The sequence below is a fragment of the Suncus etruscus genome, chromosome 16 (genome assembly GCF_024139225.1).
Source record: "Suncus etruscus isolate mSunEtr1 chromosome 16, mSunEtr1.pri.cur, whole genome shotgun sequence".
NCBI lineage: Eukaryota > Metazoa > Chordata > Mammalia > Eulipotyphla > Soricidae > Suncus > Suncus etruscus.
Window position 1 is genome coordinate 44,631,336 of NC_064863.1, and position 139,505 is coordinate 44,770,840.

At 42.4% G+C, this 139,505-nt stretch overlaps 1 protein-coding gene across 1 annotated transcript; it reads left to right on the forward strand.

Moving 5' to 3' along the window:
* Positions 1-60,262: 60,262 nt before the first annotated feature.
* On the forward strand, positions 60,263-116,829 carry PDGFRA (platelet derived growth factor receptor alpha). Its single transcript, XM_049790106.1, has 23 exons — positions 60,263-60,378; positions 70,706-70,765; positions 72,461-72,775; positions 74,714-74,974; positions 78,120-78,250; positions 81,541-81,712; positions 81,805-81,994; positions 83,084-83,199; positions 83,767-83,893; positions 84,904-85,097; positions 90,379-90,473; positions 90,688-90,820; positions 94,070-94,174; positions 95,034-95,144; positions 97,472-97,625; positions 99,209-99,375; positions 101,178-101,293; positions 101,846-101,968; positions 103,811-103,922; positions 105,720-105,819; positions 105,931-106,036; positions 107,755-108,014; positions 113,948-116,829. The coding sequence occupies exons 2-23, from the start codon at positions 70,717-70,719 to the stop codon at positions 114,093-114,095; spliced, it is 3,285 nt and encodes a 1,094-aa protein (XP_049646063.1). The 5' UTR covers positions 60,263-60,378; positions 70,706-70,716; the 3' UTR covers positions 114,096-116,829.
* The last annotated feature ends 22,676 nt before the right edge of the window (positions 116,830-139,505 follow it).

A 139,505-nucleotide genomic window follows, 5' to 3' on the forward strand; every position in this document is an offset into this window, starting at 1 on the left:
TATCAATCTTAACTTATGCATTCCTGGGCAATTTTTAAAGTAGGTTAACCTGGCTACTCACTGAATCATCCTTTCCAGACAATCCCCAAGGCCATCCTCATCCTGTCACTTCAGTTTCCATACTTGGCACACCCTGTGTCTCATTCATATGCCTCTGAGATGAAATTTGTGTCTGTAGTCCTCCAGTTCCCCTTTCAGTTTCTTCACATGTCCCCCAAGAGATCTTCTTTGAGACAATGGCCAAATATCACCTATCCCTCCATTGGCACCTGTAAGCACAGTTAAGTCAGTTTAGGGCCCATAGCAAGATATAAACCTTTGCTCTCTCTGATATTTAAACAGCATATGGGGAATTGGAGTCATAGGACAGCAGTAGGGTGTTTGCCTGCACATGACTAATCCAGGTTCAACTCATAGCATTCCATATGGTCTCCCAAACATCATAGGAGTAATTCTTGAGTGCAGAGCCAGGAGTAAACCCTGAGCATTGCTAAGTGTAGACCCACAAACAAAAATCAATCAATCAATAATTAATAGCATGTTATGATTGAGGGAAATGGATGAGTTAAATTGATGTATGAATGAATTAATGTATGAATGACACAGAAGTGCTTTTTTTTTTTTTTTTTTTTTTTTTTTGTGGTTTTTTTTGGGTCACACCCGGCAGTGCTCAGAGATTATTCCTGGCTCCAGGCTCAGAAATTGTTCCTGGCAGGCACGGGGGACCATATGGGACGCCGGGATTCGAACCGATGACCTCCTGCATGAAAGGCAAACGCCTTACCTCCATGCTATCTCTCCGGCCCCAGAAGTGCTTTTTTAAAAATCTGATCATCTTCGGACTGGAGCAATAATACAGCAGGTATAATCTTTGCTTTACAACAGAATTTTTATTTCTCAAATTTTTGGTGGCTAGAAAGTCCAAGGTCAAGGAACTGTCTAATTTAGTTCTTGGTGAGACTATGCTTGCTGGCCGATAGTGGGCAATCTTTATTCTCTATCCTCACATTGGGTGGGTAGGGGAAAAAGAAGAAAAAAGAGAGGGAAAAAAGGAAGAGAAAAAGTGACAAACTTTTTATCACTTAAAATTTTTTTTATTGAAACCAATATGAATTATAGGTCTTTCACAGTTGTATTTCAGTTGCATAGTGACAGTGAATTAGGGACATTCCCACCACAAGTATTGACCTCCCTTCACCACAGTTCCCAGTATGCATCCCATACCTCCACCCTTAACTCCCTGGATAGCTAGTGTAACAGGTCCTTTTTTTTTTTTTTTTTTTTGGTTTTTGGGTCACACCCGGCAGCACTCAGGTGTTTCTCCTGGCTCCATGCTCAGAAATCGCTCCTGGCAGGCTCCGGGACCATATGGGATGCTGGGATTTGAACCACCGTCCTTCTGCATGCAAGGCAAATGCCCTGCATCCATGCTATCTCTCTGGCCCAACAGGTTCATTTTATGTATAGCTTACTATAGTTTGGGTTTCTTGATTCTATTGTCATTGACTTTGATTTGGGTATTTAGGTCTGATCTATTTTTTTAATTTTCACTCAATACTCCTGAGACTGATTGACCCCTGGGTCACATTCACTTTTTTTTTTCCTTTCTCAATTTGTAGGAAGACATAGAAATATGAGGTAAAACAAAGTAATTCATGTCCAAAGACTTTATGGAAAAAGTGGGAGGCTCTATCGAGAAGATATCAATAGAATTAAAAGAAGAAAATTTAAAAATAAGAAAAAAGGGTGGGTTGGGCAGACGTAGCAAGTTTTTTTGTTTTGTTTTGTTTTTATGAATAGGTGCAGTAAATGTTGGAGAAATTAGAAAGGAAATTCCCTGTCCTAAGAGATACAGGGTATCTCTACCCTCCAACAAACTGTCATAAGACTGACTGCAGGCTTTGGGCATGTTAGTTGCCAAACCCCAAAGGTTTTTGGTTTTGGTTTTGGTTTTGGTTTTTGGCCCAAACCCTGTGATGCTCAGTGTTACTCCTGGTTATGCACTCAGAAATTGCTCCTGGCTTGGGAGACCATCTGGGATGCAGGGGTTGGGGAGGGGAAATCAAACCGTGGTCAATCCTAGGCTAGCAAGTGCAAGGCAGATGCCTTACGGCTTGTGCCACCGTTTTTTTTTTTTTGTTTTTTTTTTTTTTTGAGACCAATGTGAATTACAAGTCTTTCACAGTTGTATTTCAGTTACATAGTGATAATGAATTAAAGCCATTCCCACTACCAGTGTTGACCTCTCTCCACCATAGTTCACAGCATGCATTCACCTTTAAACTCCTATATTGCTAGTGTAACAGATCTATTTTGTGTATAGCTTGTTATAGTTTGGGTCTCTTGATTTTATTGTCATTGACTTTCATTTGGGTATTTAGATCTGACCATTTTTGTTTCCACTCTATGCTCCTGAGACTGCTTGGTTCCTGGGCCCCACTTTCTTTTTCCTTTTCTCAGTTTGTAGGAAGACATAAAAATGTGAGGCAGAACAAGATATCCATGTTCCATGGTTCTGTAAAAAATGTGGGCCTCTATATAGAAACTATAAATATAAATTAAATTAAATTTTAAAAGAAAAAGAAAGGAAAAAAAGGGGCATATGTGGCAAGTTTTGTTTGTTTTACATAGATGCAGTAAACATTGGGGGGGGGGATTAGAAAGAAAATTTCCTTGGCCTAAAGGATACAAGGTGTCTCTACCCTTGAAGCATACTGTCATGTTACTGACTATAGGCTTCAGGCATGTTAGTTGTCAAACCCCAAGGTCTTTTTTTTATGGTCCCAAGAAAAGTTCCGGTCAGTTGCAGTTGTCGAAGTTAGTCTTCTGTAATTAAAGATCTTGATTTTTGCATAAATCCTAGTATGGAAAGTCTTCTGGTTTCAACTCACCATTAGGTGGTGAGGTAGGGCAACCTGTCCTTAGAGCAAGTTGTTCCTGTTTCTTCCTCGTTAGGGTGTCATATGAACCTACTCTGGAGCAAGTTGGTGGCAGAGCACTATTAGGACCTTCTCCAGAGTGAGTTGATTCCTGTTGGCACAGGGAACTGTGCCAGTTCTAAGGTTGGGATCCAGAATTCTGGGTTAGATGGCCAACGTGCATTTTAATCACTTGTTTGTTTTTTTATTTTGTTTTTGTTTTTGGGTCACACCCAGCAGTGCTCAGGGGTTAATTCTGGCTCTATGCTCAGAAATTGCTCCTGGCAGGCTCGGGGTCATATGGGATGCCGGAATTTGAACCGCTGTCCTTCTGCATGCAAGGCAAACACTCTACCTCCATACTATCTCCCTGGCCCCTTAATCACTTTTTAAAAAATAAAATTTTTTAATTGAGGCTAGAGTGATAGCACAGTGATAGGACATTTGCCTTACACGCAGACAACCTAGGACAGACCCGGGTTTGATCCCTGGCATCCCATATGGTCTCCCGAACCTGTCAGGAACGATTTTTGAGCACAGAGCCAGAAGTAACCTCTGAGCGCTGCTGGGTGTGGCCCAAAACAAAACAAAAACCAAAAGAATTTTTAAATTGAATCATTATGAGATACAAAGTCATTCATATTTGAGTTTCAGTCATAAAATGTCCAACACTCATTCCTTCACCATGCACATTTCCTACCACTGATGTTCCCAGTTTCCCTCCCAACCTACCCCCTACCTGCCTCTGTGGCAGACATTTTTCTCTCTCTTTTTCTTTTTTTTCTTTCAGATGCTGTGGTTTGCAATATTGTTATTGAAGGAGTATCATGCATATCTTTATCTCCTTTAAGCACCCACTCCGTGTTTATTTCCAACTGTCATTGTCATAGTGGTCTCTTCTCTGTCTTAACTGCTCTTCCACACTATTTGTGACAAGCTTCCTACCATGGACTGGTCCTCCTGGCCCTTTACTCTATTGTCTTTGAATATTAAAAATTACATTTTTTTTTTGGTATTTGGGCCACACCCGGTGACACTTAGGGGTTACTCAGAAATCTGCTCTCAGAAATTCGCTCATGGCTTGGGGAACCATATGGGATGCTGGGTGATCAAACCACGGTCCGTCCTAGGCTAGCATGGGCAAGGCAGATGCATTACCCCTTGTGCCACCACACTGGCCCCTAGAAATTACATTCTTAATTTAATTCTTCAACTTATCTATTTTAGCCAACAAACCTATGTTGCTTATCACAAAGCTGCCATTTACTTATTTGTTGTTAAATTATATCAATGCTGTGTAATGAAATTTCTAGATTAAAACATATAGTTTTAAAAAAATTTTTTGCTCCTTTGGTGGCACCAGGAGTGGTCCCCTCTATAGAATATCAATGAGGTGTTCGTGAACATATTTGTGCTAGAAAAGCTGTAGCAGCACCATTACCAGTTATAAAGGCACCAAGGTCCACACATTTAGATGAATGTACTAAGGTTGACACAGTTAATAACAGATTCCTTGACCAGTTCTAAAACCTGTGTTATCTGCTGGGTCATTCATAAAGTGGATCAATAAGATGACAGCATTCTCTATCCAGCTAAAAAGCAATGTCATTGCCTCAAGGTCACAACTGTGTAATAATAATGCTTGCCTTAAAGTAAAAATTTCCCCCCTAAATAAGTAAAATATAGTGATTTCAAAGGCCTAGACTAGTGATGTTTGGATGAACATAGACAGATGCTCTCTTTCTGCTTTGTTTTTGTATTTCTTGAGGCACTGTGATGCTCTCTTTTGGTATATACAGCTGTTCCTCCCTCTTTTCTATCTCCCCTTTTCCCCCCTTCTGTTTTTTTTCCTCTTCTTCCTTCCTAAATTTGGACCTTTTTGTTGATTATTGAGGGTTCTTGGATGCCACCACTATTTCTGTGCCGGCATTTACTCCTGATAATGCTTAGGGGACCATATGTGGTACTGAGGATAGAACTGAGTTAGTTACATGCAAGGCTAGCCCCTCAATCTCTTAGTTGCAAATAGGACAAGTCTAAAAATGTCCTGAGCAAAAAGAGAATCTCCCTGAGTTTTTAGTATGATATCATATATTTTTATTATTTTTTAAACATAAACTTTTTATTTTTGTAGTTAAATGCAGAAAGTCGATTTTTTTTTCCACCCCTTTCCTCCTTTTACACAGCAAGTAACGCTCACTGGCCTAGGAGTACCTTCTATCTGCCAACTTTTGGCCAGTGAAGAGAATTCAGAAAAAAATAATACAACCATCAATCAGAAAAAGGAGGGGGTTGGGGCTGGAGAGATAGCAGGGAGGTAAGGTGTTTGCCTTTCAAGCAGAAGGTCAGTGGTTCGAATCCCTGTGTCCCATATGGTCCCCTGAGCCCGCCAGGAGTGATTTCTGAGCATAGAGCCAGGGGTAATCCCTGAGTGCTACTGGTGTGACCCAAAAAACCGAAAGAAAGAAAGAAAGAAAGAAAGAAAGAAAGAAAGAAAGAAAGAAAGAAAGAAAGAAAGAAAGAAAGAAAGAAAGAAAGAAAGAAAGAAAGAAAGAAAGAAAGAAGAAAGAAAGAAAGAAAGAAAGAAAGAAAGAAGAAAGAAAGAAAGAAAGAAAGAAAGAAAGAAAGAAAGAAAGAAAGAAAGAAAGAAAGAGAAAGAAAGAAAGAGAAAGAAAGAGAAAAAGGAGGGGTGATAAAGGAAAATAATAAAGCTGTAGCCTCAATCCTGCATTCCCGTGCCCTGATTCACCACAGCGGTAACAGTTAACTTCATTTGTCTTGCTGCAGTTGATGGCTACATGACCAGTTTCACTACACCTTAGCACTTCACTTTGGTGCAGTCTTTTTGAATGTGTCCAAATTCTTCACAAGAATAGCACTTCTGCTCATCAGTATGGTCACAGTCACGAGCATATGGCCTGGCTTGCCATAGTTGTAGCAACACTGCTCTCACTATCTCTAGGGCTCCTTACAGTCCTTGGCAATGTGGCCACCTCTACTGAAAAAAGCCCAAGTATGATATCAATTAGACATCACTTAATTTTAGACTTATATCATATACCAGAGCTCAAGTCATCTCTAGGGTCAACTTTTCCCCCATGTTAATGTTGTCAATCAGTCTTTTTTTGTTTGTTTGTTTGTTTGTTTTTGGAACCACACCCAGTGACACTCAGTGTTTACTCTTGGCTATGCTCTCAGAAATCGCTCCTGGCTTGGGAGACCATATGGGACACAGGCGGATAAAACCGTGGTCCGTCCTAGGTTAGCACATGCAAGGCAAACACCCTATCACTTGCGCCACCACTCTGGCCCAGTGTTTGTCAGTCATTTGATGGAAAAATGAAGGCCCATAGCACAGCCAGTATTTTTGAGCATAGAGCCAGGAGTAAACTCTGAACACTGTTGTGACCATCAAACCAATAAATTAATAAACAAAAGAATAAAAGGAAAAGAAAAACAATGTATAAAGAACATATTTTGGGGACTGGGGAAAAGTATAGTGGATAAGGTACTTGCTTTGCAAGTGGCCAACGCAACTTTGATTCCTGGTACTATACCATATGGTCCTCTGAACCCATTAGGATTGATCCTTGAGCACAGAGCCAGGAATAAGCCCTGAGCACAGCTGGATGGTGCTGAAAACAAAATAGAAAAATATATTTCCCCCCTGACTTTTGGAATTGACAATAATTCTGATCATTTCCATTTAAATTGCGCAATTGGCTAAGAGGGGACCTGGTGGGATGGTGCCTTGTAGTTCAACCAATCATCTTGTATTTTGGAAGGTGGGCATTAGGAAAATCGTCTCTGATGGTCTTTGTCTTAATTAGAGGCCAACACAAGAAGTTGCGAATTTGTTCAACTCCAAAGGAGCTAATAGTTCTAAGAAGAAAAATAACCTCACCCCAAAAAAGAATGAATAAATGCTGGGCCATCACAGAGAACCAATATTCACAGCATCTCACAATATAAGTCTCTTTATTCAGAATAACTAAAAGGCGACTGAATAGTAGAAGGGAATCACACAATCAACCAGGCACAGACTGAGCTTTCCTCCAAACTAAAATTGTCTTTTTCTAAGGACTGAGTGGACCAAGTACTAAATTTACTGTTCATTTCTGTTAATCTTCATCATGACATGAGTTAGAATTCATACAAATCCTTAAGAAAGCTGCTCCTTACAATGAGTACAGTTTAGCACATTATTGTTTAAATGTTGAAAAGGATTTCTTTTTTTCCCCTCCCTCATTGCATCTTGGCTTTTCAAAGTGTGCAATTTTGCTGCATTTATAATCATTAGGTACTTTGTTTTGGGAGAATGCATTTTGTCATAAAAGCTTTTCATGGGACTGGAAGAAGGATCAGCTTCACTATCAATATTCCAGAACAACCTGCTTATGTCCTCCCCACTCTGAGTATTTAAAATAAGTTACAAAACTCAGATATATGACAATTTAAAAAGGAAATGAAGCCAATTTGATTCTCTTAATAGGGAAATAATTTGTGCATGACAATATTAGAGTACTATAAAAAGGACTTCATGTATTTCTCTCACTTTGCATTTCAGAAAGTTACCATTTAAATATAGCTTTGTTTGTAATATAATAACACATAGTTCTTGTGCACAGAGAGACTAAACTAAGGCAAAAGCTTTTCTTCTGAATAGGAAAAATGAATGTTTTTTTTTAATTTAAAGGAAACTGTATTTAAAATGCAATTTTTGAAAAATATAATAAAGTCAAATATAAATATTGTGAACAGATGTTTCTTAAGAATTTTCTAAAATGAATAGTCACCATCTGGAACCATTCACAATGAGATGAAGGTAAGTATGCACCTGTTTCTTTCTTTAAAAAGATGCAATCTCTGTACCAAATTATAAACAAGTATGACAGTTTCCATAAGAATGGTATATCCAATTTGGCAAACTGTTTAGAAAATTATTGATAAGAATGTTTAGAAAAGTGTGCTTCTAAGAATTTAGTCTGTTTTCTGACTTTTTGTTTACTTGTTATTTTCAGTAAAGATAAAACTGCTGGGGGAGGGGCAGAGTGATAGTGCAGCAGTAAGGATGTTTGCCTTTCACATGGCTGATCCAGGATGGACCTCGGTTCGATTCTTGGTGTCCCATATGCTCCCCCAAGCCAGGAGTGATTTCTGAGCTCATAGCCAGGAGTAACCCCTGAGCATCACTGGGCATGGTCCAAAAACCAAAAAAAAAAAAAAAAAAAAGATAAAACTGCTCAAATTGAATGCATGATCCACATCTTAAAAGACATGCAGAGGGCCCGGAGAGATAGCACAGTGGCGTTTGCCTTGCAAGCAGCCGATCCAGGACCAAAGGTGGTTGGTTCGAATCCCGGTGTCCCATATGGTCCCCCGTGCCTGCCAGGAGCTATTTCTGAGCAGACAGCCAGGAGTAACCCTTGAGCACCGCCGGGTGTGGTCCAAAAACCAAAAAAAAAAAAAAAAGAAAAAAAGACATGCAGAGCCTGAAAGAGCATTGCCATTGCTGCTACCACCAACACAACCCAAGAAGCCTATTTGCTCATAGCCACATTTCCACCAAATAAAGTGTCTCTCGAATCCCTACAGACTTGATTAATTGCATTAGTGGCTTCAGCTAATGGTCACCCTTTGCAATGTGATATTGCAGTAAGTTCCAACTAGATGTGGACTCTTTTTTTGTTTTTGTTTTTTTGTTTTTGGGTCACACCCGGCGGTGCTCAGGGGTTACTCCTGGCTGTCTGCTCAGAAACAGCTCCTGGCAGGCACGGGGGACCATATGGGACACTGGAATTCGAACCAACAACCTTTGGTTCTGGATCGGCTGCTTGCAAGGCAAACGCCTCTGTGCTATCTCTCCGGGCCCAAATGTGGCCTCTTTTTCTTTAGCCTTTGAATTGGGACTAACTTGGGACTTCCTTGGTTAATAGAAATGCCAAATTCAAGCCTAGACCTCTGGAAGCGCACACACACACACACACACACACACACACACACACACACACACACACACACACACACACACACACACTGCACCCCTTCTCAGAACTCTGCCATTATTATGTATCTAAGACTTTGCCAATGTGCTGAAGAATGAGAGACCATAAGGAGGAGAAACCTGCTAAGTTATCCAAACTTAATCCTGAAAAATCCATCCCAGAGCATTTTGCAGCCATTCAACTCCTCAATAGGTGAGCCAGTCAAGATCAGCTATTACTAATACTATGCCAAAAGTCCTTATTTAAATGTTTTTCCTACAGAAGATTTTTATCTACTATGATCAATGATTGATGAAAGTGAGTGATGCAAGTTGCTAAAGAAATCTAACTTTAGCTGCTACAATTTTATCTCCTTAAAATAGAAAGGAAATAAGGTACAATTGCATGGTCATAGTTCAAAAGTGAGGGTTACAGTTAGATCTCCACATGTAAATTGAAGTGAGGTAGAGAAAAGCACCCTAAATAGCAGTAGTAATGTAGTTTTTTTTTATTGAAGTGCATAATCAGTTTTTAATTATTTTAGAACATTTAAAAATATAATTACAAATGAGAAACAGACCCCTTCGACAAACGAATTTCTGTTCTAACAGTTGGTTCCACATGCTATAAGTTCTTTTAAAAATAGTTAATTAATGCATTTATAAAGTAATTCTTCTTGCTTCCTGTATAATTAATCTTAATTAGAATAGTTTTACTGAAACTGAATTATATCCAATATATATCCAATTATATATAACTGGGTTATATCAACTCTGTTCTCAGATTGACCTGATTACTATTGAAGCTAAATTTCAAAAAAATTAAGTAGTCAAAGGTTATTTTCTTATTTATGATGATCTTTTATTGGTTACCTTGTACCTTCCATCTTAGACATTTCTCTCTCTTTACTCCAAAATTTTTTTTAGGTTAGAATAAGCTTACTTCACATTCTAGGAGGTAGGCTGTGGTGGGTTCCTGTATGGTTACTGTGTGGATTGGGGGGGGGGCTTAAGTACAATAAAACATAGGCCAAAATGTGCAATGAGCTTCTAATACAGACAAATTTGTGTGTATGATGTGAGATCTAGAATTATGTAATGACTTTTCAAAAGAAGACATTTTTGTTACCAGAGGGCCACAAAATTGAGCTCAAAGGCAAAGTCAAACTTAGAAAGCAGAAAAAAACAGAAAAGAAAACTCAGATCACTGGAAACATTATTTCAGTGGGTGAATACAGTCTTTTTAAAAACTTTTTTAGCTACTGTGATTTATTACTCTGTTGATGGTAGGATAGCTTTTTGTTCTTCGTTTTGCTTTTTGTTTTGAGGCCAGCCCCAGTAGTGGTTATTGCTTACACCCAGCTCTGCACTCAGGAATCACTCCTGCCTAGGTTCTGTGGTGTGCTGTGGATTAAATCTGGGTCGACCATGTGCAAAAAAAATACTCTGCCAGCTGTACTTTTTTTTGGGGGGGGGGGTGTTGGGGCAGACCCGGCGGTGCTCAGGGGTTACTCCTGGTTCTGTGCTCAGAAGTCTCTCCTGGCAGGCTTGAGGGACCATATGAGATTCTTGGATTTGAACCAGGGTCCGTCCTGTGTAACCGCATGCCAGGCAAACGCCTTGCCGCTGTACTATAGCGCTGGCCCTATAACAGCTGTACTATTGCTCTGGATCCAGATGGTAGAGTTTAATGCTCATAATATTTCAATGTTAGACCCTCTACTGTAATGCCTATTTTTCTCTACCATTGACTCAGGATCTCCTCTACCTTGCCAGCCTCACCATCCCCATCCCACTTCTGTCCCACCAATTTTGTTGCCTTGGACCATTTATTGTTCCTTGACTGTGGGTTTAGAGATCATTCTGTATCTGTCTCTCTTACTCTGGCTGACTTCACTAAAGATGATACATTCCAGTTCTATCCACACAGCAGCAAATTGCATGATTTATTCTATTATAGCTGATATTTCTTATTCCTGAGGTAAATATTGAGTTGTTTTCTTCACTTCCAGCAGAAAGATCACTAACAGAAACAACCTTATGTTCTCTTTCATTGTAGTTTTGGGGCCATACTTAAGCTGTGTTCAGGGCTTACTTATGGTTCAGTGCTCTGGGAACCCTCCTAGTGATTCTTTTTGTTTGTTTGTTTGTTTGTTTTTGGGCCACACCCGGCCATGCTCAGGGGTTACTCCTGGCTGTCTGCTCAGAAATAGCTCCTGGCAGGCACGGGGGACCATATGGGACACCGGGATTCGAACCAACCACCTTTGGTCCTGGATCAGCTGCTTGCAAGGCAAATGCTGCTGTGCTATCTCTCTGGGCCCACCTCCTAGTGATTCTTAAGGGATAATATGTTGTGCCAAGAATTGAACCCGGGTCAGTGTTGTGCAAGGTAAATGCCTTACCCCCTATACTATCTCCTACTCCATCTTACTTTCTGGATTTGTTTCAAGGATCCTAGTTTAGGCCCTCCCTTCCACTTTCTTGTTTGCACTAAAGCAAGTTTTCTTCTTCTTCTTCTTCTTCTTCTTCTTCTTCTTCTTCTTCTTCTTCTTCTTCTTCTTCTTCTTCTTCTTCTTCTTCTTCTTCTTCCTTCTTCTTTCTTCTTCTTCCTTCCTTCTTCTTCTTCTTCTTCTTCTGCTAATTCTTCTTCTTCTTCTGCTTCTTCTTCTTCTGCTTCTTCTTCTTCTTCTTCTTCCTTCTTTCTTCTTCTTCCTTCCTTCTTCTTCTTCTTCTTCTTCTTCTTCTTCTGCTTCTTCTTCTTCTTCTTCTTCTCCTCCTCCTCCTTCTCTTTTCCTTCTCCTTTTTATTTTATTCTGGCATCTCCTCTTCCTCCTTTTTGCTTTCCTCCTCCTTTTCTTCTAGCTCTCCTCCTCCTTTTCCTTCTTCTCTTCCTCCTCCTTCTCCTCTTCCTTCATCTCCTCTTCCTCCTCCTTTTTGTTCTCCTCCTCTTCCTTCTACCTCTTCTTTTCTTCTTCTTCTTCTTCTTCTTCTTCTTCTTCTCCTCATCCTCCTCTTCCTGCATCTCTTCTTTCTCCTCCGTTTTGTTCTTCTCTATCTACCTCTCCTTTTTCTTCTTTCTTCTCCTCCTTCTCTGCCTGCATCTCCTCTTCCTCCTTCTTTTTGTTCTCCTCCTTTTCTTCTACTTCTCCTCCTTTTCCTTCTTCTCTTCCTTCTCCTCTTTTTTCTCCTCCTCCTTCTCTTTCTGCATCTCCTCTTCCTCCTTTTTGTTCTTCTCCTCCTCCTCCTCCTCCATCTTCTACCTCTCCTTTACTTCTTCCTTCTTCTTCTCCTCCTCTTCTTCCTGCATCTCTTCCTCCTCCTCCTTTTTGTTCTTCTCCTTCATTTACCTCTCCTTTTTCTTCTTCCTTCTCCTCCTCCTTCTTTGCCTGCATCTTCTCTTCCTCCTCCTCCTTTTTGTTATTCTCCTTCTTCTTCTACCTCTCCTCCTCCTTTTTCTTTTCTTCTTCTCCTCCTTCTCCTTTCCCCTCCTTCTCTTCCTGCATCTCCTCTTCCTCCTCCTTTTGTTCTTCTTCTTCTTCTTCTTCTTTCTTCTTCTTCTTCTTCTTCTTCTTCTTCTTCTTCTTCTTCTTCTTCTTCTTCTTCTTCTTCTACCTCTCCTCCTTTTCCTTTTTCTTCTTTTTCTTTTCTTCCTCTTTTACTCTTCCTTCTCCTCCTCCCTTTCCTTTCCCTCCTCCTTATCTCCTCCATCTCCTCTTCCTCCTCCTTTTTGTTCTCCTCCTCCTTCATCTTCTACTTCTCCTTCTTTTCCTCCTCCTTCTTCAACTCCTCTTCCTCCCCCTTCTCCTTTTCCTCCTCTTTCTTCTCTCCTTCTCCTCTTCCTCTTCCTCCTTTTCCCCAACCCCCTCCTCCTCCTCCTCCTTCTTTAGTGAATGTGGGTGGTCATACCCAGTGGTCCTCAAGAGGTATTTCTCTATCTGTGCTCAGGAGTGATCCCTGCTGTGCATGGGAAGTATATGCGCTGCCAGAGATTTTATGGCAGTTTGGCTGCTAGACAGTCCTTACCTCCTCTGCTATCTCTCAGACTTTGTAGCACTCTCTTGCCTATACTCCCTATTCTTTGTTATGGTGCTAGGGCTGCACACCATTTCTTGCTCTCACCCTTCAGACATTTGCCACTTTCTACTCTATTATAAACAAATATGCCCTTTTGACATCCTAGTCCAACATCAGTGTGCCCTAGCATTGTTAGGAAAGTTCTTCCTGGGACCTCCATTTTTTACTGACAAATACAGAGAAATAGCCAACTCTTACTTTACAATTCACTGATAGGTATTGCTGTCAATTACTCTTATCTAAGACCTCCTCTTCCCTCATTTCTGGGATACAACACTCATTTGGGGGCCCGTTCTTTACTTCTAACATTATTTAAATGTTGATATATGTTCAATGATATGTTAGGATAACAGTTTTTCCTAGTCCCTGTATATTTTTGGGCATCTTATCCACTCCTTTAATTTAAAATTTCTTTAAAATGCCAGTGAGAGTCTTACATCTAAGCCTCTTACTAAGATCTTGTTTTCCTAGGCATCTAAATCTAATCCAATACCAAATCTTGTCAGTTCTACCTGCTAAAAACACCTCTTGATTCTAGAGATCTCTCCACTCCTGACAATTATTATTTCAATCCCAAATTTTTAATCCCTGGCTCCTACACACTCTTACTGTTTTCCCACATTCCTTCTACTCTGGTCTTTCTTTTCTTTCTTCTTCATTTCCTTCCTTCCTTCCTTCCTTCCTTCCTTCCTTCCTTCCTTCCTTCCTCCCTCCCTCCCTCCCTCCCTTTCTCCCTCCCTCCTTCCTTCCTTCCTTCCTTCCTCCCTCCCTCCCTCCCTCCCTTTCTCCCTCCCTCCTTTCTTTCTTTCTTTCTTTCTTTCTTTCTTTCTTTCTTTCTTTCTTTCTTTCTTTCTTTCTTTCTTTCTTTCTTTCTTTCTTTCTTTCTTTCTTTTCTGTCTGTCTGTCTGTCTGTCTGTCTGTCTGTCTGTCTTTCTTTCTTTCTTTCTTTCTTTCTTTCTTTCTTTCTTTCTTTCTTTCTTTCTTTCTTTCTTTCTTTCTTCTTTCTTTCTTTCTTTCTTTCTTTCTTTCTTTCTTTCTTTCTTTCTTTCTTTCTTTCTTTCTTTCTTTCTTTCTTTTCCATTATCTGGCTCTGCACTTAGAAATTACTCCTGGCAGGCTAGTGGGACTACATAAGATGTCAGGGATTGAACCTGGGTCAGCTACATGCAAGGCAAATGCCCTACCCACTGTGTTTTCACTTGGGCCCCTCTGGCCTCTTTTCTTATTTCTCCCTGTTTAACTATTATCTTTTATAAATACAAAATATAGCCTTGACATTTTTGCATAGTTTATTAATGAAAGCCCTTTGAATCAAGATCAAAATTGTTTATTTTATTTTAATTATATTTATTTATTTTTAATCAAGAACCACACCCACTGATGCTCTGCCTGAGAGCAGGTGGGTGTATTTGATAGGTCAAATGCTTGATTTGCTAGTATTCAGAGGTCATCAGAGTCATACAAATGGGGGTTAGAGGACCATAGGGTGCCAGGAACTGAACTCATATGGTACTAGGCATATGATATGATATATCATCACTTCAGCTAAAACCTGGCCCTATATTTCTTTACATGTCCTTGAGGTGATCTAGGAATAAAAGTGAGTACAAGTTGATATTTTAGGGTTATAAAATTAGCATATCACACCTACCACCATAGGGCCATTATTGATTGAATCCTCTCCACTCAGTCAGCCTCAAGTCCAAAGTCTTATTGTGGTTAATGAGGCTCTAATGAACCAATTCCTGCTTTATCTCTCCCACCTCATCCGTGGTTGAAGGAAGGTAATGTGGGAATTCACTCAGCTTTTTTACCATGCTCACCAGCTCAGTATTTTGATTTGTTCTTAATTTGTAAAGAAGCTGTTTTCTGGGCCAAAGAGATAGCACAGTGGTAGAGCGTTTGCCTTCCATGCAGCCCATCCAGGACTGATGGTGGTTCGAATCCTGGCATCCCATATGGTCCCTGGAGCCAGTCAGGGGCGATTTCTGAGCACACAGCCAGGAGTAACCCCTGAGTGCTGTCAGGTGTGACCCAAAATACAAAACAACATCAACAACAAAACAAAACAACATCAGCAGAGAGCTTCTTTCTGTACTAAAAATTATTTTTTCTGTTCAGGTCAAATGTCCCATCTTGTTCGCAAAACTCCTCTCACCCTAAATCCCAGGACATTAACCCTTCATGTTATCTGACAATGACAGCCTCATCTCCTGCACTTTAAGCCCCCTGAAGCTAGAGATGGCATTTCCTTATTACCTTGGTCTCTAAACTTTATTTTCCACCAAAGGAAAAAAATATTGAGGGAAATAATGAAATTCAAAAAGTACCCTTTTGGAAGTACTGACAAATCATATGCAGAACTCATTTCTTTAACATTTTATGTTTACATAAACATAATGTATTGAAAATTGGTTTAAAAGGAAGGTAAATGTTTTGCATAAAATAAATGTCTTACAATATATTCCCAGCTTGTAAAATAAAGAAGTGTATACAGATGCCTTTTTATAAAGAATATTTAAAACCCATTATTTAAATAAGTCTCTTTCAAGGCAATGCATTTGGAAAGCAAAAGAAGTAAAAACTCTGAAACCTCTCAAACATATTTCTATTTTTGAACCTACCTATTTGTTACAGTGGGGAGAATCACTGGAAAAAAAAAGTTAGATAAGTGATGTAAATAGAGAAGGAATTGCTCATGACAATGTTACCAGTTACCAATTTGAATTATAAACGTCGATTAATTGTCATACATGTGGTTTCTTTTGAGATTATTTTAAATGTAGTCTAAATTTTAGTTTAATGCACTTAAAAATAAAATTTATGCCATTTATCAAAAGAAAATGTGGGCTGATTGTTAGTTCAGCTTTTGTATTTGGGGTAAATGAGTCAGAACCTTCCAGCACCTAAGCTTTTACTTAGTTGGCAGCTAAGATTATTGGAAGTCATTATTAACTCTTAATAGCCTTGTGAGCAGTGTTCAAACATTAGAGTTTGGAAGCTGTGCCAAGAGAGAAAATGACAAGGTTCAGAGCACAAACTGATTTCATTCTCCTCAATAGAAAGTGACTGCCTAGCCATTGCTTATCAGAGCTTTAGGATCTACCTATGTGAAATAGAGATTTTGTTTGTTTGTTTGTTTATCAGGCCACACCCAACACTCAAGGATTACTCTTGGCTCTGTACCCAGAAATAGCTCCTGGCAAACTCAGGGAACTATATGGGATGCTGGGGATCTAACCTGGGTTTGTCCCAGATCAGCCACATGCAAGGCAAATGCCCTACTGCTGAGCTATCACTCCAGCCCTATTTTTTTTTTTTTTTTCTTTTTGGGCCAAACTAGGAGGAGCTGGAGATTCAACCTACTGTGATGTTCAGGCTGTGTTCAGCACACTGAAGGCTTCAATCTTTCTTTTTGTATTTTTGGGGGTCACACCCGGCAGCGCTCAGGGGTTATTCCTGGTGCTACGCTCAGAAATAGCTCCTGGCAGGCTCAGGGGACATATGGGATGCTGGGATTCAAACCACTGTCCTTCTGCATGTGAGGCAAACGTCTTACCTCCATGCTATCTCTCCGGCCCTGGCTTTAATCTTTGAACTGTCTCCTCAGCCCAATAAAGAGATTTATTTGTTTTCTTAAGTTAATTCATATAGCTACATTTAGCACAAAATTTTATCTAAGGTACATTTTGGTATTTTTCAAAATTCTAATAATATTTTTCAAAATTATATATAATAAGACTCTGTAATATTCTCAATTAAATCTTACACTTTTCTGAGTGATAGGTACTATTATTCTCTAGTCTAGACAGGGAAAGCATTTAAGGTACAGAGAGGTTAAGTAACAAGTTTTCTTTTCTTTTAAAATTAAAGGGGGGGTGTGGAGTGATAGCACAGCTGTAGGGCATTTGCCTTGCAAGTGGCTGACCCAGGGTGAACCAGGGTTTGATCCCTGGCATCCCAGATGGTCTCCCTAGCCTGCCAGAAATGATTTCTGAGTGCAGACCCAGGAATAACCCCTGAGTGCTACCGGGTGTAAACCAAAAACCAAAGAAAAAATTAAAAGAGGAGGGGGCTGGAGCAATAACACAGCAGGTAGGATGCTTGTTTTGTATATGGTCAACCTGGGTTGATCCCCAGCACCCCATATGGTTTCCTGAGCCTGCCAGGGAGTATTTTCTGAGTGCAGAGTCAGGAGTAATCCCTCAGCACCAGGGAGTGTGACATCAAATCAAGCCAAAACAAAACAAAAAAGGACAAAAGAATTTTTATGGGTCGTAACCAAAAGTGCTCAGGAATGGTCTCTGGCTGTCCTGGGAAGTGGTGGTGGTTGTGGGGAAGTATATGTCATGCTGGGGATCTATCCAGGGTAGCAGCATGGAAGGCAAATTAAGTCCTGTTTGTTGCATTATTTTTCCAGTTCCAACTAACAATTGCAGCAATCATGAAAAATTATATTTGATTAACTATAGTTAATATATCTCATTTTCTGCAATAAATCATTTTTTACTAACAGCTCAACAAATCAAAACTGTGTCTTCCAGGAATATGAAGGAACTCTTTTCTCAAAACAAACAATGGAGATTGCCACCAAGTTTTCCTTGCAAATCCTTGTATTTTGTAATTATGTAAATTCTAGTTAGGTAGATAAGAAGAGCCCATAGCCTTAGGAGTCATGAGATGGGATTCTAGGAAGCCAAAATATCAGTTTCCTTGAAAGAGCTGAATTGAGCATAGCTGGGATCTGCTCTAGGCAATGAAATTAATAGATTCTTCAAAATAGGAAAAAATTTCCCCTCAAACGAAATGAAGCTTAGCTAAAGAATTGGGAAGCCTCATGTTCAACTCACTGCAACAATTGTTGAGAACCTATCACAAATCAGGCACTGTGCTTACAAATTTAATCTTTTGCTAATTGTTGGAGGAAGGACTTTACCTTTCCACTAACATTCTGACATTGCATACATGAAACTATCATTAACATTATGATAAATTATGGTGCCTATATAAAAAATAAAAGATAACTTAAAAAATACACGCAATGGTAGTAGAGTGCAGGTTCATCTCGTGTAAGCCCCCCTCCAGAGCAATGTCAAGTTTAGCCCTGTGATCCCTGAGTACTAAGGGCTCCAGGTCTTCAGCACTACCAGGTTAGTGTGTGCCAACATAAAGAGCAAAAATAACAGGGATTGGACAGATAACCCAGTGCATTGAGTATATGCTTTATGTGCCGCAGACCCAAGTTCAATTCCTGGCATCACATGGTCTACCAAGTACTGTCAGAAGTGACCCTCATGTACTGAACCAGGAGTATCCCCTGAGCTTTGTCAAGTATGGCTCCATAAAAAAAAAGATATATATAAATAAGAGAATGCTTAATGTTCAATAAGCATGAAAAATATTCAGTATTGTTCAAAAAGAAAACGTGCAAATTTTGGGGGTCAGAGAGATAGCACCAGCCGGCATTTGCCTTGCAAGCAGCTGACCCAGGACCTAAGATGGTTGGTTCAAATCCTGACGTCCCATATGGTCCCCCGTGCCTGCCAGGAGCTATTTCTGAGAAAATAGCCAGGAGTAACCCTTGAGCACCACTGGGTGTGGCCCCCAAACAAAAACAAAACAAAACAAAAGTGCAAATTTTAAAATCACAAGATGCCATAAATTTGTAGAAGATTTGCAAAAATGGTAAGTGTAAGAGTATCTTGTGTTGGTCAGATTGTGGAATCCTGGATCTGCAATGGGAAGAGTACACATACTTGTTTGAAGATTGATTTGGCAATTTGTATCTAGGTTAATTCATTTCTGTTTTCCCACTGTTATTCTTTTATTTATTTATTTTTTGTTTTGTTTTTGGGTCATACCTGGCTCTGCTCAGTGCTTAATCCTGGCTCTGTGCTCTGGCATCTCTTCTGGAAGAATTTGGAGGACCACTATGGAGTGCTGGAATTGAACCGGGGCTGGCCATATGCAAGGCAAACACTCTATTACCCACTAAACCAGGGATTTCAAACTCAATTTACCTGGGGGCCGCAGGAGGCAAAGTTGGGGTGAGGCAGGGCCACATAAGGGATTTCCCCCCCCAAAAAATAAAGTCCTCAAATGTCATTATTAACAGTTTTAATTATTTCTTCTGAACATGAATAGAACATTGAATGAAGATCATGAACAGTTCTTCTGAACATGGCATCTTTTGCCTATTTCTTGCTGCCAGAGACTTGACAGCACTTCTTCTCACAAATTTGAACCACATTTGGCTTTAGAGAGGAAGCAGTTGAGACACTCAGTATGGTTTGAAGATGATCATCATTAAGTCTAGACCTGTACTTTGACTTATTGAAGTTTAATGTGGAGAATAACTTTTCACAAAAATATGTGCTCCCAAAAGGCACATGGTGCACTTGAACATTTGGGAAAGCTCAGGGAAGCTGGGGGCAATTTTCTCAAAAATTGCCCATGCATGTCTGCTTTTCCACTAATCTCCCTGAAACTCTGGCTTTGAGATCAAAGTTGCATTGCAGGTCAATGAGCTCCATTTGAAGCACCAGGAGGGGCATCTTGCACATCAAAGGAAAAGGGGGTCCACAAAAATTTGGAAAGTGGCTCTGTGCTTTTTGAAGTCTGCAAATCTGTGATCAAATTCCTTCTCTAGCTTAAAAATAGCATCAACATATTTCTCACCACTGAATGGTATGCCTGCATCCACAAGTTCCTTGCCTGCTGGGAAATGGCAAAGGTTTGAATGAGAGAGCTGGGATTTCCATAACACAAGTTTTGTGGAGAATGCTCTCACGTTGTCATAGGCAGCACTGATAAGCTGCCCCTGGCCTTGTAACATCTTTTTACATTCAGCTCATGTGTGATGTCAACAAGAAAAGCTAAGTCCATGAGCCATTTGTGATCACTCAACTCAGAAACAGCATTCCCATCCTTCTCCATGAGGCTTTCACTTCTCTCAACTCAAAAAAATCTTTTCAGGATATTTCACCTGCTGAGCCAATTGTACCTCAGTGAAATAGAGAACATATTCATATTCTGACTCCATTTCTCTAAAAAAGCACAGAACCTCCTGTGCTTTAAGCCCCAGGATCTGATTTGGTTGATGCATTTCACAACAACAGACATCACATTGTCACATGGCAGGCATTTACTGCAAAGGGCCTGCTGATGGATAATGCAGTGAAGAGCAATGGCCTTCTCTACACCCTCCTCTTCAAGTTTTTATTTTAAACAAGTGCCACCAGTCCATTTTTCCTCCCTGTCATCGATGGTGCTCCATTGGTTATTATTCCAACAAACCTCTTCCATGGCAAACCTGCATTCTCAATGGCATCACACAGATGCCTAAATATCTCATTGGCGGTGGTCTGGCCATGCATTGGAATTATTGTGAGCAGCTCCTCTGTCAATTCAAAATTGCAATCAACACCACAGACATAAATTGTGAGCTGCGCAGTGTCTGTTATATCTGTGCCTTCGTCAAGAGCAACTGAGTATGCATCAAAACATTTGGCTTTCTTCACAGATTGATGATAAATGTCACTTGACATGTCAGAAAATGCTCTCTGCCACAGTGTTGGCAGAAAGGCTGATTTTGCTAACTGACCTTTCTTTTTGGACAGATAACACTTGCAGCCTGTAGCATGCATTTTTTTTTTAACAAAACTCTCCTTCTGTAAATGGTTTCTCTGCCTTAGCGATCATCTCACTAACCATGTAACTAGCTTCGACTGATGCAACATTCTCTTTGCTTTCTTGAAGAAATCTTGTTGCCTCATTAGACATGCTTTAAGACTGGCAACCCATTTGGCACTCTCATTTCCTTGGTATTTTGCACATTCCTTAGCATGTTTAGTTGAATAATGGCGTTTCAAGTTGTATTCCTTGTGCACTGCAACTTTCTCTGAGCAAATAAGACATGTGGGGATGCCCCTGTGCTCAACAAAGAAATACTGCATCTCCCACTTTTCCTGAAATTGCCTGTGCTCGTCATCAATCTTTCTCTTCACTGCAGGCATTGATGAAGTCATGATGAAGGTATGACAAAATCTAATTCTGTAATAAACTTCTCTCTTCTCTCCCGTACGTCTCCGATAATGCAAGGAACAGCGGGCAGGAGCAGCTGAAATGACATCTATGCTAGGCACAAAGTATTCGCGATTATTTGCTTACTGAATATTTGCAATAAAAAATCGCATTAGTAAGAAAAAAATTGCAAAAAATCGCATTAAACATTTGCATACCCCTGAACGGAACTGCTTGGGGTATGTGAATGTTTAATGTGATTTTTTCTTACTAATGCGATTTTTATTGCGATTATTAGGTAAGCGAATAGTCGTGAGTACTGCGATATTTGAAGGCTGGCCACGGGCCACAAAATGTTGTACGGAGGGCCGCAAACGGTACGCGGGCCGCGAGTTTGAGACCCCTGCACTAAACTATCTCCTGATTCCTCCAATTCTTGGTATACATTGCAGTGAAATTCTTGCACTGCGCTCAAGTTTATTGTTGCATTAATTGTGATTGTAAAGAAATGAAAGCAATTGAAATTTCTATCAATAGTAATTAGATAAAGAGATTATGGGGGGCCAGAGATAGCATGGAGGAAAGGCGTTTGCCTTGAGTGCAGAAGGTCGGTGGTTTGAATCCCGGCATCCCATATGGTCCCCTGAGCCTGCCAGGAGTGATTTCTGAGCATAGAGCCAGGAGTAATGCCTGAGCATTGCCGGGTGTGACTCAAAAACAAAAACAAAAATAAAAATAAAAATAAAAAAAGGAAAGAGATTGTAAGATGCTCATACTATTTAGTGGTTCAAAGAAATGACCTTGAATTGCATGCATCAAAATGGATTTCTCCTTGCATATGAGAAAACAAGATAAGGCACCAGTGACTTGTTTTAAAACCTTTAAAACAATATTGTGTCTTACTTAGGTTTATCAATTCAGAACATAAAAGGTGTTAAAATATTTTTGTTTGTTAGTTTGTTTGTTTGTTTTTGGGTCACATCCAGGAGTCTCAGGGGCTACTCCTGGCTCTACGCTCAGAAATCACCACTGGCAGGCTTGGAGGACCATATGGGATGCCGGGATTCAAACCACTTGTCCTTCTGCATGCAAGGCAACCACCTTACCTCCATGCTATCTCTCAGGCCCCAGATGTTAAAAAATTTAAAAAGAAAACTGGAATATAAATGGGTATGTTAGGCTTGAGAGATAGCACAGGAGTTAAGACACCTGTGTTACATGTGATCAACTCCAATTCAATCCCCAATACTTCAAAACATGTGTTGTCTACCACATATGAGCACCTGCACTGAATAGAGAGACAGGAGTAGAGTCAGAGAACCAAGATGACACCATTCCCTCCCCAAATAAAATAGTAAATTGTGGTCTGGAGTGGTTGTACAGCTGGTAGGACACTTACCTTGAATATGTCTGACCTGGGTTCACACTCTGGAGCCCCATATGGTCTCCCAGGTACCACTTGTAAGGTGAACCTAGCTAAAAACCCTAAATAAAGGTGTTTCCCCAACCTCCTTTTCCCAGTAACCTCTTCCTTTGATACGCAAAAGCTTACCTGGATCACAGGATCTTCCTTCACCCTGGTGGATTTGGTTCTGGAGAATAAAGAGAGCATTTCTGACTTTGGGTGGGCTCAAAGACAGCACATGGCAGATAGGCCATGAGGCGAAAAGCAGACTGATTCTGCTACCCTGCTTTATCAGACCTATCTTCCTAAGTGGCATCTGGGGTGGACTCACACCTTTGGATTTTTATTTTACACCACCAAGAGGGATTCTTGAATGCAGGGCCAGGTAAGCCCTGAGCACCACTGGTGAGGCCCACAAATAAAAAAATAAAATTAACTTGTGGGGGTGGCATGGGACATTAAGAAAATAAGAAAGGTGGGGCCGGAGGTAGGGCGTTTGCCTTTCATGCAGAAGGCGGTTTGAATCCCGGCATCCCATATGGTTCCCTGTGCCTGCCAGGGGCAATTTCTGAGCATAGAGCCAGGAGTAACACCTGAGCACTGCCGGGTGTGACCCAAAAACAAACAAACAAACAAACAAACAAACAAACAAAAAAAGAAAGAAAGAAAGAAAAAGAAAATAAGAAAGGATAGGGCTGAAGTAATAATGCAGCAGGTAAGTCATTTGCCTGACCCAGGTTTATTTTTTGCATCTTGTATGGTCCCCTGGGCATACAAGTGATTTCTAAGTGCAGAGCCAGGAATAAACCCTGGCATCACAGGGTATGGCACAAAAGTAAGAACAGAAAGAAATAAAGAAGAAAGGAGAGATCTGCAATTTATTACTATTATGTCAAAATAATAAAAATATTACAAAAAATTGAAAATACATTTTCTTTTATTTGAATCATTTCAGAAAAAATGGTTGATTGCCCTTCAGCTTCCAATATTTCAGTGTGTATTTTTTAAGAAATTTTTGTCGGGCCCGGAGAGATAGCACAGTGGTGTTTGCCTTGCAAGCAGCCGATCCAGGACTTAAGGTGGTTGGTTCGAATCCCGGTGTCCCATATGGTCCCCCCGTGCCTGCCAGGAGCTATTTCTGAGCAGACAGCCAGGAGTAAGCCCTGAGCACCGCCGGGTGTGGCCCCCCCCCCAAAAAAGAAATTTTTGTCTTACTTATATATAATACAATCATCAAAAATGACAAAATTAATTGAACATTGCTACTATCTCATATTCAGGTCCCTTTCAAGTTTTGCCACTTCTTTTTTTTTTTTTTTTTTTTTTGGTTTTTCGGGTCACACCCGTTTGATGCTCAGAAGGTACTCCTGGCTATGTGCTCAGAAATTGCCCCTGGCTTGGGGAGACCATATGGGATGCCAGTTGATCGAACCGTGGTCCTTCGTTGGTTAGCGCTTGCAAGGCAGACACCTTACCTCCAGCGCCACTACTCTGGCCCCAAGTTCTGTCACTTCTATCAAAAAAAAAAAATCAAGAACTGCCTTTATTGTCATGCTTCTTTAATCTGCTCTTTTCTGGAACATTCTTCAGTCTTTACTGACTTTTTTTTTTTTATATTCCCCCAATGCATTTTAAGGTTGTTTAAATGTTTTGGATCAGTTATTTTGTAGAATTTTTTTTGTATTGTTTTAAGTTAAGATCATGTTGATTTTTTGGGGTGTTTGTTTTTGGTTTTGTTTTCGGGCCACACCCGTTTGATGCTCAGGGATTACTCCTGGCTAGGTGCTCAGAAATTGCCCCTGGCTTGGGGGGACCACATGGGACGTCGGGGTATCGATCTGCAGTCCTTCCTTGGCTAGCGCTTGCAAGGCAGACACCTTACCTCTAGCACCACCTCGCCGGCCCTGAGATCATGTTGATTTATGTGACTGAAACTGTGTAACAGTTGGGTTTTTTTGTTTCCTCATTGATTAGATGTATGTTGTATAGGAAGTATTACAATAGTAATGTTGTGTTGTAATAGTAATAGGATGTTATAAAAGTAATAGAAGTATTACAAAAGTAATGTGTATTTCTCACTGTATATCTTAGAGTGTGGACAATTCAACGGGCCCGTCTTGATAATATTTAAAGTGATCATGATATTAGAATTCTGCTTTCCCGTTTTCACCACTGTGGTTATTTCTTCATTTTTCTGGTGAATAAATATCAAAATATTCACTCCTTTTTAGACTCTATTTATTTACATCTGTATGTACTTGCAGTTCTTATTTTCCTAAATAGGATGTAATTTGAAACTATTAAGTTTAAATCATGCCTATGTTGGTAAGTGGTAGCCCATTTTGGTTCCTTTTTATTTCATAGATAAGTTTTCTCCAAAGTTTCTCAAATTCTTGCTTGTTCATTCACCTCAAGATCAAAAATTCCCTTCTAAAGAAGCATACAGCCAATCAAGACCAAGTGTTTAATGTCTTTTGTAGGGGATTAAAGGATTGGGGAGGAAGGCACACCAGTTGATGCTCAGGGCTTACTTCTTGCTCTATACTCAGGGATCATTCCTGTAAGGACTCAGAAGACCATATGTGGAGAGAAGTATTGAACTTGGGTGGAAAATGTAGAAAGGCAAACATCATACCCCTTACATATGACTGCCCAGTACCGCATTTGATTCCCTAGCATAACTAGGTGTGTTCCCCCCAATAAACAAATATTACTGGTCAGGAATTTAAATAAAGTGGTAGAACACTTTATTTGCAGATTTGCATGAATGAGTCTACCCTCTACATCTCATGACCACCTCACTCTCAGAGAGTACCCTTTCAAAGGGGGCCATAACAACTTTTAAAAGTAAATAATAGGTGGGGCCGGAGCGGTGGTGCAAGTGGTAGGGCATTTGCCTTGCACGCACTAACCTAGGACTGATTGCAGTTCAATTCCCTGGCATCCCATATGGTCCCCCAAGCCAGGAGTGATTTCTGAATGCATAGCCAAGAGTAACTCCTGAGCATCACCTAGTGAGCCCCCCAATAAATAAAATAAATAATAGGATTAATGTCCATTACAACCTTTTAAATCACAGTGCCTAAGTAAAATATTAATAGAGGCCAGAAAGAGTACAGAAATTATGGCCGATTTTTGTCCCAACCTCGCTCTTCAGCCTCTGTGGGGAGATTCAAGGGTCCTTGTTATTCCAGAGACCCCAGTAAATATAGTCCTGTAGAGAGGGCCAAACAGGAACACTTGAATCATTGAAGATTGAAAAACAAAGCAAAGCACAATGGAAAAAAACATTCAGAAATATTACAGTTTTCTCTACTGACCCCTTCAGGCTCGAGACCCAACTCTCCATCCAGTGCCAATGTGTCTGCTCAGAGCAGCCAGTGTTCGCCATCTGCCATCTTTGCTACCACAAAGGAAATCTAAGTCCCACCTTCATAAGCGACCACTTTTGACTAGTACACATATCATGTGCACGCCCTTAGCCTATGAACCTCAACAGCTATATCTTTCAGTGTGAATTTCCCAGCAACATGTTTACCAGACATTCTGAAAGTACCTGTAACTTGAAATTTTCCATAATAGTTACAAGCTAAGAAAAAAGTTTTTAGTGCAGTCATGTGGAAAATATTACTCTACCTATTTCCTCTGCTAGAATGCTGCAGATTGCATTTTCTTTCAGACTAATGGTGCTGTTCTCCATGGCTGACAAGCCACCTTGAAAGGTAGTCCTAAGAATATTCTGGAGTCCAAGGAGAGACATGGGCACCATTCCCATGTGGTCTGAGAATAGGATGTTCAGAAGCCAAATCTTAGCTTTCTTGGTTTAGGATAATTTCTCAGACCTTCAGAGCAATGCGACTGTTTCTTCGAGACTGTTTTTCCTTCCAATGTATGAACTGGAATTTTTGGCTGCATGTGCTCATTAAGAAAACCCATGTCACTTGTCACAAGTGTAAAAAGAATGTTTCAAATGTTCCTGGAACACTTTCAGCTGGATCCTGTTCATGCTTAGGTCCTCCCTACAGTTTTCCCTATTTCACTCCTTCAACATGTTGTTGAGCAGAATTACTTCTGATGCAGAATAAGCCCAATATTTCAACCAGGCACTCAGGCCCAGTGTAGGTAATGGGTGAGGTCATGGATGTAGATGACTGATACTGTAAACTTCTTTAGGATGGGCTGGAAGGTGGGGGTTCCTGGCCCGAGCTTCTATTAGTGTGGCCAAGAAATAAAATATATAACAATCATCAAGGATTTTATACCCTTTTGCAGACATGCTCCCAGTAGAATTTATTAAATACAGAACTTTATTCTAAAGCAAAGAAACATGATGGGTATTAAAGTGGAGAGGGAAAATACCTAGTCTTTATTTTCAAATGTTTATTAAAGTCAGGAAGGACTTTTCCTAGTGAAATCCCATTCAGGTATAATTATTCTGATGCTGTTTGAACTTATTTATTCTAATTTCTACTTACAGCAGAAAGTGCCTGGTGATATCTTCCTGCATTTGTAGCCAACATGACTATGAACACCTCTAACTGAGAACTTTGAAGTAGTTCCAAGGTTCTAGGATATTTTAATCTGTTTCTGTCTTTCTTCAACATCTCCTTTGTGAAAGAAACTCACTCTGCTACTAAAGTAAAGGCACCATGAAATAATAGTCCTAGTGGCTCAAGGAGTATTAACTTGAATTCAACAATAATATCAAATTCTTAAGGGAATGAAAAGACAAGTCACACACTGTCAGAATGCTTTTCAAAAATACACATTTGAACAACTTGTATCAAGCTGACAAGGGGCTCCTCAAATTCAGTGGGAAAAAATTACGCATAAAATCCCCAAACAAGTCAATTTATAAATGGGCCAAAGATCTAAACAGACATTGTACCAAAGAAGCCAACAGATGGAATGAACATATGCTAGGGAGAATGTGGAGCAACAGAAATTCATGTGCATTGTTGGTGTGGATGCAAAAACAGTAGTTCATTTTAATCTTAAGGAAAAGTGTTTTTCCACTGCATCCTTCTCTGTACTAATTTGAGGGCCCTTGTGTATCATGATCAAACTGGAATTCCTATAGCACATAGTCGATACTCTAAAGACAGCTGAATACCTATGCTCAAAAATGTTTTACCAGTAACTCTGCTCTTGAAATTTGGGAGATTGATCAAATGGTTAGATTGCATGCAGGAATCCCTAGCACCAACAGTGACCCCTGAGCTAGAAGTAGCCTCTAAACATTGTCGTCCAAAAGTTAAAACATTTTACTTTCCTGCCCAGTTCTGCTCTTATGACTTTTTTTACTCTTTTTGAACTAATAAGCCTTAATCCAATTCAAACCACTGAAATGGTGCTTAATATATATGGGACAGTCAATGCATACCAGACACTTTATAACCCTTAAAATAGAATGATTAATTCATTCCTCATAGTAAATTTATAAAAATAGGTACATGTAATTGAGAGTTAAGGTAATTTGTTCAAGATTATAGGATCCATAAATATTGGAGCTGAGATTTGAACCTAGAGGGTCTAATTTCAAAATACCAGACTTTTGACAATTTTTTTTTTTTGGTTTGTTTGTTTTGGTTTTGGGGCCATACCCAGTGACTCTCAGGGGTTACTCCTGACTATGAGCTCAGCTCCTGGCTTGGGGGACCATATGGGACACTGGGAGATCAAACTGTGGTCTGTCCTAGGCTAGCTGGGCAAGGCAGACACCTTACCGCTTGCACCACCACTCTGGCCCTGACTTTTGACAATTCTGCTAAAGTAAGAGCCATGAAAATAAAGATGTAGCAATGTATAACCTTCTCTTTTAAAGATATTTCAATCTATGGGTCGTCTGGCAGAAAGAAAATCTTTTCTTTGAAGAGGAAGAGCTCAGGGTTAGCCTCAGCTAATCAGTGTTAGTTCATTTGTGTGCTGGTTCAGATTTTTTTCCCCCCCTCTGGGCACTATCATAATCTTTGAGAGTTACTTACTGGTGCTTTCTCTGAGTTTACCTCTTGCAATTAGACTCAAAATCTCTTTAGGTCAGAGATAACTTCTTACACATCTCTATCTGCATGGTAGGTAGTTAACAATCTTTTAGAGTAATTATCTGTTGGTAGAATGCCCAAATGTAAGGACAAACTTAAGCCAAACTTCAATAAAAATAAATTCATAAAACTATATGTCCATGTGTTGGCTTATTTTTGAAGAGACTTTAGTAGCAGATTTTTACTTTTTAATATTTAACTAACTGTGATCATCATGGTGTTTGATATTAACTATATCTATGATAGAATATAAGAAGACAAAGTGCTGGAGTAAACTATTGTCATACCAAGAGAAAGAAGTCCACCTTGGACCCTTGTGTTCAGAAGTCATGGTCAGCAACTGCCAGATCTAGAGAAAAGGGTCAATCTTGGGAGGACCAAAATTTTGCTTTTCAGCTTGAGTCAGTCACTGGTCATATTATTGGGGCAAATTATTGCTTTTTCTGAACCTGATTTTCCATCCTTTGCATAAAACTATATCTACTGGCCAGTAAACCTCACAGAATTTTTGTATCAACTGAAACTTTTAGGCTACTTTGGTGAGGGATCAGAATATTACACAAGGGTGGGGGAAAGGATAATTTTATATTTCATTTTTATGATTGTTTTATGATTAATTTTATTTCTTCTACACCAGATACATTAAAAACTAAGGCTGCATAAAACACTTTTATTTACTGTTTTAGAACATCTAAGAACTTTGAGAACAGTTTTTGTTAAAAAAAAAAAAAAAACTGGTCGGGCCGGAGAGATAACATGGAGATAAGGCATTTGCCTTGTGTCCAGAAGGACGGTGGTTCGAATCCCGGCATCCCATAAGGTCCCCCGTGCCTGCCTGGGGCGATTTCTGAGCGTAGAGCCAGAAGGAACCCCTGAGTGCTGCTGGGTGTGACCCAAAAACCAAAAACCAAAAACCAAAACAAAAACTGTTTGGTCAATCACAGTTAAACCAGTTAGTGATTGACAGTTTGGTCAATCACTGTTAAATTACATCAAGTCAACAAATGATTTCTTTTCCTGACTTTGTAAACTTTCCTCTAACACACAGAGGTAGTCTTATTATTATATTATAGTGCATTGTATTACTGTGATGAGACTAGGGGTATGTTTGCTGCTAGCAGAAATAATTGCAGTAGTAGGACTCCTACTGGGAAAAAATGTTTAAATTAGTACTGCACCATCATTCCAACTTTTCTACCTACTGATTAGTTGCCAAATAAATATCAACAGTAAGTCAGTGTTAATGTTACTCACATCCTATTTCATATTTGTTGACAACCCCTCAGGGCTCTTCACAGTCATTGAGAGGTGGCAGAAACCATTACCAACTTACCCAAAGAGCTTTTCCATGGAAACTTAAAGCATCTCTTGCAGAATTTTAATATTTGTCATCATGGCATCCCCAATGCCTTCCCACTTTTAGATTCATAATAAAATTCATAATGAGATTAAATCAGAATCAATAAGAAGGATGGTGGTTCAAATCCCGGCATCCCATATAGTCCACCGAACCTGCCAGGAGCAATTTCTGAGCGTAGAGCCAGGAATAACCCCTGAGTGCTGCCGGGTGTGACCCAAAAACAAACAAACAAAAAATCTGAATCAATAAATCAGGCTTAGAATCATAATAAAGGGAAGGCAGAGTTACCTGGGTTAAATCAGGAGGTAGAAGAATGGTTGAAGCAAGGAGATGGACCCCATGTTCTCCTCAATAACCTTCCATGCATATTGGTCCTTTTGGAGGTACAAAGGCAATAGGGAAGAGATTATTGCCTAAACAACATTTTCCCGCAAAGTTTGTGGGGGTATGGGGTACCTTGAGCCATACCTGGTGGTCCTCAGAGTTTACTCCCTGTTCTATTCAGGGATCACTCCTGGTAATCTGTAGAGACCATACATGGTGTCAGGTATCAAAATAGAATCAATTGCATGTAAGGCAAGTGTCTTAACCCCTGTACTATCTCCCCAGTGCCAAGACATTCCTTCTTTCTTGGGAAATGAGAACACAGAGCAGCCTTGGCAGAAGCACCATAGCTTCAGCAGCATGTAGATTATTGAGTGCCCCAGGTTTCTGGGAAATTTGAAACTTTCCCTGGAGCCTTCCAATTAGGAGACATTCCAATAGGCTCACACTGTCACAGTGTATTTTGGAGCTGACTTCAAGATGGAAATTAAATGTGAATGAATGGGGGCTGGAGTGATAGCACAATGGGTAGAGAGTTTACATTGCATACTGCTGACCCAGGTTCAATCCCTGGCATCCCATATAGTCCCCCAAGTCTGCCAGGAGCGATATTGGAATGTTGAGCAAAAAATAATCCCTGAGCACCGCCATGTGTGACCTAACTCCTACCCACCAAAGTGAGTGAATGAGTGTGGGTGTTCGTGTGCAAGTGAATATGTGCGCAGTTTATAAAAAAGAAACTTCAGAAAAACACTGTGCTATTTTGGGGTGACCGTTGGTCCTCAGAAGATAGTTTGTTAGAAGTAATATCATTTTCTGAGAGTGTGGACTCAGTATGAGATATGAGAAGTAGGAACAGAGGAGGTGGGGAGATAATGCTTTGGGGAAGAGTGTGCTCTTGACTTGTCCCCTGCCTGAATCCTCAGTGACACAGTCTTTGGAGGTGGGTCATTCTGCCAACAAAATTGTGGGAAAGGAATGCAACTACAGACAGATAGACAGACAGACAGACAGACAGACAGTGCCCAGAGCAGTTGCTGGAAAGGAGTACCAAATTTTAGGTACCTCGTCCAGGCAGAACACGATTGTAATTGGATCTTGAATTTCCATCTGTTTTCGTCTTTTTGGGGTTTGTTTTGGGAGGGGAGAACCACACCCAGCTGTTGCTAGCTGCACTCAGGAATTACTCCTGGAGGTGATGTGGGACGTTATGAGTGGGGAAGAACCAACCTGGGTCTGCCTTATAAGTGCTCTACCCATTGTACTTTCTCTCCTGTCCCATCTTTTTGAGCCTTTAGACTTTCTCTTCTGGACACTCAGCCTTAACAGATAGTTCAGGGTTAGGGACAGGATTTGGGGGAGTATATAAGCTATTGGATAGAAGATTACTTCATCTCACCAGGCTTCATCTTTATTTTCCACATGGAAAGATAATAGTAATTCTACCTAATTATGGGTGGGTGGGGGGAAGTGAAACAATTTGTGTAACACGTCTGGTATCTTGTCTCACAGGGAGGAAGATTTCCAGAATGTCAACTGTTAGATTTATATGATATAGATGTTACAGTTCCTTGCCAATCGACAAGTCACCCCCATTTAATTATAAGTCCCGTGGGGAGAGACTCTGAGAGTGCTTTCATCTTGGCCTTTATTTTAGAACTTAAGAATTCTTTGAAGGTAGGACTTTTTTTTTTTTTTATTCTAGATCTTTATTCATTGTTCTTATGTACTGGCACCTGGTAAACAAAATAGAAACTGTTGATAAGATAAATGAGCAAATGAATGAATGAATAATGGAAACCATACTAAAGTGAAGAGAATGAAAATCTGGGAACTGGGTGATTACAAGTGCCTGTTATTTCTGCCTGAAATTAATTCTCAGATCTTCTCTGCTGGGATCTTGGCTGACATACATTTGCTGGGGTTGACTGGATGATATAATTGCTGTTTTTTGTCTCGAATGACTGTGATTATGACTCAAGTAGTGGATACATTTATGGTACTGCATAAATAATAATTATTTTAATTATGGTTTGACCTGTACAATATATTCTAACAACGGAGCTGACTGCATTTGTGTACATACACCCTCTAGAGTAATGGTAAAATCTCCTATTATGACGATACAAAGGAATCTCCCCTCTAACATGCGGCAATTTTAGAATTATAACATGGAGAAGTACAATGCCACTGTAATTATAGCAAGTTTGCAGAAAGGAATGGCTTTGAAAAGGTATATAATATAAGTGTGCTGTATTTAGAAAGTATAAAATTTTATTGACAAAATTTTATTTTGGTGCCAAGGAAAATGGAAAAGAACAATTTCTCTAGGGGGATGAGTAGTTTGTAAAATTCAGTTTGGTTTAAGCAATATAATTTGTTTTACCATGGTCAGCCAAGTACCCGACATAAAGTAAGTGCTCAATAAATAATATCATTAAACAACAGCATTATCTAAGCAAGCATTCAATGCAAATAACCTACTATATGTATTTTTAAATGACTTCCATCAAAAACCCAAGTTTGATCCACATGGTACTCTAGACCTTTATCAATTTCAAGGAAAATTCTTTTTTGTATTTAAGATACATGGGAGCCAGGGTTGCTAGAGTGATTTTACAGGAGTTAAGGTATCTAATTTATATATGGTCAGTCCTGCTCAATTCTTGGTTTTGCATATGATCTCCCAACCTGTAAGTGATCTCTGAGTAAAGAACCAGGAATAGTTCCTGAATCTTGTCAAGTGTGGACCCACCCCACTCCCAAAAGTTGACTTTGGATACATCTAAAGGTGGTTGCAGAGACCATTTTTGACATAGGAAGAGAATGACTGGGACTTACAGGTAGGACACAAAGATTAATATAGACCTACTCTAAGGAATTTACCCTGAAATGAAGGACCAGATAGTCCAGAGCATAGAACATTCTTGAGCAGCTGCTGTGGGCCAGGCCTGGTTCTGAGTGCTTTACTCATGTTGACCTATTTTATATTTACATGGATGTAGAAACTGAGACATAGGAAGGTGTCACAGCAGGCTTTGTGACTCAGAGTCCAAATCACCCTCCATCAAGAAAATGTTGATAGTAAGAACATACAACCTGCATAAGGAGTAAGAAAAATTACTGTAAAAAACATTCCAGCTAAGAATATGGATGTTTTCTAAAACTGACAGTGGAAGTGAAGATTTTTGGGGGACTGTTTGAGCAATACTTGGTTGTTATCAGGGCTTACTCTTAGCTATGTACTCAGGGATCACTCCTGGCTATACTCAGGAGACCATATAAGGATTCTAGGGATCAAACCCTATGTTGGCAGCATACAAGGCAAATGCTCTACTTGCTGTACTGTTGCTTTGTCCCCATTAATTCATTTTTAGTGTGTGTGTGTGTGTGTGTATGTGTGTGTGTGAGAGAGAGAGAGAGAGAGAGAGAGAGAGAATGTGTGAAATAGAGAGTAAGAAAGAGAGAATGAGGGAAAGACACATTGGGCTGTGCTCAGACCTTCTCTTGGCTGTAGGCTTAGGGATCACTCCTTAGAAGTGCTTAGGGGTACTCTAAGTAGTGCCAGATATCAAATCCAGGTTGATTTTGTGCAAGTTAAGCTTCTTAATATCTGTACTATCTCTCCAGCCTCTCAGTGGAGGCAAATTTGGAAAGACTGGGGACAAAGCATGTCAATCAAGAGAAAACAGCTAGCTGTAAGACTTAACTGGCAGCCCCCCCCCATCAAGTCTGCCTCTCCCTAGGTTGTCAATGCCCCCTGAGACCCTGTTGTAAATTTTAGTGTCTCCTTTCTCCACATCTGGATGCTTATCTGTCTCTTTCTCTGTGCCACATGCACAAGTTCTTTAAGAGAAACCCCCCCCCAAGGTAAATAAATCTATCCCCAAACATTTTTCCTTCCTAGAATTAGCTCTTTTAGCCAACAAAATGGCTATATTTAATTTAAAATACCACATGCCCTACAGAAATTCACATTTATATAGTGCTAAGCTATGTTGAATGTGCAGCTCATTACATGAAACATACTTTTGTGGCGAAATCAGTAGGCATATTGAAGCCAAAGTAAACCTTTTAAATGCATGTGCCACAGAGGATGAATGCCTTCCAATTATCTGGAAAGTTAATATGGCATTTAAAATGAAAATGACAATAAATCCTGCTCTTGTTCTCATTTGAATATTCTGTACTTTTTTATTCTGCTCACACACAGAGGATGTTTCGCTTCTCTCGTCCAGTAGGAAAGATACAGCAATGGTTGTCAGCTGGGCGCTATTTGATGGAATAGACAATAGAGGGAAATCAGGTTAGCATAAGAGAGGCTGAACATATTTAAGAAATGTACAAAATTACCAATCTATAATAATTAATGTATATCAGCAGAATTCTCCCAGGAGTGCTGTTTTGCTCATGATCCAGTTCTGTCCCCATTGTTATTGAAATGTTAGATTATTTGAAGTGTATTCTGTTTCACATAAAAGTTACTCACTTTGGGATCTAAGCCAACTGATTTAATCCTTAAGGCTTAAACTGGCTAGGCATAATTTAGGCCTTAGAAAAGGCATCATTTTGGGAAGGCATTGGGGTGAGACCTGGGGATATGAAAGAAAGGAAGAAAGGTGAAAGGAGAGAAAGAAAAAGAGAGTGAACAGAAGGAAGGATGGAAGAAAGAAAGAAACAGAAAAAAAAGAAAGAGGGTGGGAGGGAGGAAAGAGAAAAGAAAAACGAGGGGCCTGAGCAATATAGCATAGTGATAGAACATTTGCCTTGCATGGGGCTGCCCAGTATGGACCTCGGTTTGATCACCAGTGTCCCCAAGCCAGGAGCAATTTCTGAGCGCATAGCCAGGAGTAACTCCTGGGCATCACCTGGTGTGGCCTCCCCCCCCCCCGCCCCCAAAAAAGGAAATTAATAAACCTGGAATTCACAAATCTTTTCTCAGACATTACGTCATTTTTCCTATTTTACTTTTGGGTCAGACCCTCTGGTGCTCAGGGGCCATTCTCAGCTCCTGTGTTTCAGGCAGTTGCTCTTGTCCATGGAACCTCTGCTTCTTGTATGCAAAGCATGTGCTCAATTTGTCAAGCTATCAAGCTATCTCTCTATCATTTACTCTGTTCTAAAGTGTAATTAGAATTGGTGTTTTTATTTATTTATTTATTTTTATTTTTATTTTTTTGGTGGTGGTGGTGCTAAAAGCGTCTCCTGGCTCTATGCTCAGGAGAGATCCCTGATGGGTGTTCAGGGAACTATCTGTGGTGCCAGAGTTCGAACCTGGGTCAGCATGTGAAAGGTCAGTGCTTTACCCTCTATACAATCCACCTATTCCTCTCTGCTTATCCCTAGAGCTTCCTCATCATAGGTAAGCTCTGGCTCCTTATCTAGGTACTGCTACTTCAACCTCCAGTGCTTCTTCACATCTGCACTGGACCTGGTTTTTCCACATACGCGGCAAAGACAGCTTCCTTCAGATTTTAAAACACTGCACTCACAGAACTGTAGCAAGCCTCTTTCATTAGCCTGAAATAGACCGACCCCTTCCTCCTTTGATGAGATGCCACAGAGTGAATGCTGAAGGTTCAAGAAATCAGAAAGGGCCCTTGTCTTTAAGGGTCTTATGATCTAAGTGGAGAGGCAACAGGGGGCAAAAAGGCAGAAAAATAAATACCAGGGAAACTGAAGTAATCTGGCAGTGCAAGGGTGTTTGCCTTGCACACAGCCCAAGCCCGGGTATTCCATATCGTCTCCTGAGATTGCCAGAAGTAATTGCTGAGTGCAGAGCCAGGAGAATCCCCTGAGCACTGCTGGGTGTGGCCAAAAAACAAAGCCAAAAATATCCAACAACCAACTGTGAGGGTGTAGAGGGAAACTGAGGGACATTAGTGGCTGAAAATGCACATTGGTGGGGCCGGCAAGGCCTTTAGCGGCGCTAAAGGTAAAGTGTCTGCCTTGCAAGCGCTAGCAAGGAACGGAAGGCGGTTCGATCCCCAGGAGGTCCCATATGGTCGATATTGCCCAGAGGGGCGATTTCTGAGCGCTAGCCAGGAGTAACCCCTGAGATCAAACGGGTGTGGCCCGAAAAACCAAAAAAAAAAAAGTAATAATAAGAAAATGCACACTGCTGAAGGGATGGATGGGTGTAAAGACTATTGTATGACTGAAACGCAATCATGAACAACTTTGTAATATTGTATCTCATAGTTATTTAATTTTTTTTTTATTAAAACGGGCTGGAGCTTGGGGCCGGGAAGGTGGCGCTGGAGATAAGGTGTCTGCCTTGTAAGCGCTACCAAGGAACGGACCGCGGTTCCATCCCCCGAGCGTCCCCATATGGTCCCCCCAAGCCAGGGGCGATTTCTGAGCACATAGCCAGGAGTAACCCACTGAGCGTCAAATGGGTGTGGCCCAAAAACCAAAAAAAAAAAAAAAAAAAAAAAAAAAAAAAAAAAACGGGCTGGAGCAATAGCACAGCAGGTAGGGCATTTGCCTTGCACACGACTGACTCAGGTTCTATACCCAGTGTCCCATATTGCTCTGCTGGAAGTGCAGCAACAACCCCATGTGGGAGACAGAGGGTGACATGGGGTATGGCAGAAGGATTGGCAGATACAGAGAGCAAACCTTGGGTTTTGTTTTCCATTCTCCTTAAAGCTGTGGAGTATTGTATTCCCAAAGCTCTTACACAGGAGATGTCTTTGTTTTAAAAGGCAGATAAATAGGCCTTGAGAGATAGTAAAGCTGGTGAAGGTGTTTGCCTTGCACAGAGGCTGACACTGGTTTGATTTCTGACACCACATATGGTTCCCTGAGCACCCCCAGGAGTAATCCCTGAGTGCAGAGTCAGGAGTAAGCCTTAAGCACCCCAAAAGACTAATAAACACTAAAGGAAGAAGAAGAAGTAAATTTCCTCCACATGGCTATGAAGAATCCTAGACAAACTTAGCTACCTGGGGAGCTGGAAGGAGCTCCTCAGTGTTGCCTATGTCCCCCACACTTTCATACCCACCCACAAATACAAACTACAGGCATCAAAGGCAGGTATGACTCTTCATGGAGGCTTTATTCTATTTGTCCCCAGTTTTTATTGAGAAATAATTGAGATGCATTATTGTATAAATGTTTTCTTCATTCCTTCCTCCCTCCCCTCCCCTCACCCTCTTTCTTTCTTTCTTTCTCTTTCTCTTTTCTTTCTTTCTTTCTTTCTTTCTTTCTTTCTTTCTTCTTTCTTTCTTTCTTTCTTTCTTTCTTTCTTTCTTTCTTTCTTTCTTTCTTTCTCTTTCTCTTCTTTCTTTCTTTCTTTCTTTCTTTCTTTCTTTCTTTCCTTTCTTTTCTTTCTTTCTTTCTTTCTTTTCTTTCTTTCTTTCTTTCTTTCTTTTCTTCTCTTTCTTTCCTTTCTTTCTCTTTCTTTCTTTCTTTCATTCTTTTCCTTTGAGGAAAATAAAAGCAGTGCTCAGGCTTGTTCCTTGCTCTAAGCTTAATAAATTATTCTTGGCATGTCTTGGGAAACAAATAGAGAGCTAGACCATATGCAATGACCCATGGGTCAAGACCCTACCTGTTGTATAACTCTCTGAATTCTATTGTTTAAAGCCTGGTGCATTGTGAAAATGATTTAGTTATCCATCTCAAGAGCTAAAAACTGTGTCTCAAGAGCTAAAAAAATTCCTCAAAAAGAGATTGAGCAAACACATTGTGTCAAACTTTTTACAATGAACTACCTTCCAGAAATGAGAATAAACAAACTACATCTGTAAAACAACAGCCTGAATGAATTTAATTAACAAAATGTGGAGTGAAAGGATACAAATATACAAGGGTACATATCACATGCTTCTATTTACATAAAGTTTTAGAGCAGATTACAGCTATTCACAGTTTAGGAACTTAAGATCTGGATCTTTGCAAGGAAAGGAGTTCTAGATACTGATCATGAGTGTCTTCATGTTACACAAAATCACATGTGTCTTGGGGCTAGGCAAGGAATGTGGCTCAAAGTCAAGTACTTGCACAAAACATACATCCCTAGTACCATAAACAGAAAGAAACCCAACACCCCCAAACAGTGCTGCTGAATGGGATCTTGATGGCTCCACTGTCTGTGTCCCCAGCAAGGAGGAAAAAGTCCCCAGCAAGGGGGTTCAGGATAGCTCAGTGACAAAATACTTATTTACACACAGTAATCAGCAAGGACAGACTTTTATCTCCATGCCCAAGTTCGATTTAGCATTTCTGCTGTTTGGAATTTTAGGTACCAGAGCACAGTGTTTGATGTCAAGCACACTCAAGTGTGTGGTCCCACCATGGCAGGAACAGACAGTGACCTAGGGAAGGAAATAGGGAAGTATATATATATATTGGTTTTTGGGTCACACCCAGCAGTGCTCAGGGGTTACTCCTGGCTCTACGCTCAGAAATCGCTCCTGGAAGGCACGGGGGACCATATAGGATGACGGGATTCAAACCACCAACCTTCTCATGCAAGGCAAATGCCCTATCTCCATGCTATCTCTCTGGCCCTGAAGAATCTATCTATCTATCTATCTATCTATCTATCTATCTATCTATCTATCTATCTATCTATCTATCTATCTATATCTATCTATCTATCTATCTATATATCTATCTATCTATCTATCTATCTATCTATCTATCTATCTATCTATCTATCTATCTATCTATCTATCTATCTATCTAGTAGGAGATTCTTGCTGAGAGACATTTCCTGGGACTGGGAGAATATTGAGGGGAGACTGAGTGGATGAGCCAGATTTCAGACATACTTGAAAGGTAAAAAACCAATACAGGCCACCTCTATAGATGGACAATCTTTTCCTGTAAGGAAAAGCAAAAAACAAACTCTAGGTTCTGATCTTGACTTCTAACTGAAAGCAAGGTGTGAATGGCCAAGACAGAAAGATAGGAGTTGGGGGATGTGTGGAGTGATAGCACATGGGTAGGACATTTACCTTGCAGATGGCCTATCTGGGTTTGATCCTCAGCATCACATGTGGACTCCAAGCCTGCCAGGAGTAATTTATTTATTTGTTTATTTGTTTATTTATTTTTCTTTCTTTCCTTCTTTCTTTCCTTTCCTTCCTTCCTTCCTTCCTTCCTTTCCTTCCTTCCTTCCTTCCTTCCTTCCTTCCTTCCTTCCCTTCCTTCCTTCCTTCCTTCTCTTTCTTTCTTTCTTCTCTTTCTTTCTTTCTTTCTTTCTTTCTTTCTTTCTTTCTTTCTTTCTTCTTTCTTCTCTCTCTCTCTCTCCTCTCCCTTCCTTCCTTCCTTCCTTCCTTTCCTTCCTTCCCTTCCCTTCCTTCCTTCTCCTTCCTTCCTTCCTTCCTTCCTTCCTCTCCGTCCTTCCTTCCTTCCTTCCTTCCTTCCTTCCCTTCCTTTCCTTCTTCCTTCCCTTCTTCCTTCCTTCCTTCCTTCCTGGAGTAATTTCTAAGTGCAAAGGCAGGAGTAACCCCTCAGTGCTGCTCGGTGTGATCCAAAAACAAACATACAAACAAAAAGACAGAAAGATGGGGGAGAACAAAGTTTGGGTAAAGAACCAGTTTGAAAATCTCTACCAGAGGCCTGAGAGACAGTGCAGGGAGTCTGCTTTGCAAGTATGTGACCCCAGTTCTATTCCAAACCCTGCACGAGTTTCCACTGACAGGTCTGCAGAAAACTCTGGCCTGGCCAATCCAAAACAGACCATCTAAGCAGAAAATGGGGGAGCATCCTGCAGAATAAGACCCTTTATTTCCAGGGTTTTATGGTCTTCCCCAGTGATTTCTTCCTACTTCTGATCCAACCTACAACTCTAGGCCCTACAGAGGTGATGAAATGTCTTGTATTAGCCTCTCTCTTGACTAGACAGTGGCAAATCCCATATTGTGTGTTAGTAACTGACAGCTGCAATGAGAAAATAAAAGTGGTTTTTTATTTGCTTGAGGGGGTTCTATTCAGCTTTGATAGGTTTTGTAGGGATCAGGGAAGGAATCCAGATCTCCCACATGCAAAGCCCTATACTGTGACCCTGGAAACTATCTCTACAGCTCCCATGGAAAAGGACTTTGTGGTTGACTTCAGTTGCAACCCCAGCATCAAGTGTGATCCCCCAAGCACTGCCAGGAGTTAAGCCCTGACCTGAGTATGCTGTTGTGGTCCAACCCCCACACCCCCAAAATAGACATTTTACTAGGAAAATAAGGAAAGGAACCTAAAAACTAGTGCTAGAATACAAGGAGAAGGACAAGCCACAGTACTGTCTTGGTTTGTTGCATTCTTAGCAGACATTGTATCTATACTGTGAAATTGCTGGGAGTAGGTCAGAGATTAAGGGCAAGTCTAAAGGCTTGAGAGACGTTACAGTAGGCATACATCTGACCCAGGTTAGATCCCCATATGGTCTCATGCACCCTATCAGGAGTGATCCCTGAGGAGCACAGAGCCTGGAGTAACTCCTGAGCACTGCCAGGTATAGTTTAAAAATAAAAAAAGTGAGATGTAAGATTAGAGAGTGGTCAAAACGCCTCATGGTGGACTTGGTGGGCTGTAATAAAGATTCTGGAATGGGACCTTATAGTCATTGGACACCATGAAGGAACTTTAAGTTTAGATCTGCATTTTATTTTATTTATACTATTTTTGAAAGTAAAAACAGGCTTTATTGAAAGGTAATAAGGAAAGGGAGGGAGAAGATAGGAAAGGAGAAAATGTGCCTGCCAGGAGCTATTTCTGAGCAGACAGCCAGGAGCAACCCCTGAAGTACCGCCAGGTGTGGCCCAAAAAACAAACAAAAAATAAAAATAAAAATAAAAAAAAAAGAAAGGGAGAAAATAATACACTCTATCTAGTTGAAATTTATCATTCTGGACAAGAAATTGGGTGCTGAAAGGAACATATGTATGGTACTCCTTCGTTAACAGTAGTGCAAACCATAGTATCTAAAAGGAAAAAAGGGAGAGAGAAATAGAGAAGGAGAAGAGAGGAAAAGAGGGAGGGAGGGAGAGAGAGAAAAGAGAGAGAGAGAGAGAAAGGAGAGAGATGAGAGAGAGAGAGAGAGAGAGAGATGAGAGATGTGAGATGAAGAGAGAGAGAGAGAGAGAGAGAGAGAGAGGTAAAATAAAATGTCTGTCCCCAAAGGCAGGCAGCGGGGTGAAAAACTGGTAATATTGTGGCTGGAAATATGCACTGGTGAAGGATATTGTACATTGTATGACAAACTCAATCATAAACAACTTTGTAACCACAGTGTTTAAATAAAGTATTTAATTAATAAAAAAGAAAATAAAAGAAAGGGAGTAAATATGAGTAACGTGCTTAAGAGAACATTGGGGCCTTTCCAAAGGCAGAGAACTTTAGCACACAACCCAGCACTAAAGTAGAAAAGTCCACAACTCAAGAGGGGAGATGGAGATGACATGTGCTTAGTACCATGTGTATGGGTTGACAGTACACACATGTGCAGCAGAGGCATGTGACTAGGGTGCCCATGTGTACCTTTTTTATGCTTTTACATGGTAATAATAGAGCTCAGCCTGCAGTCTCCCCCCATTAAGGAAGGTGCAAATAACATGAGCTAAAATTCTGGGCCTTGAAATATTGTATGTTCTCCTCTCCTACTAAGGCCTGGCCCTAGATTTGCATTTTACATGGATCCTTCTGGTCTTGTCTTGGAGAGCATGATAAAATGAAGTGAAGGTGAAGGGTTGATTTAAAACAATTGGGAGGCTGGGATCACTGCCTGGAGTGGAGGAGATGAGGACTTGGAGACATGAAAAAAATAAAGGAAGAAATTATGTAAAGAATTTGAAGAGGGGGACTAGAGAGATAGTACAGTGGGTAGGGTGCTTGTCTTGCACACAGCTGACCCAGGTTTGATCTCCAGCCTTCCATATGGTCTCCAAGCCTCATCAGGAGTGAGCCCTGAGTGCAGAGCCAAGAGTGAGCCCTGAGCACTGCCAAGTATCCTCTTCATCTCACTAAATAAAGAAGAGGAAAAATGTTAAAAATTAAATAAAAAATTCAAAGAGCACAATGCAGATAAAAATGGGGATGGGATGAGGCCGGAGCTGTGGCACAAGCGGTAAGGACCTGGCATGTGCTAGCCTAGGATGGACCGAGGTTCGAATCCCTGGCGTCCCATATGGTCCCCCAAGCCAGGAGTGATTTCTGAGTGCTTAGCCAGGAGTAACCCCTGAGTGTCTGGCCCAAAAACCAAAAAAAAAAAAAAAAAATGGGGAAGGGGTAGATGGTGCAAAGAGCTGGAGCTGTTGCTGTGTCTGCTGGAGCCTCTGGGATTGACCTCTGAACTGCATAGTCCCTTGAGAACTAGCAGGTGTGGTTCTAAAGAGAATAAAGACAGAAGACTTGGGAAGATAAATCGCTAGGTCTTGGAAGCTGAACAGATTCAGAGGTTCAGGTGAACAGGATGATGGGTAATGGCCGGAAATTGCGATAACCATGTACGAACACAGAAGAAGCTCTAGAGAAATCTCAGAATTAGCTCAGTTGACTCCTAATCTGTCTGGTAAGGATCCCAATCTATTTTTCTTTAAGAATCCTCATTGTCTAGATATTATTATTATTATTATTACTATTATTATTTTGTTTTTGGATCATACCCAGTGGTGCTCAGGTGGCTCTGCTCTCAGAACTCGCTCCTGGCAGGCACGGGGGGACATATGAAATGCCAGGATTTGAACCACCGTCCATCCTGGATCAGCTACTTGCAAGGCAAACGCCCTATCACTTCTGCTATCTTTCAGGCCCTGATATTATTTCTTTATCCTGTTCACTGGGTTGTGGGCTTCTTTAGCCATGAAGAAATTTTTATATTGGATGTAGTCCTATTTGTTTACTTTGGCTTTTGCTCTTTTTGCCAATGGGCTCTAATCATGGAAATTCCTCTATAAAGTCCTTATTCGTATCTTTCCTCAGTATATTTTATGGATTCTGACCTAATCGGGAGATCTTCTTAAAGTATATATAAAATGAAATAGGATGCAGCTGTAAGTCAGATGAGGTTGTTGCAACTTAGAGAAAACTGGAGGGAACCATGTTGAGTACAGTTAGGCAGGAGAAGGACAAACCCCAAATGTGTGGTGACAAACATGAGGGAAACAAACCAAGGGAAGAAGCAGTTATTTTTATTTTATTTTTGGGGGCTTTTGGGTCACACCCGGCAGTGCTCAGGGGTTACTCCTAGCTCCATGCTCAGAAATCACTCCTGGCAGGCTTGGAGGACCATATGGGATGCTGGGATTCAAACAATCATCCTTCTGCATGCAAGGCAAACGCCTTACCTCATGCTATCTCTCTGGCCCTGGAAGAAGCAGTTATTAAAAAACTCTTGTTACAGTAGCAAAAAATGAGAACACCTGATGGGGAGTTTGTGGACTGGAGGTGATACAGGGACATTGGGGGGGGGGTCTTTGGACACTCAGGGGACTGTGTACAGCAAAATGACCATAGATGTAAACACCATAAGAACACATTATTTTAACTGTAATGAGAATTTTGAGGTTTGTTGTTTTGGGATCACTCTATATTGATCAATTCTATGTAGATCAGAGCTCTGTGTTCAAGGATCATTTCTGGTTCTGTGCTCAGGAATAACTCCTGGATTAAACCTGATCCCACTGTGTGCAAGCCAAGGTCCTTCCTTATGTGCTGTACTATCTCTCTAATACATTTTTTGTTTGTTTTTGGGCCACACCCGTTTGATGCTCAGGAGTTACTCCTGGCTAAGCGCTCAGAAATTGCCCTTGGCTTGGGGGGACCATATGGGACGCCGGGGGATCGAACCGCGGTCGTGATCTTTCCTTGGCTAGTGCTTGCAAGGCAGACACCTTACCTCTACCGCCACCTCGCTGGCCCCTCTCTAATACATTTTTTTTTTTTTTGGTTTTTGGGCCCACACCCGGCGGTGCTCAGGGGTTACTCCTGGCTGTCTGCTCAGAAATAGCTCCTGGCAGGCACGGTGGTACCATATGGGACTACCGGGATATCGAACCAACCACCTTAGGTTCTGGATTGGGCTGCTTGCAAGGCAAAACACCGCTGTGCTATTTCTCCGGGGGCCCTCTAATCCATTTTTTTTTTGTTTTGTTTTTTTGTTTTTTGAGCCACACCCAGCGTTGCTCAGGGGTTCCTCCTGGCTGTCTGCTCAGAAATAGCTCCTGACAGGCACGGGGGACCATATGGGACACCAGGATTCGAACCAACCACCCTTTGGTCCTGGATCGGCTGCTTGCAAGGCAAACGCCGCTGTACTATCTCTCCGGGCCCCCCCTCTAATACATTTTTTTAAAATAAAAAAAAAATGTTCTCTGGAGCCAAAGGGATTACGTAGCAGTAGGGCGTTTGCTTTGCATGTAGCCAACCTAGGACAGATGGTGGTTCGAATCCAGGCATCCCATATGGTCTCTCATGCCAGGAGTGATTACTGAGCACAGAGCCAGGAGTAACTCCTGAGCACCGTTGGGTGTGACCTAAAAATACAAATATATACATATAGTACCTTTGTTACTTCATTTTGTTCCTAATTTGCTTTGGGAGCCATGCCTGACTGAGCTCAGGGGCTTCTTGTCTTACTGGGTGCTTGAGTTAGACTTAGTGGTACTTGGAAGACCATTTAGTCTTTAGGATTAAACTCAAGGGTCCTGACTGCAAAGTTCATGCTCCAGTCAAATGAGTTCTCCCTCTGGTCCCGTGAGCATGAGACCCACACTCAGTGCTGGTAAGGGAGAAACTAAGAGTGGGTGTTTGTGTGTGTGATGCTGGGAATTAAACTCAGGCACACAAGATATATGCTCTGTCCTTTTAATCATCCTGAGATGGGACTCAATTTTAAACTTTTGATTTCTTGTAAGTTCATGGTATTTCTTCTTCATTGTTATTAGTCAGCCTGGCATAGAAAGCACTGAGTATGAATTTTAGTGAATCTCAGTGCATTTGTTTAGTGTGATTACAATGCTAGAAGGAAAAAAAAAAAGGGACAGAAACACAAGAACCTACCTACTCCAACCAGAAGAGAAAAAAAAGCATTTTACTGCTCAGGTTTTATTTGTTTCAGGGAGAGGGGTTGCCCATATTCAGTGGCAATCAAAAACTTCCCCAAGCTCTGTGCTCTGGCATGGCTCCTGGTGGTTCTGGGGATCCAGCCCAGGTCCCCCACAGATTGCACACTCTCAGTTCATTAAGTTGCCTCTCTGGCCTTTCTGAGTATCTTCATTAGCAACTCTTGTCCCACTGTGGCCACATCAAGTACCTACCTGCAAAGAACATTAATGAAGGCTTTGGGGAGATCAGGGCTGGATGCCAAGAGAGCCCTTTACCCTTTCTTGAACAAGCATGGAGCCCTGGTCAGCCCGTAATTGGTCTCTTTCAGGATCCATTCCCAAATACATACATACATATGCATAACTCTAAGATAGTATAGATAGATTGGCCTGTTTTCTTAAATTAATTTTTATTGTAGTTTATGATTGCAGCAATATTGACTTTACTTCCTGTACAGTCACTTCCTCAAATTATCTATATCTGTTCTATGTCACCTCTAGTTCACCTCTTCCTTTCCCCCACCCCAACTGATGGTAATGCAATCAAAGGTCAATGGTTTGGGAACTAGAGAGATAGTAAAACAGGTAGGGTACTTGTTGAGCTGGTTTTAATCCCCAGCATATGGTTCCTAGGGTTCCCAGGAGTGAGCTCTGAGCACAGAGCCAGAAAAAAGTGCTCAACATGGTTGTGGCCCAAAGTAAAAATTTAAAAAATAAATCAAGGGCCTGAGGCTGAAGTGATAGCATAGTGGTGGTGTTTGCCTTGCATGTGACCAACCCAGGACAGACCTGGGTTTAATCCCCAGCATCCCATATAGTCTCCTGAGCCTGCCAGGCGTGATTTCTGAGCTATAGAGCCAGAACTAACCCCTGAGCACCTCTGGGTGTGGCCCCCAAACCCAAACAAACAAAACAAACGAAAAAATCAAGGGTCTGTCCACATTTCAAACTGTGTCTCTAAAATGTGAAATGCATGTTTCATAGTGTGTTTTTATTGCTTTGTATACCACAGATGAGTCATATCATAGGAAATTATTCTTGTCTGTCTGACCTATTTCATGATGACCTCCTGTGCCACTCAAGTTGCAGCAGGTATGCTTTCATGCTTTTTTAGCCACACAGTATTCCATAGTGTATATATGCCACAACTTCTTTATCTACTTGTCTGTGAACATTAGATTGCTTCCATATTCTGGCTATTATACTAAGTGCTGCAGAGATCATAGGTGTGCATACATCTTTTTCAGTTACAGTTTTTTGTGTTTGTGGGATAGAAGCCAGAAGCAAATTTATTGGGTCTTATGGGAGCTCTATACTGCATTTTATTTTATTTTTTTGTTTTGTTTTGGGGCCACACCCATTTGATGCTCAGGGGTTACTCCTGGCTAAGCGCTCAGAAATTGCTCCTGGCTTGGGGGACCATATGGGACGCTGGGGGATTGAACCAGCGGGTCATTTCTTGGCTAGCGCTTGCACGGCAGACACCTTACCTCTAGCGCCACCTCACCAGCCCCATCTATACTGACTGCATTAAAACAAAAAGTTTCCATGCTGTTTTCCATCTGGATGAAGGCTGTGAGTTTTATCCTGTCAAGGTGTCCCCTCACTGTGTCAGATTTGCTCAAAGGCATAATTAGGCAGAACTCAACTGACCAGCATTAGCTGTCAGGTGTCCCAGGTAGGGTGGAGCAGGGAACTCTTAAGTAACTTGTTTCACTTTCTCAGGGTTGATTTTCAATTGGAAAGAAGGAAAATAATCCAGGAAGATAAGATAAGCATTGCCTGAAGTGTGGTCTGTAGTTTTCAAAGATCTTGTATTTGCAAATACTATCTCATTTGAAAGACAGGACACAACTGAAATATGAAAATCGTCAAAGGCAATTCATTTCTTTTCTTTTTCTTTTTTCTTTTTTTTTTTGTTTTTTTTGGCCACACCCATTTGATGCTCAGGGGTTACTCCTGGCTAAGCACTGAGAAATTTTGCCCCTGGCTTGGGGGGACCATATGGGATGCCGGGGATTGAACCGCGGTACTTCCTTGGCTAGTGCTTGCAAGGCAGACACCTTTCCTCTAGCGCCACCTCACCGGCCTTGGCAATTCATTTCTAACATGTATAGAATGAATACATGAATTTCTACCCATAGCTACAGGCAACATTCATGTTTCATACTTAAACCATAGTTTAACCATAGTTAAACCATATGAATTGGTTAGATAGATGGTACAGAGGATAAGGTACTTCTCTTGCACACAGTTGACCCTGATTCTATTCCTGGTGACCCACAAGGGTCTCCTGAGCACTGCTGAGTGATCCCTGAGCACACAGTCAGGAGCACCTTTGAGTAGGTGCTCAGTGCCACTCTTCCTTCTTCAAATAGGCCATTTTACCAAATCTGTCAGGCTGAATTCATAATCTGTCACTGGAAAATTCAGGGGACGGGCTCAGAGAGATAGCACAGCAACGTTTGCCTTGCAAGCAGCCGATCCAGGATCAAAGGTGGTTGGTTCGAATCCTGGTGTCCCATATGGTCCCCCGTGCCTGCCAGGAGCTATTTCTGAGCAGACAGCCAGGAGTAACTCCTGAGCAACGCCGGGTGTGGCCAAAAACCAAAAAAAAAAAAAAAAATTTCAGGGGACCCTTACGAAGCATTGATTGGCAGAATCAGTGTCAATTCTGTTTGCTTGTGTGATAATAAGCTGTCTTTAATGAGCTTAAGGAATATTCAAATAGATTTAAAAGTACTGACATGCTCCTCCCCCCAAGTAAAATTTTGCCACTGTACCTTTAGGAGTGGGGTTTGGAGTAGAAAATTAAATGCAAAAATTGGGTGTCTACTCATTTATCCCCGAATGGTACTAGAATGGAAAGAGAACATAATTGAAAATGATGAAGGTTTTTCAAGAAGTGTCCATGTGTCTAGCAGATGTTATCTGTAGCTGAAGTAACTGACTTAATAAAAGAAACACCAGTCTTTTATTTGAATAAATTATATTGGTTCAGTTAGTCTTAATATGTCCAAGTGGGCATAATGGACAGCTTTTCTACACAGCTGCCATGGAAAATTATTTGATTTAAGAGGTATTTCCCACAATGTCTGTTGAGTTTTGGGGGGAGGGCACCACTGCAATGCTAAAAGCTTACTTCAGGCTCTTTGAGGGTTACTCTTGGCAGTGCTGGGGCTTGATCCAACTCCTCATATGCCAGACAAGTGTCTCACCCCTGTACTATTTCTCTGGCCCCTGCCCATTGGCTTTAGAATATGATTTTTATGGGAGAGCCTTGAAATATTAAAACTTTACCTCTACCATCCAAGATAATCTGTCTCAAACAGTGTTTTGGTGGCAATAAATACAGACCTACTTTGATTATTCTTACCAACACCTGTAATTATTTTTTAAAACATCTGAAAATTCCAGCAACCATGTCCAATGAGTTCTGGGATTTGTAACAGCAGCCATTGATTCTGGACATTCATCTGAACTGAGCTTCAGTTCAGACCTTGAGTTGGCTCTTTGAAATCCCTGGGAAATCTGATACCAGTTGGGTATGATACCACAAAGCTGGACTTTCACTGCTTCTGTCTCTGCTTCTAAACTATCACCAACCGTTTGAAGCTGAAATTACCTCCTATCTAGAGTCAGAGAAATAGTACAGTAGGTTGCGTGCTTACTTTGCAAGGATGCAGACCTGAATCCAATCCTCAGAATCAGTCACATAGTCCATCCTGGATTCCCAGGAGTGAGTGATCCCTGAACACAGAGCTAGGATTAAGACCTGAGGACAGAGCCAGGAGTAAATGTGGTCCAAAAGACAGAAAAGAAAGAAAAAGAAAAAGAATGGACTGAAGGAAGGCAGGAAGAAAGGAAAGCAGGAAGGAAGAAGGGAAGAAAGGAATGAAAGAAGGAAGGAAGAAAAGAATGAAAGAAGGAAGGAAAGAAGGGAGGAAGGAAGGAAGAAGGGAAAGAAAGAGAGAGAAAGAAAGAAAGAAAGAAAGGAAGGAAGGAAGGAAGGAAGGAAGGAAGAAAGGAAGGAAGGAAGGAAGGAAGAAAGGAAGGAAGGAAGGAAGAAAGGAAGGAAGGAAGGAAGGAAGAAAGAGAGAGAGAAAGAAAGAAAGAAGGGGCCGGGAAGGTGGCGCTAGAAGAAAGGTGTCTGCCTTGCAAGCGCTAGTGTAGGACGGACCACAGTTCGATCCCCCGGCCTCCCATATGGTCCCCCCAAGCCAGGGGCGATTTCTGAGCGCATAGCCAGGAGTAACCCTTGAGCGTCAAAAGGGTGTGGCCCAAAAAACCCCCAAAAAGAAAAAGAAAATAAAAAGAAAGGAGGGAGGGAGGGAGGAAGGAAGGAAGGAAGGAAGGAAGGAAGGAAGGAAGGAAGGAAGGAAGGAAGGAAGGAAGGAAGGAAGGAAGGAAGAAAATAAAAAGAAAGGAGGGAGGGAGGAAGGAAGGAAGGAAGGAAGGAAGGAAGGAAAGAAGGAAGGAAGGAAAAGAGAAAGAAATTACCTGTGTCTGGAAGGTGGAAACTAAGTCCTGAATGACGCCAGGCTGTCCTCCCTGTCCCTCCTCTCTTCCCCATCACCCCGTACCCGAGGCGCAGCGTTCTGAGGACAGCTGGTTCAGCCTTTCAAGTGTATCCTCAATGTTTGGAGGTCTGGGCTGGAAAGGACCCATATTTTAGGGGTGTGTGGCGAGTCTCGGGGAAGGGAGATGCCCTGGCCTGGTTCCTCTCCCGAATTTTGGGGAACCTTGGCTTGGTTTCAAGCACCGCCTGCGGATTTGGCCTGCGGAATTGGGCTCTGATTCTGAGCTGGCCTCTTGCGCCCTCTAGTGGCACGCGACCAAAGAGGACGGATTTGGAAACAAAACGAGGGTCCTAAAGGAGGAATCCGCCCAACTGAGCAGACACCGACCACGCCCTGGAGGGAGACACTCCATAAAAACGCTTCTTTTGCAAGAATATCGTAAACAAAGTGCACAGGAAATAAGTGCTATGTGTTGGAATCCTTAAAGGGGGCCTTCAAGTTCTTTATTTTGTGGAACAAACTCATTGATTTTTTTTTTCCCCAGTGAAAAATAGAAAATGTTCCTTCATCAAAGACAATCCCTCTCCCTTTGGTGAATCTTGTGAAATATTAGTTTAGGGAGCAGGACCACTGCGTGCCTTCCTCTGCTCCTCCCCAGACAGCTCCCGGCTGGAGGATGTCCCTTGTCACTTACAAAGTTCCTGATAGTTACTATCAGGAACCCCACCCCCTCCAATTCTGTCCATTAGTCCAATGAGCCTTCATTCTGTGATTCAACATCAGAACATCAACCTTTCCTGGGGGGAAAAGGGGGTGTTATTGCAAGTTCTCATTTCTGCACACAGGAGAATGATGGGTTCTTTGGTTCATACCGGTGGTGCTCAGAGCTGATTCCTGGCTCTGTACTCCTGGATTTTTCCTGGTAGTGCTGGGAATAAATAAAACCACAGGGTTAATTGTGTGCAAGGCAAATGCTTTAACTCCTGTATTATCTCTCCGAACCTAGAGGTTCCAGTTACAACATATACTTGTGGAACCTAACTCTTTTAACTTCCAAACGCTAGCTGATATTGGCGGTTTAGTGGTGATCCTCCTGGAGGCACAGGAATGATGGACTTCCCCTGTAGCCAGAACACCCCTGCTCTTGCTTGCTTTCATCAGGTTTTTTTTTTCCACTCATAGCCAAGCCTCATCACATTGTTGGTTTCTTCACTAAGGGTCTAGGGCAGCGTCTGCATCAATGCTGGTGACCTGCAACTGTCACCTGGTAAGTACAGTCCTTTGGGGGTGAGCAGAGGGCAAACAGGACACAGAGGGAAGCTGATTCTGTGTGTATATTTTGGGGAGGGCCAATCGAGGGGGGCAAGGCTGGGGGTTGAACCCAGGGTTTTGCCCGTTCAAAGTAAATGCTCTGCTGCTTAACTACATTCCAGGGTCTCTGGTTCTGAATTTAGGGCTGGGAGAAAACTCTTCTCTCAAATCGTAAAGATGAAGAAGAGGGACCGGCGAGGTGGCGCTAGAGGCAAGGTGTCTGCCTTGCAAGCGCTAGCTAAGGAAGGACCGCGGTTCGATCCCCGGGTGTCCCATATGGTCCCCCCAAGCCAGGGACAATTTATGAGCGCTTAGCCAAGAGTAACCCCTGAGCATCAAACGGGTGTGGCCCGAAAAACCAAAAAAAAAAAAAAAAAAAGATAAAGAAGAAAGGGTCAGTGTAGAGTGCCTGTCTTGCAGCCAGGAGGTCTTAAGTTTGTTTTTGTTTTGTTTGGGGGAGCCACACCCAGGGCTAACTTCTGGCTTTGTAGTTAAAGATCACTCCTGGGAGGATTGAGGAGACCACATGTGGTGCCAAGGATTCCACCATATTGCCCGCAAGCATGCAAGCATGCACCCTACTCACTATACTCTCCAGCCTGAGGCTTTACGCTTGATTCCCCAGCACCACCGACATGCCAAGTGCAATAGTAAGATGTGCCCTACCACTTGAGACATTCCGTCCAGCTCCCTATTTGGTGCCAGGCATCAAACTCAAGGCTTCCACATGTAAAACATGTGCTCCTGCAACTGAGTTAGTTACTGCTCTCTCTGAGGACATGGTACTGGCTTTTACCCCTTTGTTTTGAAATCACACCTAGCTCAGTCCTGATAGTGTAGTGTTCTGGGAGAGCATGGATCTGCCTTTTTTTTTTTTTTTTTTTTTTTTTTGGTCACACTCAGCAGCGCTCTGGGGTTACTCCTGGCTCTACGCTCAGAAATCGCTTCTGGCAGGCTCAGGGGACCATATGGGTTTTCAGGATTCGAACCACCATCCTTCTGCAAGGCAAACGCCCTACCTCCATGCTATTTCTCCAGCCCCCATGGATCTGCTTTTAACTGAACTTGGGTATTGGATAGAATTTAAAATATGACTAGAAAAATATTTTAGGTGTAAACTAGAGGGAAATTTTTAGCATATCAGTCATATAATTATTAAATCTCCAGGTTTTCATAAAATGCCTGTGATCACTCATAAATACAAAACCATCAGATAGGTCAGACCACGCTAAGTAACACTAAATTAAGGTAGCTAAAATTCAAATTAGAGCCTTTAGTCCCAGGGAAAGATTTAGGGTAGTAGCTGACTATTCAGTAGATAAAAGATTCTGGGAAGCCCTCTCTCAGCATCTACTTTGCCACTGATAAGTGCTAGAATGATACAAGATTATGCTCTGGATTTTCCAGTCTGGTTAATCTCTCCCTGATCTGACCATTTTCATATATATCAAGTTTAAGAATGGACTCAGCATTTTCCTTCCCAAACCCATTCCCATTTCTGGCTGAGTACATGGAACCTTCTAGGAGCTCAGCTGCTTGCCCTGGTGTTTTAATTTGCTTTTTTTGTTTTTATTTTTGTTTGTTTGGGGGCCACACCTGGCAATGCTTAGGGATTACTCCTGGCTTTGCACTCGGGAATCACTCTGATGGGGTTTTTGGCCATTTGGGATGCTAGGATCCACTCTGGATTAGTTAGCAAGACAAACACCCTTCCTGCAGTGCTATCCCTCAGGCTCTCAGCTTACTTTTAATCAGAGAACCAAAGCTTCTCCTTCCCTGTTTCCATTCACTTTCAGAGAAGCTCTTGCTATCAGCCTGGGGCCAAAGAACCTTCCTTCTCTAGGAAGATAGAAAAGGCACTGAGCCTCCATGCTTATCAAGCAGGATAATCTTGCCCAAATTCAATTTTGCAGTCAGCCCCTCCTTTAATTCATCCCTTTACTTACTTAGAATTAAGCCCTATTCTTTATCCTGGTGAAATCTCTTCTCTTGGTCCTCTGTCCTTCCATTAGACTCTGCATTCTCTTTTGACCTTGCACTGTTTTTTACCTACAATTCCAGGAAGATACCACCCCACCCACCACAGACACTCAAACTTTGCAGACTTGTTCTTCCCCTCTAAGAATTTCTGAAAAGTTAGTATTACCTTTTTTCCTGAAAGCTATCAACAATACCACTGCAGTCCCACAAGTTACCACTAGTGTTTGTTTATAGCATGACCTGGCAACTTTAGGATTCAGCTAACTATGATCTGCTTGCAGGCAGCCCTTATCCTGAGTGCGTGGAATTTGAGGCTCAATATTTATCATATACAATGGGATAAGATCAGGCTCTTCCCTGCTGAGTTTCCTGTTGGGCACATGGTGGTGGTTGTGGTGGTGGTAGTGGTAGGGCGGTAGTGTGTTTGTGATCCAGAATCTAAAACTTTCCCCAGTGTGTCTAATCATCTCCTTCATCACAGTCTCACAGGAAATGAGTGTGGTTGCTCTTTCAGAAGGCAGCCACAACACAATGGCAGTCACCCTATTGGCTACAAGAGAGCATTCTAGCCTATTCTCCGAAGGCAAGAACCCTATCCACTAGCTTGGCCGCTATATCCTTGACACATTATTTGATCTGACACGAGGCAGATGTGCAGTGACTATTCCTTGCAATGATGAATCAACTCCCTAAAGAGAAGGAAATATCGGGTTGGCAGACAACCTTCATTGTTGATGACTCAAAAATAAAAAGGGGGGCCAGGGCTGTGACTCAGTTGGAGGGTACTTGCTGTTCCTGTGAGAGATCTGGGGTGGGGGGCATTGAAGAAGATAAGGGTAACTGTGTGAGATGAGTGGGAAACAGTTTGGGGGTTGCCCATAGCCCAGGATATCTCACCAAGTTAGCATACCTGGGGTAGAACAATGGCAAGACTACCCTTTGGCAGTTTCTTCACTGAGCTTTTGCCCCATTCCTGGGGGTTCTGGGGTGCTCTTATGCTTCTCATAGACCCTTTTGTTGAGTTCCTCTTGATAGCTTGCTGAGCCCAGCCTGTCTTCTTATGTTCAGTACTTTGCTGATCATCCCCCACCCCCCACCCCCCCCCCCCGTGTCCATTTTGAGATGATCTGAGGCACAGGAGAGTAATAGCTATGAACCAATATCTCCCTTGTGCAGCTTCACTTTAATTGAGTGTATGAAATGGAAAATTAGATTGGGGGAAAGGGTGGCTGGAGAGACAGTACAGTGGATAAGGTGTATTTTTTTTTTTTGTCTTGCACATGGCCATCCTGGGTTCTATTCCTAGCACCCAATATGGTCATCCAAGCCCTGCTAGGAGTGATCCCTGAGCAGTCAGGAGTAAGCCCTGAGCACAGTTGGATCTGGACACCAAAACAAAGAAAAAATAAGATTGGGATATGACTCTGTAGCATAGTATTTGTCCTGCATGTGTGAGGTCTTGAGTTCTATTTCTGGCTCTGGCAACTAGAACAAAGAAGAACCCAAAAACTAGACCAGCTTTTCCCTAGCTCTTGAGACCCATTCATGGCAGGGAATTAGACAAGAGTGAAAGAGACTAGTAGGTTTTTGAACATCATAAGAAAGGTTTGATTGTAAAACCCCACATGCTTAAAAGTATAGTTTGGGGCCGGTGACGTGGTGCTAGAAATAAGGTGTCTGCCTTGCAAGCGCTAGCCAAGGAAGGACTGCTGTTGGATCCCTCAGCGTCCCATATGATCCCCCAAGCCAGGGGCAATTTCTGAGCGCTTAGCCAGGAGTAACCCCTGAGCATCAAACAGTCGTGGCCCAAAAAGCCAAAAAAAAAAATTTTATATATATATAGTTCATGGATAGGTCTGGGCCCCTCATGTAAGATGTTACTAATCCTGTCTCACACCTTCTAGTCACTATCTTCAATGTTCCGTGACCTGGATTTATCCCTGTGTCCTTCTCCACTAAGTATACATGTTCCTAACCTGGAGCTCTGTCACCAATGTCCCTTTCTTGGACTCCTGACCTGGAGCTCTGTCATTGATGTCCCCTTGCTTGGACATGCTGCTGTGTACTGGGTCACAGGGACCCTCTAGGACTGTGTACCCCAGTGACTCGTAACAGCTCAGTTTCCCTTGTCTCTAGACACTGGAATGTCCTACCATCTGTCTGGGCTTAAGCAAAGGAGCAGAGAGACATCCCTTTGATCTGCTGCTGTCTCCTACCCCCATCTATCCCACCTTCTACTTTGGAAACCTTTCTGGGCCAATGAGATTTCATATAACCAAATAGATAACTAATTCACCTAGAGCTCTGCCCCACCAACTAGGTCTATGGAAAAGCCCAAATGGAAAAAAGAACTAGATTATTTTTGGGGCTCATTTCTAGTGGTGCTAGGGGTGGGGGGTAAGTCCTGGTTCCCAGCAAAGGTGGGGGTGTTATTCTCAGCAAGAGTCAGGAAACAGTACCCAGCACTCCTGCAGGCCATGCCAATGGTTGCTGCTGAAAGACAAGACTTGGATTTATCTCTCGGCTCCTAAGATACAGTTGATCCAGCCTCTTCTCAGCAGTTTTTTACACATCATCTTGTTCCTATCATGTTCACCTCTTTCCAGGGACACCTCACAGACTCCACATGTAGATAAGGGAGAGAGGGAGCAAGGCTCTGGAGCCTGATCAGCCTCAAGGGAACCAGGGCAGGTTAGCCAGATACTGTGGGCACAGCCCTGAGGGGGTGACATCTACTGAGGTTGCTCTGAGATTGCTTAAGGTCTGATGAAGTGGGCCCCTTCTCAGACCTGCGCTGCATAATGAATGCAATTGTTTGGGTTGTCATTGCAATCCAAGACCACTGGTTTTCAGCGTCAGGATGCCTCTGCTGGGAGTTGTTTTTTAGGCTTGTTTTGTTTTTTAAAAAAACATCACAGGGCCTGCTGATCTCCTGGGAAGCTCAGAGGACCAGGCTCTTTCTTCTGTCAGGCTGACCTAAACAGAGCCAACCCCAAGCCACAGCTGTGCATTGGAAAGCTGGCCAGGGTAGGCCCCTAATAAAGAGCAGACCTCCCAATTGCCTCGTCCCCCACCCTGCCCTTCTTAGGGGTTTCAAATTAAAAGTCACCAAACTTGGGAAGCCCCAAGAAAAGACCAGAGCAGAGGCAGGCAGGGCAAAAATATCTCTTTTTGAGGAAGTGGGGCTTTCTGCAGAGGGAAAAAGGGCTCACAACGGTGAGCTAGTTCCCCTTGAGAGTGTAAACCCACCTGGGCTGGGCTGGCTGCAATTGTGAAGGAGGGCAGACAGGGGCCCAGATGGGTTAGCAGGCTGAGCTGGAGGAAGGAACCTTAAAGAAACAGCTAGTATACAGACACAGGGAACCGACTTTAGGCTTCTCACCAGGGATAACCTTTGTACAGAGCAGGAGGACGCTCAGAAAAGGCCAACTTCCCTGCAGCCTGTGCTCCTAGCTGCGCCCAATTCCCCCCATGTCACACCCTTGGGGCTTATTTGTCTTTTTTTTTTTTTTTTTTTTGAGAGCTCCAGTTGGGGTCTAGGTTCCAGAAAGTGACAGTTGACAGCTGGCTTGGTGCTAGAGCTTGAGGGGACCCAGGGTCTGCCATATGTACTGCACCTCTATAAGCCTCCTTGGAGGACTCCCAGTCCAGGGAGTGTTGGGTTGGTGGCAGAGGCCTTGAGGGGGTACTGGAGGGTCAGTGCCCCCAACCGCAAACACCTTTCACTGTCAGGAAGCTGCAAAAGTTTCCCCACTCTCTCAAGCCTTTTTTTGGGGGGGGTCACACCCGGCTTCGCCTCAGGGGTTACTCCTGGCTTTATGCTCAGAAATCCCTCCTGGCAGGCTCGGGGGACCAAATGGGATACTGGGATTCGAACCACCGTCCTTCTGCATGCAAGGCAAACACCGTACCTCCATGCTATCTCTCAGGCCCCTCACAAGCCATTTTTTAAAAATTGCAAGTGTGTTTGTATGTGATCCCCACATCCAACGGCTCAGAAAACCATTGTTCATGGCTGGAGAAGTCGGTCTAAGGCAAAGGGGCCTTTTCCAATGGTGGGGTAATGTGTGGGTGGGGATATACAAAGCAAAACACCCCACAAAAGCCAACTCAGCAGGAAGCTCTCTCACAGGCCTCGGGCGGACAGGGAAGAGGGGTTGGGCATGGGTATTTTGACGTGGTTCTAAGAAATTTGCTCGTCCCCTCCAGGAATACGCTCACTACTAGTCTCTCAACTTAATCTCCAGTCGTCTCCGGGACCGGTTGCAGGAGCCGCCACGGCCAGTCCTGCATTTTCCCCAAAATGTCCCGACCCCAGAAAGGCTAGGGAGCCCGGGTTCCCGGGCATAGCAGCTCACACCCGAGAACCGACGAAGCAAGCTTATTCTTCAAATCTCAGGATGATTCCTCGAGGCCCACACAGTGGAGGTTGTAGGTCAGATGCCAGTGCGGGCCGTGACTTGGAAAGAGGTAACTGGGCAGGCAAAAAGCGCTCCTGGCCTAGGACATAACGGGGCTGCCTGGAGAAGCCGAGGAAAGATTAAGTTCTGAGGTTCGCCTCCGCCTAGCCATATGCTCCGACTCACAGAGGACCGCAGGACCACCGGGACCCCGGGCTTTGAGGAAAAGCAATCCGGCAAGGGTCTTAGATAAAACTTGATGCGCAGAGCGAGGCGCAGCTTGCCTTTCTTTCTCCAAGCCTCAGACCAGCGGTTTCGAACCCTCTGGAGCGCCAGAAGACTCCGCTTGGATTTAAGCTCCAAGCAGCTTCTATTTCATTCCAGTGCTTTCAACGCTGGAGTTGGTTCCTGGTTTATTTTGCTTTTGTAGGGGGAGGCAGATACTGAACCCTTTCCTTTCCATCTTTGCTCGGCCCAGACCCTGCAAAATCTCCAAACCACCCCCCCACCCCCGCCCACTTCCCCACCATTTGCTATCCTGAGCCACCCCCTGTGATGTTCTGTCCCCAGAGTCAGCTCCCCGGGCCTTTAAACCTTCTGGAATGTCACACATGGAAACCTTTAGCAAAAGTTTGTTAATGATCATAACAAAGGCATCATTCAAATTAGGCAGGTAATTACTACCAGAAGGACAACTGGGGGGCTCGCTCAACGGCTCATCTAGACTCTGGGTTGTTTTCAACTCCCACGGAGTGACGGCCTTAACCCCCCCCCCAACTCCAGCCAGCTTTTAGGGGCCCCTTTAAGCGACTGAAATGAGTTGTAAAGTTACCATTTGTGGGCGGGGAGCGCCGGGGCCCGGGGTCGGGAGACCCTGGCGAGATCTAACTGGTAGTTTCCCGGGGTGCGGAGCAGAGACCTTCTCCACCCCACCCCTTTTGCTTTGTTGGGTTCTTGGTTTAAAAATCTGAAACTCAGCCTGTCTTTACGCATAGCCCGAAAGCGAGAGTCCAGCTTTTCCCCTAGGATTCACACTCTTGACTTTCCCTTTTTTTTTGCGGGGTCCTTTTTCTACAAGCATTATGGTACCCCGTTAACTTTCCGAACAAGGGGGCTGTTCATCTCTTCGCCTTCGATGATTTCCTGAAGGAACATGTGGAAGTAATAGAGGGTCTTGGAGTCACCCGAAATGAGCGACGTCCTAGAGGGGCGCGCGCATTCGGGTCCCCTAGCAAGGCCGCAGCTCAGTCGCTGGCTTCTCAGCCTGACACCTCTGAGTCGGACCTTAGCCGAGTCCAGCAGCCCTAAATCTTGTTCTCGGGGACCCTCCTTTGCATGGTGTCCTGTGCTCACCCTCTTGAAGCAGAGGGAAAGTGATAACCAGGCCGTTTCCAGCCTGGCCTTGGGAGGAAAAGATGGGATTGGGGTGGAGAGGGAAAGGATTACACTCGTGGAGCTGCAACATGACCCTCCCTTTACATACAGATCGGTTCCCTAGAGAGGAGATGAGGTGACGGTGTACAGGACTCCCCATCCCCCGCCTCGCTGTCCAGAGGCTCCTCCAGGCCCTGTTCCTGGAGCGTCAGCGCCCCCTTGCCCTCGCCCGCAGGATCTCCAGTTGCAGCTTTCGGGGCTCGGTCCTCGGTTTTCCATCCCGCGGACCAACTCGGGGTCTCGAGCGACCGGTTAGGGAAAAGCCTGGACGCCGTCCAAACGCCGAGGGAGCGGGCGGGTGGGTGTCTTTGAGTCTCCCCGAAGTCCCGACCTGAAGCTTTCCGTGTGCTGGACTAGAAACCAGGACCACCTGGTGCAGATCGCCCCGAAAACAAAGGCACGAGGAGATAGGGGTGTCCGAGAGAGGGAACCGTTGGATAGCTGTGTCGGGGAATGTGCGCAGTCCTCCATGCTTTGTAACCCCCTTTCAATAAATAAAAACACAAACCCTCCTCAATTTCACTGGGAACACAATATTTTGCCTAATCCTATTAGAGGATTAGCCACGGCCCCCCAACTTTACCCGCCACGAGCCCGGATCCAGACTCACTTAGCCAGCGGTGAGACAGCTCTGAAAAGTCCCCATGTCTAGGCAGAAGTTTTTATTTATGTATTTTGAACAAAAGGATCTTTCTCGATTTTACACGTCTGCTCTCTCTCGGGGTCTTTACCCCTTCAATGCAATTTTTCTTTCTTTTCTTTCTTTCTTTCTTTCTTTCTTTCTTTCTTTCTTTCTTTCTTTCTTTCTTTCTTTCTTTCTTTCTTTCTTTCTTTCTTTCTTTCTTTCTTTCCTTCCTTCCTTCCTTCCTTCCTTCCTTCCTTCCTTCCTTCCTTCCTTCCTTCCTTCCTTCCTTCCTTCCTTCCTTCCTTCCTTCCTTCCTTCCTCCCTCTCTGTCTGTCTGTCTGTCTGTCTGTCTTTCGCAAGTCCCTCTCCCTTTCAAAGAGAATACAAAAAAAAGCCACTAGAGCCGCGTTGGAAATGATCTTCCAAAGCAGAAGTCAAACTCATTCTGGAAATGATGGGCAGTTGGTTATTTGCACGAATCTCCCTCTCACTCCCCCCCCCCACCAGAACATCAACACAGCCTCCTTTCACCACCACCCCCACCCCATCTGGTCCGCTTCTCCCCGCCCCCCCCCCCCGCCCCAGTTGTTGTCGAAGTCTGGGGGTTGGGGCTAGACCCCCTGATTGCGTAAGAGTGAAAAGCCAAGGCACAATCTTGAGGGAGGCAGTGGAGAGCGTTCAGAGTTGAGGGAAACTTTTATTTTGAAGAGGTCAAAGGAGGGGGGGCTTCATTTCCTGACAGCTATTTACTTAGAGCAAATGATTAGTTTTAGAAGGGATGGACTATAACATTGAATCAATTACAAAACGCGGTTTTTGAGCCCATTACGGTTGGCGCTAGAGGGAAACCGAGGAGGGGACGGCAGGAGAGGACAAGCTTTGGACTCCATATGTAGGATCTTCATATTACGAATTGACATAGAAGGAGAAGGTAAGGAAGGAGGAGAAAAAAAAAAAAAACCAACCCAAAACAAAACAAAACCATTTGTTCCTGAGAGCAGAAGTCTCTGGTCAGGCCCTTTGGAACAGTAAATTGTGCCCAAACTTTGGGCAATGAGGATAAAACTCAAACCCAACCCAAACAATTGGAGCTGAATTCCTGTTGTGTGCCCAGAAGGTAACTTATTTTTTTTAAATCATTTCCCTTGAAAGGATGAGAGCCATAAAGTTCTAAGCCTAGAGCTTAAACATTCTTTTGGAAAGCTCTATTTTTAAAAAGTAGTGTTTTCCTAACAACTCTATGGCCTCCCAAAGAAATGGTTTGGTTTTACATTTTTGAGGTTGGTTTGGAGGCTGGGGGAGATGTGTGCTCTTCGTGCCTACCTACTGGAACGAATGCCCAGCAAATGCTGGGAATGAGGACAGGGATGCTCGCCCTCTTGGCGGTGGGTCTTGCAAGGCGACAGGTTTTTAATGAGTATTTTCATTTCGGGCCGGCGGTTTGGCGGGACAGCGCTGCCGCGGGTGGCGAGGGGCGCGGCGGGCCAACTGGGGGAGGTGGGGAGGGCAGAGTCCCGAGTGTGGCGCGAGTTGCTGGGTGCGCGTCTGGGGAGGCGTGAAGGGTTCGGCTGGAGGAGGCTGGACTCTGGGTGTCTTCTGGGTGCGCACGGAGCCAGCGGAGGGCGCGTAATTGTTGGACGGCGCTGCTCCGGGTTGCAGGATTCCGCTGGACCTCATCCACCCCCACCACCCCGGCAGCGCGTGCTGGGGCCCGGGTCTGGGGGGCTCCTTGGCCTTTGCATCGCTTGGGAACGTGGACGTCAGCCTCAACGTGCGCTCGGGGTGCGCGTCCTGAGCGCGGGGGCGAAGGAGGCGCAGGCGGGCGCTCTGGAATAATTACAAACACATTTGGCCCAGAGTGAAGAAGTCGTCGCCTCGCATTCCAGCAACTAGGATTTGAGGAATTTCGAATTGCTCTCCAAGGGGGCTTCACTGATGTTTTTTTAAGAGTGGGGGAACTGGGTCTTATCCCTACTTTTTTTCTGTGCGCCCCCTTTCTCGGTGGAATTGTTTCTGGAAAAAGCCTCGGGCGCTGCTGCTTAAAAACAGGAAGAAAAAGTCCTCAGAAAAGCACCAAACTTATTGCTGGGGGAGCTACAGATCACTGGGATCCCAGAAACTCGGTTTCAGGTAAGATCAACGAGAGGCCAACCGTCCTGGACACGTCCCCTTAACTCGCCACGTCCCTCGGGCTCCGGATCTCAAGCTCCTTGCAAAGAATTCCTGGCGCTTACATAGCGGTTGTCCTGTGCGGGCCTCCAGCGGCTACCAAGCCGGGGCCTCGCGCCCTGTCCACCCACCGTCCCTTGGAAATCGGTTTTTACCCGTGAGATGAACGACTCCCGGAGGTGCCGGGCGATGTGGCTATGTCTGTGTGCGGGCGGCCGGCGTCCACATGGCTCGGAAACTCGGTTCTGTGTTCGGAAAGGGACCTTCGGCCAGTTTAGAGTCCCTGGGGGCCAGCATCAGGGGGGTGGGGGGGTCCCTAACCAGGTGTGTGCGCGCGCGCAGCTAGCTCCAGGCCTGGCCCATCTCGTCGGGTCGCCGAGGCAGTGCAGGGCCGGTTGGCTGGCGGCCGTCGGCCTCTCCCGCAGCCAGAAAGCGACGTTGCAAAGAGCTTCTATGTGTAGACGGAGTGTCCCTTGCATTTCCGAGACCCACCGGGGCTGCAAAGGAAAAAGTGGACGGCCGGGACCAGCCAGATCCGACTGCACCCCGCTGTCTGGGTCAACTGCCTGGAAAGCCCAGGACTAGGAGGTGTGGGAAATGCCTTATTTTTTGGCTCCGCTACAGAATTGCTCAATGCTCTGGGTTTTACTGACTTCACGGCGGTCTCGGGGCAGCAAGCGGGCTCTGTTATTTAAAAGATTTTAGGGACCCCCCCCCACACCCCCTAACCTGACCTCTCAGACCCTGCTGCTCCTGCTGCTGCTTTGCATCTCCCTTGTCTACTTTGGCCAGTCCGTAGCTTTCTTCTTAGCGCGGTTCTTCTGCGGTCACTCCCTGCTCTGGTGTCCTGCTTTTGGTTGGTTTGACCCAAGTGTAGCTGAACTTTAGGACAGGATTGCAATCTCGAGAGGGAAAAAAAGGGGGTGCAGAGAGGAGAAGAAAGATGGTTGCAGGGGAGGGGGACAGGCACTGGGTAAAGCGCCCACGGGCCTCGCACCTACTCCTAGACAGACCGAGAACGACCCAGATCCCGGCCCCCGGTGCATTTTCCTCCGGGCCGCAGCGAGCTGGGGAGGGGTGCGAAAGGAGGGGCAGCGGGCCCGGCTTTCCAGCTGCAAACGCGTCTGGCGCCGAGGCGGGCCTGCCCTGCGCCTCCTGGGGACTGGCCGTGGGCGGCGCGCGGGGCCGGGACGCTGCCTGGGGACATGGTGGCTGGCCCGCGCCTTCCTGCCGCTGACCCCAAAAGGGTGGGACGCCCCTACTCGTCCGTCTCCCGGGAGCTGCGACCGGGTTGAACGTCCCTGACGCCCAAGTGGGCCTGAGCTGAATGAAAACCCGCTCAGGAACCCAAAGGTGCCGCGGTTTTAGGCAACCCCTCCCGGGGGTCGCCCGCATCATGAGCCCTGGAGGTTGGAGCGTTGAATGTCTCGCAGGACTCATCACTCCCCTTTGCGTTGGGGCTCCCCCACTCGTTTCGGATCTCGGGGCAAATGCCTTCCCCCCACTTCTCTCTACTTTTACGGGTGCTGTTCTTTTGCTCTGAACTCCGAGGCATTTCCTTTTGCTTTTAGTCTGAAGAATTCTTCTACGTGAAGAAATCAGAGGCAAGCAGGAGGAGACCGGAGTAGGGAAGGAATAAAGTGCTCGGACATTTCTTTATTCTGAGGTGCGGCCTGAGTCCCCCCACTTTGGCTTTCCCTGTGAAAGTGAGCGCGGGGCTTTGGGCAGGAATGTGTGTGTGTGTGTGTGTGTGTGTGTGTGTGTGTGTGTGTGTGTGTAGGGGTGGGGACAAGAGGTGTGTATGTGTGTATGCATAGTATTGGAGAGACAAGGGAGTGTGTGTTTTGTGTGTGTAGGGTGGGGACAAGGGGTGTGTTTAGGGTTGCGGACAAAGATGTGGTGTGTGTCTGTGTGTGTGTGTGTGCGTGTGTGTGCGTGCGTGTGTGTGCGTGCGTGTGTGCAGGGGTGGGGACCTAGTGGTGTCAATTCTGGTTCTTAAAATACCAAGGGGGCGTAGTCTTGACTCGCCCTAGCCTCCCCGGAGAACCGTAGCCAGCCGTCCTAGGCTTTGGGGCCGGGAGGAGGCGCTGGCGGGCGCTTGTAACCCTAAACCCCATCCCTCCCCACCCCTCGAGGCCCCTCTCCCTCCACCCCGTTCGGCCCCCACTCAGGTTTGCAGCTGAAAACAATGCAAACGCCCTGCGGAGGGCTGCGGCGTCCGTTCGTCCCGTTCGTAGCTGCTCTGAGGTCGGGAGATCGGCGGCGGGGAGTTGGGGCGCGGAATCCCGGAGCGGGCCGTCGGAGCTACGGACCCCGGGATTACCGAACCGCCGAGGGTGTGCGTGCAGCCTTGAGCAGGGGTCGGCCTTCGCCGTGTCGGGGTACCAGGGGCAGGAACTCGCATCTTGCAGAACGGAATCTCGCCTGCCTAGGAAGGGGGTCGGGATTGCGCTGTCGGGGACCCGAAGCTTGAGCTGAGCCAGCGAACAGGGTAAGATGCGCGAGGCTGCGGCGCCCTCTGCTGGGGTACAGGGGGGTCCGGAGCGCGACCTGGCGGCCCCCCCCCAACACCAAACGGGGCCCCCTCACGTACAGCCATTCCTTCCAGCCTTCCCCCAATACTGAGACCCTGGGGGGCTTAGGATAAAGAACCCAGGCGCGCCCTGGACGCTTTGCAAGCTCTGTGCAGAGCCGGGTGGGCGAATGGTGCGCTTGGAGATGATGGTGGGACTGTCTTAATAAGGGTTGGCAGAAGCTGGGCTAGGAGGAGAACTTGAGGGTCCCTAGCGCTATTAGGTGGGGGAAAAAACCGCGCACTTTGGGTTTCTAGACCCCGCGTGATTGCGCAATTGAGCAGGCGTTTCCAATCACCCCGAAGTTCTTGGGCAGCGCGGCCTTCGCAGCCCCAACCGGGAGAGTTGGATGAAGGGGTGACAATAGCGTGTGAACAGATTTTGCATCGCCCACGGGGCCCTCTCCTTTCCCCGAAAGGGATGGAGACCTCGAGGGGCCATAGTGCCAAGTTGTACAAAACCCAGAGCTACCCGCCCTGCTCTCGAATTGGCTTTTGCTTTGGGACGGTGACGCTTGTTTCCCGGCCTCCCTAAGCCTCCTGCCGCCCTGCTGACCCGCATGATGGTGCTGGTGACCGATTGCCACCCAGTTCTGCGGGACATAGTTGGAGTGTTTAGGCATGTTCAGAAAGCAGTTTACGTCCTCTTTAGCTGCCTTTGAGCTTTGGTCACCATGAACTTTTAAAAATGCGATCCAAGAAAGAGATTGGAAGTTGGGAGTTGGGTCGTTGCAGGGCAGAATTTTTTGTTTGTTTTTGTTTTTGTGCCACACCCGGTGACTCTCAGGGGTTACTCCTGGCTCTGTGCTCAGAAATGACTCCCGGCAGGCTCGGGGGACCATATTGGATGCCGGGATTCGAACCACAGACCTTCTACATGCAAGGCAAACACCTTACCTCCATGCTATCTCTCCGGTCCCTGTTTGTTTTTGTTTTTGTGCCACACCCAGTGACTCTCAGGGATTACTCCTGGCTATGCTCTCAGAATCGCCCCTGGCTTGGAGGACCATATGGGACGCCCGGGGATCGAACTGCGGTCCGACCTAGGCTAGTGCATACAAGGCAAATACTTTCCCGCTTGCGCCACCGCTCCGGCGCCTGCATCGCAGTGAACCCCGTAAGCAAGTCCGTGGGCCAATACTGCCATCTTCTGGTCAAACGTGAGAACAACAGAAACCCTCTGGGCTTCTCTGAATTCAAGCAAAAGGTGGCAGGCAGAAGGCTTTCTCAAAACAGACAATAGGGGTTTCCTTTCTTACAAAGCAGCAGGACTCTCTTCTGGGTGCAAGTTTGGCAGGTAGATGCCTTTTCCTGCACGAGTGAAGCTCTAGTTGGTGTGTGTGTGCGTTTGAGGTGAAGGTCCTTTGCTCTTAAGTTTAACTGAACTCCTTACTACTCTCCCTATAGGAGTCATCCGTGTTTATTAATAGTTAAAAGGAGGTGTCATCTTTGTATAGCCCATAGATGAATCTCTGATGAGAGGGAGAACTAGTGTTTACTAACTCCGATTTCAAATAAAATGCTTCGTCAAAATTCTCCAGCTTTCGGGGCCGGAGAGATAGCATGGAGGTAAGGCGTTTGCCTTGCCTGCAGAAGGTCGGTGGTTCGAATCCCGGCATTTCATATGGTCCCCTGTGCCTGCCAGGGGCGATTTCTGAGCATAGAGCCAGGAGTAACCCCTGAGCGCTGCTGGGTGTGACCCACAAACAAACAAAAAAATTCTCCAGCTCTCACTCATCTCTAGAATGTCTAAACGAAGCCAGGGAGATCAGGCAAAGTGCAGAGCCTGGGAAAGGTGTTGTGGGTGAAAGTGCACCAGTGTAGACAGGCACGTGATGGCTATATTGGCACAGGACATTTGTCTCCTGGAGAAAGGCCGGCTATGTCATTTTCACAGTTAGAATTATCTCTGCAAAGCTGAAATTAACTGAACTTTGGAGATCTGAGCCTTAAGGTCATCAGTGGCTTTGGGGACTGTAAGAGAGACAGCTCCTGTGGCCTTTAATTCCGCCTGGGTGTGGTGAAATCGAATGCTTATATATATATGTCCAGAAAGCAGTTTCCATTCTTTTTAGCTGCCTTTGAGCTTGGGTCACCATGAACTCTCAAAAGTGTGATCCAAGAAAGATTGGCAGTTGGAAGTTGGGTCTCAATATATATATATATAAAGAAAGAGATTGGCAGTTGGAAGTTGGGTCCATATATATACACATACATACATACATATTTTTTTTTGGTTGTGAAGGTGTCACACTTAGTTTGACTTGGGTGTCACCTGGAGCTGGTGAGAGAATTCAGGGCCTCACACATGCAAACCATGTGTTTCTATCTCTCACACCACATCTCTAGCTCCAACAACATCTGGGTAGCTTGATTCAGTCTGGGTTGAACCTGAGTACAAATCCACTTCTCCACCAGGCAGGTGCTGGCCTCTGGAGGCTGCTTCCCAGCCACAAGTTAAAGCAATTCTTGTCATGTCCTCCATGGACACATCTCAGGAGTCTGCCCAGTCCCTGTGAGAAGTATATGTGGTCAAGCTTGCAGTTCCTAAAGCACCTTTAATGAGGCAGTGTATTAGTCCTTACAGGAATGCAATGAGGCCAGCCAGCTCTGTCTCTCTGTCTCTCTGTCTCTCTCTGCCTCTGTCTCTGTCTTTGTCTCTGTCTCTCTCTGTCTCTCTGTCTCTCTCTCTGTCTCTCTGTCTCTCTCTCTCTCTCTCTCTCTCTCTCTCTCTCTCTCTCTCACATAGAGGTCACACCCCACAATACTTAAAGGCTATTTCTGATTTTGTGCTCTCACCTTTCCTTCTGTCCTATCTCTCTGGTTGGAATTTATATAAGAAGAGACAGGACTTAAGGTTCTAAGAGATGGACTGACAGTCAGGTTTGGGATCAGAGACTTGTCTAATGCAATGAGTATATCTTCAGGAGAGAAGGAAGAGTACTGGGGAGGAGAACCTCAAGTCACTTGTCTGAGATCCTTTTCTCTGTTGTTTGTTTATTTGTGGGGGGGGGGCTTCACATCTGGTGATGTTTAGGGGTTATTTCTGGCTCTCCACTCAAATACTCCTGGAAGTGCTTGAGGGATCCTATGGAATACAGAGGATCGCACCCATGTGCAAAGCCAGTGCCTTAGTTGCTGTATAATATATCAATCTGGCATTACTGAATGAGATCTCATTTTTCCCATTTACTTCTATAACCTGTAGCAATATTTTCACTTGTTTATTTATGTCTTAGCATTGATTTTTCTGTTCCAGGACTATATAGCCCAGTACCTCCCACTTGTAAGGTACTTTCTTTATCATTGTCTGCCCATTTCTGATCTCTAACAATGTTCAGCATTTACTATACACTCTCTTCTCAGAGGTCACTCTTGGAGGACTATATAGCTCAGGGAACTATATATGGTGTCAGGGATAGAACTGAGGTCAGCCAGCTGCATGTAAGGCAGTGCCTTAACCTCTGTACTGTTTCTCTGGACTTTGCATGATGTCTTTGAAGCTGGGAATATTCAGAACTAATACTGCGGGTTAATATATAGTGGGTATGAGAGAAATCATTCTATTTCACAAAAAAGAATTGGAAAAATTTCTTTGTTTTTTCTTACAAAGCGACGTGTTCTTGCTGGCTCCTACGTGCCGTGTTTCTGATTTGCAACTCTGATTTAGTGAGCTCCAGGGGAGTGTGACTGACTTAAGAATGAGGGTGAGGAAGGGTCAATCTCTGGCGCTGCTCACTCCTGCCTTCTCTCCCTCTTCCATAGCTTTCCATGACCTGTTATCTGTGATCATTCACCACTGCATTGCCTCAGCTGCAACTAAATGCTGCAAAGTATCTCAAATCCACCTGGATTTCTAGCCAAGCAATCCTCTTATCAGGGGAGGGAGTTGAAAAAATAATTTTTTTTGGCCACACCCGGTGACACTCAGGGGTTACTTCTGGCTATGTGCTCAGAAATCGCTCCTGGTTTGGGGGACCATATGCGACACCGGGAATGGATCCATGGTCCATCCTAGTCTAGTGTCAGCAAGGCAGATGCTTTTCTGTTCCACACCTGCACTCCAGCCCCAGGAGTTAAAACTTTTATGCAAACACATGTTGATTCTCAGTGTTCACTCATTATTGCTTGTTGTGTGTGTGTGTGTGTGTGTGTGTGTATTTGTGTGTGTGTGTGTGTGTGTGTGTATGTGTCTGTCTGTGTTTGTGCTGTGCTCTTTCTATTGCCCACTTAGTAGGCTGGTAAATAGCCCTTGCTAGCAGTGGGCCCATCCTATCTGGACCCACAGAAGAAAATCTGGAGGGGCCTACCCTGTACTCACTGGTCCTCAATGCCTGCCCTGTGAAAGCAGCCAACTCCCTTTCCCTGGGCTTAGGAATGCTTTAAAGATGCATCAATAGCACGAGAAATTTGGGAGATAGAAGTGTGATAAAACTCAAGACATAAGCCGGTCCTGGAGGACTCCTTTGAAGTGCACTAAGTGGGTTATCAGTGAGGAGGCTGATATTTATATGGAGAAATACAAACAGAAAGCCCCTCCCCCGTTAATTGTGCTCCATCTGGTGACCAGCCATGTCTGATCATGGCAGGGCAGCCAAGGACAGAACCCTTGTGGCTTTGCAGGACTGTTAGCTCTATGCAAACTACCTTAAGGGTCACTGAACTTCCTTAGGGAGAAGGTAAAGTATATGAGGCAGTAGTTGGGGTTTTGGGGGGAGAGGGGGACACAGCATGAGAATCAAAACCTGAGAAAGACCACATGGTGGATCAATAGATGAACTGCTACTTCTCCTCTTCTTTCTTCATCTTCTTCTCTCCTTTTTCTTATTCTTTCTCCTTCTCCTTTCCCCTCCCCATCCTGCTGCTTCTGCTTCTTTTCCACTTCCTTCTCTTTAGGTTAGGGAAGGGGGTTGTGCTCCTTTTGTAGCAGGCCACACCTGCTAGTGCTCAGGGTTTTCTCCTGGCTCTTATCGGGGGCCACTCTTGGTGGTGGTGCTCAGGGAAAGCATCTATGGTACCAAGGATTGAACTAGGGTCAGCTGGTTTAAGTGCATGGCAAGGCAAACACTTCCCTGGTGGTACTATCTTTTTGGTCTAGTGGGTGCTTTTTGTTTTTGTTTTTATTTTTAGGTCATACCTGTTGGTGCTCAGGGGTTACTGCTGGCTCTGCACTCAGAAATTACTCTTGGCAGGCTCAGGGGACCATATGGGATGCTGCGGATTGAACCTGGGTCAGCTACATGCAAGGCAAACATCCCACCCACTGTGCTATTGCTCCAGCCACTAGTGGGTGCTTTGTTGGGAAGGTTATCTTGGGCTTTGCTCCCAAGACCCTTAGTGGCTCTTTTTTTCTATTGAAACTTGGTATTCAGCAGCCCCAGAAACTGGAAGCCTTTTTCTCCTCCCCTTTATTTGCTGTCATCTCTGCCTTTTCTGGGATCACACATTCCATTGCGGTGCTCACACACACTTCAGGGCTTTTTGCCTGGAACTGCACTTATACACTTGGGAATCCCAGCAGTGGTGCTAGGATTGTACTTGGCACATGGGGGGTATAGAGGATCAAACTCAAGGTCTTATGCCTTCAAGGAGACATGCATGGGTCCTTGACAGTTGTTTTAATGACTTTAGCAAAACCATAGTATCAGTGATCTCCTGTAGAAAGCAGAGCAAGAGGAAAGACAATGAGCAGAAGAGAAAAGTGGAGAGAAGTGGTTTGTTCTGAGAGATGGCTGGGATATAACAAGTCCATCTTAAATTCTCTCCTTTTTTTTTTCTAAAGTGTTTTTTTGGGGGGACATGTCACACCTGACAATGCTCAAGGGCTATTCTATGCATTGAGCTGAGTTGGAGTCCAGTCTCTGCAGTGCTCAGGAGACCATAATGAACCAGAGATGGAATTAGCGTCTTCTGCATACACAACTCATGCTCAGCCCAGGGAGCTGACACCTGGTCCTGCTGCCTTAGTTTCCTCCCCTTGCTGTCTCTGTTGTTGGTCTCATTCTTTCTCCCAAACAGAGGATCCCACTGTGGAACAGTGGTAAGGGGGACATTCTTCAACTTTGGAGGAGAGCAGATGAGGTTTGTGGGGCTTTGGGCCTCTCTCACCAGGAGGAGGGGACCATCATGTACTTACCTTCTCACTACTGAGACACTGAAGCAGCAACAAACCCTGCAGAGGGAAAGGGGAAGTTGAGTAAATACATCTGCTTATTTGTCTTTCACATTCTTTACTTAAATAGTTGAAAAAAGGGGACAGTTCTCCTGTACTCTGGCACACATTCCAAAACCAAAAAAAGGGAGAGTTTTCAGAATGTGCAAGTGAGCCAAAGAAAGGTTTGGAGGGCCCGGTCACACCCTGGGTGCCTCTTTAGCCTGGCTGGCTCCTTTGGGCTTTTGGCTATTGGGACCTTGTGGAAGATCAAAGGGATGAAATTCTAGTCTTTCACCCAGCCCAGAGTCCAGACAAGGCAGCTTGTTGGAGTTGACCAAAGTGTTTTCTCTCTTCCTTTTCCAGGGTCGCCCAGGATGGGGACTTCCCACCGGACATTCCTGCTTCTAGACTGTCTTCTCACAGGTAGGGAACCCTGTCCTTTTTGAGGGGTTGTCCTGGGGCAGGGAAGGAGGTCTCTTTTTTGTTTGTTTGTTTTTGGGTCACACCCAGCGGCGCTCAGGGGTTACTCCTGGCTCTACGCTCAGAAATCGTCCCTGACAGGCATGAGGGACCATATGGGATGCCGGGATTCAAACCACCATTCTTCTGCATGAAAGGCAAACACTTTACCTCCATGCTATCTCTCTGGCCCTTTTTTGTTTTTAAGGGGGATATCTCTCTTTCTCCCTGCATCAGTCTCCAGAAGAGGAAAACAGAGATTCTGAGCTGCTATTTCAGATCTCCCATTGTTCCTTTGACACTATGGGCTAGTTCTGAGGCCAGAAGGACTGTTAACTGGGGACAGTTTCAGTGCTGGTGTGATATTGGCAAAGTATTCAACATCATCATTTCAATTCACCCACTACCCTCCAGACCCTCTTCCTTTCCCTGTGATGTGGGTTTTCACTAGAGAGTGGGGGTTGGTGATCCCCAGAAGTCAAGACAATTCCAGGGAAATAAATCATGGAACATTTTTGCCAGGGAACTCAGTCCTGTCTTCAGCGATACCTGTGCTAAGTGGGAGGTGCTGAAATGCTGGAGAAACTCAGAGCCACCTTTTGCAGGGAATTGAATGGCTCTTGGGGAATCTTACTAATTCTTTTCCACCAGGAGGAGGCTATGGGGGCCATATGTTGAATTATTTATTGAACTTGCGGAGTTTCCATCCAGACATTTATGCATTGCAGGTGTTCATCACAAAACCAGTGCTTTCCAAGGGCGAGTTCACTTAAGTGTATTCGTGCCTCTGGTGTCAGCCGTGTGCAGAGAGCAGAGGGACCTTTGGGATAGTGAGGAAAATGAGGGTTTAGCTTTACTCAAGGTGTCCTCAACCCCAGGTCAGGGGTGAACTTAACACAGTCCAGCCTCACCAGATACAGAAATCAAAGTGATCAACATGATCAAAGTTGGGCCTGAAGGAGATTAAAAACCATGAACCCCAAGTGGCGTCCTAATCGTTGCTTTGTGGGTTTCACAGATAGAGGAAGCCGGGAGTGACACCTCAGGTGCTAAGATGAGCTCAGAGTTTTTGCTCTCAGGCTGGACTTCCTCTGAATTTGCAATAAAGGCCCCCCTTGTTTGGCGCAGGCTTCTGGAATCCATTAGCAAGAAGGCAGGCGGGAGTGTGTGTTGAGTGCAATGGGAGAGGCGTCCTGCTCCAGCCCAGATCTGCTTTGTGCTTTGTGCACCCCGGCTCCCCACCCCTCTCCTCTTCCCCTGCCTCCCAGGGGCCTCCTCTGTGAAGAGTGTGCGCCCTAAAGAGCCCATATGTGCTGGCGTTCATGCCATCTTGGGGATATTTTATGGTTGCACATAAGAGTCTTAAATATGGAATTGAAATCAGATGCCCTCTATCCATTGGAGTGTTTGGAGGGGTGGGTCTTGGGGGGGGGTGCTTGCTTGGTGGGGTTCTTGGCCCCTTGGAGCCGTTGCTGCTCTCAGCAGATGTGGTGGCTGCTATAATGGGGGGCCATTCATGGGCGTCCAGGCTAATGGATTTTGGAGGAGAAATGGCCATTGTTCTCAGCCGCGCCTGGTGCTTCTCTCAGTGCTCTGAGGCCGGGGGGCAGGGGCATCCTTTCTGGCTTCCACCCATTCAGGGCACGTTTGTCTCCACAGGACTGAGCCTCATCGCCTGCCAGCTGTCCTTCCCCGACATCCTTCCCAATGAAAACGAGAAGGTGGTGCGGCTGAATTCATCTTTTGCTCTGCGCTGCCAGGGGGAGAATGAAGTGAACTGGCTGTACCCCTCGTCCTTGGACGAGGACGATGTGGAAATCAGAAACGAGGAGACCAACACTGGCCTTTTTGTGAAGGTGCTGGAAGTGGCTAATGCCTTTGGAGCCCACACGGGCAAGTACACTTGCTACTACAACCAAACCTATATGGATGAGAGTGAAATCAGAGGACGCGTTATCTACATCTATGTGCCAGGTGAGGCCCTGGACCCAGCACTGCCTGGGAAGACAAGTGGATAAAGCAGAAGATGCAAAATTTCATAAAGATCAATCGGAATGTCCTTATCATCAAATAATTGCTGTCCTCCAAACAGGATAATCACATGAGGGTAGAGATTCCCAACCTAGCATTGGCCCCATCTGGTCCTTTCTGCTTTGCTGGGTGTGGTAAGAAACCAACCATCCCACTCACACAAATATCCCACAAAAGAAATAGCTACTGTAGGGCTAGAGCAGTGGCTTGCAGTAGGACATTTGCCTTGCACGCGCTGACCTAGGACGGACCGCGGTTCCATCCCTCGGCATCCCATATGGTCCCCTAAGCCAGGAGAGATTTCTGAGCACAGAGCCAGGAGTAACCCCTGAGCATCACTGGGTGTGCCCTCCAAAATAAGAAATAGCTACTGTTTTTTTTTTTTTTTTTTTTTTTTTTGTGGTTTTTGGGTCACACCCAGCAGTGCTCAGGGGTTATTCCTGGCTCCAGGCTCAGAAATTGCTCCTGGCAGGCACGGGGGACCATATGGGGCGCCGGGATTTGAACCGATGACCTCCTGCATGAAAGGCAAACACCTTACCTCCATGCTATCTCTCCGGCCCCGGAAATAGCTACTGTTAATGTTTTGAAACTAAATTAAGTTTTAAAGAGGGCTTTTTTGGTGTGTGTATGATGGGGAGACACACCCAGCAGTGCTCAGGAGTTTTTTCTGCCTCTGTTCTTAGGAGTCTCTCCTGCTGGGCTTAGGCGACCATGTGTGATGCTAACAATAGAACCTGGGTTGACTGTGTGCAAGGCAAAAGTCACTCCCCCCTCTCTTTGGGGATACACCCAGTGGTGTTCTGGGATTGCTCCTGGCTCTCTCTGCACTAAGGAATTCCTCCTGGCCAGCTCAGGGGAACCACATGGGATGCTAAAGTATAAATTTGGGATTGGCTGTGTCTACAGCAAACACCCTATCTGCTGTACTTTAGCCCCTGTCCTGTCTCTCTTGTCCCATAAAGAGGACTTCATTAAACATTTGTTTTGGGCCAAAGCGATAGTACAGCAGGTAGGGCATTTGCCTTGTATATGACCAACCTGTAAATGTACCCTTTATGGTACCCCATTATGGTCCCCCCAGAGCACCACTATGAGTGATTCCTGAGGGTAGAGCCAGGAGCAAAACCTGAGCATCCTTGAGTGTAACCCAAACAAGTGAAAACAAACAAATGAAGGAAAGAATTTATTAGGGGGAAGACCTATTAGTGAAATGGGGAAGGATTATGAAGAAGCTTGTAGGGTGCTCTCTCAATGCAGGTGTGACCCTGAGTTGGAGAAGGAGAAAAGCAAGGTGGGCCAGAACCCTTGACCTCTTGGTAAAGGAAGTGCTGCCCTCTTCACTGTTATTGTAGGAAAATTCCCTGGAGGGGAGTACCTTTGGGTTGTGATGGATTTTAGGTCTCTCCTTCTCCCTTGAAGTGGAGAAGCAGTGTCCCCTCAGTCATGGGCTGCACAGTGGCTTTGGGAAACTTTTGTATTTCAGCCACCTGGTTGATCCTATGTGCTCTTTTGTGATTCGCTTTACCACTTACAGTGTCTGTGTCCATTGTTATCCATGCTTATGTATATATTACCATGTCTATTGCTGTTCCACCCGTTCTTTCATAGCATCTGGATTATAGATGTACTTGCAAGCTTTATCTTAGATGCTCTATTAGTAGTAATGGCTAGATCCTATGTCTGTCTCCTTTGTATCTTTAGCACCTCTATGCATTTTTTCTTTTCTTTCATTTCTTTTATTTATTTCTTTTATTTATTTATTTATTTATTTATTTATTTATTTATTTATTTATTTATTTTTAAGGAGTGTTACTCTTCGGAGTTGAGGAAAGGTGAAACTAACTCAGAATCTGTTTCTCTTCCTTTTTTAAACCACAGACCCGGATGTAATCTTCGTGCCTCTAGTACTGACAGAGTATTTTGTTATTGCGGATGAAGATGGCACCTCCATCATCCCTTGCCGTACAACCGACCCTGAGACTCCCGTCACCTTACTTGGCAGTAATGGGGTGGTTCCTGCATCGTACGACAGTAGACATGGCTTTAATGGCACCTTCCCTGCTGGTACCTACAACTGTGAGGCCGTGATCAGAGGGAAGCCTGTTCGGACCCTCTCATTTAACGTTTATATTTTTCCAGGTACTGGAATAGACTGATTATAAAGAAATACAGTGGTGGAATAACAAATACCCTAAGATAATGGAAACAAAGAACATGAGAACTAGTGTCCAGTAGGAAAGAAGTCCCTTGAGGGGCTGGAGAATAGGGCAGGGGATGGGGCTAGGAATTGCCTATGGTGGAGGAAAGTGTTCAATTGAAGGAGGCAGTGGTGCTAAAAGTTGGTAAAATGTTGTATATGAATCCTATCGGTAACAGTCCTTTAAACTACAGTACAAAAATTGATATACCTACATATTCATATATTTATTTATATATTTATCTGTTTATACAATTTATACATAAAATTATTTATACATTTTATAAATACAAATTATACATATATATTTTATATAACTGGTATATATATGTATAAAACAAGAAGTGTCTCTTGTAGAGGCAGACTGCCAATGGGAGGCAAATGGGGATAGGAAAACATTGGTGGAGGGAAATGGACACTGGTGAAGGGACTGGTGTTGAAATATTGTATGCCTGAAACCCAGTAGTGAATAACTTTGTAATTTCATGGTAATTTTATAAAAAGTAAAATTAAGAAAAATAAATAAAGGTAGTGGTACCTCCTCTTTTATTTAATTGTATTTTTGGTAGGGGTCACCCACGCAGTGTTCAGGGGGCTCAGCTCCACCATCTGGACTGGAGAGCCCAATACCAGTCTAGTGATATGGCAGCACTTGGGAGGGGTATACAGTGCCCACAGGTCCAACTTGGGACCTGGTACTGCCCTCCACTTGGCCTTTACCCCTTTTAAGAATTAGAAGCGCTCAGCTGGCTGAGGTCCTGCAGGTTCCTGCACTGCATCTTTGCTTTCTCACTTTTAATGTTAATGGTCTTTGACTTCCAAAAATCCAGCTAGATTGACCAATTGGTGGGATGGTCTCAAGGTTCCTTGAGCACTGCTTGGGAAGTGTCCTTGGTACACTGCAAAAAGTAAAAAAGAAAAGAATATTAGTCAGAGCCAAGGAAATCATACTCATGTGTGATTTCCTAGACAGAATAAAAGAATCAGATGCATTTATATTAAAAAATATTTTTGGATGATATACAGCATATTTATACTTTTGGCTTTTGTGCTCAGGGGTCACTCCTAGAGGTACTCTAGGAATGAATCTGGTCAGATCCATACAAAGACAAGTTATCTGATGAATTATCTTTGTCCCTGCATGTGGGATTTAAAAAAAAAATTCTTGGACCTGGAGTAGTTAGTGGTTAGGGTCCTTACATTGTACATGGCCAACCTGGATTCAATCTCCAGAGTCCCAAATAGTCTCTGAGCCACCATCAGGAGTAATTTCTGAGTGCAGAGCCAGAAGGAACTTCTGAGTGCTGGATGTGGTCCCAATTTCCCCTACTTCTAATCTCTACACTCCCTAGGATGATAATCTTACACTCTGATTTGGAGATTTAGGACATCCACCTTGACGTTCCATTGTTAGGCTGACCTTGGGGACCCTCAATGGCTAACAATTTTATTTCTCCTGTGCAACTTCAGATTTCTTCAGTTGCCTTCAAACCATGAGGAATTCTTTCCTTGAATCAGCCTCTTACTATTTTTGTGACATTCCTGTCCATAGAGGACACACACACACACACACACACACACACACACACACACACACACATGAAAAAGGGACATCCTGTCCATAGAGGACAGACACACACACACACACACACACACACATGAAAAAGGGACATCCTGTCCATAGAGGACAGACACACACACACACACACACACACACACACACACGTACACACACACACACACACACACGAAAAAGGGATATGGATTTTGAGCCAGGTAGTTTAATTGGACTTTATCACTTGAATGCCAATGTGTATTTGGGTAAAGGAGACTATAATATATATTTGGGCTCACAGATTTTTGAACTGTTTGCTCGGTGGTAGGATAGCAGTGTAGGACACCCTGCAGTTTTGGAAAGAAGTTATTTTTATTTGTTTTTCAAATTTCATAGATTTTTAGTGGGAGGCCATTTCCAGTTGGTGTTCAGGTCTTACTGTGTGCTCTGTGCCTAGGGATCACTTCTGACAGTGCTTGAGGGACCATATTAGGTGCTAGGGTCAACCTGTGTTGACTGCATGTAAAGCAAGTGTTCTCCTTCCTATATTATCTTTCCAGCCCCAGAAAGGGCTGATTTTATGCCAGGGGCTTTGCTAGGGTGTTGGATCAGTCTGGGAATAACTGGGAAGTAGAGAGAGGAGAAAAAGCGGTGGAGCAAGGTGTGTGGTTAACTGCTGGTTGATAAAGCTATGGGGGAAATGAATAAATTTATTGGGAAAAATAGATGATGTGAAGAACAGGCCAGAATGAACTTGAATGCTTGGAAATGAACTGGTTCATTGGAATCTTTCTTGTTTTGCTGGTGTGTGAATACACCTATTTTGTTGTCTTATGTCTGATTACATAGGCCAATTCAAAGTCAAGTTTTCTGAAATTTTCAAATTTTGTCTTAAGACACATTTTTTTTTCCTGTCTTTTGGGTCACATGCAGATGTGCTCAGGTCTTACAACTGGCAGTTTTCAAGGGACCATATGTTGTAATAGGAATCGAACTGGAGTCAACTGCATGAAAAGAAAGTGCCTTGGCCCTATCTTTTGGTCCTACAACTTTTTTTTTTGTTGTCTTTGGGCCACACCCGGTGGTGCTCAGGAGTTACTCCTGGTTATCTGCTCAGAAATAGCTCCTGGCAGGCGCAGGTGACCATATGGGACGCCGGGATTTGAACCAAGCACCTTAGGTCCCGGATTGGCTGCTTGCAAGGCAAATGCCACTGTGCTATCTCTCCGGCCCTGGTCCTACAAATTTTTAAAGTTTTTTTTTTTTTTGAATTAAAAAAATCACTTCCGGGCCGGAGAGATAGCACAGTGGTTGGGGTTGGGCCTTGCATGTAGCTGATTTGAACTGAAGGTGGTTCGAATCCTGGCATCTCATATGGTCCCCGTGTCTGCAGGAGCGACTTCTGAGCACAAAGCCAGGAGTAACCCCTGAGGGCTGCCGGGTTTGACCCCCCCCCCCCAAAAAAAAATCACTCAGGCTCTATGAGGATTGACTCAACTAGAAATTTAAGTCCTTCTTTATGTTTTAAATAGCAGCACTGGATCTCGAGCTAGAGATGGAAGCTCTGCAGACAGTCTATAAGTCAGGAGAAACAGTGGAAGTGAAATGCATCATCCTTCACAACGAAGTGGTTGACCTTAAGTGGACATACCCTGGGCAAACAGTAAGTACCTTCCAGGATCCTGGGTATGTGATACAGGTGGGCACACTGGAATCTAAAGTGTTTTTGATTGGTACTTTGGTGAACTTACCATCTCAGTGATGAGCACAGTGTGGTCTCAATAGAGCCTCTTCTAGAAAGAGGCTCTTGGAGTGTGCTCTCATGCTGTTGCAGGACCAGGATTTTTATAACACAAAAAGATTGCCAGGGTATTTTTCCTCATAAGTTAGAAAGATAGAGGAAGGATACAATTTGAAAAGTTACCCATTGTTAACTTCATTCTTAGTTTCTTGGCTCCCATGCCTTTAAGCCTGGAGATGTCCACTGATCTTGAGAGCCTGACCTTCTGTTTCTGCTGTGCCACTGCCCAGGACTGTTTCTTTCCTATCTGCTCTGGCTTTGCACAGCTCCCCTTCAGTGAATGGGTAGAACTATAATTATTCAGAAAGTCCACCCCCAAGTGCAAAGACCCAAGTTCAAGCCTCAGTGCTACTACTTAGACTGAGACAATCTGCAGAGTCCTGCTGTATGTGAGCCTCAGTGAAAGGGAGACCTCTCCACAGAGAGTAACATTTGCTAAACCCCAGGTGCTCTGCTAAGCCATGCTCAGGAGAGAGAGGGAAATGGTTTTGGGGAGGAGGAGGAACCAGCATCACATCTCATATCTTGCATATGGTTCTTATCACTTGAATGCATCGTGGGCCATCAGAGGAGCATGTGAGGAAGGAAGGGGTGATGAGCCATGCTCAGTACAGAAGTCTAAAAGGAACAAGAAAATATGTGTAACATGGTTCTCCCTCATTTGAGAGCTCAGTCTTTTTTTTTGGGGGGGGGTCACACTGGTGGCGCTCAGGGGTTACTCCTGGTTCTATGCTCAGAAATCACTCCTGGCAGGCACAGGGGACCATATGGGATGCCGGGATTCGAACCACCGTTCTTCTGCATGAAAGGCAAACACCTTACCTCCATGCCATCTCTCTAGCCCCGAGCTCAGTCTTTCTATTCTTTCCCTGCACCTTTCTGTTCTCACCTCCTTCTGGAAAGCTGGGCTGGGCATAAACCTCCTCATTCTTTATTCAGAGTATGCCATCCCTGTAATAAGAAACAGCTTGATATTATGCTCATGCTTGATTGCTTTAAATTCTTATTTATTTATTTATTTTGGGGGGCCACACCCAGATCTCTGGCTCTACATTCAGGAATTACTCCTGGCAGGACTCATGGAACCACATAGGAAGATTTCAGAGATATAATTCAAGTTGGCTTAGTGCAAGGCAAGCACCATAATTATTGTACTATCACTCTAACACTCGATTTTTCCTTTTTTAAAAATTTTTGTATACCAGTAATGCAGGTTTATTGTGAAACTTTATGAACTGGAGAGAAACAGCTTCAAAACCACTTCCCAGGACATCACATTAATAATTTAAGGATATAAATTCTTTAAATACATTTTAGATGAGAAATATCTAAAATTATAGGTTTATGCTTTAAAGAGTACTTTGTAATATTCTGTTTGTTTTGGTGATAGAGCTAAAAATACTCATTAAATCTCCTTTTAGAACATGATTTTGTAAGAAGCTAAACTTAAGTCTTTTTTTTGGCAATTTATTTATTTTGATTTTTGTGCCACACCTGGTGGCGCTCAGGGGTTACTCCTGGCTCTGCACTCAGAATTTACTCCTGGCAGGTTCGGGGGGCTATATGGGATGCTGGAGATCAAACCCAGGGCCATTCTGGGTCGGCTGCATGCAAGGCAAATGAATGCCCTACTGCTGTGCTATTGTCCCCCCCCTTTCTTTTGGCTTTTTAAAACTTTATTAAAACTTTATTTCAACCTAACTATGCTTATAGAAATACACTCATTGATCAATAGAATGCAGTTTAAGTTTAACTCCTGGCTCTGCACTCAGAAATTAATCCTGGAAGGCTTGGAGACCATATGGGATCAAACCCAGGTAGCTATAAACAAGGCAAATGCCCTCCCTACCTGTTATGCTATGGCTCCAGTTCCAGTTTAAGCTTTTTTTTTTTAAATTTTTTTTTTTTTGTGTGTGTGTGTTTTTGTTTTTGGGCCACACCCAGCAGTGCTCAGGGGTTACTGACTCTTGGCTATCTGCTCAGAAATAGTTCCTGGCAGGCATGGGGGACCATATGGGACACTGGGATTCGAACCAACCACCTTTGGTTCTGGATCGGCTGCTTGCAAGGCAAATGCCGCTGTGCTATCTCTCTCGGCCCTTCAGTTTAAGCTTTTTTAAAAACAAGGATTTGCATTGTTTTTCAGGGAGTAGAGTACACCCAGCAGCAGGGCTTACTTCTGACTTTGTGCTCAGGGATCACACCTGGGGCCTCTCTTTGGACAATGGTGTAATAGGGAGTGAACTGATTTTGGCAGATGCCTTAACCTATGTACTATCCCCAGGTATCCTTAATTTTTTTTTTAAGTTATTAGTGGTCTCAGTGGTAGAGTACTTACCTTCTATGTGAAAGTTCCTGAATTTAATGCCTGGCGCTAGTAAACCTCCCCACATGTTATTAGATTTTATTTTTTTTTTTTTTTAATAGCAGTTTTAGTCATTGCACAAGGTCTCCTTGTTTTTCGGCCAAGGCTTTTCCTTTCCATGTCCCCCATATTTTGCTAGGCCTATGCAAACAGCAACTGCCACTCTAACACAGTTTTTACTGTACTTCTTTAGCTCTTATCCTTAAAAAGAAAAGAGAAGAAGCAAAGCTTATTAAACCTTCTGCTAGGCCTTTAATGAGTTAATTGGTCATTCTATGATTTTCAAAAATCTACTTGCTACTGAATCTTTTCTTTCTCTTCCATCTCGTTATCTTTCTATTTATTTTTAATAACTTTGCCTTTGTTCTTCCTGAAACAAATGTATTATGATCAATTGTGTCAACTGTGTGATATAGTTCCTTTAAATAAATTTAAAAAAAAAAGTGAAAGATATGGAGGTTTCCCATTATAGCCCTGGCCCTTTATGTTCATAGAGATCTCTAGGAAGAAATTAGCACAAGTCTGAGAGTCAATAAACCTACACTGGTAGATCAGCTCATCCATCGTCCATTTTTTTGTTTTTAATTTTGGGACCACACTCAGATGCTCAGGGTATACTTCTGATTTGACACTCAGGAGTCATTCCTGGCAGTGCTCAGGGGACCATATGTGATGCTCGGGATAGAACCTAGATTGTCCTTGTGCACAACAAGCTCCCTACCTGTTGTATATCCCGCTGGCCCTGGAACTAGCATTTTTAAAGTTATTTTTTCCGCCACTTTTGTAGAAAGGCAAAGGCAAATTAAATCTAGTGGAAACCAAAGATCCGATCATGAAGTTGACGTATACTCTGACAGTTCAGAAGGCTTCTGTGAAAGATAGTGGAGAGTATGAATGTGTCGCCAGCCACGCCACCAAGGAGGTCAAAGAAATAAAGAAAGTCACCATTTCAGTCTACGGTACATTCTGCTTTCTAAAATATCACTGTCCCATGCTGCTCGGGAGCCATTTGGGGGTAATCACTCTTTAATGGAAACTCTTCCCTGCACAGACAAAGGCTTTGTGGAAATCACCCCCAACATCAGCCAGTTGGAAACTGTCAATTTGCATGAAATCAAGCCTTTTGTGGTGGATATACAGGCCTACCCTCCTCCCAGAATATCCTGGCTCAAAGACAACCTGACTCTGATCGAAAACCTCACAGAGATCACCACAGACGTAGAAAAGATCCAGGAAATAAGGTAAAAAATATGGCCTAAGTACATTTTATTTATTTATTTATTTATTTATTTATTTATTTATTTATTTATTTATTTATTTATTTATTTATTTATTTATTGGTTTTTTGGGCCACACCAGTTTGATGCTCAGGGGTTAACTCCTGGCTAAGGGTTCAGAAATCGCCCCTGGCTTGGGGGGGACCATATGGGATGCCGGGAGATTGAACTGCTGTCCTTCCTTGGCTAGCGCTTGCAAGGCAGACACCTTACCTCTAGCACCACCTTGCTGGCCCCTACATTTTTTTTTTAACTCCCTTGCACTGTCATATTCTACTACTTAATTAGTGGAATTAATCTTTCAGTTCTCACTATGGGCTGGGAACTTTGCAAATGGGTTATTTGGCTTCCTGGAATTTAAAAGTAAGATTTCTTGGCGGAACATATGTAGAAAATGATCATGTGTAGCTATGTGTTCCTACACCTCCCTAAGGATTTACAGTCCTGAGCCCAGCCACTGGGGGTCAGCAGGGAAAATTCAGCCCAGTGTAATCCCAACATAGGTCCCACTGCCTGGCATATGGCTGAGTGATTGAGACATGCACATCTGATATGATTTCATATATGTAATTTCATTTAATCCTCAGAATTACTGTATGCATAGTTACCCCCATGTGCATCAGGAAACCAAGGCACAGAGTATTTCACTTAATGCTCAGGTCTTCACATCTAGATGTCCAGTCTTTCTAATCGCTTTTGTCACAATAATGTTTTATTTATATTGATTTCATTTATCTTTAGAGGAGGGCATACCTGGTGGTGTTTAGGGGACCACATTATTCCAGGGATCAAACCCAGGGTTTCTGCATGCAAAGCATGTGCTCCAGCCCTTAAAGCCCTTTGGTTTGGGGCAAAGCCTGTTGTGCTCATGGTTTGCTTCTGATAGTGCTCAGGGAATGAGATTCAGTTCTGGGAATTGATTCAGGGTTAACTCTATGAAAGACAAGTACTTTATCTCTTGTACTACCGCTAACAAAAGTAAAGCTTGAATTGCAAGTGATCGTTGCTGGGTATATTACTCCTCTTTGCTCAACAAAGTTCTTTTCTTGGTAGGTATCAAAGCAAATTAAATCTGATCCGTGCTAAGGAAGAAGACAGTGGCCACTATACTATCATAGTTCAGAATGAGGATGATGTGAAAAACTATACTTTTGAACTCTTAACTCAAGGTACGTGAGAGCAGAACAATGTTCATGCTAGATCAGCCAGCAAGTGAGGAGACCACTGTCAGGTCTGGGCAGAAAAAGTGGCCCTGGATGGGAGGAGGGTACGCCCCGACCACTAGCTGCATGCAGTTGCATGTACTCCCCACTTCCCTCATTAGATAATCCATAAATGCTAACCCTTGCCTTTGTTCAGGACCCTGTCTTTGGAGCACTCTCAGTTGAGTCCATTTGTGGACTCCCACATCTCAGACTATACTGCTTGGTTTTTCTTGATTCACAGTGGGAATTTTTACAACAAGTATATCCACTTATTAAACACCAAACTGCCATATAAAAATACTGTATCCTCTTTTCCTTTCAAGTCAAACAATCAATTCTTTGGTTTTGTATTGATTTTTATTCATCCCCAACATAAAACACAGATAAGCACAAGTCCCCAAACCCTGACAAGAGTGGGTTGGCCCAGGTGCTTCAGATTTGAATGCCACAATGGACAAGTTCTGAACTCTGTAGAACTTGGGGTGTAAGTTCTTGATTGAGCCAACCCTGACTTCCTTCCACCTCTTGCAGTTCCTGCATTGATTCAGAACCTGGCTGATGACCACCATGGCTCCACAGGGGGACAGACTGTGAAATGCATGGCCAGAGGGATGCCTCTTCCTGAGATTGAGTGGATGATTTGCAAGGATATTAAGAAGTACGGAAACCAGATGGTCATTTTGAATGTTTCTCTATTGACGCAAATGACCACAAGTGCATTTTATTTCTCTTGCTATGATTGTTATTTGACCCAAGTTTTATTAGCTGTAAGATAGGTGCAGAACACAGGCCATGTGTGTATGTGTGTGCATGTATAATCACATGCATGTACGTGTGTGCATGAATAACTCCAAGAAGCTTGTGATTTTCATCAGATTATTGGAGGGTCCCTAACCTAAAAATAAGATGAAGTTTACAAACTCTATTGAAGGATTTTTTACCCTGACTCACATTTTTGCTTCTCATTTCTTATATTCTGGGATTTTATTTGGTGTCTAGATTTATGTGGTTTTTGCAAATGTAAATGAAAATATTACAACGTGACTACTCTAAATCATACATTCCCTTGCTGTTCCAGTGAACTCACTGGTTTTTACATCCCTGCTTCTTTATCTCCTCTAATGGGAGAGCCCAGGAGTCATACATAACCATGTTTCCACCCAGAGCAACTGGTTGTGCTAGAACTGATTCCTTCTTCTGAAGACTGTTGCTCTTAGGCCTGGCTTCTTAGGCAGGAATTACCTTTGAACTGCAGTTGCACTGGAGGTGTCCAGCTTAAGACTGATGAAACCCTAGTGCACTGTTAGCAGAGGAAGGAGAGAATAGGAGGCTGTCCTGAAGTGGGAAATTGGGATGAACATTCTCAAAGTTGACTTACTCAATGTGCTCCTAGCATCCAACCTTGAATTGGGTAATTCTATTTGAACTAATTTATTTTGGCCTTGCTGTCACAGATTATTCATTTGCAATGATCCACATGTGGCTTATTTTTTTTGGGTATATGCCAACAAGTTGTAATGTCCATCTACATGAAAACTAAGAGGACTGACCCATAGTGGCCACATGTGAACAAGGTTAAAGAGCTATGATCTTGGATCATTCTTAGGGATCCACTCACCTGATTTCTCCCAACCAGTGGACTTACATTTATGTCTCCTTCCTCCTCAGATGCAATAATGAGACCTCATGGACAGTTTTGACCAACAATATCTCAAACTTCATCATGGAGAGCTTTCCCCGAAACAGGAGTACTGTGGAAGGCAGAGTGACATTTGCCAAAGTTGAGGAGACCATTGCTGTGCGCTGTGTGGCTAAAAATCTCCTGTGGACTGAGACTCGAGAGCTGAAGCTGGTGGCTTTCAGTGAGTTGCCAATGTCAGGATAACTCATGATCCCAACCTTTTTGCTGACATCAGAATCGCAGAAGGGAATGAAGGGTTCCAGGGAGAAATTCAGCTTTGAATGCTCTAACGGGTCTGATCTGGGCATCTGTTTGGGTGCCCTGCCACTCAGATTCACTTCCCAAACCCTGTCCTGCAGAGGGTACCTTCTCCTGGATACTTTGGTTGCCAATAATACAGCTAGCCTGAGTGCAGAGATGATAGTTGAAAAAGATGCTCTTTGACTTTATTGCTTTATAACAGCCAAGATAGATTGAATTCTTTAAAAGGAAAAAAGAGAACTTAGGAGTTTCTTCTCCATTCTCCTTTATTTTCCAGTAAACTTTTCTACCTTCTAAAAAATAAATAGAAGGGAAAACAAACACTGAAGAGATATTACAGTGGATACTGGAGAGATAGTAAAAGGGGTAAGGTGTTCTCCTGCACAAAGCTGACAGGGGTTACTGCTTAACAACTAACGCGACCCCCTGAACCCCACGAAGAATGTTCCCTGAGCATGAAGCCAGGAGTAAGCTCTGAGCACTGCTGCATCTGACCCTAAAAATCAAATACAAAATATATGGATATGGATATATATTGTTTTTACACACATGCAACCAAGAGACAATAGAATCTATCCCTTCAAAATGAAATAAATTTAAATTAAATTAGATCATATCTACATTCCAGTTATCATTCTCTCCTGACCTAAATTTGGAGCACTTTTGGAGAAAGTCCTGCAGTCATTTCTTTTTTAAAATTTAACTTAATTTTATTATTTTTAAAATATATGTAAGCACCATGGTTACAAACATGTTTGTAGTTGGGTTTTAGTTATAAAAATGAACTACCCCCCTTCACCAGTGCAACATTTCTACCACCAAAAATCTTCCTCCTTACCAACCCCTCCCTGTATTCGAGACAGGCATTCTCTTTCTCTCACTCACTACCATTGTCATGATAGTAGTTAAAGTAGTTATTTCTCTAACTGAACTTACTACTCTTTGTGGTAAGCTTCATACCGTGAGCCGGTCCTTCCAGCCCTCATCTCTATTGTCTCTGGGTAGTATTATAATAATGTCCTTTCTTTTTTTTTTTTTTTTGGGGGGGGGGGGACGACACACACGTAAGTCCCTCTGGCTTGGGGAACCATATGGGACGTGGGGGGATCGGACGCCGGGGGATAGAACTGCGGTCCCTCCTAGGCTAGCGCTGGAAAAGTAGACACCTTATCTCTAGCGCCACCGCGCCAGCCCCCTTATTTTTCTTAAATCCCATAGATGAGTGAGACTATTCTTTGTCTATTTCTCTCACTCTGACTTATTTCACTCAGCATAATAATTTCCATGTCCATCCACGTATAGGAAAATTTCATGACTTCATTTTTCCTGATGGCTGCATAGTATTCCATTGTGTATATGTACCACAGTTTCTTTATATATATATATATATATATATATATATATATATATATATATATATATATACACATACATACATACATACATAATTATTTATTGCAGTATCTTGGCACAATGGTTAGGATAGGGGATAAACATTGGTGTCCAACCACAAATTAGCGGACAATGAATGTATGATGTATATACACAATATAATACTATGCAACTACAAGAAACAATGAAATTATGTAATTTGCTGTAACTTGGGTGGACTTGGAGCATATCATGTTTTTCTTTTTTGTTTTTTTTGTTTTTTAAATTTTGAGTCATACCCAGCAGTGCTCAGGTATTACTCCTGGCTCTGTGCTCAGAAATTGCTCCTGGCAGGCTCAGGGGACCATATGGGATGCAGGAATCGAACCACCATCTGTCCTGGATTGGCTGTGTGCAACACAAACACTCTACAGCTGTGCTATCTCTCTAGTTCCTGGAGCATATCATGTTGAGTTACAGGCATACAATGTCCAACACCAATTCCCCCCAGTGTTGACTTCCCCCAATGTCCCCAAATTCCTTCTCACTCCCAAGCCTGACTCCTTTACAAGCACATTTTAAGTTTGATTGTTGTAGTTTTGATCTCATACAGTGCTTTTTGGCTCTGTAGTTTAGATATACACACATACCACACCTCTATACCACCAGTATGCCTCAAGCCCTGACCCCCTACCCGTCTGTTACCTTCCATCCAGCTCCACTTACTATGCAACTATTTCTTTCCTTCCTTCTTCTCATTTTGATAGTCTAGAGACAAGTGTAATCTGGCTGCCCCTACTTAATATCTTCCTTCATCCTGTTATTCTTTTATATACCACAGAAAAGAGAGATCACTTTGTATTGTACTTCTGACTTGCTTTACTTAACTTGATATGCTCCAGAGGCTATAAATTTTCCTCTTAGTACTGTTTTTTTCTGTGTTCCATAAATTCTAGTAATTTGTGTCCTCATTAGCATTTTTTCCAGAAATGTTTTGATTTCCTCTTTGATTTTATCTCTGACCCACTGGTTGTTCAGTAGTGAGCTGCTTACTTTACAGGTGTTAAATTTTTTCTTCTGTGCCCTTTTGTAATTCACTTATAATTTTAGTGCATTATGATCTGAGAAGGTAGTCTGTACAATTTCTATACTTTTGATTTTTTTGGGGTGGTGTGCTCACAACGAGTGGTTCTCAGGGGTTACTCTAGCTCTGTGCTCAGAAATCACTCCTGGCTTGGTGGACCATATGGAAGACCGGGGATTGAACTCAGGTCCATCCTGGGTCAGCCGCATGCAAGGCAAATGCTCTACCACTGTGCTACCACTTCAGCCCCCTATACTCTTGATTTTTGCAATATATGGTCTATCCTGGAGCATGACCCATGTTCATAGGAGAAGAATGTGTATCCAGTTTTCTGGGGATGGATTGCCATATATGTTATATATAATATACTAATATAAATATAATAGTTCACTTTCTTCCATTTCTCTTTTCAGGGTTTCAGCCTGGTTGACCTATCAAGGGGAGACAGGCCGGTGTTGAGTTCTCCCACTATTATTGTGTTGCTATTGATGTCTTTTTCAGATTTGTCAACAAGTGTATTAAATATTTTGCTTGGTCCTCATTGGATGTGTATATGTTAGGATTGAGATTTCTTCCTGTTATACATACCTCTTGGTTATTATGAAATGTCCATCTTTGTCCCTTATAACCTTTCTAAGTCTAAAATTTGTGTCACCTGATATTAGTATGGCCACTCTATACCTGCTTTTGGGCCACACCCGGCGTTGCTCAGGGGTTACTCCTGGCTGTCTGCTCAGAAATAGCTCCTGGCAGGCACGGGGGACCATATGGGACACCGAGATTCGAACCAACCACCTTTGGTCCTGGATCGGCTGCTTGCAAGGCAAACGCCGCTGTGCTATCTCTATAGGCCCTACACCTGCTTTTTTAAGGAAATTGTTTGCTTGGATGATTGTCCTTCAACCTTTGATTTTGAATCTATATTTATTCAGACTATTCAGATATGTTTCTTGTAGGCAGCAGAATGTTGGATTCAGCTTTTTGATCCATTTTGACACTCTGTATCTCTAAACTGGTGCATTTAGTCTATTGACGATGAGAGAGAATTGTCATGGGATTTAGTGTCATCTGTGTGTAGAAGTTTGGAGTGTCTTTTGGTCTCTCTTGTCTTAAAGTAGACCTTTTGGTTAGTCATTTAAGGCTGGTTTTGAGTCTTTAAAGTTTCTGAGCTGTTATTTATCCATGAAGCTATGCAGACTTTCTTCAATCTGAAAGTGAGTCTGGCTAGGTGCAGTACTCTAAGCAAAGCATTTATTTCATTGAGTTTTGTCACTGTCCCACCACTGCCTTCTGGCCTCGAGGGTTTCTTGTGACATGTCTGTTGTAAATCTTAAGCATGCTTCTTTGATTTTAATTTTTCTTCTTGATCTTGCTGCTTTCAGTATTCTATCCCTATCTGAGATTTGTCATTGTGATTAGGGTATGTCTTGGGGTGCGTTTTTAGGATCTATTTTAACTGGTACTCTTTTGGGCATGCAGGATTTGATTGCATACAGTCTTTAGCTCTGGGAGTTTCTCTGCAATGATTTCCTTGACTATTGATTCTTTTTTTTTTTTTTTTTTGGTTTTTGGGCCACACCCGTTTGATGCTCAGGGGTTACTTCTGGCTATGCGCTCAGAAATCGCCCCTGGCTTGGGGGGACCATATGGGACGCCGGGGGATCGAACCGCGGTCCGTCCTACACTAGCGCTTGCAAGGCAGACACCTTACCTCTAGTGCCACCTTCCCGGCCCCGACTATTGATTCTTATTGGGGATTTTCTTCCTGGTTTTCTGGGACTCCACTGATTTTTATGTTGTTTCTGTTAAGTTTATCAAAGACTTCTATTTTCGTCTGTTCACATTTCTGGAGAATTTTTTTCCCTATTGTCTTGATCATTTTTTTAAGGGCTCTTTTCCACTCTCTTTTGTTGTATGGAGTTGTTATGCACCTCGTCTTTCAGCTCACTGTTTCTATCCTCATCTGCTGCTACTCTGTTAGAGAAACTTTCCATTGAGGTTTTCATTTCGTCTACGTTTTCCAGTCCTGTTATTTCAGTTTGGAGTTTCTGATCTCTATTTTCATATCCTCTTGATTCTTATTTGTGGTTCGTTCAACTTGATCTAACTAGGTGGTTGGCACTTTTTGGGTGTTCAGAGCTACCATCTTCATTCTCTATGCATGGTGCTGACTTGCATTCCCACCCCCACCCCATTTGTCTCATCAGTAGTGTGATATTTTCTGTGTGTTGTGCTAGGGTTCATTGACCAGGAGATGTATGCAGCATCAGAGCAAAGTGGAGCAACTGGGTTCTTCTGGCTCCACCTCACCTCCGATCAATTGGCTTCTGCACAGGCTTCGGGGGTGGGGTTGGCCCCAAAGCTGTTCTAATTGAAAGGTTGGCTGAGATCAGGGTCCACTCTTCTTGGGCTTTTCCAGCTCTCCTCTGGTTTCAGCAGCAGATTCTGGCATGGTTGGCCCCCAAACCTGCAGCCGTGGGTCTATTAGGCAGCAGCTTGAAAGGCCTCAGTCATTCCTATTGATTGAATTTGATCCCTTTCTCTTCTAAGAGAAGGGTTGGTATCATTTTATGAGTTAGTTACTTTTGAAGTAACCAATCTCACACATGAGCCAGGCATCCCTCACCCTTCCCCACCAATGGTGAGAGATTTGGGGTTCAGATAGGGCCACTCTATTTCCTGCCCTTCCTCATATTCTCACATGTTTTCCACAATGCCTCCACCATGCCTCTCTCTTGTCTTCTAGCTCTGCGTTCTGAGCTCACAGTGGCTGCTGCAGTCTTGGTGCTGTTGGTGATTGTGATCATCTCACTTATTGTCCTGGTTGTCATTTGGAAGCAGGTATTTATTTTTTCTAAATACTCAAAATCTTGGAAGCCATAAGAACATTGAGCATTAAGAGCATCATAAGCCATAGGGCAATAAGAACTAACTTCAGAGAAGCTCAGTCATTATGTATTGCATGAGTACTATTGAGTTCTGCTAGATATTGCCAATTGATTGGAAGTTTTTGGGATCAGGCAACTTACCAGTTCCCTATCCTGTTCATTTATAGAAACCAAGGTATGAAATTCGTTGGCGGGTTATCGAATCTATCAGCCCAGATGGACATGAGTATATCTATGTGGACCCAATGCAGCTGCCTTATGACTCAAGATGGGAGTTTCCAAGAGATGGACTTGTACTTGGTAAGCCCTTCTGGCATCATTTCCAAAGACTCACTTCTATTTTACATCCATCTTCATTCTTTCTGGACCTGTGGAAGAGAGAGGAATCGGAACTCATTCCTTCTGAGAGCTAAGTGATACAAACTGGATTTCAGAACTATTTTTTTGCCTTGAAAATGAGTTAATTGGATCACTGCAATAATTTTTTTATTTCAGTATCTTATTCCATCACAAATTATGGTTATAGACAATTTTACAAAGAGAGAAGAGAATATGAGGAGGCCTGCCAAAGATACCCATCAAAATGGCATTGCTTTGGAAATGGCACAAATTGGAAATGAGATGAATTTCTGTGACTAAAAAGGAACAGATGAAGAAGGAATGAGGACAAACAAAAACTATATTTTGATCCCAGTATATTCTGAGGCTGTATTCAATATTATGTTAGAATATAAAGTGTAGAAATACATTTTTATAGTTTTGTGTGTCTTTTTATTATTATTATTTAATTGAAACCATTGTGAATTACAATTCTTTCATAGTTGGATTTCAGGCATATAGTGACAGTGAGTTAGGGCCATTCCCACCACCAGTGTTGAACTTCTTTCATCAAAGTTCCCATCATGCATCTGATACCTCTACCCTTAGCCTGTTGGCCTGCCAGTGTAACAGACCCATTTTAAGTTTAAATTGTTATAGTTTGGGTCTCTTGAGTCTATTGTGTTGACTTTGGCTTGGGTATTTAGTTCTGACCTTTTTAAAAATTTCTACCAATGGACCTGAGACCACTTGGCCTCTGATACCTATTCTCTCTCTCTCGTTTTTTTTTTTTTTATAACTTTCTCAATTTGTAGAAAAAAATGCAGAAATATGAGGTAAAACAAAATAATTCATGTCTCAAGGTTATATGAGAAAGGTGGGAGCCCCTATCTAGTAGATACAAATAAAATAAAAAATAAAAAAGAAAATGTGGCCATTTTTTATATGTGTGTGTATGTGTGTGGTATGTGTGTGTGTGTGTGTGCATAAATATTGATGAAATATTGATGAAGTATCCTGTCAAAAGACTGACTACAGGCTCCAGGTCTACTAATTGTTTACCCGTTTACCCCCAAAGTCTTTCCTCATGGTCCCAGAAAATGTTCTATTCAATCCCAGTTGTCCCAGTCACACTTCCGTAATTAGAGATCTTGGTTTTTGCATAGATTCTATGTTGAAGCTGTATGTCACAGAGCATCTTCTCATTCGAAATACATTTTAAGGCAAATGTGAACACAATCAAGCCAATATATCTTAACCTTTTTAAATATTTCAGTCCAGAGCTGAAATCAAGTATATTGAAAGTTTAGTCTAGAAGTTTGAAAAACATATTTTTTTTGGACTGAACAAAAAACAGGATAAAGACAAATGAAAGTTAGAGCTAGAAGTTGTGTCACCATAAATATTCTAGTGGTGTATATTTTGTGGAGGAGGCTAAAGGCAGATTTTAATTATTTTCTTGTCTTACTTCAAAGTGCTGAAAAGTTAACTCTTGGGTTGTATCACACAAGGCAGTACTAAGTTGCCACTCCCAACTCAGTGCTCAGGTTTGCTTTTGAAGATACTTGTGTGACCATGTGTTGAGATTGGGGTTGAACATAAGGCTCTTGCATGCAAAGAATGCACTCTAGCCCTTTTTTTGAAATGGAATCACCATGAATAACAAAGTTACAATGATAATTATGATTGAGTTCCAGGTATACATTGTTCCAACACAAATCCCTATACTTGTATACTCCCCTCCACCAAAGTCCCATTTCCCTCCCAGCATCTTCAGCCTGCCTCTGTGGGAGGCACTTTTTCCTTCCACTGTTGTACTGGTGTTCACTTCCTTATCACTTTCCTTACTCCCTCCCATTATCCCCCCCACCCAACTCCCTTTGACCCTTTTTCTCCCCTCCCTTCCCCTAGATCAGTGTTCTTCAACTTTTTACATTTAGGACCATTTGGTCCATGAATCGACAGTTAGAACTAAGGTGTTAGACCAGTAGTTTTTAACTTTCTATAAATGCAGAATGGTAGCCGTTGAGGAAGGCTGCCTTAGAGGGTTATTTAAACCAAAACTACATGGAAAAATACATCCTAGTTGTTCTCAATTTCAAATGCTTTTTTAAAAATGCTTCATTTAATGATCTATTTTATTTATTTTTGTTTTGGGGCCCTGCCTACAATATTCAGGGTTTAGCCTAGCTCTGAACTCAGGGAATACTCCTCAGGGGACTATATGGAATGCCAGGGATCCAACCTAGGTCAGCCAAGTTAAAAAAAAAGTGCCTTACTGTGTCTCTGTAAATGCTTCTACCTGAGAATGAAGCTTTATTTATAACTTCCCTTTCTTTAAAAAAAGAAAAAAGAAGAGAGAAAGAAAAGAAAGAAGAAAAATGAAAGGGACAAGGACCTAGGAGAAATTAAAAAGAAAAAATGTATGAGGATGAGAGGGAAGAGCAATCTTTCCAATAGGCCTAGAGGTATTGCCGTGTCTTTCAGCTTCAGTGTATTCTCACACTGCCAGGGAAGCCTTCTCTTTCCAGCTACTGTTTCCAGCCAGGCTTGCATGCTGTCAACAGCAATGCTTTCTGTTTGTGTTCTTATGAGCAAGTTGTTTTTCAGGCTGTCTTTGATAGAACTAATCATTCAAGGAAGTGTAGACTGTGAGGTCTGGAAGGGCAGGATTCACAATTTGTTTTCCTTTGTATATCTCCCACCATGCAGATTTAGCAGTTTAACTATTTTTCTTTCTTCCTAAGAAAACAGTCAGCCATGAGAGCTTGCCATACGATCAGGTCTAAGTTGACTTCATCTCTCCGTAGAACCCGTGATCTTTTGACTATGGAAGGACTTCCAGTGGGAAAGGATTTATTGATGCAAAATATTTTCCCGCTTGCAAGTGGCAAACAGAAGGACAGGGAACCAGGGTGTTTGGGCTCCAGTCAAAGAAAGCAAGTGCCATGGAGCCCCTCTAGCTCAGCACATGAGCTGGTAGACAGAGCGCTCATGCTGGGAAGGCCTACTCCCTCCCTTCTCCTGGCTGTGTTTTTCTTTCCCTTGCAAATGTTATTTGACAAAAGCAATTATACTAATTTCCTTCCCTGTGGGCTCAAGTCTGGTTTTGACATGATGTCTTGGAGAAATCATTATGCTTGCTCCCTACAGGAAAAACACCACCCAGCTGTATACCGCTAAGTGCCAACCCTGGGGAAGGCTGGCCTTAATGATTCTTGTTGCTTGCAGGTCGGATACTGGGATCTGGTGCCTTTGGAAAAGTGGTTGAAGGAACTGCTTATGGATTAAGCCGGTCCCAGCCTGTCATGAAAGTAGCAGTAAAGATGCTAAAACGTAAGTGCCCCTTCCTAAGGAATTGTTTGTTCTGTTCTGCTGTGTTGTGATTCAAACCCAGGGCTTCCCCAATGCAAAACAAATACTCTACCACTGATCCAAGCTGCTTCCTTGTCCCCGGAGGTTTTTTTTTTCCCCCACACCTGGAGCTATTATGAGACTTGCTTAAAGTCACATAGCCAATGAATGCCAACCTTGGGTGTAGATCTTGGCTCATTCTACCCTCTCTAGGCTATATTGTATCAACTTTATTCTATTCTTTAAATAGTTTAAGATCTTTTTTTATGTCTCTACATTGGAAAATCAAGAGCTCTCCTTAGTGGCTGGCTAATACTTTTTGCCTTTAAGTCAAAGGCTACCATATTCATCTAGAACAGTGCTTCTCAATTATTTTCTGTCATGCCCCCCTAGGAAGAAGAAAACATTTTTCGCGCCCCTCCTGCGCAACTGTAAATAGTATCTTTATTAAAAATAACTTTAACCTGCAAAAAATATATAAAATAATTTGAGCTGATTTTTTAATCAGAGGTGATGTCTGGATTAATGGCTACAATGAGCATGATTTGCAATGCATAGCGAAGTGGGGTTTGAAGCAGGACACAGCAACTCTCAATTCCAGAGACATACAGAGACATAAACACGGGGCTTAGCTTGTTATGACAGTGTTTGCCGAGGCCAAACACTTCCCCCTTTATGGAGCCCTGGGAGGGCGCGCCTCACTATTTGAGAATCACTGATCTAGATAGACTCACTGTTTTTCTTTGTAAATAACACAATAATCAATCATTGGTTAGGCTCATTGCTGGCTTTTTCTGGGAAGTAGGTAGCTCAGTTGAACTGATGGGATTTATTTCAACAGCTACAGCTAGATCCAGTGAAAAGCAAGCTCTCATGTCAGAACTGAAGATAATGACTCACTTGGGGCCGCATTTAAATATTGTCAACTTGCTGGGAGCCTGTACCAAATCAGGTAGGTGTATTGCCCTGAGAGGAGGGTTTGTATAAAACACCTGTTATGGGTGAAGATTGCAGGTTTTCTTTATTGGGAGTAGAGGGGCTCTAAAAATGCTTAGGATGTCCAGAGAGGTCCCACCAGTATTTTCAGCCAATCATGCCTCTGTTCAATTTAAGGGCCTGAGGTTGCTGGGCTGCTTGGGCTCTGTGGTGCTGGGGTAGCTGTACTGTTGTGGTTCTGCAGGGGCCTCTAGGTGTGTAGGGGATTACATGGTGCCTAGAGAAGAACCAGGGTATGTGCTCTAACTACTGTACTAGTTCTTGTGTAGGATTTTATTTATTTATTTTTTGGTTTTTGGGCCACACCCAGTAACGCTCAGGGACTACTCCTGGCTATGCGCTCAAAGGTTGCTCCTGGCTTGGGGGACCATATGGGACACCGAGGATCGAACCGCGGTCCGCCCAAGGCCAGCGCAGGCAAGGCAGGCACCTTACCTGTAGCGCCACCGCCCGGCCCCTTGTGTAGGATTTTAACATCATTTCTCCACTCTAAACATACCAGCAGGGACTGGAGAGATAGCACAACAGTAGGGCATTTGCCTTCAAACATGGCCAACCCAGGATAGACCTGGCTTTGATTCCTGGCTTCCCATATGGTCCCCTGAGCCTGTCAGGAGATATTTCTGAGCATAGAATCAGGAGTAACCCCTGAGCACTGCCAGGTGTGGCCCCCAAGCCAATAAATAAATAAATAAATAAGTAAATAAATAAATAAGCATTCCAGCAAATGCAAGTTCTTTGATGGAGTTAGTAGAACTGACAAAAGTTCATTGTTTTTTGAGCAACATCTCCTGCCAGTAGTACAAACTTAGAGATGCATGCCTTTTCTAGACCTTCCTTCCTTCCTTCCTTCCTTCCTTCCTTCCTTCCTTCCTTCCTTCCTTCCTTCCTTCCTTCCTTCCTTCCTTCCTTCCTTCCTTCCTTCCTTCCTTCCTTCCTTCCTTCCTTCCTTCCTTCCTCCCTTCCTTCCTCTCTTCCTTCCTCCTTTCCTTCCTCCCTTCCTTCCTCCCTTCCCTTTCTTCCCACATCCATCAGTATTTAAGGATTACTCATGATTCTGAACTCAAGGATCACTCCTAGTGATTTTCCATTGACTGTATGGAGGCACCAGGGATTGAACCTAAGTTAGCTGTGTGCAAGCCAAGTGTCCTACCCCTATACTAACACTTTGATTAAATTTTTCTGTCATTTTTTTTCTTTAAAATTTAAAAAAAATTAAAAAAAATTTTTTCAAAGAAAAATTGAGCCCTGTGCAGAGAGCCTGGGCATAAATGGGTGTGGCCTTCAAACCAAATAAAACTCCCCAATTAAAAAAAAGAATTTGAAGCACTGTGATTTAAAATAGTTCATGATAGAATTTCATGTATGCATTATTCTAACACCACACCCTTCCACAAAAACGTTCTCTTCCCACCATCATTGCCTCAGTGTTCCATGTCTTCTGTCCTCTTTCTTCCACCCATTTCCTTCCCCTTGAAAAGTTGAGTTCTGTGGACTGTTATTATGTCTCAGGTTCTATTGCCTCTGGAAAATTGTTATCCTCTTGTTATGTTTTTTTCTATATGAAAGTGATTATTCTTTATCTGTTTCTTTTCCTCTTACTCAGCATGAAATCCCCAATCCCCCTCTGTAGTGATTAACTGTATGATTATCTTTTCTTATGACCAAGTAATATTTTAATATGTATATAGACTACAGTTTTTTTTAAATTTATTTGTTTGTTTGTTTGTTTTGGGACCACACCAGGTGATGCTCATAGAGTTACTGTAGGCTTTGTACTCAGGTCTGGTTCTATGCTCAGGGGTCATTCCTGGAAAGGCAGGACTAAGTAGGATACTGGATATCATGCCCAGGTCGACCTTGTGCTAAGCAAGTGTGTTGTTACCTCTTGTATTATTCTTTTTGTTTGTTTTGTTTTTTGGGCCACACCCGTTTGATGCTTATTGGTTACTCCTGGCTAAGTGCTCAGAAATTGTCCCTGGCTTGGGGGAACCATATGGGACGCTGGGGGATCGAACCACAGTCCTTCCTTGGCTAGCGTTTGCAAGGCAGACACTTACCTCTAGTGCCACCTCTCCAGCTCCATTACTCTTGTATTATTGCTCCTGCCCCTAGACTATAGTTTCTTCATCCAGTCATCTGTTCTGGGGCAGATTTTGGTTATTGTGAACAATGGTGCAGTGAACATGGAGCACAAATATCTTTTCCAAATAGTTTTTGGATCATTGGAGTAGATGCCAAAGTAGAACTGTTGGATCTCCTAACTAGTTTTGCTTTCTACAGGCCCCATTTACATCATTACTGAGTATTGCTTCTATGGGGATCTGGTCAACTATTTACATAAGAATAGGGACAGCTTCCTGAGCCACCACCCAGAGAAGCCAAAGAAAGAGCTGGACATCTTCGGATTAAACCCTGCTGATGAAAGCACACGGAGGTAGGTGTAAAGATGGGTGTAAAAAGAGACATTGCTATGAATTATTGTCTTAGAAGCCTCAGTGCAGAAGAAAACCTTTGTCACTGATAAGATTGGCCCCTGCAAATTCAGGGTCAGACTTGAATAAGACTTGAAAGTTCAACTATCTTTAGGCTGAAGTGATAACATCATGTATGTGGCCAACCTACGTTCGATCCCCAGTATCCATGTGGTTCCCCAAACTTGCCAGGGGCAATTTCTGAGAGCAGAACCAGGAGTAACCCTTGAGTGCTGCTGAGTGTGTCCCCAAAAGTTAAATTATTCTGTCCCACTAGCCTATGATGTGATGCATACAGATATGTGATATCTATAGTTTTTTGTTTGTTTTTGTTTAGGTCCATGCCCAGTGCTTTGCAGGGCTTACTCCTGGATCTGTGCTCAGGGATAAGTCCTGGCAGAGCTTGTAGGACTAATGAGTGTAGGGGATCAAACCTGGGTCAGTTGAGTTCATAGCCCAACCCTATGTACTCTCTCTGGTCCTTCTATACGTTTTTAATTGGGGTAATATGTGGGGAGACCTTGCCAGTAGTTTTCCATGAAAATGAGAGTTGGAAACATTCTGCTATTCATATGTCATTCTCTTAGGACCTAAAAGGTGAAACATAAGTACCACAGAGATAGTACAGATGTTAAGGTACTTCTCCAGTACCTCATGTGGTATCCCAAGCACTGTTGGGGTCATTCCTGACTATAGACTGAAGAATAATCCCTGGGCACTGCTGGGTTGGCTTGTTCTCTCCCCCACAAGTGCAACTCAGTGCTAATATCTAGTGAGTAATGAGGCTCTTCAAGTTTGAGGTTCTGCTCTTGATGGAGCCTGAGCTGAAATTCAGACAGTAATAGAAATTCCAACTGCAGAAACCTACAAGTGGCTAAAATTGATTTTTTTTGGAGATGTGATGTTCTGAAAGATCAGCTAGTGGGCTTTGTATTTCAAAGTCATCAGAATGGTGCTACATTTATTATGTAGCAAGAATTGTTTGTCCCAGCCACACTCCTGTGGTCATGGTTCATGGTTTGATTTTATAAGCAGAGGAAATTTTACAAGCAGAGAAAAAATGCAAGCTGATGCCTGTGACCAACTTTAACCTCTTGGACCCCTGGTGACTTGGATGTGTCTTAGATGTTTAGACCCCTGATGGTGGATAGGGGGATGATACTGGAAACAAATGAGAGGAACAGTAAAAATCATTGCTGTTGATATCTGCAGAGCCTTGTTTTTGTGTCAGGCAGCCAACCAAATACTCCTTTAGGGTCTTTTCTGTCTTATTCTGAATCTTCAGAAATGGGCCTCCTGGGGTCCAGAGGGAACAGGGTGAGTCCTTGCACTGTCCACTCTTTCCTTATTCTTAGGAGTTGAGAATATTTGTGTGTTGGTGTGGTCACTCACCCCCAGACCACCCATGAGGTGGCTGTGGGTTGGGTTTACTCACCCTCCTACCTTCATGCTCATACCATCACCACCAGCCTGGAGATCCTTGATCATCCTCTGAAGGACCCATCTAGAGGAACACTCAGTAAGACTGCCTTTTCTGTTTTGACAGTTATGTCATCTTATCTTTTGAAAACAATGGTGACTATATGGACATGAAGCAGGCAGACACTACACAATATGTGCCCATGCTGGAGAGAAAGGAGGTGTCTAAATACTCAGACATCCAGAGATCCCTGTATGACCGTCCAGCTTCCTACAAGAAGAAATCTATGTTAGGTAAAAGTGCCTTTTCTCTCTCTCTAACTTTCACTTTCTCATTTTGGGACCTCCTGGTGGTTTTCAGATGAAACATATCAATAGCCATGCTAGTTTGCACCATGCCTAAAAGGACAAATGCAGCTATGTTTGTGACTTATTTTCAGAGAATCATGACCTGTGAATTGAAAAGGAAAAAGACTAAGCTTTATGCAGTGAAAATTTTAGGCTCTATCACTTTAAAGAGCTGCTAGTCTGATCCAAAGATCTTCTTTTGTCAGTACTAACATCCTCTTTTCTTTTTCTCTTTTTTTTCTTTTTCTTTTCTTTTCTTTTCTTTTTTTGGTCACACCTGGCAGAACTCAGGAGTTACTTCTGGCTCTGTGCTCAGAAGTCGCTCCTTGCAGGCTCGAGGGACCATATGGGATTTGAATCGGGGTCCATTCTGTGTTGGCCATGTGCAAGGCAAATACCTCACCGCTGTGCTATTGCTCCGGCCCCCTCTTTTCTTTTTAAAGTATGGTGATGATGACCATTTTCTCTCAAGGCCCTACCTTGAGTTGAAATTGGAAAGGAGACTGAGGTCATGTTTTCAGAAAAAGGTTTTGAGTTGTGTTTGTGAATGTTGTGTGAAGAAGAAACTGTCTATTTTCAAAGCAGATGAGCACGTGGCAGGAATGAGTTGATTTATGAGCTCCAGGGAGCCTTGCTGATCCCTAAACCACATGGACCACCCTGCATCTGCTCAGGGGTGGCATCTCTAGGGCTCTGGTTTAATTACAGGCATATGGGGGTTAGGGAGGCGCAAAGAAGTAGGGGTGCTAGATAGGTCCACTGTGCACCAGTCCTTTGATTTTTGTCCTGAGATCTGAGCCCTTGAATGTCAAAAAGTATCAAGGGGCACGTTTTACAAATCAGTTTTTTTCTCTGAATTCTTTCAGCATTTGTCAGTGAAAGGTAAGATCCATAAAAAGAAAAGGTGAGGATGGGGAGAGAATGCTTGTTTTGCAAAGCTGAGCACACAATATTTTCCATTGCTATAACTACAAGTTCCATTTACTTCTTGCCAAATGGGTAAACTTCCCAGTTCTTTTTAAAAGACTTGCCAATGAGAGTTATTGGCATCAGTGCTTCTCTCCCGTCTTGAAATGTTAAAAATAGTTTACATTGCTTCCCAGGCTGGACCTGGCTCCACAAGTCAGGGAACCTGATTCATGCTTAGCTCAGGCCCTCTTGGCAGGGAGACCACTCTTGGCCTTCCCCTCCCAAGCTGGAAAAATTATGAATGGCTACAGCTACTCTTCACTTGCCTGATTTTCAAAAAGAGCAGAGAACTGCTGGAAAACAGTCTTCTTCCTTGAATATTCAAGGTTCCTTCCAAAGGGGTCTGAGCAAAGCAGATATGTTATAAACAATGGGAACTCAATGCCAAATATTCAAGGTTGCCACCTCTGTGTAGTCTGATTGATGATTGCTTGCATTCATAGAACAATTTCTGTACTATGAAAGTGGCTTTAAAAAGAAAAAAAATCCCCTGAAATGTTTTCTTTCAAGGATCTCCATGCATATTCATCATGGGAAAAATGTGTATGCATGTGTGTATAGTTCTCTATATTTATATTTAAACATGTTTATGCAGATGCATTTCTCTTTAAAGAAAGAACTATTGATAGTTGAGAAATCCACCTGTGAGGTCTGGAAAAGAAGTAATTTTAGATGATATATTTTGATGAGTTTCTCCTGTGACTTTGACCCTGCACATCCCATGGGTGCTGTTTCAGGCTGTCCCACTCCACTGACCCATGTTCATTCCTTTTCCGCAGATTCAGATGTCAAAAACCTCTTATCAGATGATAATTCAGAAGGCCTTAGTCTGTTGGATTTATTGAGCTTTACCTATCAAGTTGCTCGAGGAATGGAGTTTTTGGCTTCAAAAAATGTAAGTATTTTGGAGAACAAAGATTTATTATTTATTATTGGTCTAGGTTATAAATCTAGATCTGGATCACCACATCTGAATGAGGTGAAGTAAAAGGTGGATCTTAAAGAAATCAGACACAACATATCCTGCTCAATTCCTTTTCTCCAAATCAAGGGATGAAGTGTGATATTTGCAGCCGATTCCTCTGGTTCAGTGCTTTCTCCCTCTGCTGGTATTTGGGATACAGCATAGGGGAGGTGAGCTTTTAAGGCCAGGACAGGGGCCGGAGCAGTGGCGCAAGTGGTAGGGCGATTGCCTTGTACACATGAACCTATGACGAGCTGTGGTTCGATCCCCTGGCATTTATTTAGAAGCAATTTCTGAGTGCATAGCCAGGAGTAACCCCTGAATGTCACCTGGTGTGGCCAAAAACAAAAGCAGAAACAAAAAAGGTCAGGGCAGCACCCCTCAGTTCTATTTCTATGACTTGGCCAGTTTAGCCACTGAGCTAATGCTGTTAGTAGCAGGCAAATGGATTTTAATTATTGCATTTCTCCCTTTTCCCCTTAGTGTGTCCACCGGGATCTGGCTGCTCGAAATGTCCTCCTTGCTCAAGGGAAAATTGTAAAGATCTGCGACTTTGGCTTGGCCAGAGACATCATGCATGATTCGAACTACGTGTCAAAAGGCAGTGTATGTGCTCATTTGTCATGCTTATACTCCCTCACTGGAATCTCTGAAATCAGGTGTTGTTGTTTCCAGTTAGTTGCTGTCTATATTAGTAGGTGGAATCCATGAGGCTTGTGTGTGAGTCCCATTTCCCCATGGCATGGGGAGATTACTGGCATTACTAGATTACTAGCATGGACATTGGGGTAGGTTACTTGATCAGATGTGACAACCGTGCCTCATTCTTGGTTACTAAGGGGAATTATATAAACTGTTTTGAGCAGTGTCTGGCACAAAGGAACACCCAATAGGTGTTTACTTAAAATGTTTTTGAAATTAATTACATATTATACTATGTAAGTTAATACATATTAATACAAAGTGTTCACATTCATGCCTTTCCATCTTGGACCTAAAATTTTAAAACTATTTTAGTGAGGTTTGGAAGATGCCTTAAAGGACTGGAATAAATGTTTACATGCAGGATGCTAGGGTTCAATCCCTGGCACCATGTATAAGTCCTCATACCCTCTTGCTCCCATCCTACATCACTTTCATTTACTCTTAAACTAGATGCTAAGTACCACTGACTGTGGCCCCAAACCAAACAACAACAACAACAACAACAACAAAATTCTACCACATATTGCAGCCTAAAAACATGCTGAGTGGATATATCTTAAAGGAACAGTTACTTAAGAAGTTATTTTAGGGGCCAGAGAGATAGTACAGCATGTAGGGTGCTTGCCTTCTTGCAGCTGAACTAGCTTCAATCCCTAGCATCACATATGGTTCCATGAGCACCACCATGAATGATTCTTGAGTGCAGAGCAGGTATAACTCCTCAGCACTGCTGGGTGTGACACTTCCCAAAAAGTTATTCTGATCTTTCTTCCTTCCCCTCTACCTCCAAGATCATCAAATATCTGTGTTCCTTGTTGGTCTGATTGCAAATAATCCCACTACAATGGTTGGGGACAACTTCCCAGCATGTCTGCTTCCAATTAGAGAAAATTGGTCCCTATCCAGCTCTGTGCAGGCCTAGCCTAGCCCTTGAACAAATCAGTGAATTTTCTTCTCCTGTGCCAAAAGACTTTAATTCTAGTTTCTCAAGCAATTTTAGTGGGCATGAGAGAGGGTGATGTGGTTACTTTATGTGTCTTCAGCTCAGTGTTAAGTGATGTTTGGACCAGCCTCACAAATAAGGCCACATTGTCATCAGACCCTTAGAAGTGGTAGGAAGGGGCCAGAGAGATGGCATGGAGGGAGGGTGTTTGCCTTGCATGCAGAAGGAAGTGGTTTGAATCCCCACATCCCATATGGTCCCCCCAGCCTGCAGGAGTGATTTCTGAGTGTAGTCAGGAGTATCCCCTGAGTGCAGCTGGTGTGACCCAAAAACCAAAAACCAAAAAAAAAAAAAAAAAAAAAAAAAAGCAAAAGTGGTAGGAAATTGTTCTTTTATCATAATTAAAAATATTATTGGTCCACAACTGGCATAAAAGTTCTTTTTATTTTGTATATGCTTTTTAATTTTGTTTCTAGAAACACCTGGAAATAGGGAGTAGGTCCAATCAGGATTCACACTTTGTAGTCAAAGTTTAGAAGTAAATATTTTGGGAACATTATTTAATGAGAAGATATAAGACCAACATAGGCTGGTCCCTGTTCACCTGCTATACATTGAGCACTCACTAGATGCAGGGTTTTCTTCCGTGTACTGAGAGGACTGCTGTAAACAAAACATAGCATAGCTTTTTTTCTGGTGGAGCCAGAATTACTATTAGACACAAGAGAGCCCTTCTGTTTCTCTCAACTGCAGACCACTGGACATATTTTGGGTTTCATTGCCTCCCTCCTTCTCCACAGACCTTTCTCCCTGTGAAGTGGATGGCTCCAGAGAGCATTTTCGACAACCTCTACACCACACTGAGTGACGTCTGGTCTTATGGCATTCTGCTCTGGGAGATCTTCTCTCTAGGTATGGGTCTTCGAAATCCCCCCTTTGTTGCAGTGGTATTGGTATAGGGTAGAAAGGGTAATGGATATTCTTCCAGTTTCCTCTTTATTTTGTTAAGACACCTAGTGTGGTCCAGCATGCAGGATCCACAGCACTCACTGTGGACTGTGTACGTTCATACAGGCTGAGGAAGGGAGTGGTGATTAAGGTGGGTTCACTGTTGGTGTGTCTTCCGACTTCACTAACCTCATGGTGATTGCTGCTCAGGTGAAGAGATGTGTGTGTGTGTGTGTGTGTGTGTGTGTGTGTGTGTGTGTGTGTGTGTGTGTGAAGGTTGTGATTGCCCTGCCTTGAAATCACCATTTTTGAGGCAATCTCCAGGTCATTTGATTGATCATAGATTCTAAGCCACACATGTCCCTGTGCTGCCAGGTTAAAAGCATAAGAGAGATGAGGCATGACCTCACTCTCCAGTCAGTTATCTGTGGGAAGTGAGACTTCCTATCAGTGATAGATGTGCGACAGGTGTTTGAAACTAACAGGAGTCTATAGGGCTGAAAGTACAGGGTAACAGCATTTACCTTGATGTGGCTAATCCAGGTTCAGCACCCCCTATGGTTCCCTGAGACCCACCAAGAGTGATCTTTGAGCATAGAGCCATCAGTAAAGCGTGAGGTCTCTCTTCCCAAAAGAAAACAACAACAAAGAAAATCTAACAGGAACCTGGAGGATGGAGCTCCTGAGTGATTGGGGAAGTCTTTGGAGAGGAAACTATGAATTTATTCTTTAGATGTGGCAGAAAGAGAGTTTTTTTTCCTCTTTGGTCTCATCCCTCTTTGGATATGTAAAATATTTTAATTAAGTTTCCTTTTTGGTCTCCTTCTAATTTCATTTAGGTATTGTGTTTTACAATACTGTTAATAGAGTTTCAGTCATTTAGTGTTCCAACCTCACACCCACCACCATTGTCAGGCTCCCTTCACCAATATCTCTAGATCCTGTCTAATCTTCCACCATTCTTCCTCAGGAAACTCATTCAGCTATTATACTTTTGGTGATATGCTTATAATAGTGTGAATTCTTATGATATGCCATTACCTTCTTTATTCCGAAGTTCTAAGAAAGCTCAAGGTTTTGTGTGTGTGTGTGTGTGTGTGTGTGTGTGTGTGTGTGTGTGTGTGTGTGTGTGTGTGTGTATAATACCTGGAAGTGCACAGGGGTCATTTCTGATGGTAACAGGGAGCACCTAAGTTGGACTGGATGTATGCAAGGCAAACACGTTATCCCCTCTGCTATCTTTATAGCCCTCTAATCTCTTTTATTTATTTATTTATTTATTTATAATATTTTTTTCTTTAAACACCTTGATTAAAAACATGATTGTGGTTGGGTTTCAGTCGTATAAGATGACACCCCCCATCACCAATGTAACATTCCCATCATCAATGACCCAAATATCCCTTCTCCCCTCCGAGCCCCCACCGTGGTTTGATCCCCCAGCATCCCATATGGTTCCTTAAGCCAGGAGCTCTTTCTGAGTGCATAGACAGAATAAACCCTGAGCTTCACCAGGTGTGGCCCAAAAACCAAATAAAATAAAAAATAAAATAAAATAAATAAAGTTGTAAAATTTTTATCTAGATTGTCTGGACTTAATCTACCTCAAAGTTCCAAGGCTATGATGATTTTTAATTTCCTTGACAAAACTAGGACTTCAAAGCAGGAACTCCCAAATGTTTTCCTTAGGAGCTATGTTGTCCCAGGTATCCCAACAGTGGAATGCCGATGGTTAATCCTTCGGTTGTTTTGTAATTTCAGGTGGCACACCCTACCCTGGCATGATGGTGGATTCAACTTTCTACAATAAGATCAAGAGTGGCTACAGGATGGCCAAGCCTGACCATGCCACCAGTGAAGTGTGAGCCTCTTTCCTCTCTCTTGGGCCTATGTTTGAATTAGTCAGAATGTGTGGGTGAAAGGAATCTTGTTATGCCTCCCTGTGCTCACTCTGAATTCTCTGCTTTTGCAGATATGAGATCATGGTGAAGTGCTGGAACAGTGAGCCAGAGAAGAGACCCTCATTTTACCACCTCAGTGAGATTGTGGAGAATCTGTTGCCTGGTCAATATAAAAAGGTGGGTCTGGTCCTCTCAGGAGGGAGGGAATGAATGTCAAAGGGAGAAGACAGTCATAAGTGGTAGGTATATCAGGGGAACAGACTTGTTTCATGTTTTATTTTAATTCTTGAAATTTTTTGGCTTTTGGAATATGCCTAGCTATGCTCAGGGCTTACTTCTGGCTCTTTGCTCAGAAGTCACTCCTGGTGCACTTAGTAGAGCATATGGGATGCTGGTGATTGAACCTAACTCACTGTGTACAAGACAAGTATCTTAGTATACTATCTCTCCAGCCCCCACATTGTTTGAAAGAAGCATTTTCAAAAGAGGGAAAAGGTGGAGTGATCCAGTGGCCAGTGCTTTAGGGACTGTTTCCTGAGCCCCTAAAGGCAGTGATGAATGGACATCCTCTCCTTCCTACACAGACTCCCTTTCATCTTAAATGTGTAACACCTGTAAGCACTTTAGCTGCCAGATGTTTGAGTATCCAAAGCTACTGTGCATTTAGAAGTCTCAGGGCACCCACAGTCATTAAATAGCTAATTTAAATGCACTTTAATCCAGGCGAAATTGGCTTTTACCAGCTGACTGGAAGGAACAACCTCAGCTGTTATCTGTGGCTCCAGCTGGTTTTTTGTGGAATAGAAAGCATTGTTCAAAGGAACAAATGTAATTTCACAGAACCAAGGAGGATATGTTAATGAATGAAACAAACTTTCTGCTGAAATGCTAAGAAGGAGACCAGGCACACTTACTTGTACAGGAAACTCATTTGTTTAGGTTTAGATCAGTCACTCTATAGGGTTTTCATAAGGCTTCCCTTACCTCTTCTCAAGGAGGGGCAGTCTGAGAAAGCTGTTTGCCAAACTGGAAATGAAATACTGTGTCTATTTATTGTTTTGCTGCCCATTATAACTCCTATAAGAGAAACAGAGGGGAAGTAAGGCGTTTGCCTTGCATGCAGAAGGACAGTGGTTCAAATCCCGGCATCCCATATGGTCCCCTTTGCCTACCAGGAGGAATTTCTGAGCATAGAGCCAGGAGTAACCCCTGAGCGTTGTCGGTGTGACCTAGAAACCAAAAACCAAAAAAAAAGAAAAAAAAAAGAGAGAGAAACAGAGGAGGAAAGAGGACAGGAATCATAGGTCAGCAATTCTTTGAAGATAGGTGATGAAAAAAGACTGGAGTGATTGCTGAAATGGGGTTCTTTTTTTTTTTTTTTCCACCCTCAGTGGTATTCATGGCTTACTTTGGCTTTGCATTCAGGGATCACTCCTGTGGTGCTTTACCAAATGGAGTGAAAGGAATGGAACTCAGATTGGCCATACAGGTACAAGGCAACTGCCCTACCTGCTGTTCTATCTCTCCATCTCCAAAAGCTACCACATTTTAAGTGAGATTTCTCCAGATTTTAGGAGAAGGAGACTTTAGCTAATGGATCTGGAGAAGGGTCCATTCATAGCAATCCCAGAAAAGGCACTATGTGTTTATATGGTCCACAGTCTATTGACTCAGAGGTGGGCACTTGGTGTCTTAAGACCCACCAGAATGAAACGTGCACCATCAGCCCCTCTTTCTGTGTTACCCTCATCTCTGAGGACAGTTGACCACTGGCTGACCTCAAAAATCTTAATCTCACATTTGCAAGAAAGTTTGGCAACAGTTCTAAGCATGTTTTCCCTTTGGAAATTGGCTCAGTGATGCTCAATTAACCATATGCTCTGAAATGTTTGTAGAGTTATGAAAAGATTCACCTCGACTTCCTCAAGAGTGACCATCCCGCTGTGGCACGCATGCGTGTGGACTCAGACCACTCTTACATCGGTGTCCCCTACAAGAACGAGGAAGACAAGCTGAAGGACTGGGAGGGCAGTTTGGACGAGCAGAGGCTGAGCGCAGACAGTGGTTACATCATCCCATTGCCCGACATTGACCCTGTTCCTGAGGAGGAAGAGGAAGATGAAGAGGAAGACCTGGGCAAGAGGAATAGACACAGGTAGATTTGGCACCTTCTAGGTTCAGTACACCTGAATGGGATTAGCCGAGAGGGTCCAGGTTACAGAATCCCTAGAGCTTAGTTTTAAAGCATTTGAAAAATTCAACTGGACATAAAAATAGGGGTAGCATTGATTTAAAAGTGTAAATACTGATATGTTTTAGGGGTAAGTCACTATACAATGACCATCACCAAAATGCTATTATTTCTAGCTGCAGTCTACTGAGCCCTTTCAATCTATTCTCTCTCAACTCTCTCTTGTATAAACTCCATTCTGTGGTCAGAAGCTAGAGGTTTATTTTTCTTGAGCATTAGATGTTCCAAGAGTCACTTCTGTAGTTTGTTGGTGGGATGGAGGAGGGCACACTCTGGGCTTACTTCTGGTTCTGTTCAGGAGTCATTCTAGGTAGTGCTGAACAACTGTTGGCTGTGTGCAGTACAAGTGCCTTAATTTACTCTTCACTGTCATTCTGGAGCCACAGGGGTCACTTTTGAAAACACTTTGTAAACGACCCTACTATGAGCTTTGTCCATCCCTGTGGTTGGTGGACAGTGTGACTTGCATGTTCATAGACCCTGATCACATCAATAAGCTTTACTTGCTGTTTCTTTTTAGTTGTGAAATGAAAAAGAGAATCTGAGCTGGTTCTTTGATACTCCATAAGCTGCAAATGGTAATAATAGGAAACACAGCAAGGATCATCCAGACTCATGAATTAAAATTTTACGAGTGAAATTCATGCATTTCCTGGCAGATTTGTTCTTTCTTTTCTTTTCTTTTTAAACTTTTGGGCTACACTTGGCTGTGCTCAGGGCTTACTCTTGGCTTTACATTCAGGAATCACTATTGGCAGTGCTCAGGGGAACATATGGGATGCTGGGAATTGAACCTGTGTTGGCTGTATACAAGGCAAGCACCTTACCTGTCATACCATTGCTCTGGCCCACCTTTCTTTTTAATTTTATATTATTATGAAGGATTTCTAGCATGTGAATTGTCAAGTATTTATCACCCAATTTCAGCATTTTTTTTTTTTTTTTTTTTTTTTGGTTTTTGGGCCACACACCGGGGTTACTCCTTGCTATGCGCTCAGAAGTTGCTCCTGGCTTGGGGGATCGAACCGCGGTCCGTCCAAGGCTAGCACAGGCAAGGCAGGCACTTTACCTTTAGCGCCACCGCCCGCCCAAATTTCAGCATTTTTTAAACTGAAGGCCAATTCACATGCATAGCCAACCCAAACTCAAACCATATCTGCACCTCAACCCAAATTCTGAATCAGATCCAGACCTCGTATAATTTCATATATGTATATATATGTATATATATCCCAATATGTAGCTCTTGAAATTTTCAGTTTTGGGAGGAATCTCCAAATTGCACTCCATAATGATTAGACTAGATGACATTCCCACCTGCTGTAAATAAAGAAAGATAAAGAAATATAAAAAGAGTTATTAAAAACAACTACAATAAGACCAGATAGTATAGCAGGTGGAATGCTTTTCTTGCCTGCGGCTGATCTGATCTGATTCTGGTATCACATAAGGTCTCTCAAGCATCACCATAAGTAATCCCTATGTGCAGAGCTAGGAGTAAACTGATGTCAGGTGTTGTTGCCCAAAAATACAAACCAAAAACAAGCCCAAAACAAAATTACAAAATAACCATTATCTTACCCCCCTTTCCTATTGACCACAAATAAGAATGTAAGATATGCTGTCAGTGTTCAGATAACCTTGATTCTTTCACACATACACAATCATACATTGCATTCGGCTGATAGTTTTGTCTTACCTCCTTCTGCTTCATTGAATAATTAATTACTTTATATTCAGAGGGTTTAGGCCATACCTGGATGTTCTCAAGACTTACTTCTGAGCTAACAGAGCTAATATGTACAGCTGGGACTAGAGCTATGGTGAAGAGGAGCATATCCAGTTTCTTTTCTTTTCTTTTTTTTTGGGGGGGGGGTCACATCCGGCGGTGCTCAGGGGTTACTCCTGGCTGGGGACCATATGGAACACCGGGATTCGAACCAACCACCTTTGGTCCTGGATTGGCTGCTTGCAAGGCAAACACCACTGTGCTATCTCTCCAGGCCCCCAGTTTCCTTTTTTATATTAATATCTTTATTTAAACACCTTGATTACAAATATGATTGTAGTTGGGTTTCAGTCATGTAAAGAACACCCCCCTTCACCAGTGCTACATTTCCATCACCAATGTCCCAAATCTCCCTCCTCCCTACCCCACCCCCGCCTGTACTCTAGACAGGCTTTCTACTTCCCTCATTCATTCACATTATTATGATAGTTGTCAGTGTAGTTATTTCTCTAACTGCACTCACCACTCTTTGTGGTGAGCTTGATGTCATGAGCTGGACTTTCCAGCCCTCATCTCTTCTGTCTCTAAAAGTTATTGCAAAAATGTTTTTTATTTTTTTTAAAACCCATAGATGAGTGAGACTATTCTGCATCTCTCTCTCTCTCCCTCTGACTTATTTCACTCAGCATAATAGATTCCATGTATATCAATGTATAGGAAAATTTCATGACTTCATCTCTCCTGATGGCTGCCTAATATTTCATTGAGCATATGTACTACAGTTTCTTTAGCCATTCATCTGTTGAAGGGCATCTTGGTTGTTTCCAGAGTCTGGCTATTATAAATAGCACTGCAATGAATATAGGTATGAGGAAGGGATTTTTGTATTGTATTTTTTGTTCCTAGTGTATATCCCTAGAAATGGTATAGCTGGATCATATGGGAGCTCAATTTTCAGTTTTGGGAGGAATCTCCAAATTGCTTTCCATAATGATTAGACTAGATGACATTTCCACCTGCCGTGAATAAGAGTTCTTTTCTCTCCACATCCCCACCAGCACTGCTTGTTCTCATTCTTTGTGATGTGCACCAATCTTTGTGGTGTGAGATGGTACCTCTTAGTTGTTTAGATTTGCAACTCCCTGATGACTAGTGATGTGGAACATTTTTTCATGTGCCTTTTGGCCATTTGTATGACTTCTTTGACAAAGTGTCTGTTCATTTCTTCTCCCCATTTTTTGATGGGATTAGATGTTTTTTCTTTGTAAAGTTCCATCAGTGCCTTGTATATTTTGGATATTAGCACCTTGTCTGATGGGTATTGGGGAATAGTTTCTCCCACTCAGTGGGTGGCTCTTGTATCCTGGACACTATTTCCTTCAAGGTGCAGAAGCTTCTCAGCTTAATCTATTCCCATCTGTTAATCTCGGCTTTCACTAGTTTGGAGAGTGCTGTTTCCTACTTTATTAACCTCATTTACCCTAAATCATTTCCTTATAGGACCTAACTCCAAATACAGTCACAGTGGACTATGGTTAGGGCTTCACCATGTGAATTTGGCAAGTGTGGGCATACATCAGTAGGAAACATGAATGGACACCCTATTGCTAGGGTGCTCTGGCCTGGGCAAGCATGTAGGAAGGTACTAAAGTAAAACCTGTTGGGTTTTATATATATATATATATATATATATATATATATATATAACCTCTTGGGTTATAAAATGAGCTTTGTGGTTTGGGAACCAGAAGCAAGCCAAACCATTATTTCTAGGATCAAACATGAAGGCTGGCAGTCAGCAATGGTGAGCCAATGCTGAATCTTCACATTAGTTAACTTCCTCTCTGTGTGCCATGCTGCCTTTTATTTAACAAATGGATTAGTAGAAAGAGGAATAGCTCAGACCAAGGGGCCACACTAGGAATAGAAACTCAGTGGTAGAACTTATCTCCAAGGAGGAATTCTGTTGTGAAAACAATAGTGTTTAAGGAAATACTATAAATGTGGATCCTTACTGGGTTAAAGTCAGCATACAGGGAATTGAGAAAGGGGTCTGGCCTTCTTTTAGTTATGCTGGGAATTATAATTAGGTTCTAGGACCAGTGTAGAATGGGGCATGGAATAGAGCACAAGTGAGTATAGTCAAAGGCTTGGTGACTGTAAGAAGCCGGTTGGTGGAGTCATGGAGCCCTGCCCCAGGTTCTAAAGCTTTCCATAATATGTGGGCCCTGGATACTTTATGGGCTTCTATCCAAACTGACTCATTCTTCTGCTAGGTAATAGACTTGGGAAGGTAGGGAGGGAGACTGAGGAATCAACTAGACTGAGAGGCTGGAAACAATCTAGAGAATTGAGAGTTCTTGATTTGGGATAAGGAGGGAAGAATTAAGTGTGTGTGTGTGTGTGTGTGTGTGTGAAAAGGAGTGTGAGAGGAGAGTGCTAACTGTATAGAGCATAATACAGCCTGACAATAAGAAGAAATTATGGTCATTTGGGGCAAAAAGATAGAGCTAAAAATATCACAATACAAGGCAGCATGTTAAATGAGGTCAGTGAAAGGAGGGAGACAGGAATCATCACTGGCTTAGGAAGATTATTTTCTTCGGTAGTCAAATTACATCTACAAGTTAGCCACTCACATATGACACATTTGCTTTATCTAGCTTTAAGTCCGTAATAATAGGTGGTGTGCCCACACCACCAATAATAGGTGGTGGACACATGTCCACACACATAACACACACACACACACACACACACACACACACTCTTTCTTTGGTAAATTTTGCTATTTGGTAGAAATCTCCAGGAGACTTAACTCTCAACTCACCAGTACATAATCATCTAAGGATGTGGGCAATTTTCTCCATAACAGTAATATCATCACCACACCTAAGAAAATTAATAATGCATAAGTTATTATCATTACTATCACATAATAAGGCCCCATTCAATTTTAGGTAAGAGCTTTAATAATGATAAGCATAAGAGCTAACATTTAGTCATAAGTGTTAACATTTTTTTTTTTTTTAGTTTTTGGGCCACACCCATTTGACGCTCAGGGGTTACTCCTGGCTACGCGCTCAGAAATCACCCCTGGCTTGGGGGACCGTGGTCCATCCGCTTGCAAGGCAGACACCTAACCTGTAGCGCCACCTTCCCGGTCCCAAGTGTTAACATTTATGTTCTAGGTACTGGGCTCAGGACTTCATTACTTAATCACCATAACACATAGACATATAGTTGGATTCTGTCATTCTCCCACTTTTTAGGCCAATGAACTACTGCAGGGGTCAAATGAGACCTGTTTGGAAGTGAGAGGACATTGTCACATACCTAAATCTTTTAATCCTGAAACTTCTAGCCTCACCCTCTTTAAGAAAGTACCTTTACCTGAGCCTTGAAGCCTCACTCAGGGGGAAGCAGATAGGAAGGTCTGATTTGGGGGATGTACTTTTCTAGGAGTTGGGTAATTGGAGTCCTGCGAATGTAATGAGGGTTTTCAGGGATTTTTGGGGAAAGAAATGGCTGACTTCGCTATAGCACATGTGATTTGATTCCTTCAAGCGTTGCTTATATTCTCTTCCAGGATTGAATTAAGAGAACAGTCATTGTTACAGTGCATGAGCAACTTTGATAAGATCTGTTAGGAAGGAAACCAAAATGTGGTACTGAATAGATAGTAATGCTTGCAGCTGATCCCAGTTTAATCCCTGAGAGACACTACCATCGTGACTGACACTATGTATGGTTCCCTGAGCACAGAGCAGAAGAAACCCATAGGCACCACTAGGTCTTACACCCCCAAACTTAAAACAGACCAAAAAAAAAAAAAAAAAAAAAAGCTTCAAAACATACAGAAAAAAAAAAAAGCCAAAAACTAGAGTTTGACCTGTGTACTTCCATTTCTCTCTAGGTGGTCCTTTATAGTGTGATAAGTGATTAGGCTGTTGGGTGGCAGAATCTTGTTAAAGGGGCAAGTTATATTTATTATTCAAATTATGTACTAAAATTATAATTTAAATTGTAAAGGCTGTAATTCTACAGACTGACACAAGGAAGCCCTGACCTATGGCCTATAACCTTTCACATTTTCTTTTTCCTCTAGCTCACAAACCTCTGAAGAGAGTGCCATTGAGACAGGCTCTAGCAGTTCTACATTCATTAAGAGAGAGGATGAGACAATTGAAGACATCGATATGATGGATGACATTGGCATAGACTCCTCAGACCTGGTAGAGGACAGTTTCCTGTAACACACCTTCCACCTCTGGAGCTACCTGGAATCCCTGCAAGAAAACCACTTTATTGCAAATGCAAAATTTGAGAGGACTTGGATGATGTGTTAAAAGAAGTTCCCTACCAAGGACCTCAGGGAGCTTTTTAAACATGAATGAGTGGAATATTTTGAATTGAACTTTTCCAGCATTGCCTCTTGCAATGCTTCAGTAGCATCTCAGCGGAGTGTAAAGTTTGATGGTAGATGGACAAGGAAATAATAGGCCACAGAAGACAAACTGGCTTTCAAGGACATTGGTGAGAATCCAACGTAATGTAATTTTTACTACAACAAATTTCCAGCCTTGTAATTATGTAAATAACTCTAACCAAGGATGTTTTTAGATTTGTATTAACTGTCTTCTCGGGACTTGTGAAGAGACCACTCAATTCATCCATGTACTTCTGCTTAAAACTTGGTATCAGCTGCTGTTGAATTTTAAGAAGTACATACAAAACCACTTTTGAACCTTAAAAGGTACTGGTACTATAGCATTTTAACTTTTTTGTGTGTGTGTTAAAAAAGATTAAAACATAATAACTAGCCAACCTTGTTTAATAGATTTGGGTTTAGAGACCCAAAACCCCTTTTTATATTGTAATCTATGTTTATAATAATACTACTGTTATCAGTAATGCTAATGTGTAATATCTAACACGTTTTTCCCTACAGAGAAAGCACAATTAGAAAAAAATTCTTACTAAGTAGGTGACAATTTTGACAGTTTTTGACATTTATATTAAATAACATATGCTTCTCTATAAAATATGGTAATAGCTTTAGTGGATTAAATTTAGTTGAACATAGAGAACAAGTAAAAGTAGTGTCTTCCAGGAAGTAAAAATTTTTAATGGTGTCCTAATATGGAAAACAGTATGTACTGAAAACAATGAACTTCCCTCTCAAGTAATGGGATTTGAAGCAAACAAAACTAATAATCCTAAAAGTTCTCAATCAATATAAAGGCATAATTATATTATATCCGACAATATTTCCCATGTTTTCCCAATGGGAAACGTAATTCTCAGAAAAAATACTGGTGGACCCCAACATATGGATGTATCATAATTCTACAAACCCTGACCTGAAAGTGTCAGAAGGATGCCTGCAGATTCTGAAAGATGAAATTGGAGATAGAGAAGGATAGGAGCAGAAATCTGTATTTTTGTAAACTTCCTGATCAGGTGTGAAAAGCTAGCATTGGTGGTGGGAAGTTGCTGTGAAAAAAGAGGAAAAAAAACAGTTTGTAATTTGGCGATGGGTTAGAATCCAACCATGCAGAAAGCAGGCTTTTTAACCCTTGGCTTCAGATCACTGACCTTTAATAATGTCTATCTAGCAATTGCTACTCTAGCATTATTGAGCTGCCTATTCTTAGCTAAAGCCCTGAAAGTGAAGCCTTGCTTTCACAGTGAAGTTTCTGCTTCCCTTAGCCTGGGTGAACTGAATTTCTCTGCCTCCCCCAGACTTCTTTGCTCAGGCAAAGATAGAGACAGAAATGATGCTATCCAACATGCCCAGTTTCTGTATAGTCATTTTGTATTTACATTCTTATGTAAAACAAAAAGGATTTACTAAAATTGGGGGTAGGGAGGTGAGATAGTAAAACACATGGCCACATTTAACCAAACTATCAGAAGGGTTGGTGCAAGCTCATTGGCATTCTTTGCAATACTGCTTCATTGCTGGTACCCCATGAATGAAACATGTGCTGTGATTATTGCAATCACGGTGTATGCTCTTGGCAGGTGAGGCTTTGGAAGATGGAGAAGCAATAACAAGGTACTTGACTGCATACTGGTGTTGACTCAATGCAAGACCCAACTTTGCTATCTAGCTTTTCATACTTAGTGTGAAGACTGAGCCAGATTGGCCAATTAAAAAAGAAAACCTGACTAGGTTCTGTAGAGCCAATTAAACTTGAAATGCATTTGTATTTCTGGAATCACAGCTCAAGCATTCTGTTTATCGCTTGCTCTCTTGTACAGCCTTCTTTATGTGGGTGCTTAGCATTTTGATGTTTCTTTGAGTCTGGAGTGACATTATGAAACTGGCTGAGAATTCTCAGGCCAGCAGGTTCCAGTCTTTACAAACATTTCTACCTGGTTTTATGTGATTGTAATTGATCCTTTTTTTAAATGATGTTTCCAGAGTATCACAGATTTGTTTCCTCTTGTGCAAAGTCCCCAGATGAAAAATTCCCAGTCGTTCCTACTTTGAATATCTATGAAGACAATCAAAGTTGGCCTGAGTAACATAATTTCTAATGTTCTAAATCATCAATGATGTCCTTAAAATGTGGTCTGCCAATCTGTACAAAATGGTCCTATTTTTGTGAAGAGGGACGGAAGAGAAAATGATGTTATACATCGATATGTATATATGTATTTCTATATAGACTTGGAGAATACTACCAAAACATTTATGACAAGCTGTATCACTGCCTTTGTTTATATTGTTTAACTGTGATATTCCCCACAGGCACATTAACTGTTGCACTTTTGAATGTCCAAAATTTATATTTTAGAAATAATAAAGAGAAAAAATACATTTTGCCCCAAATCATTAGTGTGGTGAATGTGTGAGAACTCAACTTCATAGAAAAGTTCTACCAACTCAAAATGTATTGGAAATGGCCCTGTTCTCGTTTTTGTTTTAAAATGTGTAAATGAAAATCTTTATATTTCAATAAATGATATATGTAATTTAAAGTTATGCTAAGATTACAGCAGTTTTGTTTTTAGTTAATAATATAAATTGAAGCCACTCTGCTTAATTTACTGTCCTAATTTCTTAGTAACAAAGTTGTTCAGACAACAATGTTCTCATCTTTTCTTTCACTTCATGATGCTGGTTTTCTCCTTTTAACCTCCCCACCCTGACTCCTTGATAGATTCATCTGGGTGGGGGAGTTGGGCCACACCCAACAATTCTCAGAGGTTACTCCTAGTTCGGCACCCAGGAATCACTCCTGGCAGGCTCAGGGAACTATATGGGATGCCAGGGATTGAACTCTGGTTGGCCATGTGCAAGGCAAATGCCCTACCCAGTGTACTATCACTATTACTCCAGCCCCTATATTAATTAAAAATTTTAATTTAATTACAGAAATTTGGTTTACAAAGTTATTGACAGTCGAGTTTTAGGCATATAATATTTCAACACCAATCCCACCACCAGTGTCAACTTCCATCACTAGTCATTCCCCAGAGAATACTCTGTCATTCCCCACCCTGCAATCAACCTCTACAACCTTGTGCCTATCACCTTGACAATCACATTAAAGTTTGGTGTTCCCAGCTTAGATCACATGTTTTTAGTGTTAAGTCTGGTTTGAATATATAGCTCTCCATATCCCAACATGACCAAAGCCCAGACCCCTGTTTCCCTTTACTCCCTGTCTCATTTTTTTTCTTCTCATTGATTTCTTTTCTTCTGAGTCCTCTTCCCTAGGCTCTATGGTCAAGGGTAATCCAGGAATCCTCTTTACTACATTATACTTCCTAATACAATTATTTTATATACCACAGAAAAGTGAGATCATCCTATGTCTTTCTTCTTCTGGCTTCCTTCACTTAATAACTAAGTTGAATTGGGTTGTATAGATTTTGTATTATAGCTATTGGTATATACACACAGAGAAGTCTCATCTCTATACTAGAGAAGAAGCTGACCCTTTTTCTTATAATATGTCCAAATATACTCATGTTCCTCTTCCATTTCTCTCCTTTCTTGGCATTTTTGTCTCTGTTTTATTTTATTTATTCATTTTGTTCAGTGTTTCTAGCAACATTTCAGTAGGACTCTAAATTATGTTTTTCTTTTTTTCCCCCAGGTTTTCTTTTTAATTTTTATTGTGACCAAAGTACATTACAAATCTTTCACTGCATCATTTATGGTACATAGTGACAATGAATGAGGGGCATTCCCACCACCAGTGCTGTCCTCCTTCCGCCCCTGTTCCCAGTATGCATCCCTTATCTCCCTCCTCTACCCCCAAGTATGCTAGTGCAACTGGTCTTCACTTTACAGCTTGTTGTAGATTGAGCATCCATTCCAATGTTATTGGAGATAAAAAGGATAAGAAAAAAGGAAGAAAAAAATTGGTAACAACTACCAAAAAAGGAAAGAAGAGAAAGAAAAAAGAAAGAAAAATGGAAGGAAAAAAATGCTCCCGGCAAAGGAAAAAAAATCTCCAAATAATAACCACAAAAGTGAAAAAGAAAGAGAAAAGTGAAGAAAAAAGAGAAGGAAAATAAAGTCAAAAACTAACAAATCAAACAAAACAAGAAGAAGAAGGGGTGCTGGAGTGGGAGGGTTTGGCGTTCCCCCCACTTTTTATTTATTTATTTTGCATAGGCACAGTAAGCATTGGGGAAGAAAGGGAATTCCTGTGGCTTACGATTTAGGGTTTCTCCATCCTTGAAGCATACCATCATGGGATCAACCCCTGGCTCCATATATACTCATTACCCCATCCCGAAGGCTTTTTTGTAGTGCCAGGAAACTTTCCTCTCAGTTGTGGGTGAGAAAATCAAGCCACTGTAGCTAGCTATCATGGTATTTGCGCAGGTCATAGGCTAGGGTCTAGGATAGAGTCTTTACGGTTCTAGAGGTTCCTATGCATCGTTGTTGTGTTCAGTCTTCTGTAACAATTGCTCCCTGTTTTCGTTCAGTCCCTAAGCCAAAGCCTAGGATATTATGGATCCAAAGGTTCTGCTCAATCTCTGTTGTCCAAGTTGGGCCTCTGCAATAAGACATTTTTTTTTTTTTTTTTAATAAGAGTCCTGGGCTACAGCCTAGGGTAGGGTTTTCCTTATTGGTCCCAAGGTAGGTTCTGTTCAGTCACGTTTCTCAAAGTCAGTTTTCTGTTGTTGGTGCTCTTATTTTTCACTGTTGAAAGGGTGATGTGATAGGACAACCTGGTCTTAGGTCAAGTTGTTCTTTCCTCGTTGTCATATCAAAACTGGCACAAGTTGGTGCCAGAGCAGTGTTATAAATCTCCCAATGGAACTTAGTTCCTGGTGTTGCTGTCCAGAGCTGTATCAGTTCTATGTCTGGGATCTGGGGTTTGGGATTGGTCTAACACTGTTAAATGATGTTTTTGAAGACATTTTGAATAAATGTAAAATTTAAAGCCTACTTGAGTTAATTTATTCTCAGATACATTGACTTAAAATGTGACTGACACCTGACTCATCTTCAGTCCTCATTTTTGTTTGTTAAAAGAACATTTTAGTGTGTGGTATTTCTCTTACCTATAAAAATATACAGGATTGTGTTTATTCTGGTATTTAACAATTTTAGAAGGCATGAAATAAAAATAACAGTATCTCCTCACCATATCTCCTGTCCTGTCTCTTTCAAACGAAGACTCACACCATTTGGTGTAAGCTCCATCAGTCCCCCTCTCTGGGCACTTGCTTATGGACATTATATACATCTGGTTTTGTTTTGAGTGTTACCTAAATGGGATTGCACTTGATTTTTCTTTTAAGAAAAAGTCACTTTGAGCAATTTTAAGTTCCTACCAAAGTTAAGTATGTGAAGGACACATAATTTCTCTACCTTCTGACACTTGCAGTGATTCCAGCTGTCCATAGTCAGAACTCTTCCCTTTCAGAATGGTCTCTTGGTTACAATCGATAAACCATCATTGGCATGACATTATCACCCAAGCATCCACCATGCTACTTTTCCTTCATGTCATGTCTTGGAGATCACTGTGTGACTCATAGAAACACCTTTCTAATTTTTAAAAAATCAACTTTACTGTATCATAATGGTAAATGTCCTGTAATGATGCAATCCTATTTGTAAAGGTTTGCAATTTCTAATTCTCTGCTGCTAAATAACTTCATGCCTATCCTTGCACATCACTTCCATCCTTACGCACACAATATGTTTTTTATTAGGATAGATTTTTAGAAACAAAATTGTGAAGTCAAAAGATATGCAGATATAAATTGATACTGAACCCAAGACCGACCACAATACTTTTTGAACATCAGCAGAAGAACTGTTTTGTAGATGATCTGTACTGAACTAAGTACTCTCCACTTCATATTGCTTGATGTGATCATAAATGTGCAGGAAACACAGGCTTGGGGTTCTAAAATATACTGTATCATATGACTTTGGAATTTAAACCCTGCTATTTTAAGCTTTTGCATAATGGAATGTGGTTATATTGTTAATCATTAGAATGAGGTGCCCAATTCTAATAAAATTATTATTCAAATTCAAGTAGACCAAAACAGCTCCTTGGAGCTGGAAGGAACTTGGTGGTATATTAGATGAGATATTTTGGTTTTTTTGTGCCCCACCCAGCTGTGGGTGGGCCTATTTCTGGCTCTTTGCTCAGGGATCATTCTTAGCTAGCTTGGAGGACCATATGGGATGCAGGGACTGAACCCACATTAGCTGCATTCAAGGCAAGTGCCCTACCCGCTGTACTATCTTTCAGTTGCAGGTTAGGTTTTTAACTTCAAAAATAATAGCTCCAGGAATGCAACAGATCACAGGAGAACAATAGTCCCTCTGATTAAACAATAGCTGCCTAATCTCGCAGCAATATAGCTCCAGGCCTGTGCAGAGGTCTTTTTGTTCTTTATAATGTATAATTCTAGCTCTTAATATAAGCAGACAATTCTGTCCTACTTTATATAGTTATGATCATTGAAAATGGCTATTGGAGGGATTTAAAACATTTTACAAGATCATCTGCACATTCAGCTCTTTTGAATCCTATAACAGCACTTTGAGGCCGAGAAGATATTTTATAGATAAGGAAACAAAGCGACTCCTAGAAATCATACCAGGAAGTCACTGAAGTATTGGGACTAGCAATTTCAATGTTTTCTACATTGCAGTATAGCACAGCAAAGCCAGTGCTATTGGGACATAACAGTGTTGAGAAGTCCATTGTTTTGCTGCTTGCAATATTTCAAAGGACAAGTAATAGACTAGTTTGTCTGTAGAACAATTTTATGCGTTTGTAATAAGAATATATTTTTCAGGCTGTACTGCAACCATTCTAATAATGGATGTTATAATTTTAATAGCTTCGTGCTTCATAAAATGCAGCTCATGAAAATGACTTAGAAGATCTGAATTCATCATAAACTAGACCAATTTGCCAGGGATGAAGGACGATAGAAATGCTTCGTTATTTCTGACTCCCAAGTACACATAAAGATGAAATCCAACTACATTGTTACAACAAAATTAATATACTGCATTTATATAGCAGATACTAGTTTTCTTGCCAACACAATTAAAATATATGTGGAGGGACATAGATTCATGATCAGACTGTACCATTTTTTTTTAATATTGGAACATTTTATTTTACCCAGTTATGTAAACAGTTCTCATGTCCTAAAGAATAAGGAATGTACTCTCCAAAATGTATTCATATGTGGCTGATGTTCCCTTCCATCACTCACAGTCGAGTCTATTTACAAAGCAATGGAGACATCATGGACACATGGTCTCACATGGCAGGGAGAGCATATTTGCTCCCTGTCTCTGGCTTATAGGCTAATTGGAATTTTAAAAAGATTTGCCACATTATCCTGGCAGATGGTATTTTGCTTTATCATTATTCATGGGTATTAATGACTTCCCTCTGGAGCATGTGTATCCTGTCTATTTTGAATTTCATTACATTTCATGCTGACTGCTCCAAAGAGAATCAGATCCAGGATTTTCTATGTGAGGTTTGAGCTGCAGCTCATTGGAATGGTCAGTTTTAGACCTGATCAGGAATGAAGTGATTCATCAAATAATGAAACTCTTCAAATGATAAAAGCTTTCTTTTCTTCTCTGTCTTGAGTATTTCATGATCTTTCTCATCCTCTCATCTTACCTTTCTCCCATGGATGTTTGTAATCCTTGGTAAAGACAGGAAACCACTTCTTCACTGTCTTTCACTAGTCTGATTATTAAAGCTTTCTCAAATCATAGCAAGGTTGAGCTTTGGCTTTCTAAATGGAGAAAACACATGAGAAAATAATGAAATGATGTAGCCACAGAAATTAATATTTTATTTATTGCTTTGAAAAATTCATTTTATATAGTTTAGGTAACATAGTTACATGTGTTAATGTTTACGGAGTTGATATGCAAAGTTAATATACCCCACCAACACCAGAGTTTTCATGATTTTCCACCACTGCCCTTAATATAATTTTTAATGAATCAATTCAACAAATATTTATGAGTTCACAGTCTCTTCTTTGTTTAGGTGATTTTTGCACTACTTCAGCCTAAATGAGGCATCTGGCCTAGTTAATTCCAAATGGCTAATTACAGAGCACATCTCCACAAAATACAAAACTGTGGTTGGTGGAGGCCATTGTCCTTACTTAGGAGGAACAAAAACAGACTTTTGGTTGCACAAAAGTTTTTCTGCAATGAGAAAACATGTGAAACATTTCAGAAAGATGCTAGGAGTTGGGGAAGAAATTTTGGTGGCCTTGTTTCTCAACAGTCACTATTGCTAATTCCTATGACCACCTTCACATTTTTCTTCCTATATTCATTTATTTTTTGACTGCACTTACTTTGGGGGAAAATCAAATTATACTTTAGTACTATCTTCCTTCTTCTCACCTTCATGGGAGAAATTGATATCCTTACTTCATTGATGTTGCTCTTGACCATGTGTCTTTCTTTGCTTTGCAGAATATTAACATTTTAAATAGATACGTGAAATTTTCTTGTTACTGGTTATATCTTCTTATCTTAATACTATGACTCTTTTATTTATTTAATTAATTTTTAATTTTATTGAAACCACTGTAATTTACAAAAACCTTCATAGTTGGATCTCAGGCATACAGTGACACCAAATTAGGGACATTTCCACTACCAGTATCGACCTCCTTCCACCAAAGATCCCAGTGTGCGTCCTATACCACCAACCTTAGTCCACTGGCCTGCCAGTGTAACAGGCCCATTTTAAGTTTAGATTGTTATACTTTGGGTCTTTTGATTCTATTGTTATTGACTTTGGCTTGAATATTTAGTTCTGAACTTTTTTTTTATCTCCACTAATGCACCTCAGACCACTTGGCCCCTGGCACCCATCCTTTTTATGTTTTTTTTTCTTCTCAATTTTATAGAAAAGCAGAAATATGAGGTAAAAGAAGGTAATTCATGTTCCAAAGGCACTATGGGACATTTTTATCTAGAAGATAAAAATAAAATTTAGAAGAAAAAAGGTGGCAATATTTTTGTTTGTTTGTTTGTTTTTGAATAGGTGCATCAAATGTTGGGGAAATTAGAAAGGGAATTAGAAATTTAAAAAAAGCCTAAAAACACAGGCCCGGAGAGATAGCACAGTGGCGTTTGCCTTGCAAACAGCCGATCCAGGACCAAAGGTGGTTGGTTGGAATCCCGGTGTCCCATATGGTCCCCCGCGCTGCCAGGAGCTATTTCTGAGCAGCCAGCCAGGAGTAATCCCTGAGCACTACTGGGTGTGGCCCATAAACAAAAACAAGAAAACAAACAAACAAACAAACAAAAGCCTAAAAACTAAGGTGTCCCTACCCATGAAGCATCTTGTCATAAGATAAATTACACACCCTGGGCATACTAATTTTCTAACACCAAGGTATTTTCACGGTCCCAGGAAAAATTTCCCTCAATCTCTCAGGCTTCTGTAAGTTTTTTCCTTTTTCTTTTTTTTTGGGGGGGGGGGAGGGCACACCCAGTGATGCTCAGGGGTTACTCCTAGGTATACGCTCAGAAATCACTCCTGGGAATTCTGATGGAATGCTGAAGCCTGGCACATCTCTCTGGACTGTCTGTCTTCTGTGCGGCATCTGCGGGCCTGATTTCCTGTGTGTGGCTTTATCTGCAGATGGCTAGCCTTCCCTGGAGGCTAGTTTTTCCGCCCAGAGGAGCGTAGCAAAGCGAAGCGGCTGCACATATCATTTAGCCAATGAATACAACCACAACACGTAGAAAAACCCACAATACATGTGTGACAATGGGGAAACAACGCAGGACAGCGCTAGACATAGAGAATGAAGATGGCAACTCTGAATACTGGAAACATGGCCAACCAATTAGTCAGTCTCTCAGATAGGGAGTTTAGAGTCGCAATATGGAAGATGTTCACAGAACTGAAAGAAAGTATAGAAGAGAACACTAATAAGAATCAAGAGAATATGAAGATAGAAATCAGAAAATCCAAAACTGAAATTTCGGTCAAATAACAGGTCTGAAAAACTCAGTGGATGAATTGAAGAAAAAAATGGATGAGCTTTCCCACAGGTTAACAGCAGCTGAGGATAGAATTGGTACACTAGAAGATGAGATGAAAAACAGCTCCATACAGAGAAGAGATTGGAAAAAAAAGCCTTAAAGCAAATGTTCAAACAATGAAAAAATTACTCAAAGAATGTGAACAGATGAAAATAGAAGTCTATGATAAGCTCAACAGAAACAATTTAAGAATCATTGGAGTCCCAGAGACCCAGGAGAAAATCTCCAGGAAGAATTAATGGTCAAGAACATCATTAAAGAGAAACTACCAGAGCTAAAGAATACATGTGATCAAATCCTGCATGCCCGAAGAGTACCAATTAAAAGAGACCCCAGAAAAAACACCCCAAGACACATCCTAGTTACAATAACGAATGCCACAGATAGAGACAGAATTCTGAAAGCAGCAAGATCAAAAAGAGAAATTACATTCAAGGGAACATCGTTGAGATTTACTGCAGACCTGTCACCAGAAACACTCAATGCCAGAAGGCAGTGGTGGGACATAGTGACAAAACTCAATGAAATAAATACTGCACCCAGCAAAACTCACTTTCAGGATTGAAGGAAGAATACGTGACTTCACAGACAAACAACAGCTCAGAAACTTTACAGACTCAAAACCAGTCTTAAAAGAAAAACTGAATGACCTACTTTAAGACAAGACTAACCAACAGACACACCAAACTTCGATAGAAAGATGGCACTAAATCCCAGGACAATTCTTTTTCTCAATGTCACTGGACTAAATGCACCAGTTAAGAGAAACAGAGTGGCTAAATGGATCAAAAAACTCAACCCGGGCCCGGAGAGATAGCACAGCGGCGTTTGCCTTGCAAGCAGCCGATCCAGGACCAAAGGTGGTTGGTTCGAATCCCGGTGTCCCATATGGTCCCCCGTGCCTGCCAGGAGCTATTTCTGAGCAGACAGCCAGGAGTAACCCCTGAGCATCGCCGGGTGTGGCCCAAAAACCAAAAAAAAAAAAAAACTCAACCCAACCTTCTGCTGCCTACAAGAAACGCACCTAAATAGTCAGAACAAACATAGACTCAAAATAAAAGGCTGGAGAAAAATCATCCAAGCAAACAAGACCCATAAAAACGCTGGAGTGGCCATACTAATATCAGATGATGCAAACTTTATACTCAGGAAAGTTATAAGAGACAAAGAAGGACATTTTGTATTAATCAAGGAATATGTACAGCAGGAAGAAATCACTCTCCTAAACATATATGCACCGAATGAGGGGCCAGCAAAATATTTAATACAATTGTTGACAAATCTGAAAAATAATATCAATAACAACACAATAATTGTGGGAAACCTCAACACGGCATTGTCAACACTTCTGAAACCCAACAAGAATATACTAGACCTGAAAAGAGAAATGGAAGATAGAGGCTAGTGTGTGTATATATATGTATATATATACATATACATACATACATATATTATACATATACATACATACATATCTTATACATATACATACATATATATATAGGACACTCCACCCCCAGAAACCTGGATACACATTCTTCTCTAATGTCATGGGACATTCTCCAGGATAGACTACATGCTAGCACATAAAACATACCTCCATAATATCAAGAGGATAGAAATTTTGCAGGCTACCTTTGCTGACCACAAGGTGCTAAAATTATATGTGAACTACAAAGGGACACAGAAGAAAAACTTTAACACCTGGAAGTTAAACAGCCTAATACTGAATAACCAGTGGGTCCGAGATGAAATCAAAGAGGAAATCAAAACCTTCTTGGAAACAAATGACAATAGAGACACAAACTATCAGAACCTATGGGGCATAGCAAAAGCGGTCCTGAGAGGAAAATTTATAGCTTTGCAAGCACACATCAGGAAAGAAGAAGGGGCATACCTAAATAGCTTAATGATGCAGCTCATAGAATTAAAAAAGTGCTCATTAAAAGGAAACAAAAATAGGGAGACAGAAGGAAATAACAAAGCTGAGAGCAGAAATCAATGAAGTGGAAACACAAAAAACAATCCGAAAGATCAACGAAAGCAGAAGTTGGTTCTTCAAAAAAATAAACAAGATTGATAGATCACTGGCAAAACTAACAAAGAGAGAGAGAGAGAAAGAGAGAGAGAAACTTGATAACTGGTATTAGAAATAAAAAAGGAGAGATCATTACTGATATGGCAGAGATTCAAAGGGTAATCAGAAACTAATTTGAGAAACTCTATGCCACTAAAAATGAGAACCTGGAAGAAATGGATAAATTCTTGGACTCTTATAATCTTCCACAGTTGAATGAAGAGGATGTAGCATATCTAAACACCCCCATTACTATTGAGGAAATTAAGACAGTAAGCAAATGTCTGCCCAAAAACAAAAGCCCAGGCCCAGATGGATTCACTAAGGAATTCTTTCAAACCTTTCAAGAGGAACTACCAATCCTGCCAAGACTTTCATGAAATTGAAAAAACAGGAACACTTCCAAATAGTTTTTATGAAGCCAACATCACCTTGATACCTGAACCAGACAGAGATGCTATGAAAAAAGAAAATTACAGATCAATATCACTGATGAACACAGATGCAAAGATCCTCAACAAAATCATGGCAAATAGGATTCAATGCCTCATTATGAAGATCATCCACTACGATCAAGTAGGTTTCATCCCAGGAATGCAAGGATGGTTTAACATCCATAAATCTATCAACATAATACACAACATCAATAACAAGAAAAATAAAAATCACATGATCATATCAATAGATGCAGAGAAAGCATTTGATAAGGTCCAACACCCATTCTTGATCAAAACTCTCAGCAAGATGGGAATAAAAGGAACATTTCTCAATACAGTTAAGGCCATCTACCACAAGCCAGTGGCAAATATTATTCTCAATGGAGAAAAACTAAAAGCCGGGATTGTGCTGGTTTCCTTTGCTTGGCAGACATTTGGGGGCCTCCCCAGGCATCCCCTGACGGCTTGCCTCGGCTGAGGTGAGTGTTTGGGGGCCGGAGTTGCGGATCAGGCTGACTGCTGGACCCCTAGGCCCGGCAGGCATTTTGGGACCTCCCCCAGCCTGCATCAACCTGGGAACTTTGACCTCATTCAGCATTAATCTCTTCAAGGCGTGTCTCGCTGAGGCGTGTTTTCTGTTGGAGTTGTGGATTGTGCTGGTTTCCTTTGCTTGGCAGACATTTGGGGGCCTCCCCAGGCATCCCCTGACGGCTTGCCTCGGCTGAGGTGAGTGTTTGGGGGCCGGAGTTGCGGATCAGGCTGACTGCTGGACCCCTAGGCCCGGCAGGCATTTTGGGACCTCCCCCAGCCTGCATCAACCTGGGAACTTTGACCTCATTCAGCATTAATCTCTTCAAGGCGTGTTTCGCTGAGGCGTGTTTTCTGTTGAAGTTGTGGATTGTGCTGGTTTCCTTTGCTTGGCAGACATTTGGGGGCCTCCCCAGGCATCCCCTGACGGCTTGCCTCGGCTGAGGTGAGTGTTTGGAGGCCGGAGTTGCGGATCAGGCTGACTGCTGGACCCCTAGGCCCGGCAGGCATTTTGGGACCTCCCCCAGCCTGCATCAACCTGGGAACTTTGACCTCATTCAGCATTAATCTCTTCAAGGCGTGTCTCGCTGAGGCGTGTTTTCTGTTGGAGTTGTGGATTGTGCTGGTTTCCTTTGCTTGGCAGACATTTGGGGGCCTCCCCAGGCATCCCCTGACGGCTTGCCTCGGCTGAGGTGAGTGTTTGGGGGCCGGAGTTGCGGATCAGGCTGACTGCTGGACCCCTAGGCCCGGCAGGCATTTTGGGACCTCCCCCAGCCTGCATCAACCTGGGAACTTTGACCTCATTCAGCATTAATCTCTTCAAGGCGTGTCTCGCTGAGGCGTGTTTTCTGTTGGAGTTGTGGATTGTGCTGGTTTCCTTTGCTTGGCAGACATTTGGGGGCCTCCCCAGGCATCCCCTGACGGCTTGCCTCGGCTGAGGTGAGTGTTTGGGGGCCGGAGCGCGGTCGCTCCGCTGCGCTTCGCGGCCGCGCACTCCACCTCGCCAATGAGTACCACCACAACACGTAGAAAAACCCACAGCGTAAGCGAGACAATGGGGAGACTACGCAGACCAACTTCAACCATAGAGAATGAAGATGGAAACTCTGATGACCCAACAACGACCAACTACCTAAGCAGTCTTTCAGAAATGGAGTTTAGAGACGAAATATGGAGGTTGCTAACAGATATCAAAGAAAGTATAAATCAGAGCACTAATAAAAATCAAGAGAATATGAAGATAGAAATCAGAAAACTCCAAACTGAAATATCAGATCAGATAACAGGTCTGAAAAACTCAGTAGACGAATTGAAGAACATAATGGATGAGTTTTCCAACAGGTTAACAGCAGCTGAGGATAGAATTAGTGCCTTAGAAGACGAGATGCATAACAACTTTACACAGTGGAAGAGATTAGAAAAAAGCCTCAAATCAAATGATCAGACAATGGAAAATTTACTCAAAGAATATGAGAAGATGAAAATAGAAGTCTTTGATAAGCTCAACAGAAACAACTTTAGAATCATTGGAGTTCCAGAGACCCAAGAAGAAAATCTTCAGGAAGAATCAATGGTTAAGAACATCATCACAGAGAAACTACCAGAGCTAAAGAAAACATGTGACCAAATCCTGCATGCCCGAAGAGTACCAGCTAAAAAAGACCCCAGTAGAAACACCCCAAGACACATCCTAGTCACCATGATGAAACCCACCGATAGAGATAGAATACTGCAAGCAGCAAGATCGAAAAGGGAAATTACATTCCAGGGAGCATCCTTGAAATTTACAGCAGACCTGTCACCAGAAACACTCAAGGCCAGAAGGCAGTGGTGGGACGTAGTGGCAAAACTCAATGAAATAAATGCTTCGCCAAGAATATTGCACCCAGCAAAACTAAGTTTCAGGTTTGACGGATGTATACACGGCTTCACAGATAAACAACAGCTCAAAATCTTTGCAGACTCAAAACAGCCTTAAAAGAAAAACTGAAAGATCTACTCTAAAAACAAGACAGAACAAAAAACACACCAAACTTCTACACAAAGATGGCAATAAATCCCATGACAATTATTTCTCTCAATGTCAATGGACTAAATGCACCAGTTAAGAGGCACAGAGTGGCGAAATGGATCAAAAAACTGAAGCCAACCTTCTGCTGTCTACAAGAAACACACCTGAATAGTCAGAATAAACATAGACTCAAAATCAAAGGCTGGAGGAAAATCATTCAAGCAAACAACACCCTTAAAAAAGCGGGGGTGGCCATACTAATATCAGATGACACAAACTTTATACTCAGAAAAGTTGTAAGGGACAAAGATGGATATTATGTACTAATCAAGGGATTTGTACAGCAAGAAGAAATCACTCTCCTAAACATATACGCACCAAATGAGGGTCCAGCAAAGTATTTAATACAATTGTTGACAAATCTGAAGAAGGATATCAATAATAACACAATAATTGTGGGAGACCTCAACACAGGCTTGTCAACACTTGATAGGTCAACCAAATGGAAACCCAACAAAAATATACTAGACCTGCAAAGAGAAATGGATGAAAGAGGCCTAGTAGATATATATAGGGCACTCTATCCTCAGAAACCTGGATACACATTCTTTTCCAATGTACATGGATCATTCTCCAGGATAGATCATGTGCTGGCACATAAAACATACCTCCATAAAATAACAAAGATAGACATTTTGCAGGCTGCCTTTGCTGACCACAAGGCTCTGAAGTTAGATGTGAACTGCAAAGGGACACAGAAGAAAAAATTTAACACCTGGAAGTTAAACAGCCTCATACTCAATAACCAGTGGGTCTGAGATGAAATCAAGGAGGAAATCAAAAGGTTCCTGGAAACAAATAAAGACACAAACTATCAGAACTTATGGGACACAGCAAAAGCAGTACTGAGAGGAAAATTTATAGCTTTGCAAGCACACATCAGGAAGGAAGAAGGAGCTTACCTGAGTAGCTTAATGACACAGCTAATAGAACTAGAAAGTGCTCAACAAAAGGACCCAAAAATAGGGAGACAGAAGGAAATAACAAAGCTGAGAGCAGAAATCAACGAAGTGGAAACCCAAAAAACAATCCGAAAGATCAACGAAAGCAGAAGTTGGTTCTTTGAAAAAATAAACAAGATTGATAGACCATTGGCAAAACTCACAAAGCAAAAGAAAGAGAGAAACTTGATAACGCGTATTAGAAATGAAAAGGGGGAGATCACTACAGATACTGCAGAGATTCAAAGGGTATTCAGAGAATACTTTGAGAAACTCTATGCCACTAAATATGAGAACCTGGAAGAAATGGATAAATTTCTGAACTCATATAACCTTCCACGGTTGAATAAGGAAGAGGTAGCATATCTAAACACCCCCATCACTATTGAGGAAATTAAAACTGTAATCAAAAATTTACCCAAAAACAAAAGCCCAGGCCCTGATGGATTCACGAATGAATTCTTTCAAACCTTTCAAGAGGAACTACTACCAATTCTGGCCAGGCTCTTTTATGAAATCGAAAAAACAGGAATACTTCCAAATAGCTTTTATGAAGCCAACATCACCTTAATACCAAAACCTGATAGAGATGCTGCCAAAAAACAAAATTACAGACCAATATCCCTGATGAACACAGATGCAAAGATCCTCAACAAAATCCTGGCGAACAGGATCCAGTGCCTCATCAAGAAGATCATTCACTTTGATCAAGTAGGTTTCATCCCAGGAATGCAAGGATGGTTTAACATCCGTAAATCTATCAATATAATACACAACATAAACAACAACAAAAATAAAAATCACATGGTCATATCAATAGATGCAGAAAAAGCATTTGATAAGGTTCAACACCCATTCTTGATGAAAACTCTCAGCAAGATAGGAATAAAAGGAACCTTTCTCAATATAGTCAAAGCCATCTACCAGAAGCCAGTGGCAAATATTATCCTCAATGGAGAAAAACTAAAATCCTTTCCTCTAAATTCTGGTACAAGACAAGGCTGTCCTCTCTCACCACTCCTATTCAACATAGCACTGGAAGTACTTGCTATAGCGATTAGGCAAGAAAAAGATATCAAGGGAATCCAGATAGGAAAGGAAGAAGTCAAGCTCTCACTGTTTGCAGATGACATGATACTCTACTTAGAAAACCCTAAAGACTCTACCAAAAAGCTTCTAGAAATTATAGATTTGTATAGCAAAGTGGCAGGATACAAAATTAACACACAAAAATCAATGGCCTTTTTATACACTAATAATGATAGGGAAGAAATGGACATTAAGAGAACAATCCCATTCACATTAGTTCCACACAAACTCAAATATCTTGGAGTCAACCTGACTAAAGATGTGAAGGATCTATACAAAGAAAACTACAAAACACTGCTCCAAGAAATAAGAGAGGACACGCGGAAATGGAAACACATACCATGCTCATGGATTGGCAGGATCAACATCATTAAAATGGCAATACTTCCAAAAGCATTGTACGGATTTAACGCAATTCCTCTAAAGATACCCATGACATTTTTCAAAGAAGTGGATCAAATACTTCTGAAATTCATCTGGAACAACAAACAACCTCGAATAGCTAAAGCACTCCTTGGGAAAAGGAATATGGGAGGCATTACTTTCCCCAATTTTAAGTTGTATTACAAAGCAACAGTTATAAAAACAGCATGGTATTGGAATAAAAACAGACCCTCAGATCAGTGGAATAGGCTTGAGTACTCAGAGAAGGTTCCTCAGACATATAACCACCTTGTTTTTGATAAAGGAGCAAGAAATCCTAAATGGAGCAGGGAAAGCCTATTCAACAAGTGGTGTTGGCACAACTGGTTAACCACTTGCAAAAAAGCAAACTCAGACCCCCAGCTAACACCATATACAAAGGTAAAATCCAAATGGATTAAAGACCTTGATATCAGAACTGAAACTATAAGGTATATAGAACAACATGTAGGTGAAACACTCCAGGACATTGAGACTAAAGGCATCTTTAAGGAGGAGACAGCACTTTCCAAGCAAGTGGAAGCAGAGATAAACAGATGGGACTATATTAAGCTGAAAAGCTTCTGCATCTCAAAGGAAATAGTGCCCAGAATACAAAGGCCACCCACTGAGTGAGAGAAATTATTCACCCAATACACATCAGATAAAGGGCTAATATCCAAAATTTACAAGGTACTGACAGAACTATACAAGAAAAAAACAACTAACCCCATCAAAAAATGGGGAGAAGAAATGAACAGACACTTTGAAAAAGAAGAAAGGCAAATGGCCAAAAGGCACATGAAAAGATGTTCAACATCACTAATCATCAGGGAGATGCAAATCAAAACTACTATGAGGTACCACCTCACGCCACTGAGATTGGCACACATCACAAAAAAGGAAAACAAGCAGTGCTGGCGGGGATGTGGAGAGAAAGGAACTCTTTTTCACTGCTGGTGGGAATGCCGTCTAGTACAACCTTTATGGAAAGCGATATGGAGATTCCTTCACAAACTGGAAATTGAGCTTCCATACGATCCAGCTATACCACTCCTAGGAATATACCCAAGAAACACAAAAATACAATACAAAAAACCCTTCCTTACTCCTATATTCATTGCAGCGCTATTTACAATAGCCAGACTCTGGAAACAACCAAGATGCCCTTCAACAGATGAGTGGCTGAAGAAACTGTGGTACATATACACAATGGAATACTATGCAGCCATCAGGAGAGATGAAGTCATGAAATTTTCCAATACATGGATGTACATGGAATCTATTATGCTGAGTGAAGTAAGTCAGAGGGAGAGAGAAAGACGCAGAATGGTCTCACTCATCTATGGGCTTTAAGAAAAATGAAGGACATTTTTAACAGTATCTCAGAGACAAGAGAGATGAGGGCTGGTAGGTGCAGCTCAGGACATGCAGCTCATCACATAGAGTGATGAGTGCAGTTGCAGAGATGACTACACTGAAAACTATCATAAAATGTGAATGAATGAGGGAAGTAGAAAGCCTGTCTCAAGTACAGGTGTAGGGGGGTGGGGAGGAGGGAGATCTGGGAAATTGGTGGTGGGAATGTTGCACCGGTGAAGGGGGGTGCTCTTTACATGACTGTAATCATCCAACTATAATCATGTTTGTAATCACGGTGTTTAAATAAAGATAAAAAAAAAGTTAAAAAAAAAAAAAAGAAAAACTAAAAGCCTTCCCTCTAAATTCTGGCACAAGACAAGGCTGTCCTCTCTCACCACTCCTATTCAACATAGCACTGGAATTACTTGTTATAGTGATTAGGCGAGAAAAAGTTATCAAGGAAATCCAGATAGGAAAGGAAGAAGTCAAGCTTTCGCTGTTTACAGATGGCATGATACTCTACTTAGAAAACCCTAAAGACTCTACCAAAAAGCTTCTAGAAACAATAGACTCATATAGCAAGGTGGCAGGCTACAAAATTAACACACAAAAATCAATGGTCTTTCTATACACCAATAGTAATAAGGAAGAAATAGACATTAAGAAAACAATCCCATTCACATTAGTGCCACACAAACTCAAATATCTTGGAATCAACTTGACTAAAGATGTGAAGGACCTATACAAAGAAAACTATAAAACTCTGCTCCAAGAAATAAGAGAGGACATGCAGAAATGGAAGCACATACCCTGCTCATGGATTGGCAGGATTAACATAATTAAAATGGCAATAATCCCCAAAGCATTGTACAGGTTTAATGCGATCCCTCTAAAGATACCCATGACAGTCTTCAAAGAAGTGGATCAGGCACTTTTGAAATTTATTTGGAAAAATAAACACCTTAGAATAGCTAAAGCAATCATTGGGAAAAAGAATATGGAAGGCATTACTTTCCCCAACTTTAAACTTTACTACAAAGTAATAGTTATCAAAACAGCATGGTATTGAAATAAAGACAGACCCTCGGATCAGTGGAATAGGTTTGAATACTCATAGAATGTTCCCCAGACATATAATCACCTGATTTTTTTTTTGTGGTTTTTGGGTCACAGCCGGCAGTGCTCAGGGGTTATTCCTGGCTCCATGCTCAGAAATTGCTCCTGGCAGGCACAGGGGACCATATGGGATGCCGGGATTTGAACTGATGACCTTCTGCATGAAAGGCAAATGCCTTACCTCCATGCTATCTCTCCGGCCCCTAATCACCTGATTTTTAATAAAGGAGCAAGAAATCCTAAATGGAGCAAAGAAAGCCTCTTCAACAGGTGGTGTTGGCACAACTGGCTAGCCACTTGCAAAAAATTTAACTTAGACCCCCCTGTTAACATCATGTATGAGGGTAAAATCCAAATGGATGAAAGATCTCAATATTAGACCCAAAACTATAAGATATATAGAACAACACGTATGCAAAACACTCCAGGACATTGAGACCACAGGCATCTTCGAGGAGGAAACTGCACTCTCCAAGCAAATGAAAGCAGAGATCCACAGATGGGAATATATAAAGCTGAGGAGCTTCTGCACCTCAAAGGAAATAGTGCCCAGGATACAAGAGCCACCCACTGAGTGGGAGAAACTATTCACCCAATACTCATCAGATAAGGGGTTAATCTCCAAAATATACAAGGCACTGACAGAACTTTACAAGAAAAAAAATCTAATCCCATCAAAAAATGGAGAGAAGAAATGGACAGACACTTTGACAAAGAAGAAATACAAATGGCCAAAAGACACATGAAAAAGTGCTCCACATCACTAATCATCAGGGAGATGCAAATCAAAACAACTATGAGGTACCACCTCACACCACAGAGATTGGCACACATCACAAAGAATGAGAACAAGCAGTGTTGGCGGGGATGTGGAGAGAAAGGAACTTTTATCCACTGCTGGTGGGAATGCCACCTAGTTCAACCTTTATGGAAAGAGATATGGAGATTCCTCCAAAAACTGGAAATTGAGCTCCCATACGATCCAGCTATACCACTTTTAGAAATATACCCTAGGAACACAAAAATACAATACAAAAATCCCTTCCTTACACCTTTATTCATTGCAGCACTATTTACCATAGCAAGACTCTGGAAACAGCCAAAATACCCTTCAACAGACGAATGGCTAAAGAAACTGTGGTACATATACACAATGTAATATTATGCAGCTGTCAGGAAAGATGAAGTCATGAAATTTACCTATACATGGATGTACATGAAATCTATTATGCTGAGTAAAATAAGTCAGAGAGAGAAAGATGCAGAATGGTCTCACTCATCTATGGGCTTTAAGAAAAATGAAAGACATTCTTGCAATAATACTTTTTAGACACACAAGAGAGAAGGGTTGGAAGTTACAGCTCACCTCATGAAGCTCACCACAAAAGGTAATGAATTTAGTTAGAGAAATAAGTACATTTTGAACTATCCTAATAATGAGAATGTATGAGGGAAATAGAAAGCCTGTCTAGAGTACAGGCGGGGGTTGGATGGAGAGGAGGGAGATTTGGGACATTGGTGATGAGAATGTTGCACTGATTTAGGAGCATATGAGATGCCAGGGAATCAAACCACTGTCTGTCTAAGGTTAACACATGCAAGGGAAACACCCTACCGCTCGTGCCACCCCTCCAACCCCTAGAGATTTTGATTTTTGCAGATTCTATATCTAAGCGATGAGAAATGAGCATTTTTTGATTTCCCCTTACCATTAGGTGGTGATGCAGGGAAACCTAACCTGAGAGCAAGCTGTTGCTGTTTCCTGGTCATCAGGGGGTTATAAGAGTCCATCCTGGAGCAAGAGCAGCATTAGGGCCTCCACCAGTGGAAATTTGATTCCTGGTGCTGGTGCAGAAAACCATGCAGGTTCCAAAGATGAAACTCAAGGTCAAGGGGTAGATGGTCAATGTCTGATCAACTGAGGCCTAAGTCAAGTCACTATGACAATTCTTCAGTGTGAAAGGTACTCCTGCACTATAAAATTTATGTGTTCTTATCCCTATTAGATAACTTCTTTCTATATGTAAGATTTTTTTAAATTTTTATGTGCTTATGCAGAAAGGAACAATGCCATGTGATACTACTGGTGTGTATATTGGTGTACAAATAACAGGCTAAGTAATTTCTATAACCTGGTTATAACCTGAATTCAGATCCCAAAAGAGACATATCTACTAAAATTTTTTGTTTGTTTGTTTTTTTTTTTTTTTTTTTTGGGTCACACCTGGCTGTGCTCAGGGTTAATCCTGGCTATCTGCTCAGAAATAGCTCCTGGCAGGCACTGGGGACCATATAGGATGCCAGGATTCGAACCAACCACCTTAGGTCCTGGGTCAGCTGCTTGCAAGGCAAACACTGCTGTGCTATCTCTCCGGCCCTAATCCTATTCTACTAGAATTTCTTTTTTTTTTTTTTTTTTTTGGTTTTCTGGGCCACACCCGGCGGTGCTCAGGGGTTACTCCTGGCTGTCTGCTCAGAAATAGCTCCTGGCAGGCACGGGGGACCATATGGGACACCGGGATTCGAACCAACCACCTTTGGTCCTGGATCGGCTGCTTGCAAGGCAAACGCCGCTGTGCTATCTCTCGGGCCCAGAATTTCTTAATAAGCAGATCCAAAGAAAGCGATGGGGAAATCTACTTCTATATAAGGAAAAACACACCAAGAGTCAAGGCAGTGAGTAACCATGCTGATTTTATACATGGGATCCAAGGTTCAAGGGTAAACAGTCTGGCCCTACTGTTAATACCTTTTGCTAATATGTAGAAATGTAATTGTGGGCAAAGAGATAGGACAGAACTTAGGGCACTTGCATATGGCTGACTTTGGTTTAACCCCGAGCAACACATATAGTCCTCTAGGCACTGCAAGGAGTGATTCCTAAATACAAAGCCAGGAATTGTCTCTGAGCAATGCCAAGTGTGGTCCAAACTCATCAGTCATCAGCAGTTTAATTGACTTTGTACTCTGAAATCTTATTTAGCGCAGTTATCTTTTTTCCACACTGAGCCAATGTTAATAGAAAGACAATTTTACCTTTCTCTCCTGCTCCACCCCCAAATCAGTTTGGACTCCTTTTATTTCTTTACTTATGCACTGCCAAGAGGTTTTGTAAATGGTAAATTTGAAAGTTCCATTCTTGATTTTTTATCTTAATCTGAGTGTGAAAATAATATTCAGTCTTGGGCTGAAGTAGTGGCACAAGTGGTAGGGTGTTCGCCTTGCATACAATAACCTAGAATGGACTGCAGTTCAATCCCCTGGCGTCACAAGCCAGGAGCAATTTCTGAGTGCATAGCCAGAAGTAACCCCTGAGCATCACTGGGTGTGGCCCAAAAATAAAAAAATAATAATAAAAGAAGAAAATAAAAAGAAAATATTCAGGGGCTGGCAAGGTGGCACTATAGAGGTAAGTTGTCTTCCTTGCAAGCGCTATCGAAGGAAGGACTGTGGTTTGATCCCCCGGCGTCCCATATGGTCCCCCAAAGCCAGGGGCAATTTCTGAGCACTTAGCCAGGAGTAACCCCTGAGCATCAAATGGATATGGCCAGAAAAACCAAAAAAAAATATTCAGAAAATATTCAGTCTTGCTCTTAACTGTGATGTGATGTGTTGCCATAAACTCTTGTTATTAAGTAAAGAACTAGGGTTCTTCTAGTTTGAGTTTTTAAATCTGGAATATATGTTGGGTTTGAAAAGACTTCTGTATCTGTTAAGATTTTTATATAGTGTTGTGCTTTTTCACTTGCTAATATGGTTGTTATATTGATAGATTTTTAAGCCAGGAAAACCTGTGTTTCTGGTTATTATTTAACATGTCTTATTTATTACTGAAGTTGACTCCAGAAAATAGTTTGCTAAAGATTTTAAAATCTATATAGTCTTGAAGGATATTGATCTATAGATTTCTATTTTTGTTACATATTTGTCTTAGTTTACTATCAAGGTAATAATGGTCTCATAGAATGAGTTAGGATGTTTCCTCTTTTATTTACTGAAATTTTTGTATATAATAAATATCATTTAAAAAGTATTTGATATAATTCATCATCAAAGCAACCTGGATTTGGAAATTTGTTGTTGTTGTTGGGAAGCTAAAAATGACCAAATTATTTGTAGTGTTTTTCAAGTTTCACATTTTTTTTTAATTGAAGGAGTTTGCTCCCAATCAGTGGCCAGGAGACCCAGTGGCCACTTGCTTCTGCCAATTGGTCTGCTTGTTTCAGGGCCTGGCTCTGAAAATACAGAGTGACTAAGCTCCTGTAATGTCAGGAAAGATTATGACTATTCCAAAAGTATTCTGGGCACCTCTCGAATGACAACCCTGGGCAGAGATACTCTATGTGGTATGGGAGGAGGCATGTGGTGTTGGGGTTAGAACTTGTGTCCTGACACATAATCACTGAACTATCTCCCTCTCCACTACTTATTTATTCTTTAGTTGTTGGATATTTTGTATTTTGGAAGATTTGTTTATATCAGCTATAAATTTATTAATATAAAGCACCTAATAGCATTCCTTATAATTTATTTATTTATTTATTTATTTATTTATTGTTTTACTCTGTACTCAAGAGTTACTCCTGGTGAAACTCAGGGGACCATACTGGATGCTGGGGATCAAACTTGGTTGACTCCTTGCAAGGCAAATGTCCTACCTTCTGTAATATCACTCTGGCCCCAGATAACATTTCTTATTTTTTTAACATTATTAGTTCTATAATATTGTCTCCTCACTTATACAACTATAACTTATGTCATGGCCTACTGGGTCAGGATACTAAGGGAATTCTCAAGGTTCCTGCTCACAAAGGTGTGTGTATGAAGTCAGCGAAATGGAATCAGAGATTCAGAGGCTCAGAAGTGAAGTTGCATCTTGTCTCTTAATTCTTGTCTCTGCCTCAGTGAGCTAGAACAGAACATTTATACAAAATTTCTTGTCAAGCCATCACAATTGCAAACATAACTGTTAGTTCTCTCACATATATAGATGAAATGCTCGGAACAAGCTGCCTGTTTATCTTTACCAACCCAGGGCATGCCAAAGCCCCCAGCCTCTGTGCTCCTTTAGCAAGGTCAGTTCCCAGAG

Coding starts and splice junctions, on each gene's coding strand:
- PDGFRA (XM_049790106.1), top strand. CDS start 70,717: ATGGGGACTTCCCACCGGACATTCCTGCTTCTAGACTGTCTTCTCACA. Junction 74,975..78,119: donor TAACGTTTATATTTTTCCAG/GTACTGGAATAG, acceptor TGTTTTAAATAG/CAGCACTGGATCTCGAGCTA. Junction 101,294..101,845: donor AGTTTTTGGCTTCAAAAAAT/GTAAGTATTTTG, acceptor TTTTCCCCTTAG/TGTGTCCACCGGGATCTGGC.